General features: G+C 40.4%; 1 protein-coding gene across 2 annotated transcripts; it reads left to right on the top strand.

Moving 5' to 3' along the window:
• Positions 1-44,245: 44,245 nt before the first annotated feature.
• Positions 44,246-137,745, top strand: TLK1 (tousled like kinase 1). 2 transcript variants are annotated; one of them, XM_083379500.1, is made up of 21 exons: positions 44,246-45,726; positions 83,519-83,637; positions 84,924-84,995; positions 89,786-89,861; positions 90,879-90,925; positions 101,862-101,948; positions 108,440-108,529; positions 110,954-111,046; positions 111,390-111,500; positions 112,280-112,416; positions 112,944-113,132; positions 114,857-114,923; positions 121,247-121,344; positions 125,191-125,272; positions 126,360-126,451; positions 126,538-126,627; positions 126,774-126,943; positions 128,379-128,514; positions 131,143-131,254; positions 131,725-131,832; positions 136,551-137,745. In XM_083379500.1, exons 1-21 carry the CDS (start codon positions 45,537-45,539, stop codon positions 136,725-136,727), a joined length of 2,343 nt encoding a protein of 780 aa, XP_083235626.1. In that variant the 5' UTR covers positions 44,246-45,536; the 3' UTR covers positions 136,728-137,745. The 2 variants fall into 2 exon arrangements, with proteins under 2 accessions (XP_083235626.1, XP_083235627.1); XM_083379501.1 differs by lacking the exon at positions 44,246-45,726 and adding an exon at positions 80,204-81,689.
• The last annotated feature ends 6,434 nt before the right edge of the window (positions 137,746-144,179 follow it).

Below are 144,179 nucleotides of genomic sequence, written 5' to 3'. Positions count from 1 at the left end.
GTCAGAAGTACTTGGCAATACGTGGGAGGACATTCAAAGCACTGCTGTTCTGATCAGTAAATTAACCCTCTCATTTTTCCAGGCTCACATGATTTCTTTGGAGGCTCTGTCATCTGTTTCCCTCTACATCTGCATGAGCATATTTAGTTTTACTGGGGGGAAATACAGAATGAATTGGAATTTGTGTGTACACTGAAGAAATACCAGGGCTAACTACTGACATTAGTGTGATGCTGTTCCTGTCCTACAAATCACATGGCCATCTCAATACTCAAGCATTTTAATTTGTTGTAAATAAATTTTAATTAGTTTTATTTATTTAGGCTATTGGTTTCTGCTTTGCTCTGAAATCTTAAAAAAAAGATTAAGGGCAAAATAAATTTTAAAAAATGAAACTCAAAGGGAGCACATTGGATAAAATATCCTGAAAGTAATGTTTAGCTTGTTGCCTTTGCAAATATATTTTAAACCAAAAGATGTTATGGATTACTCGTATTTGTAGATAGGAAGACATATGGCTATCTACTGTATTGATAGCTATTGTACATTAATAAGGAATAACGTATTAAGTAATAACATTGCATTCATGCGTTTTCCTGTAGACTGGCTAGCAAGAAAAATAATTCTCTATCCTGAGAAATATATTAGTTTAATTTCAGTGAAGAACAGAACAGTATAAGTTTTTAAGTATACTTAAAAGTATAATTTTTCATCTGAGTAGCTTCAGTAGTATGTGATACTGCAATCTTATAAACAAATCACGCAAACTCACATGCCAAAAGTTAACTTGAGGATAGCAAGTCAGATTTCCTCAGGTTTATAGGACCAATCTTCAATTATTTCAGATGGTCAGGGGTAAGGGACCACAAAAATCGTAATCTAAAACTTGTTTCTGAACTACCCAGTGAGTTTTGAATTTTAATTAAACTCCCCTGGCCTACTGACTGTTGTCCTTTATTTGTATACTTAAGAGGAACCTCATATTAGTGATGGCCACCCTTTTGCACACGGTGTGTCAGAAATTTTAAAAAATGCCTAACTTGACTCTGCTGATGTGTCACCTAACCGCACCCCTCCCCACTGGACAAGAGAAAGAAATCATAACAAAGAGTCTCTTTCATTGTGAGATGGATGGTGTTTACATTTAATAAATCATTAAGTTATAAATTGTAAATATTTTTCAATGTGTCTTTGTCTGTTAGAAAAAAATGTTGCTCCAGGTTTCATGAGGCCTGGAAACTTCAGAGAATGCTCTTGTGTGGCCTTGGAGCCTCAGAAAAGAGCGGGAAAGCACGTCCCATTCTCACAGATTCCAGAGGCTGCCCTTGTGGTCTCTTAAGTGGTGTCAGTAAAATGACATTGTGTCCTGGCTCCAACGGAGGGGACAAATATCATGCAGTAGGCATGCAAGATTCAAGCAACTGCAGGCAAGGCTAGCAGAGGTGCTACAGATGAAGCAGCCCCTGGGGGAGAGTTTGACGGAGAATCTCCACAGACTTTTAGACGTTTGGAAAGATGCAGCTGTAAGGGAGCCAGGGAGAAGGGCAAGGAGAGTGCTGGTGCTAGTGGTGTACACAGCTGCTTGATGCGTACCCGGCTCCTGCCAGGCTTACAGATGGGTATGTAGTGAGAGAGTCCTTGGCAGGACAGATCTGAGGGTCTCTGGCAGGAGGAGGGTCTCTGGGCCAGGGCCAAGGCAGTGGGGGCCGTTCCCTCACTGTTTCCAGGATGGCTTCGTGGGCCGCATGAAACCACTTTGTGGTCCGGATCTGGCCCCCTGGCCTTGTGTTTGACATGCCTGTCTTAGCAGCTGCATTGGCTGGACTTGAGCACTAAATACTGTAGATCAGTGCTTGTGGGGCCACATTTGCCTGAAAATAACAGCAGCCCTTCTCAGCCTAGTCCCTTGTAACATGCTTCAACATTTTCTTAATTATTCAGTCAGGATAATTGGCACAGGAGAAGTTGCTGTTTCAACATATCTTGAGGACCAAAGATTAGGAAAACACTAAAGGTCAGTAATGATTATGTCTTGCTTAGTAATTTAAAGAAAGATGAATGTCTTCATCAGATGTGAGTCGATATGATCTACTAAATCTGCAAAACATAAGCGGCCACTAGACAGCAAGAAAGTGTTTTGGATCTCTTCACTGTCTTGTGATGGTTGCTCAGATTTTGTAGTCCATGTTTAGTAGCTCCCCCTTAGTCTGATCTTGCACTTTTTCAGCTCTCTGAAATGGGATGTTGTGTTTCTTTTGAGAGAGCTCCTGATGTACACATTTTTCTGGTCATCTATCACTGTTGGCAGGAATGGGATCGGGGTTGGTTGGCCAGAATATCACTGCTCTTCCTTAGGCTGACAAGGATTCCATGCTCCTGTTCTACTGTATCCTTTGCAGTACACTGCATTGAGGCCAATGTAGAAGGCCTTCCAAAAATTTTGGTTTTGTGATCTCGCAAACAAAGCAATGGTTTACAATAGGTTGGATCCAGAGTGGCATTTAGAGGGATTCTTCTCATATTGAAAGAACAGGGTGGGAAATAGTTTTTAAGGTTCCTTATTCTCTTCCAGCACTCTTCATCCTTTTCTAGCTCTTCAACCTCTGATGAAGCTGCCATTGATGGCTGCAGGGCCACCTGGCATAAAGTTTGTTTGTTCAGCTATAAAAGTACTGAAGTCCTGGACTTACTACCGTAATGGAGCCTTCCCAGCCTGGTTGTAAGTCATGATGTTTGTAAAGCAAGTCACCCACATGACGGACACAATTTTATGAGCTTTTTTTGCAGCAGTTATTAAATTGTTATGCTGTGGTTAAGTGAACCAATGGTTTGCTATGCGCTGGCCTTGCTAAAAAAATGAACTAAGTGCAGATTTTTGACAAACCCCTTGTAAAATGCAGTCATATGACCATGGGATGCTGCAAATGGTCATAAATTTGGGCTGGTTGCCAAGTGCCCAACAGTTGCTAAGCAACCAGTTGTAAGTTGAGGACTACCCGTATGTATTAAGCATTTAATAATGTCAGATAGCAAACTTACCTTTATCTGATGCTGGATTAGGATTATGACATGTCTTCACAGACAAAGATCCATTGGGAGGAATGATTTGAAGGAGATCAGGAATACTATATACATATACATATGATGCATTTATCCTATACATATAATGTCTATAGAATCCGGTGGGAGTTTGACCATCTCTCTGCTATTACTAAGAAATCAAGATTCTGTACAGTGCATCTGACATTCTTAAACAGTAATGCATTTTCAGAAAAATCAGACTGAATTTTAGAGCTTGCGATATTATAACAAAAGATATCCACGCAATTATGTCTGAGTCATATCTTCTGTAGTTGTCTACATACTGCAGCCTTGTAAATCTTGCCTTCAGTTTGCCAAAATCCTGAAGAAATTACAGTTGATATATTAATAGAAAATAGCTGAATAACCCCGATTACATAATGAATTTTAAAGGTTTTCCTGTCCAATCGTGGCCAACTGAAGGGGGTGGTGCTCATCTCCAATTCTCAGCTGAGGGAGCCTGCGTTGCCTGAGAGACGTTTCTGTCATCATATGGCCAGCATGAAAATTTGGAATGCAGCAACCTTCTCACCAAAGTGGTACCTATTTATCTACTTGCATTTGCATGCTTTTGAACTGCTAGGTTGGCAGGAGCTGGGATGGGTAAAGGGAGCTCACCCCATCGCATGGCACTTGGGTCTTGAATACAGGATGTCAGCTTTCTAGATAATGGGTTGGTGTTCTAAAATTTAGATCACCATAGCTAAATAAACTGTACATGCTAGCACATGATAGAAAACAAGATGATCATGTAGTGGGCTGCCCCAGGGCTCTGTTCTGGGCCCAGGGCTCTTCAACATCTTCATCAATGATTTGGATGAGGGGATAGATGGGGAACTCATCAGATTTGCAGACGACACCAAGCTGGCAGGAATAGCCAATACTCCAGAAGATAGGCTTAAGTTACAGAAGAATCTTGACAGATTTCAACATTGGGAACTATCTAACAAAATGAAATTCAATGGTGAAAAAAGTAAGGTTCTACATTTAGGCAAGAAAAACCAAATGCACAAGTATAGTATAGGTGGTACCTTGCTCAATAGTAGCAACTGTGAGAGGGATCTTGGAGTCCTAGTGGACAATCACTTAAATATGAGCCAGCAGTGTGCTGCAGCTGCCAAAAAAACCAACACAGTGTTAGGCTGCATTAATAGAGGGATAGAATCAAGATCACGTGAAGTATTAATACCACTTTACAATGCCTTGTTAAGGCCACACTTGGAATACTGCATCCAATTTTGGTCACCATGATGTAAAAAAGATGTTGAGACTCTAGAAAGAGTACAGAGAAGAACAACAAAGATGATTAGGGGACTGGAGGCTAAAACATATAAGGAACGGTTGCTGAAATTGGGCATATCTAGTCTAATGAAGAGAAGGACGAGGGGTGACATGTTAGCAGTGTTCCAATATCTCACAAAGAAGAGGGAGTCAAGCTATTCTCCAAAGCACCTGAAGGCAGGACAAGAAACATCAGATGAAAACTAATTCAAGAGAGAAGCAAGCTAGGTTTAGGTTTAGGTTTTATTTAATTTATATACCGCCCTTCTCCCTGGGGACTCAGGGCGGTTCACAGGGCATGTATAATTACGATACAAAAGTTAAAATAAGATTAAACCAATGCCCAAATAAAAACAATAATACAATAATAAAAACAACTATTTTAAAAACCCATATTCCCCCATCAGGCCAGACCAGCTAATTCGAATAAATGGGTCTTCAGGCCGCGACGGAAGGTTCGGAGGTCTGATGTCATCCGGAGCTCCACCGGCAGTTGATTCCAAAGTGCCGGAGCGCCCACAGAGAAGGCCCTCCCCCTGGGGGCCACCAGTCGGCATTCTCTGACCGGAGGCACCCTGAGGAGGCCCTCTCTGTGGGAACGCACAGGGCGGAGGGGAGTTGACGCCGGCAGCAGGTGGTCCCTGAGGTAACCCGGACCCATGCCATGTAAGGACTTGAAGATCATAACCAAGACCTTGAACCTCACCCGGAAGACAACTGGTAGCCAATGCAGCTCGCGGAGCAAAGGTGTAACATGGGAGTACCGGGAAACTCCCAAGACAACTCTCGCGGCCGCATTCTGTACCAGTTGGAGCCTCCGAGTGGTCTTCAAGGGAAGCCCCATGTAGAGAGCATTACAGTAGTCAAGGCGAGAGGTCACGAGCGCATGAGTGACCGTGCACAGGGCATCCCGATCCAGATAGGGCCGCAACTGGTGCACCAGGCGAACCTGGGCGAAAGCCCCCCTAGTCACGGCCACTATATGGTCTTCCAGGGTTAGCCGTGAATCTAGGAGGACTCCCAAGTTGCGAGCACTATCCACGGGGGGTAAGAGCTCACCCCCCATAGAAAGAGATGGAACATTTTGAATGTCCCGGGATGCCGGAATGCACAGCCACTCAGTCTTGTCAGGGTTGAGTTGAAGTCTGTTCCTCCCCATCCAGACCCGAACCGCCTCCAGGCAACGGGACATCACAGCAAGGGCATCACTGGGGTGGTTTGGGGTCGAAAAGAAAAGTTGGGTATCATCGGCATATTGATGATACCCAACTCCAAAACCACGAATGATCTCACCCAGCGGTTTCATGTAGATGTTGAACAGGAGAGGCGAGAGAACCGACCCCTGAGGAACTCCACAAACGAGAGACCTAGGGGCCGATCTCTGCCCCCCTGCCAACACCGACTGCGAGCGTCCCAGGAGATAGGAGGAGAACCACTGAAGAACTGTGCCTCCCACTCCCAATCCCCTGAGACGCCGCAGCAAGATACCATGGTCGATGGTATCGAAAGCCGCCGAGAGGTCTAATAGGACAAGGACAGAGGAATATCCCCTGTCCCGCGCCCTCCAGAGATCATTCACCAGAGCGACCAATGCCGTCTCCGTGCTGTACCCGGGCCTGAAACCCGATTGGTAGGGGTCCAGAAAATCCGCTTCATCCAGGACCAGAGGGAGCTGATGCGCCACCACACTCTCAACAACCTTCGCAAGAAAGCGAAGGTTGGAGACTGGACGAAAGTTGTTCAATCCAGCTGGGTCCAAGGCAGGCTTCTTGAGGAGAGGTCTCACCACCGCCTCCTTCAAGACGGTGGGGAAATAACCCTCACTCAAGGAAGCAGATATAACCGCCTGGAGCCAGCCTCGTGTCCTCTCCCTGGCTGCATAAACCAGCCAGGAAGGGCACGGGTCCAACAAACATGTGGAGGAGCTCAGCCTCCCCATAATCCTGTCCACTTCATCAGGGGTCACAGAATCAAACTCTTCCCAGGTAACATTGACAAGACCGCCCGTGTCCTGATCGCCTGACTCTGCCCAGTTGGAGTCCAGACCGGTCCGAATCCGAGCGATTTTATCCGACAGATGTTGACTAAATTCCTCGGCACGACCCTGCAAGGGATCCTCCCTCACCTCCTGATTAAGAAGTGAGCGAGTCACCCTAAACAGGGCGGCCGGGCGATTACCTGCGGACGCGATGAGGGTGGAGAAGTAATTACACCTCGCCACCCTCATCGCTGCGAGATAAGACCTAATATAGGTTCTTAACCGCAACCGGTCGGGTTCGGATCGGCTAGACCTCCAACGGCTCTCTAGGCCCCGTTTCCGACGCTTCATCTCCCGGAGCTCCGCGGAGAACCATGGAGCTCGCTGGGATCTGCGCCGGGTCAGGGGCCACAAGGGTACAACCCGGTCAAGTGCCTCAGTGGCTGCCCTTTCCCAGGCTTCCACTAAGGCATCCGCCGAGCTGTGAGCAATGGAGGCAGGTGGGGACCCCAGCGCCGCTTGGAATCTATCAGGATCCATTAGGCGTCTGGGGCGGTACCATCTAATTGGCTCCGTACCCCCACGGCGGGGGGTGGCAAAGCGGAAGACCAGCCGCAGGAGATGATGATCGGTCCATGACAGGGGCATAATAAATGGAGAGCCCCCACCAAGATCATCCAACCACCGTCTAGATAAAAAAATCAGGTCAAGGGTGTGGCCTCCCTCATGAGTTGGCTCAGAAATTACTTGCGTCAGGTCCATGGCCGTCATGGAAGCCATGAACTCCCGAGCTAGCTCAGATGAACCTCCCAGGGATGGTAGATTGAAGTCTCCCAAAACTATAAGTTTGGGAAACTCAACCACCAACCCCGAGAGGATATCAAGCAGCTCAGGCAGGGCTGCCGCTGCGCGACTAGGCGAAATGTACACCAGCAGCAAGCCCAACTGCGCCCCAGAACCAAATCTCACCAAGAGAGACTCACACCCGACTATCTGAGAAACGGTGGTCTCCCGCGGACATAAGGTCTCCCTAATAGTGACCGCCACTCCCCCACCCCTACCATGAGCTCGTGGCCGGTGTAGCACCCGGAAGCCTGGTGGGCAGAGGTCAACCAAAGGGACCCCACCCTCTGGGCCCAACCAAGTCTCCGTGATGCAAGCCAGGTCCGCATGCTCACCCTCAACTAAATCCCTGACGAGGGGAGCTTTGTTAACCACGGACCTGGCATTCAGGTACACCAGCCGGAGCTCAGGAGGCTGCACATCCATCCTAGAACTAAGGAGAAACCTCCTGACAGTTAGAACAATTAACCAGTGAAACAACCTGCCTCCAGAAGCTGTGAATGCTCCAACACTGGAAGTTTTTAAGAAGAGACTGGACAGCCATTTGTCTGAAATGGTATAGGGTTTCCTGCCTGAGCAGGGGGTTGGACTAGATGACCTCCAACATCATCATCATCATCATCATCATTTACTTGTCTTTTATATTCTTGGAATTAGAAAGTTCACAATCCATGATTTTACAACTGATTGATTGATAAAATTAAAAGCCCCCCCTTCCTTCCTCTTTCACGTGGGCAGAAGCCTAGTCTTCTAGATTTATAAAATGCTATGCTCACCAAGGATGGAACTAAATATATAGTTTCTTCTCTAGAGTGATGAACAACTAAAAATGAATGCATGCCACTAAAAGGGAACATTATTATATTACATAACTGTACTTGTCATCCGACAGATCAATAATGACAGTTCAGCAGTGTATGATGAGTCGTAGGCTAAATCTTCAAAACCCAAGCAACACATACTGGCAGCATTGTATATATAAGTGTAGAAAGCAGCTAAAAGAGGAAAGGGTTGGCCCCACCAACCAGTGAATTAGCAGTGCTTAATGAAATGTACCTAGCATAACAAAATACTGTATGCTATGCTTTAAATAAATGAAAGAAACTTAAAAGAAAACTGACTCGTTGTTACATGATCACCATTCATGATTGCACCAATGAAGAAAAATAATAATTCGTCCTTATGGTTTCATCAAAGGCTCAGAATAAGAAGAAAGCCATCTCTGGTAATCCTTTGCCAAAATCCTTAAGGAATTTCGCTGGATTTATTTACTTCACATAATATATACAGGGTCTCAAGGACAGACTTTATAAGTAGCGAAGAAGTTTGTTTGCAGACTGCCTTGAGCTGAAATGTGAGCCGATTTCTCCATGCTGAATTCCAAACTCTTTACTGCTGATCTATGCAGCTCAGTGGAGATATTAATGTCTTGGTTAATGAAGTTCTGTACATGGCATATTTTACCCAGTGAGCTGTCTTGAAATATCTCTGTGCCAAAAGAGTATGAAGCAATGCCACTGAACAAAGAAAAGCAAAAACCAACGTGGCTGTTGCTTTCTACTTCTAGAAACAGCGTGCCTTCTGTTGCCTGCGTGGGATGACTGGTATTGCTAAATCTGAGATGTACAAGCACAGAAAAGGAAGAATGGACAAATCCTGGCAAATGGAAAGCCCTCTCAGCTAAGCCACAATAATATTGTTTTTCAACCTTTCCATCCTCTTTCTTTTTTAACCACAAGACGTCCCAAGTTTACAAAATGAAAAGCCAAATCAGAATCTTCAGTTAAATCAGAGTAACATAAGCATCAGAGGAAAGCCACCACAATATGGAATGAAAAATGGTATTATTGAAGCTTCACTTCCAGGAAGTGGGATATAGAAGTTTATGTAACCTGTCTGCAAGCAATTTTGGGGTGGGGGTGGGGGTGGGCAGCCTAGGTTGCTATAAAGTTTGATGGGTGGCTGAGAAGGAGGGTCTTCTGACAGTCCCTCTCTAGCAGCAAGCCTCTTAAGAATTCCTTCCCAGCATTTCATCCTGTTTGTTTCATTAACTGATATACTAACTGCTTGCTTTATCAAAAACTTCTGACAAAGTGTGGTTTGACAACTACAGGCCTTAATGAAAACGGGTTGATCAAGATACCTTTCCAACCATTAAAAACACAAAGTATCAATATAGGATCCCAACTGGAAGAAAGAGTGAGGTGGGCAATCCTAGCTGATTCTTCACTGCAGACCCCACTTCACTTCTCTCCTATAGCTCCAGAGCAGTCTTTCCTAAACTGGCAACTTCCATATGCTTTAGATGATAACTATGGGGCCAACCGGTTCTCTGTGTGGATGCCGCTTCCGGAAGTCCATTCAGGGCCTGGGCAACAAAAAAATTCGCTACCGGTTCTGCTGAACTGGTGCGAACTGGCTGAATCCCACCACTGTATGGGGCTCACTGGCTATGACAACTATGATTAATTTCAATATCAGGTAATATATTTTCCAAAGAGTCCAATTCACTAATTATCGTCATTTAGAGTTTAAGCAATAAAATAACAAAAGGGAACGATTTCATCCTGATATATCCCAATTATGAGGTCAGACAGGGCCAGATCCTAAGGATTGAGAGATTGAAGCCTACTAACTGTAAAGTCATAAGATGGCTTGTATGACTTGGCTTAGTACGTTGTGTGGTCCCAATCTTTGCAGTTTATAAATAATAATATATCTTCCACATGTATTAGATTATTATGCTTTAGGCAGTGAAATATGGTATAATTTCAACGGGTGGCTTAGGTAGATGTGCAAATCCAACTACTGTATAAAATTTTTGTTGGAATCATATATCACACTAATCTATAGTATGGGTGATCAATTTACTTAACACACAGCTGGCTGGAATACTACATGGTAAGCCTTAAACCAAGGGTTATAAACCACAAAAAGGCTGGGACAATACAATATACTAATCTAAAACCAAAGAAAATGTATTATGGCTTAAAGTAATGTGTGAAACAGATCAGTATGGGCAAGAGCATCCATTGAAAAGCCAGTTTGGGCTAGGCCAGGGGTAGGCAACCTCGGCTCTTTTATGACTCATGGACTTCAACTCCCAGAATTCCTGAGCCAGCCGGCCAGCTCAGGAATTCTGGGAGTTGAAGTCCATGAGTCATAAAAGAGCCGAGGTTGCCTACCCCTGGGCTAGGCTAAGGCACCAGGCTAGAAACCAGGTGATGTGAGTTCTAATCTCACTTTAGGCTAAATCACCTTTCTCAACCCCACCTACTTCAGAGATTGCTGTTGTGAGGAAAAGACGAAACACTAGATGTGATCACAGCCTTGAGTTATTTATAAAAATAACAAAAGCAGGATATGTATAAAAAATAAACATAATCTGGTAATGCAGTAGTATTTCAAGCTATCCTTTCCTTCCCTTTTTTCTTCCTTTCCTTAGGAATGATCTTGCAAAAAGGCCCATCACAGCTTATAAAACTGCAGCTGATAAAAGTCTGGTATAATGTAGCAACAGCAGGATGATCTAACCCCCTCCTCCCCCTCCCATCCCTAGAAACACAAATTCTGCACTTTTTCCTATATTCCAATTAATCAGTGAGAAAAGGGATCCTAGAACTAATTTTAAAAGAGCTCAAATAAAGCCTGAATAATTTGCATTTAGAGAGAGTGGTCCTTTTGGTTTAATTGGGTTTACTGAATCCATTTTAGATGTTGGCGATTGCTGCACGGATTGAACCTCTGCAGTCCTTTCCCCAAATGAAAGAGTAACCCTTGGAAACTAGTTGGCATGTAGTACATGTCAATGCAGCATAATAGGGTAGTCGTGCAGGACTCTGAACTGAATGCGACACATTTCCTTAGTCATTCGTTTGTAGCTATAATGACCATCTTACCTTAGCTGGGATTCCAGGCGGATTCAACATATGATACAACATGCATTAATAGGTTTCATCTCTACCTTTAAGAAGTGGTCTGAATACGGTGCTTAAGAATATAGTTAACCTTTACATACTACAGCTAAATGAAATTGGAAAAAGAAATGCTTTTTCCTTCTTGCAGTACGTACGGAGATCTTGTTTAATTAGGACCTCTGACAGCAACTGTCACAAAAAACTTGAAGGACAAACCAGCCAGGAGCTGTATTGTTCTTCAACAAAATAGGCACAGGAAATACTTGACACCCAATTCTCCTGCAATTCTGCAACGGCTGACTTCAATGCCACCTAGTAGTCACTAAACTATGTAATATTGGATGCTTTCAAGAGGGCAACTCCTCATATTATTGTCATGCAGCTATTCTTTCAGACTTTCCGGGGATTCTTTGACAAGGGTTCAGCTGCTGATCCCTCCATTTCCAGAAGGAAAGTGGAATGAGATGCTGTTAACTCTGGCATGAGTTTGGACACCCCTTCCCAAACTTTAGGACAGTTTAATAAAAGCAAAACAGGCTTGCTTTTCTCATTATTTAGCTCAGGGGCCTTCAAACTTGGCCCATTTATGACTTCTGGACTTCAACTCCCAGAATTCCTCAGCCAGGCATGCTGGCTGAGGAATTCTGGGAGTTGAAGTCCACAAGTCATAAAAGAGCCAAGTTTGAAGACCCCTGACTTACCTGAATGGCCTAAGTAATGTGAGGCTGAACCTTCTGTGTTTTCCTCCCAAATGAATTTCTTAGGGATAAGGAAAAAAAGAAAAGAGAAGGAATGTCTAGGAAAATATCAGAGGTTAGAAACTTATTATCCCACCTCTTTAAATTAGCGTCTGAGGCAATATTCTTTAAACAGTTTTAATTGTACAGCGTTTCTAAAATCTGTTATTTTGATTTTATATTCTATTGAAAACCTTTGAGAGACCTCATTAATTGGCAATGTAATAAATTAGATTCAATGAGGAAGGAAGGAAGGCTATTTATTGATTATTGGCTATAGAGGCCAGTCAACTCCCAATGACTCTGAACGGCTTACATCAGAAAAGTAGAGAGCAACTGAATGACAGGAAAAAGACAAGTATGTCTGGAACAGGCAATCCAACACATCAAAAGAAAACTAATGGAGGCTCAACAATCATTCCTGGGACCAAAACCAGGTTTTCAAAGATTTGTAAAACAGCCGCAGGGTGGAGATTGCATGGCTCTGTGGGGAATGATGTTCCACAAGGCAGGCACCATGACAGAGAAGATGTATTTCTTAGGTCCTGACAGATTATACTATTTAACTGAAGGGATCTGCAGCACAAATGGTCTTTCATACCTAGGCCCCATGCCATGAAGGATTTATAGGTGACAATCAATACCTTGAATTGCATCTAGAAGCTTAAAAAGATAGACACAGTATGTCTATCACTGCTTGCTGTAGTTTCTGAGTGGTATCCAAAGCCATCCCACGTAGAGTGCATTGCAGCAGTCCCTCCATGAAATCCATTTGTGAGGTGACTGCCTGAAGGACCTCTCACTCTAGGAATAGGCGCAACTAGCACACCAGATGGACCTGAGCAAAGGCCCTATCTGCTCACTAAAAAGATCTAGGCCCATTACTTTCTTTCCTTCTGTGAATACAGAACGGTATACAATTCCCTTCTACTCCATCCATCCGATGATTGTTGTTGTTAGTTGCGAAGTTGTGTCCAACCCATTGCGACCCCATAGACAACGTTCCTCCAGGCCTTTCCGTCCTCTACCATCTTCTGGAGTCCATTTAGGCTCACGCCTACTGCTTCAGTGACTCCATCCAGCCACCTCATTCTCTGTCGTCCCCTTCTTCTCTTGCCCTCAACCCAACGATTAAGAGGGATCAAAGGTCAGGATTTTTCAAGACCTTTGATTTATTTTACGTATTGAAAGCTGTATACAAGTTCACAATAATTTAGTTGCCTTCAACTACAGATTGGGAACAACTGCCCCCTCAGGACATCAAGTGAGGCTCTGTTTTTCCCTCAAATGGACCCATATTTTGCCTTTTCCTCTTGTTTGACAAAGCGGGGTCTATTTTTCTACATGCAAAGGAGCAAATGGTTCATTGTTTTCTCCTGCAAGATAATGGGAATAGTACTAGATGTGGGGCTTAATAGATGCCACACAAAACTGGAGTTACATTTATATCCGTAAGTCACTTTAAAAAACCACCTTTCCAAGTATATAAATACTACACTCGACAAGTCGAAGATGAATTCTTTTAATTTCTTTCTGCCTGCTTCTCTATTCCTACACAGGAATAGAATCTGCATGTTATATTAATGGATTCTGAAAAACTCAGATTTGAACAAATTATCCATCAATGAGATTATCAGAAAGGATCCATCCAAATTTATAAAATACAGCGTTGCATTTACCACTCATTCAGAAAGGAAATCACACGTGTACTTGTATTACAGAGGCAGGGAACAGATTTTGCTCTTTTACTGATCAGTATTTCCCAGCTTATGCTTTCATGACAGCTACCGCAAGTAGTTGTTGGTACAAGTGAAAATCTGAAAACATAAACAGCTTTTGAGGGGTCCTTGGTGCTCTCTGAGCTTGGTTGTTTTCTTGCAGATGTTTCATATCCCAAAGTAGGTAACATCATCAGTGCTTGACTAACACTGATGATGTTACTTAGTTTTGGTAATGAAATGTCTGCAAGAAAAAAGCCAAGCTCAGAGAGCACCAGGGACCGCCTCATTTCAACCCTCAGCTACAAATATTCTTCTTTATTGGAACTAGCTTGTGTTTGAAGTAGCAAAATCTCATGATATTGTCAAACCTTGAGAAAGATTTTTGGTGTTGTTGCTCAGGATCATGCAAGGGTTTATAAAGGAATGCCAACTCTTGGTGGGTTCCTTGTGCCATGGTGCCCACAAGAACTGCACTACCAGCTCCTGCTTATTTACTGGTTCTCAGATGTTTTAGATGACAATGTACTGGGTCCACACAGAAAAATATGTTGGGAAGGGCTATTTAACTGTCAGAACCACGATAAATGTGTTTTTATAAAAACACGTCTCAAATTACAGGTTGTTCTTTTAGCTCTTAAAATGGAAACCTAGAATTGTGATGAATGTGCAGGTCCCTTTATTTTCTTATTTGCATCATTCTTATTTCTATTATCATTTATTTATTTATTTATTTATTTATTTTTATAAACTGCCCTTCTCCCGAGGGACTCGGGGCGGTGTACAGAGTAAGGTAGGTATACAGATTGAACAATAGTGAAAAACAATAGTAAAAACAAACTGGGACCCCAATTAGAGCTATCAGGCCAGGCCGGACTGCTGGAACAGGTAAGTTTTTAAGTCGCGCCGGAAGGTGCGGAGGTCGGGGGCCATCCGGATTTCGGTTGGCAAGCAGTTCCAGAGGGTTGGCGCACCCACTGAGAATGCCCTCCCCCTGGGGGCCACCAGCCGACATTCCTTTCATAGCAAAAAGGTAAAAAAAATGGGTTTCTACTAGTAGTATTTTAGACATGTTATGTGACTGGTATAATATATGCTAAAGATATATTTTCCAAGGAGCTTTTTGACACAACACACACACAGAAAGAGAGAGAGAAAGACACACACACACCACACACACACACACACACACACACACAGAGAGAGAGAGAGAGAGAGAGAGAGAGAGAGAGAGAGAGAGAGAGAGAGAGAGAATTTTAACTATACTGAGCATGTGTAAATGATTTAAGTAGGTAACTTTGGCAAGTTGATAACATTATACAGGTGTAAGACTAAGAAATCAGCTAAGGTTGTCTATGACCTTCCATTAAGTTTAGTGTTCATGCAAGAATATGTAATTTGATTGTTTAACTTGTCACTTGTGTGATTTGTGAAAACACCCGGAATGTTTCTCAATTTTTACTTTATTTTTAAATTTTTTACAACCTTTTATATACAAGATTTCTCTTTCTTGGGCCTTTTTAAATTATAAAACTGTTATTATATGTCAGGTGTTATTAATTCCTGACAAGAGTGTTTATGTGAACAAGGAGTAGAGTGCTTATTATCAATCCTCTTATTATTATTCCCTTAAGATAGCATATTTGCTTCCTCATGTACACAACAATATCTGGAGACTTAATTGCCACTCTGGGATGCAAAAAATAACTGGAAGCACGTACATTATCAACAAGAAGCAACGGAAAATGCCATTGATATTTCTTTATCTACAGATTTTTGCACTCAATTGAGGGAAGGCATCATATGGAATATCTATGTTTTTAACAAAGTCTCAATCCTGTAAATGCTAACAGAAATCCTCCTTTTAAATTCTGCTCCTCAACCTGACAATGATAAAAGCTGATGTTTACACACACTCTTTGGACTTAACACCCAAAGTTCAATATATCACTAAAGTATTCTAGATAGTAAGAGTACCCACCTGGGAAAAAGTCTGGAGGAAAAGTTTTAATTCAAAATAGGGGTAAAGAACCTGGAATGAGTAGCAATATTGGACTTTGCAAGGGCAAAATAACTCTGCTTTTATTGCCGGCAGTGCTTTGCATTGGTGGTAAATATTGGATCTACGTTTTACACAAGAAAAATGGCTGGTATGAGAAATAGGCTGAGAGCCAACAGTTCTCAGGGCAGAATTAGTGGTTATGTAAACACTGGACAATTGCTCAGCTTCAAAGCCACCAAGCACCATGCAATGAACGAGTCCATTAATTCAGGGGGAGCCTGGGAATAAAAAAAGGCAAAGAGGTGATGGCAGCATTGTGATAGAAGCCCCATCCCTTTTTTACAAGCATGCAGTGCATGCACAAAAAGGGCAGGTCTTCCATCACCATGCCACAAATGCCAACTTGTTTTCTTTTATACACACCTCTGCAGACACAACCAGTGTGTGTGTGTGTGGGGGAGGAGGGACTACAAAAAAATGCCTGCAGGTTTGAATAATTTTGGATGTAAGAATCAGTTTACACAGGCCGTGGTCAATAAACTGTTTTGTTTGCATTCATTTTTATTGCCATTGGTTCTTATCTAGGATCTTATTACAGGCTGCAATAAGATATTACATAGGTCTACAATTCTAGACTTACGACTACAATTGAGTCCAAAATTTGCTAAGAAAGACAGTTGTTGAGTTGTGTCTCATTTGAACTACCATTTTTGCCACCGTTGTTGAGCAACTCACTGCAGTTGTTACATGAATCATACAGTTTTGTTAAAACAAATCTGGCTATCCCCACTGACTTTGCTTTTCAGAAGCCTGCTGGGAAAGTGACAAATGGTAATCACCTGACCCTGGGACACTGCGACTGTCATAAATACAGTGGCGTAGCGTGGGTTGTCAGCACCCGGGGCAAGGCAAGTAATTTGCGCCCCCTAACCCATGGATTTTAGCACTCGAGTCTCTTCCAGTGTGCTGGGTGGCCGCTGCACTGTCCCTCCCCCAGATAGTCCCTCACTCTCTCTCCGCACCGCACTGCACGCCTGGCACCCCCCCCTCCACAGTGGGCGGCGACCCGGCGGCTCGGATCGGATTCGCACAGCCAGCACTGCAGTGTGAGAGAGTGAGTGAGCCAGGCAGGGGCAGAGAGCTGCGAGTGCGAGCGCGCCCCCCCAGATGTTGCACCTGGTGCGGCCGGGCCCCCCTGCACCCCCCACGCTACGCCACTGCATAAATATCTGCCAGTTGCCAAGCACCCCAATTTTGATCACATGACCATGGGGAAGCTGCAATGGTCCTAAGTGTGAAAACTGATCATAAGTTACTTCTTCCACTGCCACTGTAACTTGGAATGGTCACTAAACAAAAGATTTTAAGTCGAGGACTACCAAGTTAGAAGTATGTCTCTGGTATTTCTTCTGAATCCTAACCAGGTGGTGTCTAATCAGAGCCATCAACTGTTTCTATTATCTTTTTTTTTTCAGTCTCCCCAGAATGTCTAATCTCATGACTGTAGAACACCTCAACAGGCCAAAACCAAAATAAATGTTATACTAAAAACATCGCACAGAATTGTGGAAGGTTACACAAATCTCTAGCCAAGTTTTTAAACCATAATTAAACCTACCGTCCCATTATACACTAGCAATTGTTAACAATTTTTACATGTTTTTACAATTTTTTTACATGGCAGTCCAGTATCTTACTAAATAGGTAGTAATGAACGTCAAAGTCAAATCTTCTCTCAAACAAGCTTGACTCCTGGTGACTGGACACATTATTGTATGGTTTTTTTTGGCATCAATACAAAAACCTCCAGCTTTGGGCTACAAACATCTGAAGACCCAGTCAGGAGTGGTAACGAGAGTTTTATGCCTCTTTACTTCAGTCTAGATTTTTTTCTGGTTTTGGTAGCTTAACTATATGGTAATGGCTTTGCAGGATATTTTTTGGATCGTTTAATTTAACCTACAGCCTTAGTTTTCCTTGGTGAATTCCTGATAAATAATGAAAAACAAATGTCCAATGAAAGAATTCTAGCATAATTATACAGCAGAACTGTTAAGATAAAAACAAGAGAAGCATATATGTATTCATTCTTTCATCCATTCAGAATAATAGAACAGAATAACAGAGTTGGGAGGGACCTTGGAGGTCTTCTAGTCCAAACCCCTGCTCAGGCAGGAAACCCTATATCATTTCAAATGGAGCATTCACAAATGGAGCATTCACAACTTCTGGAGGCAGGTTGTTCCACTGATTAATTGTTCTAACTGTTGGGAAATTTCTCCTTAGTTCTAGGTTGCTTCTCTCCTGGATTAGTTTCCATCCACTGCATTCATTCCTATCCAGAGATTTTTTATATTCATCTTTTCTATAAGGATGAAACTTAACGGGCCCCAGATGGCAACTAATTCCAGAGGGATGAGGCTATTGCAGGAAACATCCTTAATCAAATATGAGACACTAGTCCCTTTCAATTACCTTACTATATAGTCAGGTACATACAGTACAGTTAAAAGATGCCTTCAATTAACCATATAAGACTCAAAGGCTTTAACGTTTAAAGGTTAAAAAAACAATCCCTTCTGACTAATTACATTACTATAAGATTTGCATTATAGTTCTGAGATATAGTTCAATCCTACAATTTTATTTTCTTGGCTTGTTGAAGTAGTTATTTATGAAAGATTTGTAAAATTATTTTGTAGGGAATATAGATCTATTCAAGTTTACTCCATGTTTGCACTCTGAAGGGGTTTAGCCAAAATGCAAACAATTGATTTGATTTGTGTGGTCTGTGTATACATAGTTACTACTCCTATTTACATTTGGTTAGTTTTATAAAAATAGAAGGCCAGTTTGGATATGCCTTTATTTTGATCCATCCAGTGAAATGGAATGTGTGGATGACCTTGGGGGATGAGGAAAAATGATGGGAACAATCAAGATGAGAGAGGGAGGAGACTGCAGTCTCTTTTTTAAAAAAAATCCCATCTAGTCATGTCTCCTATCTGGTTTACCCGGGAGGATATTTTATTTTAAAAATATCTTCTTTTTAGAAATGACTTCTTTAAGTAAATTTGAATATGAGTCCTTCACAGTGCAATTCTTTATATATGCTTACTAAGAGAAAGTCATCCAAATGATTCTAATTAAGCTTTTTCCTAGATAAACAGAATCTCAGTGACAATTTTTCCCTTCCAACAGCGAAACATTATCTCATGATCTAAATCTATTCATCTTAAAATTAAGGGGGGGGAGAATTCTCCCAATGTATTTCTTTTTTTCTAAGTCAAAGAATTATGGAAAATGAAAGCCAGCCTATTTTTCTCCAAAGGAAAAAAAATGGTCACAGGCCTACTAGATTTCAAATATTATCTTATCTGGATCTAATTATCTTCCTATTTAATATTTTGCATCATCTGCCTAAATTTCTAAAATAATTTGGTTATGAAGACTTCTTTTATGTATTATTCTACCTTCTAAACTTGATTTTAATTTTTGTTTTCCTATAGAGAATTTTAAAAAGGAAAAAGGTCATAAAGAAAAAAAAATGCATATTGTAATAGATATTGAAAACTGTTCAGTTATTATATCCTTGCCTATCATGCATTTCTCTGACTGTGATGGCAATATGTCACATTTTACTGGAAATGGTCTTTTATTTGAATGCCTATCAGAGAAGAGTCATGTGCTTGAAGACATCCTATATTTAAAGGACTATCTGGGGCAAATGGGATTTTAGAATGAAGTATTATAAGGAGGGAGATCTATTTTTCTGAAATTTCTAACAAACAATACAACATAGACAACCAATTTGTTGTTGTTGTTGTTAGTTGCGAAGTCGTGTCCGACCCATCGCGACCCTATGGACAATGTTCCTCCAGGCCTTCCTGTCCTAGACAACCAATTAGCCAAGCACAAAGTTCACCCTCTTACCCAACTTTTATATTTGTTTTATATTTGTTTTTTTAAACTCTGCTAATTATTGTTAAATGTTTATCTAAGTGCATTGTTATAAATGAATATATACAAACACATCTAAGCGAGCCTAATCTCCATTCTTTTTTACCGATGCATTTCCTTTTCTTTGGCAACGTATAAGTTATTGTAGGAGGAATCCTCTATTAGTCTATGATGGCAAAACATCAGGAGTATGGTAGCACTTTTGGGGATTATCAAATTGTATTAAAAGACACTGATAAGGCACTTGTAATCTGTCTCACATGTCCACTGCATCTGTAATAACCAACCAAGCTGCAACTCACAAAAGCTTATGCCTTTTAATCAAAATAGACAACTCATGAGCTGTTGAGTCATTCTTTCAGAGATATTTCCTTACCAGATTCCTCAATGCCTTGAACAAATGACAAGACTTCTAATGTACTGCCTTTCCTGGAAAAGGTGGGATACATTCAGAGATGCATCTGCTTTGAAAATAATTTGTGTTGAACTGTAGAGCACAAACACAGCATTGGAAATTATGGCATTTTGTATTATGTCATAAACTATTTTATGGTAATTTTAGGTCATATAGTGTTTGCCAATTTTCAATCCCACAGGAGTCATAGGTCTCGGATTTTGGACATATTGTGTAAGCTAGCTCATTTGAGGTACCTTGGTTTAAAAATTGTTGCCCTATGATGCACCTTTTTACCCAGTTAAATGTTATGGGAATGAGACTTCTTGTAGTACCGTATTTTCCGGCGTATAAGACGACTTTTGAACCCCTGAAAATCACCTCAAAAGTTGGGGGGTCGTCTTATACGCCGGGTCGTGTTATACGCCGGAAAATACGGTATATGGATATTAATTGAAAAAGGTGCTACCAGATGTCTTACTGAAGTCTTGCAATGCTCAGTGGCTCACCCTGCACATCTCCTTGTTTTCTTTTCAAATACCGGAAGTATATTTTTCAATTTATATAATATGTTGTAATATATCTTTCCCTTTGGATATATATTTTTTCTCCTCCTGTTCTATTTTGGCTCTTGAGGAAGATTTTGCTATTTATCACACAATCTTCCCTGAATCTACTTTAAGATGATTCTAACAGGTGTTTACTGACAGACTATATTCTTGCACGTCCATAATGCATTCACAGAATTGATACTGGGTCAGTCTTCAGGAGTCTGGTTGGCCCTGTTTTCTTTCTTTTTTTAATTTTGCATATTATTCCAGGAAAGTACCTCAAATAATATATGGAATCAGGTGATTTCCAGTTTTTACATAAATGATTCCACAATTTAATTATAATGAAAAGAACTTTAGAACCTGATTTCTGGAAGGGAAATAAGAGTGAAATCACAAAATGAACCAAATTTAGTTCAAAGCTAGCATGAAGAAGCAAGAAGCAAATTAATCCAAAAATAGATACTTCTTGCTTGAATTTGAGGATGTTTTTAGATTATTCCTGCTGGCAGAGAGAAATCAGGTTGGGCTGGAGCCATTTGTAGAATTTCAGTGTGCCAATTTCAAAAGCTGACCAGAATTCTTATTCATATAAAATTTCTATTACACAAATAATTAAAAGCAGATTTGTATTGTCCCTCTGGCAAAACGTACTTTTATGGACACAGATTTTTTCTTTTGAGTTAGAAATCTCTCCCTGTCATTTGTATTATGAATCTAGTCAGTACAAAAGCATGACAAGTGCCTGATGTGCATATACATGTTGTTTTTATACATGTATGCCCTTCAAAGCATGCATGCAAAATAGCTCCCTTTTTGTAGGCTTCCCAATTTCAGCAGGAAGCTGAATTAGAATTTAATTGTTAGTTGGAATACTTGGAAAGCATTTAGCAATATTTTACAGACAATAAAACACTTGACATTCCAAAGCACAGCTATTTGGGAGTTATAAGAACAAATGTTATGAAATATTCATGGAATGGATTGCCTATATTAAAAAACAGTGCCAAATTAAGTTGATGAATTCACTCAACATTTGATATCTGGGGAAAAAGAGAAAGGGTTGGGACCTAGACTGAACATTAAACCATCTCGGGGGTTGGTTTTTTTTTTCATATATAGAAGAGTGAACTTCAGACCACATTCTAGATCAAGACAACACATTACTCAAAGAAGGCATGTTTAGGAATCGAATGATCCTAATTCACCTTGAACAAATCTCTGCTGGTTCCCTTCTGCAGATTTACTTCCCAGCTCTGATAAGGCATAGCTCCGTCTGTTTTATTTTATAGAATTCTATTATCCATCTTTTAATTGTTATATATTATCCTCCAGCTAGAATTATTCTCCCAACATAAAGGTTCTTGAAATTTAGAGGGGAGAAGGGGCTAAAACACACACACAAGTGCACACACAAATGTAGGTAAAAATTGTTTTTGATTCTAGTTTAAGAGGTCTTAGGTGAGGACACAAACTCACAACTTCAGTGTGCAACTCAGCCAAAGCAGCAAAAAGCTTTTTTTAGCATTTATTTCTTTATTTATTTTATTAAATTTATATACCGCTCTATTCCCATAGGACTCAGGGCGGTTTACAGGGAAAATTAAAAGCATAACATACAAAAATTAAAATCAGTTAAAACAATTAATTAATTAATTCAAGTCCCCGAAATTTTGAACTAAAACCCAATTAAAAATTAAAACCCCTCAGTCTGGCCAGACAGCTCGAAGAGCCAAGTTTTCAGGTCCCGGCGAAATGAACGAAGGTCAGGGGCAGTCCTAGGTTCCCTGGGAAGTTGGTTCCATAGGGCCGGCGCGCCCACAGAGAACGCTCTTCCCCTGGGAATAACCCGCTGGCATTCCTTAACCGGCGGTACCCTGAGAAGGCCCTCCCTGTGGGAACGCACAGGACGATGGGAAGTTGATGCCGGCAGCAGGTGTTCCCTTAGATAATAATTACAATTCTTAACCTGTATTTAAAATTTATTTGGGATTAGATTAAGAGTTTTATAAGAACCATCAATTGTGATGGTTTATTTCCTGGAAGGAAGGAAAGGTAAGTGAATGTATCCTTTTTTAAAAAAAAGGTTTTCACTCTGTTCACTCACAAACTGGCCTAAAAGTGGCTATGTATGTATAATCAAATATGTCCCACAACCCAGTTAACAAGCACATGCGCACTGCCATTTTAACTATTTATAATTCAGAGTTTTAGGACTATTACCTCAGTAAAATAAAGAGCAACCATTATTCTGGGTTTTAAACGTTCCATAAACTTTGATTCCAAATTCCAGTTCCCATAAAGCAAAAACTGTAGTTGGTCCAGATTTTGATAATATGGTAACTTTAGCTTATCAAAATCTGAAGCAATGACAATTTATGATGAGATGGTAGTAAAATAACAGTATACATACTTTTTAATTGAGCTTTTTGGCTTAGTGTGTGATGAAAACACAGCGAGTGAGAATCTATTAGATCTAATTCCAACTCAGATTACAAACTGGAGAATTCAAGACATTATTATCTTCCTTTAAGGCTTGCAATTTAGGACTAACGGCTGCAGCAGTTAAAATACAACCAGCATATCTAAAGTAACTGTTTCCGCTTTCATATTAAGAGTAATCTGGTGTTTTACCATGAGTTTAACAATGATGTAAGATGTTATTTTGCAGATATGTTATTTCATAAAGCTTTCTATACATCTTGGTAACAATGCTTATGATGATAAGCATCTTTTGTTCCTGAAAACCTTTTCAGTTGTAACAATTTTGAACCGTTGGAAGACAATGATTCATCTGGTATGAGGAAATTGTTCAAAAGTAACGTGGAATGACAATAATAGCAACAACTCAATATTCAAATAAGGCGTGAATGCTTACAGAAGATCCATTAATATGATTTGGACTTACAAATCAATCATAACACCACCAAAGAGCACAAAGGTAGAGCAATGATGAGTTTTTTTTATGCCTTCAGGTCAGCCTTGATTCCTGGCAATTGCTTGGACAAGTCCCTGCAGTATTCTTACTAAGATTTTTGGTTTGCTACTCCTTAGGGTTGAGAGAGAGGAACTGGCTCAAAGGCACCCAACTGGCTTCAGGCCTAAAATGGGATTAGAACTCATCTCCTAAATTCTAACCTGATGTTTTAAACCAGGGGTCCCCAATTGCCGGTCTGCGGACCAATAGCGGGCCGCGGCATGCCAGCAACCGGTCCACACGAGCAAGCAAAGCCCCATCTGTGAGATGCAGGCAGCACACAAAACCACACCCCCTCCAGGCCGTAGAAAAACCTCTCTCCATGGAACTGGTCCCTGCTGCCCAAACGTTTGGGGACCTCTGTTTTAAACCACTACACCAAAATGGCTCTCAAAAGGATAGTACCAATTCCAAAATATGAGGTTTTTTTTTTAAATTACCTGTGAATTGAGGAAGGCCCTCTTATACTTTTTGATAATAAAATAATTGAATGAAACAAAGAATAAAGGTAAAGGTAAAGGTTCCCCCGCACATGCGTGCTAGTTGTTTCCGACTCTAGGGGCTGGTGCTCATCTCCGTTTCAAAGCCGAAGAGCCAGCGCTTGTCCGAGGACATCTCCGTGGTCATGTGGCCGACATGACTAGACGCCAAAGGCGCACGGAACGCTGTTACCTTCCCACCGGAGTGGTCCCTATTTTTCTACTTGCATTTTTACGTGCTTTCGAACTGCTAGGTTGGCAGAAGCTGGGACGAGTAACAGGCGCTCACTCTGTTACGCGGCACTCGGGATTCGACCCGCCAAACTGCCGACCATCTGATTGACAAGTTCAGCGTCCTAACCCACTGAGCCACCGCGTCCCTAAACAAAGAATAGGAAGATATAATTGCTGAAAAACTTGGATGCCTTTGAAAAACAACCTAAATTGTTGCTTATGTAAGTCTATGGTTTTGTTTGTAAAATAGTTTGTGTAGGAAATAGTGGTCCAAAATTGCATTATTAATTCAAATAGATCCTCAGCATGCTAAACGATTGGAACACTATGATAACTTAGTGTATTCCTACATTAAGGTGCATGACAAGATGCTTCCAAGATGAGCTAAAAATCTATCTTACAGGCTTGAGGAAGTAACTAATTGCTTAAGATTGGCATCAATTTATTAACACATGCTAAAGAAAATCAAATGCCAAAAAATTACATCTTGCTTGCTTCCAATTTGCTATAACATATATCTGAATCTTCTTGCATCCATACAGATTAAATACCAGGTCAATAATCTATAAAGGTTGAATGAAAAGTAATACCTTTGATGTTATACATTTGCATCCGATGCACTAGAACAGGGGTAGGCAACCTCGGCTCTTTTATGACTCGTGGACTTCAACTCCCAGAATTCCTGAGCCAGTGCTGGCTCAGGAATTCTGGGAGTTGAAGTCCACGAGTCATAAAAGAGCCAAGGTTGCGTACTCCTGCACTAGAACCTTTGATGAGTTTTTTATATCTGTTCTTTTACTTCAGTTGGCAGGAAACTGCTGTGAGAAAATATTGTGTTGCTATTGTTTGTGATATGGAAGCTTGCAGGGAGTGCTTGCCAGTGTACCTTAAGCAACACACTGCAATTTAATTGATAACCAAAGCAGTTCCTCCAACTGAAATTCACCCATGAATATGGCAATGATGGTGAACCTTTTAGAGACCGAGTGCCCAAACCACAACCCCAAACCCAATTATTTATTGCAAAGTGCCAGGGCCGCATCAGCATTGTGGTGCCCTCAGGGGGGCCATGGGGGTGTGGCCCACTGGGTGGGCATGGCTGCCGTTGTCACGGCAGAGTGGGTGGGCGTGGAAAGGGTGGGCATGGCCACCTTGATGTTGCTCATGGGGGGAATGCCTGTGGGGGCCGGGCAGGGTTGGGGGAGATCCAGGGGGTCTCTGGTGGGTGGGACAGTGGGCAAGAGGCCCAGCATAGATGGGGGGAGGCACGCAATCCTAGCTAGGACTGGGGGGCCATGGCACCGATGGGGATCCGGCTTTCCCTGCTCGGTGTGGCCTTTGGCTTGCTGGGTGTGGGGGTGCTCTACCATCTCTACTTGAGCTTGCTAGCTGGCCGCTTCGCCTCCTTTCTGCTGAGTGGGGCTGCCGTTCCTGGCAGCGGTGGCGGCCTAATGGACCTGCGTAAGCTGCTGGCAGCGGTGGTGTGCATGCCCACAGAGGGCTCTGAGTGCTGCTTCTGGCACGCGTGCCATAGGTTCGCCACCACTGGTCTATGGGGATGAGTATGAAGACATGAACACTGTGTTTTCCCAGGCCAAAAATATAAAGACCTGATTACATGATCAAGAATGAATTAGATAATTTGTGAGAGCAGCCAATGAGTTTGACGTGAAAAAGGTTGTTAAACTGATTAAGGAGAATTGGTATCTCACTCAGAAGGAAAGTGTTATGAAGCTTGGCTTTTCACAGTAAGGTGTGGGTTACAGGAAGTTCTCAACTTAGGACCATAATACAGCCTGCCATTACAATCATTAAGTCATGATGGTTGCAAAGTAAGTCAACATGCAACCAACCCTGTTGTACAACTTTTATCACAGTCCTTAAGCAAACCCATTGTTTGTGGGGCTTTTTTGCTGAAAACTGGAAGTATAAGCCATTTCTTTTGCAAAAACCTTGCAAATTGCAGTCATGTGACTACAGGCATAAATGAAGGCAGATTGCCATATGTCCAAAATGTAGTCATATGACTGCATGGGGTGGCAATAGCCATTGGAACCAGATCATAAGTATTTTTTGGAGGTCTGTTGTAATTTTGGTTGCTAAGTGACTGTTTTTAAGTCAAGAAGGATCTATACATCATTGATGTTGTTCAATCTTGGAAGGTTTTTGTAAGATATGTTCCTTGAATGCTGATAGCAGAAGTGAAACCTTCAAGAGCTGAAATTTTTCAGCAATTATTATGTTATACAGTTAAGAGATTTCTTTACTGCATTTTGACAGCCAACAAAACAGCCTTCAATATTCTTTTATTATAGCTTATATCAATAAAGTAGAGTTCTTGTATTTCTTAGGGTGACAGATGATGGAGTAGATACAAGTAACAAAAACTTCATTTCAAGGACAGTCTTCTGGTTTCATTTATTACAATCTCCATATTTAAACAAATTATGTATGTGGAGGCATTACTTTCCATTCAACCCACATATAAAACAATAGCAATTCCTACCAGGTTTTAGGTAAAGATAGTTCTGAATTGTGTGACAAAGTAGAGGCATCTTTTGATTCAGTTATAGGTGGGGCTACATTTCAGGATGGGTTTCCTATTTACTCCGATAATAGGGAAGTTTCTATAAAGATACTACACTGCACTCAAAGATTTCTGCTGAACAATTACATAAAAAAGACAATCTTAAGAGCATTTTTTTAAAAAAATACCCCCAAAGAAGAATGATATAAACACCAAGAAAATTCTCAGTTCTTCCACCTTGTCAACCTAAAATTGCCAAATCCAGCCAACCCAAATAATCTTCGGGTTTTCCCTCTCTCCATAAACCTGTGGCTGTATAAGTGTGTGTGAACAGTGACTAGAAGCCGGTTTTTAAAAAGGAAAGAATCAGAAAAAGAAACTATTGATTAAAGTGACCTGCCTATAAAATATCTGCATATATGCAATTAATCTCCCCTCTGAATGTACCAGTCACACACAATTATCCCACACAAACGTATAAGTACATATTCCACTCCCTTCTATCAATCTATTTTTTTATTGAAGTTTTACAATACATTTTTGAATACAAACCCCCCTCCCTCGCCCCTCTCCCCAACCCCCCCCAACCCTCCCCTCCCCCCTTCCCGACTTCCCAGAGCAAAATACAGGGTATAAAAATACAAACAAACATAATCTAAAATATGCAAACAACTATAAAATATTAAGTTCTATCGCACTTTAACTCTTAATAAAAATGACTACAAGCTAGTTATACATTATATCCACTACTTATTCAAATGCTAAATGAAACTTTTTAGTCCCATATTTATTCTGGATATAATCAATCCATCTTCTCCACTCCACAATGTATCTCTGTTGCGATTGGTCTTTCAAATACGCTGAGATCTTTGCCATTTCCGCCAAGTTGGAAACTTTTAAAGTCCATTCTTCTACAGTCGGCAGTTCTTCCTGTCTCGCTGCCGTAATTAAATTCAACATCAACTTAGTGTCCACAACGGTAGTATCTGTGATAATACCCAATAAAAACAGTTGCGGACAAAACTTTATCCTTTTCTTGAATATTTTTTGCAAATTCCACCAAATTTTAATCCAAAAAGCTTTAATCTTTTTACAAGTCCACCATATATGAAAATACATTGCATCCTCAAAACCACACCTCCAACATTTGGGCTGGCAGTTCGGATACATACTTGCTAATTTTTTAGGATCTAAGTGCCACCTATAAAACATTTTGTAAAAGTTCTCTCTTAAATTTTGGGCCTGTGTAAATTTTACATTTCTCACCCAGATCTTTTCCCAAATATCCATTGTAATAACTTCTTGAAAATTCTGAGCCCACTTTATCATACAATCTTTAACAAGTTCCGTCTCTGAATCAATTTCTATCAATGCAAGATATATCCTTTTTATATGTGCTTGACCTTGATCTCTAATTTGCTTTACCAAATTTTCATCAATCATTGAAAAACCAATTTTCTGGTCCTCTTTCCACCTAGCCTGTAATTTATTTATTTATTTATTATATTTTTATACCGCCCTTCTCCCGAAGGACTCAGGGCGGTGTACAGGGCAATAAATATAAAAAAGCGGAATACAAAAGTTAAAAAATGATTAAATATTTAGCCCAGTTTAAAACAGTATTAAAACATATTAAAACCCCAACCCTAACCCATCAGACCAGGTCAGACTGCTTGAATAGATATGTTTTTAAGTCGCGCCAGAAGGAGCGAAGGTCGGGGGCCGTCCGGAGCTCAACCGGCAAGTGGTTCCATAGGTCTGGCGCGCCCACAGAGAACGCCCTCCCCCTGGGGGCCACCAATCGGCATTCTTTGATCGGAGGCACCCTGAGGAGGCCCTCTCTGTGGGAGCGCACTGGACGGAGGGAGGTTGACGCCGGCCGCAGGTGTTGCCGTAGGTAATCCGGACCCATGCCATGTAGGGCTTTGTAAGTCATTACTAACACCTTGAATCTCACCCGGAGGGCAACCGGCAGCCAATGCAGCTCGCGGAGCAAAGGTGTAGCATGGGAGTATCGGGAAACCCCCAGTACAACTCGCGCGGCTGCATTTTGCACCAGTTGGAGCCTCCGAGTGGACTTCAAGGGCAGCCCCATGTAGAGAGCATTACAGTAGTCTAGACGAGAAGTCACGAGCGCATGAGTCACTGTATCCCGGTCTAGATAGGGTCGCAACTGGCGCACCAGGCGAACCTGGGCAAAGGCCCCCCTAGTCACAGCTCCGATATGCTCTTCTAAAGAGAGCTGTGAATCTAGAAGGACCCCCAAGTTGTGCGCCCTATCTACGGGGGGTAATATCTCACCCCCCCATGGCCAAAGATGGAATAATAAGAATTTCCCGGGATGCCGGCACGAACAGCCACTCAGTCTTGTCAGGGTTGAGTCGAAGCCTGTTCCTCCCCATCCTGAAACCAGGTTTGTACAATATTTTCTTCTTTTAAAATGTTGTATGACTTTAATTGCCATACATTCCTCTCAAAACTTAAAATTTCCTTATATGTAGTCACATCATGTTTAAATCCCACATTTATATTTTCTATTGCGTGTTTAGGTATTGCCCAAATAGGTATCTTATAATTTAACTTATGTCTATACTTTTTCCAAACTCGCAACAGAGCATACCTTAAAATATGTATCTTAAACACATTATCCACCTTCTTATCATACAATAAATATGCATGCCATCCAAATAACAAGTCATGACCCTCAAGATTTAATAATCTCGCTTGTGTTAAATTAAACCAGTCACTTCTCGCTGACAAAGCATCAGCCTCATAATATAATTTGAAATTAGGCATTTTAAGACCACCTCTTTCACGCGTATCTTGCATTATCTTAAATTTAACTCGTGGCTTTTTCCCTGCCCAAACAAATTTATTAACTCCTTTTTGCCATTCCTCCAAATTTAAATCCTTTTTAAGTATAGGTATCATTTGAAATAAAAATAAAAATTTTGGCAAAACATTCATTTTCACTGCTGCGATTCTTCCCAGTAAAGATAATTGTAATTTTTTCCAACTATCTAATTCTTTTTGTACTTTTTTCCATAACTTTTCATAATTATTTTTATATAACTTCACATTTGAGGCTGACAAATATATCCCCAAGTATTTAACCCTTTTAACTATTTCAAATCCCGTTAACTCTTCTAAAACAGCCTTTTGTGATACTGTCATATTTTTAAACAATATTTTAGTTTTTTGTATATTGATCTTAAATCCAGAAACTTTCCCATATTGCGTTATTATCTCCATCAATTCTACAACTGAATAATCAGGCTGAGTTACCGTAACAACCAGATCATCTGCAAACGCCCTCAATCTATAATCCTGATCTCTTATTTGGATTCCCTTAATTTTATCCAAATCACGTATTTTAATCAGTAATATTTCAAATGTTAAAACAAATAATAGAGGTGACAACGGGTACCCCTGCCTTGTACCTTTTTCAATATTACATAATTCAGTCAGGCTATTATTAACTATTATACGGGCTGTTTGCTTTTGATATATTGCCCTAATTGGTTGTAAAAATTTATCCCCAAATTCCATTTTCTCTAATACTTTCATCAAAAATTGCCAATCCAATTGATCAACGGCTTTTTCAGCATCCAAAAAGATCAGCGCTGCAGGGATCTGATTGTTTCTTTCCAAAAATTCAAATAAATCTACAATATGTCTCACATTGTTCTTCATTTGTCTACCACTTATAAATCCAGTTTGATCACCATGAATTACTTGTTGTATTACCCTCATTAATCTGTTAGCTAAAATTTTTGCAAATATCTTGTAGTCCGTATTCAAAAGTGATATTGGCCTATGATTTTTGGCTTGGGTGACATCCTGGTCTTCCTTCGGGATCAAAGAAATAAAAGCAGTCTTCCAAGATGGAGGTACCCCTCCTCCCATTTGAATTGTCTGAAACAATTCCCTTAAAGGCTTCACCATTTCTAACTGTAAATTTTTATAATACACAGCAGTCAATCCGTCAGTGCCCGGCGCTTTACCCACTTTCAGTTGTTTGATTGCTAAAAAAATTTCTTCATCAGTTATCAATTGATTCATCCCTTCCTTTTGTTCTTGCGTAAGAACAGGAATATTAGCTCTTGTCAAATAATTATCTATATCTACATCTCTAATCTTATCTCTAGCATACAACTTAGAATAAAAATCAACAAAAGTCGTTTTAATAAGACTCTGCTGGTACACTACTTTACCTTTATGTTCTATTCTATCTATATTAGAAGCCCTTTGCTTCTTCCTTAACAAGTAAGCTAACCATCTACCTGGTTTATTAGCATTACAAAAAGTGTTATGTCTAACATACCGTAAGTTAGTTGCCACTTGATCTGCCATTAACTTATCAAACTGACCCCTTAATAAAGTAATTACCTCTTTAATCTTCCCATCAGATGGATTCAAAATTAAAGCCTTTTCTTTTTCCTTAATTTCATCCTCTAATTCTTTCCTCCTAAATTTCAATTTACGTCTATATTTATTGTTCAAATATATTAATATACCTCTCATATAAGCTTTACTTGCATCCCAAACCATCTCAATAGAAGTACCTTTATGCATATTAATTTAAAAAAATTCCTTCATCTGTTTTTTATACTCTTCCACATTTTCCTGATATCTAAACAAATTTTCATTTAAGCGCCAGGACCGTCTATCCCTATTATCTTTTTCTATCTCTAGCCATACTGGACTATGATCAGATATAGTTCTTGGGCAAATCTTGATCTTCTTAATCCTAGAAAAAAATCATTAGTAATTAATACAAAATCAATCCTAGAAAAAGATTGATGCCTGTCAGAAAAAAAAGTAAAGTCTTTTTCTTGCAAATTCCTTTCTCTACAAACGTCCCTCAATTCCAAGTCATCCTTCATTTCAAAAAAAGATTTAGGCAGTTTAGCATGACTTGGGGTGCTTTAAAAAAAAACCTTGTCCATTTGTACATCCAGAACGCCATTCCAGTCTCCCATCAAGATACAAGATTTATAATCCCACTGAATAATCTTGCTGTGTAATAAACTGTAAAAATCTCCTTGTTGTTGATTAGGAGCATATAGTCCAACCAAAAGCGTTTTCTTGCCTTCTATTAACAGTTCAATTATAACATATCTTCCTTGTTTATCTGCTTCAATTAAAGTCGCTGTCAAAGTGTTCTTAACGTAAATGACCACTCCATTTTTCTTATCAGTTGCAGAAGCAATAAACTGTGTACCCAACCTCGAGTTTAACAAATACTTTTGATCCGTAGCTCTAATATGTATTTCTTGTAGACAAATAACATCATTCTTAAATTGCTTTAAATATTGAAATACTTTCTTTCTCTTCTGTGGTGAATTTAAACCATTAACATTCCAGGTTAGAAGCTTTGTCGCCATCTTTCACGACCTGAAGCTTTTGGAGCGCTTCTTGCAAAATCACCTGCACTCTCTTTGGTCGCGCTCCTCCCACTGCTTCACTGTAAGTAAGTTTTTGAGGTGCCATCATAGCTCTCTGCTGTTCTTGTTCTTGCTCTGGTCTCATTCGTCTAGCAGCAGCACGTGTCATTCTTTGGTCTCTAACCTCCTCCGATGATACTGAAATTTGATCTACTCCTGTAACTTTCTGAAATTCTCCATCTTTCATCTGTGTAGCTCCTTCAGCACCTTGTGCATTCTTGCTTTGTGATTGACGCTCTCCCTCACCATTCTTTTTGGATTCCAAAAGTGGTATTGGAACTGCCTTTAAAACATTGGTATAAAAATCACGTGCCTGTAACACTGTAAGAAGACAATGTCTTGTGCCTGCATACATCACCACCATACCCACTGGAATCTCCCATCTGAACTGAATATCCCGTCTTCTTAATTCTTCTGCCAAAAAAGCAAACTCCTTTCTTCTTCTTAAAATCTTTGGAGGGATCTCTTTTAAAATCAAAACTTCTTGCTCTGCAATTGCAAATTTACTATTATAAAAGGCTTGAATGACCTCATTTCTAATTGCTCTCTTTGTAAAATAAACCACCACATCTCTAGGTAATTTCCTTTGTCTTGCAATCCATGAATTAACACGAAATATTTTTTTTATATCCACCATAATATCTTCTGCTGAACGCTCCAAAACGCCTTCCAGGGCTTCTGAAACTACTTTTTTCAAATTTTCCTTAGAATCCTCTTTTAAGCCCCTAATTCTCACAGCAAACTCCATCTCATGGTACTGGACCATGGTTAAATCATCGTCAATCTTATCCATCACAGTTTCAGCATTCGTCATTTTAGCATCTAATCTGATGTTATTTTGACTAAGTTCTTCTACTCTTTCGTCCAAACGCTCAATGCAAACGGCCATGCCTTGAAATGCAAGTAAGATGTCTGCCCTCATTTCTGTTAGCTTCTCATCCATAAGGTCTGTAAGCTTCTCATCCATAAGTTCAACTAATTGTTGAGATTGCTTTTTCATAGCCTCTTGCAAAACATCCTGCAAATCTTTTACTGTCAAAGCTGGTGCAGGTGCAGGGGGAGGGGGCATTAAAGCCTGTAACGAAGATTGCTGCACCGGGGAAGCCCCCGCACTTCTAGGAACTTTAGATGATTTGGCAGCCATTTTCACCCACTCAATTCTGTTATGCACTTTCACTTTTTAAAAATCTCCACAAAGTCCACTGAGTTAAAGATCATATACTTGCTCTGACATGATTTTCCTGTACAGCTCTGCCTGCATCCAAGTAATCCAAAGTTCACTCTCGCTGGCAGGGATGGTTGCTGCACCCTGCTCTGCTCCAAAGCCCTGGAGCAGAGGCGTCCCGAGGTCCGGAGCAAACTCAGGCTTCGGGGGGGGCTCAATCCTTCAACCACCAGAATTTTAACTCTGGCGGTCTGGGAGAGCTCTACCCCTGCCTGGGCGCTCACCCCCTCCTCTTCTCCCGAGGAGCGGGCTTCCAAGCCGCCAAAACAGCTGATCGGCGCTGTTTTCGGCGGTTCCACGGAAACAACGGGGCTGACAGCCTGAATGGCTGCCGGCGGCGGAGCCTTGCCACCCGGAAGTCCCTTCTATCAATCTATTGATATATACTACATCTCACATAGTTAAGCAAGAGTTCTTTCCAGCTCTTGATGATAGCAGTCACAGAGCCAACCTTGTATCCCAACATCTTACTATGTCTGGAGAGAGAAGCCAAATTAAACACTTGGTTAAACACTTGAAAGGGACACTGTTGGGAAATGCCACATCCTAATAAATAAAATAATAATAAAACCTTTATTGTCAAAGTACAACATGTGTACATTGAGATTAGCTGAGCCTCCCCCTGTGCTCTCTCCCCCCAACACACAGTGACAACAAACCCTCCATCCCACCACACTATGTGAACCAACTACACCACACACCAGCCTCCCAAGTCAACTCTGCATAAGATTACATCCCATTCAAAAGCCTAACAGCCCACGGATAAAAGCTGTTCTTCAGCCTGTTGGTACGGCTGGCTATATTCCCATATCTCCTACCGGATGGTAGGAGAGTAAAAAGATACCGTCCAGGGTGTGAGTCATCCCTGAGAATCTTCCTCACTCTTCCAAGGCAACGAGCCTTGGCGATGTCATCCAGTGGTGTCAGGGAACAGCCCACAATGTCTTGTGCTGTGCTCACTACCCTCTGTAATACTTTCCTATCCGCGGCTGTCAGACCGGCATACCAAACCACAATACCATATGAGAGGACGCTCTCTATGGTAGACCGGTAAAAGAGGATCATTAGCTGTTGTTCTACCCTGTTCTTCCGCAAGACCCTAAGAAAGTGAAGCCTCTGTTGGGCCTTTCTAGCCACCTGGGTTGTGTTAACTTTCCAGGTCAGATCTTCACAGAGGTAGACTCCCAGAAATTTAAAGGAGGGAACTCTCTCTACACAGTCCTCTCCGATGTAAAGTGGGGCAGGTTCCTCTTTTTTTCTCCGGAAGTCTAACACCATCTCTTTCGTCTTGCTGATGTTTAGGTGCAAGTTGTTGTTACTACACCATATGGATAGTTTTTGTACCTCCGCCCTATATGCTGTCTCATCCCCACCTGTAATAAGACCCACCACAGTTGTATCATCTGCGAACTTAATTATCGCAGTGGATGGGTCAGATGATACCAGTGGCGTAGCGTGGGGGGTGCAGGGGGGGCCGGCCGCACCGGGCGCAACATCTGGGGGGGCGCCCAATGCCGGAGTTTTCTGCAACTCAGACAGCGAGCAAGCTTCGGCTGGGGGGGGGAAGGAGTGGGGGGGGCGTGGGGGCTGCCGTAAACTCTGACCGCCACGCTTGCAGAGCAGAAGAGTGCTTTCTCTTCTTTCCCCCCCCGCCCTGGCTCGCCCCGTCCGGAAGCCCCTTTTGTCTTTTGATTATCTAATTAAAGACGGACGACAACCAAACCAACAAACCCACTCTCTCTCTCTCTCTCTCACCCCCCCCTCAGCAAAGGGTTTCCATTATGGAGGAGGAGGAGGAGGAGGAAGGGGTGGGGAGGAAGGGCGGGCGCAGGTCCTTTCATATTTTGCAGCAGTGAATTCTTCCCTCTCGGAGAGTCTCTAATTTTGGCTGGCGGGCTCTTCGGCTTTGAAAACAGCCAGGCAGCCACAGAAAGCAGAGATAATAGTGGCTTTTAGGTCAAAGAGGAGCGAAGAGCGCGCCTCGAGATGGCGCGGCGAAAACGTGCTGTGCTCGGTCTCCCGAAGAGGACCCCCACGGAGTTCAATCGGAGCTTCTTTCTCATAAGAAGAGGCGTAGGATAGCAGCGTCGAAAAGTGAAACAGGAATTAGTCGTTCGAGAATAAACCTTTGTTAAGGGAAGGGGTGAATTTTTGTTTAATTATTATTATTATTATTATTCCTGCAGAGACCCCACGCGCACTTCACCACCCGGGGAATTTATATTCCAGTTGGAAAAAATGGGGTGGGTGGGTTTGTAAACATCCCCGTAACACGTTCAGACGTGGTTAAGTGAATCCTGATTTATTAAGTAACCCAGATGCCAGGGCTCAGGAAACAAATCCCATTAAGCTCGCCGGAGGGGGACGATTCTGCTTCACCGAGGGTCGGAGGAGCGAGCGAGTGGGCGGAGCATAGAAAGCAACGGCAGAAAATAGGTCAGGCGCCACAGCAAGTATGAACTCCTGGGGTTCAGCCTAAGCAGGCAAAGCTGCAGGGTGGGTTGGTTGGCTTTTCCGGCTTTGGAATAACCTTGGGAAGCTGAGGCATTGTAAGTTGGAAGTCATTGTTTGTTGCCTAACATGTTGGGTCACCCCACACCACATGCTAAGCCATAAACCGTGGTTGGTATCCAGGGTTTAGGACAAGATGGAGAAAACTAGCCAATTGTGGGATCATAAATCTTGATGAAGCCCATCATCGCTCCATGTGATGTATGCACTCAATCTACAAACGTAGTCCAAGCCTATTCACATCTGTTGTAAGGTCATTCTCTCGTGGGGTTTATCCTGACGTCCACTAAGAGTGGAACAAACATGCCCCATTAACCATTTTCAACGCCATGTCCTCTCTTTGTCTCATCCTAAATCACAGCTGAGGCACCTTAAAGTTGCCTTGTTTCAGTTTTAAACTAGCATTTTCCCTCTTCTCCAGAGACCCTTTTTTGCCTTGAACCTAACTCAGGGGTAGGCAACCTTGGCTCTTTTATGACTCATGGACTTCAACTCCCAGAATTCCTGAGCTAGTGGAAGAGACTCGAGTGCTAAAATCCACGGGTTAGGGGGCGCAAATTACTTGCCTTGCCCCGGGTGCTGACAACCCACGCTACGCCACTGGATGATACACAATCATAAGTGTATAAAGAGTACAGGTAGGGGCTAAGCACACAGCCCTGTGGCGTGCCGGTGCAAAGCTTCAGGGGGGTGGACAAAGCAGACCCGACCCTCACTGTTTGTACCCGATCCCTAAGAAAGTCTTGAATCCAATCGCAGATAGCAGGGGAGAATTTCAAGTCAGTCAGCTTCTCGATGAGAATGCTCGGCAAAATGGTGTTAAAAGCCGAGCTGTAGTCAACAAAAAGCATCCTGACGTAGCTTCCAGGTTTCTCGAGATGACTTGCTACAGAGTGTAAAGCAGTAGCTATGGCATCGTCTGTCGACCTATTTCCCCTGTAGGCAAATTGATGTTTATCAAAGTCCAGTGGGAGGCATGTCCTAAGATGTTGGAGAACCAATCTTTCAAAGCATTTCATGACTACAGACGTTAATGCAATAGGTCTGTAGTCATTCAGGCACTCAACTGCAGTTTTCTTGGGGACTGGGACAATGGTAGCTGCCTTCAAGCATGATGGTACACATGCCGTTTGCAAGGAGATGTTAAAAATCCTTGTCAGGACCCCTGCTAATTGATCGGCACAATTCCTGACCACTATCCCCAGCACCCCATCTGGGCCTGCGGCTTTGCTGGGATTCACAGCCTGAACTAGAGCAGAATATAGAAGAACAGAGTTGAAAGGGACCTTGTAGGTCATCTAGTCCTACCCCCTGCTCAAGCAGGAGACCCTATACCAATTCCGAAAGAGGCTGTCCAGTCTCTTCTTGAAAGCCCCCAGTGATGAAGCACCTACAACTTCTGAAGGCAAGCTGTTACATTGTTTGATTGTTCTCACTGTCAGAAAAGTCCTTATTTCTAGGTTGAATCTCTCCTCAATCAGTTTCTATCCATCGTTCCTTGTCTGGCCTTCAGGTCCATTGGAAAATAGATTGTCCCCCTCCTGTCTCTGACATCCCCTCAAATATTGGAACACTGCTATCATGACAACCCTGGTCCTTCTCTTCACTAAATTAGCCATGCCCAGTTCCTGCAATTGTTCTTCATATGTTTTAGCCTCCAGGCTCCTAATCATCTTTGTTGCTCTTCTCTGCACTCTGTTCTAGAGTCTCAACATCATTTTTATAGAGTGGTGACCAAAACTCGATGCCGTAATCTAGGTGTGGCCTCACTAAGGCTTTACAGAGTGGTATTAATACTTCACATGATCTTGATCTTGATCCCTCTGTTAATGCAATTTAGGGTTGCATTGGCTTTTTTGGCTGCTACTGCACACTGCTAGCTCATATTTAGTTGATTGTCCACTAGGACTCCAAGATCCCTTTCACAGTTACTGTGAGAAAGTCAGATATCCTGGATGAAGGCAATGGCCAATTATTTCTGTACTGTTTTCAAGGAATCTGCCTGTTTTCAAGGAATCTTCATCTCCTATGAAGTCACCAGGAGCTGAGTCCAACAGTTAGGAGACTGCCCCGTTTGCATTTTTCTATGCAGGCTGTCCTCCATTGCAAGCTGGGATGGATTTCCTCTGCTCTCAGCTAAGTTGCAGCCCCTCTAGCTTACAATTACTCCCTTCACTTCCTTTCTTTCTGTATTTAAACTTTGAATGTGCAACTAGCAGATGAAACAACATTGTAAAGGCTTAAGTTGACAAAGCTGGAATGAAGAGCCTAAGACCAGGTAGGATCTTTTCAAAACATAATGCAAGTGCCTTCCATGTCAAGAAAGAAGGAAATGCATTACCACACAAGAGCAGGAAAAAAAGAGACTGAGATTTAAACCCTGAAACTGTTATACTGTATATACTGAGCTGGATTTGACAGTAGCTGAATTGCTTTATTATTGGGACTTCTTGTTACTGCAATAGAAGTAATTAAGCCTTTTGAGCCTTGTCCTTGATGTTCCTGCTGCTACTAGCTCAGGAAAAGCTAACTTTGTTGTAACAGAACTTAAATTTCTGAGAATACATGCAAAATGTTATAGTTCTATTTAGAAGACTGAATGTCAATAGCCAGCAGTTGATATTTTCTCATAAGGAGTTAATATTGGCTGATATTAGCAGATTTCCTTGAGGACTGGTCATCAGAACTATATAGAGGCAATTCCTCTGCTAAGGGGATGTTTTAATGTGAAGATTTTTTGTGAATTTTTTTTAAAAAAGGGAAATTGACAGAAAGAAACTGAATTCGTGTGAAAGCCATAATGTGGTTTTTGTGGTATAAGCTTAGCAAAATGTATGAACCCAGTTGGAGAAAGTGATCCCTGGCAGTTGGGTAATTAATCTCTACTTAAGCATCTCAACTAAAGGAAAAATTTGCACTTTCCAGAGGCAGTCTGTTCCACTGTCAAACCGTGCTCAATATTAATACATTTTCCCTAAAGCTTAGTTAAAATGTTGCTTCCTTTCCACTTGTTTTTTGTATGATGTACTGTTTTCCTAAGAAGCAACAGCAATATATGAGTTTTGAAAAGAAATAACCTTATTTATTACAAACTTTACATTGCATTTAGTATAATACGTCAATTTCACTCTCCAACGAAGTCTCTCAGTCAGCTAGATTCTAAAACCAATCTTGATCAATTCTCACGAATGCATATATGCTCAGGTTTTAAAGGGACAGGGTACTGTTTTTATATCTTTCCTTAAAAAAGTAAAACAGACATTAAAAGTATTTAGTAATTTGGTATTCTACTCTGCATATTGCGCTCTATCTCTGTGGAACCAATCAAGACTGGTTTCTAATAATAGTTTCACCCTTTTTTAGGCCTCTCATCCAGTTTGTTGTTGCTTTTTAAGGTCTCATTTTCCTCAGGAATAAGTTACAAATACCTTTGCTGTATCAACAGAAGCACCAGTCTGAATTAGTAGTTCATAAATTGAAGGAACGTTCTTAACAGAACACATCTGCTTTTTGAATCAAGGAATTGCCTCTGAAAATATGAATATAACTGATTTTTAATACATGAAAATACTGCAGAACAATTATCAAAGGATTATTTTTGTTTCACCTGATTTATTATCCAATACCTATATAAAGCATTTTATCTGTTTCGGTCTACCCTGATTTTTTTTTTAACATTTCAAAAAGCTTTTGAGCTATATATCATTGCAATTGAGCTATCTCTCCCCCTCCCTCTTTATATAAATATATATTAAAGCTAATGTTAGTCCTTCAAAGCAGTAACTTTTTGCAGTATTATTTTAAAAAATGGACTCTTGTTTTCAATAAGCTACAGATTAGATTACGCATATCTTGCACTCAGTGGTTCTTTTCCCCCTGACACAATGATCCACTCACTCCGCTCTTAGTTAATTCATTCACTTTTGTAAACAGGCATCATAACTCCAGATACACCTGGGTTCTGAATGCTGGTCACTTTTATAATGCTTCTAGCTATGTTCTACGGAATCCTAGAAAGCCACTGCTTTCTGATTCACATCCCTCTGATCTGATCTGATCTGAACTGACCTGATTGTATTTTCTTTTGCTCGAAGATCATAAAAACACTGTCACAATTGTGGTTCCTTTCTATTTCTGTCCATTGCTGTCCATTTTCCACTCTCCTCACCAGAGAGTTTACAGGGAGGTAAAAATCACAATGGCAGTACAGATTATGCTCTTATTGCTTATTGTTATGGAGCCTCTCTAGGACGCTGTCTTGATTTCTGAAGCAGTTAAGAACTAGTTAATTCCTTAAACACAAGTCTGTATTACAGCTATTCAGTGGGGTGGGGAATTACTTTAACCTCCAAGAAACTGTGTCTATTTGAAGCAAAATCTAACTTCTGTGGGGATAGTGGATACATCAATCAACCCTTTCTTCTTTTTTGTACAACACATTAACCTCCCAATCAAGTGGGTCATGTGAAGAGGAACACTGTGACATTCTTAATTTATAGAGTTTATCTAAACCAATTTTGTAAGGTATCCCAGGTTTAGGGGGGGGGGGGGGAAATGCCTGAATGTATTCTAACCTGTAATTAGAATCTCACTGTCCTATCTTAATAGGTGATCTTAATATAGTTATAAAAATAATCTAGAACAATCTTTTCTGCTAGAGTAAATATAATCAATAATTATATACAATAGTTCTTATATTGTATCACCTACTAACCTTTTTTTTTGTTCTAGGTTTTTTTTTGTTCTAGCATATTTTACATTAGTAAACATGTTCAAATTCAGTACTCATGTTTGGTCAGTATAAGACTGAGTCTCCCTTTTGTATTTTTTAAAATCTTGATAGCCCTCCTGAATATATCATCTGGTTTCTCTTACCAATTTGGGATGTAACATATTGAAACTCACCCATCCTATCTTCTGTTAACTAAACATTCTACCAATCTTTATAATGCATAATAAAACAGAACATAGAGACAATAATACCCTGGCTAGACTCTAAAAAAATTTAAACCTACTTCAAATATGACTGAATAGTTTGGTCATGGATATTGGTAAGAATCAATAAATTTGGTCAACTGCACTGGGCAAAGTTCCACAGTCATCAAATTTTACCAGGACTAAAATTCAGCTTCTGCAATTGCAGCTGAGAAGAACATTATGTGAAATCTGACATATATACTAGCTAGACATTTTCTAACCATTAGTTACCAAAGGCTTGCTGTGACCATTTTCAAACTTGAATATGTAAAAGTTGACTACACAAACGTAATGCTTTTTCCATCCATAGTTTGAGCTTGAACATTTTTGTCCATGTTTCCATCTTTGTGACACTTCTGTACATGTTACAAACTTCCAATAATCACTTACACATGAATGTTATTTGAAAACTATTTTTAAAGAACAGAGGACAATTTGATCTATCTGCTATTGCTATCAAAATGCCTGAGTGGCAGTTGTTTCAAATAACTTTTTTAGCTTTGCAAAAGCCTTGCATCCATCCTGATTTTTTTTGTTCCTTCCTTTCTTTCTTTAAATGAGAATTCTAAGGTTATTATGTGCTTTGCCAGGATTTCAATATATCCAGTTGCTGGGGGTGATGCATTCCAGATTACTCTTATTCTCACTGGATCAATTTGCATCCCATTTTCCAGGTATTATTTCCCCCAAGTAGGTGAGTCTTTTTTATTCTGAATGTACATTCCTGCTTTTTAAATTTCAGATTGTCTGCTCAAGCCCTCTCTAGAGTTTGTTATAACATCTGATCATATTCTTCTTTACTTTAGCTTCTACCAGAATATATTTATCCTCACAGCTGGAACCTCATCATATATTGTACTTTTCTGTAAAATACTTCTGGAGCAAATTTTAAAGCAAACCACATCACAAGAAAATAGTGTCCTACAAATATGTATTAAAAATCATGTCTTTGACCCACTTTAATATTCAGGAATCTATCCAAATCCTAAAGTTGCATCCAGAACTAAAGAAAATATTTTTCATGAATATTTCCATGACAATATCTTGTGGGCAATGAGAAATGCTAATTTTCTGTATATTAAATTCATTTATTCCTAGACATAGCATGGCAGGGATTTTTTTAAAACCTGTTATGACAAATGAATGTATTCTATTAGTCAATAGTTTTCCAAGTAACTATTTCCTTTCAGCTTTGCTTAATCTGCACATTTAATAAACATTGCCTCTATACCCACACCTGTCATTTATGAAAAGGACAGAATCTATTTGATTTAAGAACTTTTGGCAGGTTGATCCAAAGCAACCTAAAACTAATTTTGTTTTGCCCACATTTTACCATGTTGTCAATTAGGATTAAATGGGAGACCTTGTTATAGGCCTTATAGAAGGCTCTGAATGTAGCAGACAGGATGGTATTGGAAATCAATAGGAGTTAGCAGTTCAGCAAGTTGTGGAAGCCCTTAGAATGGATTCATTTAGTGGGTCATCCAAATAACTGGAAAAGTGGATATGTCTACCTCAAAATGGGAGACTGGACTATTTGTATGGGAGCATGGGCACTAATTTATGCTGGTTGTACAAAAAGAAAGGGCAAATCTATTTGAAAGTGAATATATGTAACAGGATCAAAAAACAAATTGTGGACAACAAATCGCAAACATGTTGTAGAGTCTACAGGTTTACAATCAAGATAATTTTACAGACTCCTGCCCTATAATTTGTTTTAACAACTGTTATTATAAAGGTGATAACAGTGGCAAAGCTTTGCTTTGGATATTCAAATAACATCAGTAGCCTGTAGAGTTTATTACCTGAGCTTGTACATCATATGAGACTTCTCTTACTTTACTCATCTATATACTAGGTAGTAGTATCTAGATTAGACTATTGCTATATATTATCATTTTAAGACATGTTCAAAAACTGCAGCTGGTCTAAAATGTGGCAGCAATATTAATGGGATTTGTTTGCTACTAATCTGGGCTGCGAAAATCTGGATGACAGTTAGATGGCAGCAAAGAAAGTAGCCATCCAGATGTTTGTAACCCAAATCAGGTAGCCCTAGTTTCATGGCTCATAAATAAACCAACTATCTTTGTGACCTACTGCTTTTAAATCCAATTTAATTCTCTTTCTAACAGTATAATGGATTTCACTGGTAGAGCAATTATTTTTTTCCCTTCTCTTCCCTGAAGACATACATATCTTTCAGGGGACTCTTGGGAGCCTATTTGGAGTGCATGTCGAGATTGCACAGGGAATGAGAGGAAGTGGATTTCCAAGATTTGTGAATATAAGCCCACCATGTAACGTTGGATGGAATCTAATCTCATATTTAAACATCCAAATGAGGTATGATTAATTGAGCTTGCCCTAGCCAGCAGACCCTGTGAAAAATATGTTGGGGAATACAGTTCAAACATTTTTGCACTACAGGTAGTCCTCAATTTACAACAGTTGGTTTAGTGACCATTTGAAGTTACGGCACTGAAGAAGTGACTTGTGACATTTTTCACACTTATGACCTTTGCAGCATCCCCATGGTCACGTGATTTACATTTGGATGCTTTGACAACTGGTTCATATTTATGATGGTTACCGTGTCCTGAGGTCATTTGATCACTTTTTGTGACCTTCTGATAGCAAAATCAATGGGAAAGCCAGGTTCACTTAACAAAGGTGTTACTAATTTAACAACTGCAGTGATTCGTTTAACAAAATGGGGCAAGAAGTAATAAAATGGGGCAAAACTCACTTAACAAATTTCTTGCTTAGCAACATAAAATTTGGGCTCAATTGTGGTCCTAAGTCAAGGACTACTTGTGTTATATATATCACTTCTCCTTCTTTGGATAGATCTGCCATTTGAAGCTTGGCAAAGCAACAGAACTTTAGAGAAAGAATATTCTGTATAGTGGTCTCTAATATTATTTCCTAATACATATGTAATGCAACATAAATGCTTACCTGGGATATTAATTACTATTTTTAAGCCACTTGGCAAAATCTTTCCTGTTATCATGAGCATTTAATGATTTTTGTATGATTCTGTCAAAAAAATCTCCCTGAAATATTCTCAGCTGCTTTTGTTCCATTTTCTATTGTATTCAGTGGTTTTTAATAGGTACAGGAAAAATGTCATCAATTTTTGCACATAAATAAATCTTCCAATTTCAACATAGGCACAAAAGTGAGTAAAAATCTGAATCATGAAAACGCAAAAGGTGGCTGGTATTCCAAGTTAATTATTGCAGAACAATGTGATTGAGAATCGTATCTGCCCAATCAAAATCAGCCAGATTATTCATAGCCATCTATGGCAGCGATTTCTAAATTATCAGGTGAAAGGTTGGCTGAGTAATGTTCATACATCTACGGTAAGTAACTATCGAGGTAAAGCTGTTGGGTTTTTAAAAAACAAAAACAAAACACTAGTGTGCGTCAAGAGGATCCTAAATATTGTCCTCCTGGGTAAGACCCAAAGTCTAATTTAGCATGCTGTTCCTGGCAGTTGTCATACAGATTTCCTAAGAGGCCAGAAAGCAGAGAAAATGGCAACCTGCTTTTATTGATCATATCATTTGGCATTCGAAGGTATATTGCTCCTGAAGATAGCCGCTCCACTCACGATCGATCTTCTATTAATTTCTGCAATTCGTTTTAATCTGCAGCCCTCCAAAAATTGCTGGACATCCAAGTCTCATCAAAGAGCCGGGCAAATTCAATCTCTAGAAAGGCAAGATTCCCTATGGCTGTTTCTATGTTTTAATTTTTATTTTATTTTTTTTAAAAAATGATTTCTCTTTTTTTTCTGGAACATACTTTCTCCTCCATGCGGACAGCAACTTTGAACACCCTGGTGGGGGCGGCCACGTTTTATGGGAGGCGACTTGCCAAAGTTGCCCGCGGGAGAGCCGCGCGGGGCAACACCGTGACCGACTGCTTCGGCGAGGTCTAACAGGAGGAGGCAGCTCCGGCTGCGGCGGCTGAACCGAGGGGCGTGCAACGCGCGCCGGGTGGGAGGCGAGCCAGGCCAGGCTCCGCGGGACCGTCTCGGCAGCCGAGCCGAGCCGAGCTCTCCACCAGGCCAAAGAGGGCGCGTCGCAGGCGGCGCGACGGCCTGCTGTATGGAGGAGCAAGGGGAGGAGCAGGTGCCCCAGCCGACTGCGTGCGCCGTCCTTCTCCCAGGCGAGCTGGAGGGGCCGCCAGCACTACCGCCGAGATGCACAGCAGCAGCAGCACCAGCGAGAGCGAGAGCGGCACGCCGGCGTCGCCTTTCCCTCACCATTTGCCAGCCCGCGATCGTGTCTGCGCATGACCCCTCCCTGCCGCCCGCTCCCTAGCAGGGGAGAAGGTTAGGCGGAGAGAGGATTTCCTCCGTCTTCCACATTGGCGGCTGCTCCGAAGCGACGCAGTGCAGAGGTGTGGGCAGGTTGCTCCGGCCTGAGCCGCCGCCGCGCGGGAGCTCCTGCCCGTCTGCCCGGACTTGCCGCGGCCTCCCCCGCAGCCTCGCCGTCGTGTTCCCGCGTCCAGGGGTGCCCGCTCCCCGCTTCCTCCGTCCCGCTCCCGGCCATGACCGCGGCGGCGGCGGTGGCAGTGGCGGCCGGGTTGCTGGTCGCGTCTCCGCCGCCGCGCCGCCTCTTCCCCAAGTGCTGCTGCCCCCGGCGGCTGCCGCCGGGCTCCAAGAAAGTAGCTTGATGAGTGTCCAAAGTAGCAGTGGAAGTTTGGAGGGGCCGCCATCTTGGTCCCGGCTCTCCACGTCCCCACCGAGCCTGCAGGGCTGCTCCGCGGCGGCGGCGACGGCGGCGGCGGCAGCAGCGGCGGCGGCGGCCGTGGCGGCCTCAGCGGCGGCCTCCCTGCTCCATAACAACGCGCCGCTCAAGGAAGGTAAATAGGCGAGGGAGCGAGAAAGCGCTCGGGCTCTGCTTCGGCGGCCGGGGAAGGGGAGGCGAGGAGGAGGAAGATGACTGGCTGGCTGGCTGGCTGATGTGGGGAATGGGCCCTTAGGGAGGGAGGGGCACGGCAGTGTCAAGAGCATCGGCAGCCTTGGCCGCCGCCTGAGGCCAGTCCCCGGCTCGCGGGGCCGAGGGCAGCGGGAAAGAGGCGAGAAATGTCTGCCTTCCTCCATCCGAGGGTGGAAGGTCTAGACTCGGCCCCCCTCCCCGAGGCGGGCACCTCAGGAAAACTCCGGCCTTCCTAATGGAGCCATTTCTTTCAACCCACCCACCCGCCGCCGCTCGGGCTCGACTTAATGCCTCCCACCCTCTCACTTTTCCGGGGTTGGTTAAGGAGGAGAGGGCAGATTTTAAGGCCGCCACAGTTCCTTTGGCAGATCCCCGGCGGAAGGGCTCTCGAATTGATAACCTTCCTCCTCTTTGTTTTTAAACTGATCCCTTTTCCTTTTTTTTTAATTTTTTTTTTTTACAAAAGGGAAATATTTTGCAAATTTCTTTTACCCCCCCCCTCCCTCCCCGGTAGTTAATTATTTCTTGTTACAAAAAAAAAAGAAAGAAAGAAAAAAAAAAAAGGCGGCTCTCTCCAACCCCCCCCCCTCTTTCCGCTGATGGTGATAATGGTGATGAACGTGGCTGTTGCTTAAATGAGAAAAAAAAAAGAGTCGAAGCGTTCTGGCATCATGGAGGTGCAGGATGGTGGAAAAGAGACAAAGATCGACGCACTTATTGATACGGGGAAGGCACTTTCGCCAAGCCCTGGGTTTCGCCAGAAGTCAGGGAAATGTGTTAAAAAAAACCAGGGCAGAATAACTGCAACTTTCCCCCTTTTCTCCATTGCATCTTATACGATTTGCCCCCCCCCTTTCTTCCCTCCCTCTTTTCCTTCCCCCACCCTCTCCTAGCAGAACGACAGTGAGAGAGCAGTGTGTTGTGGGTGTTTGCAGGGAATATCTGTATGAAGGTTATGTGCAAACAAGTCTTTTTTATTGTTTGTCCATTCCCACCCCCCCTTCTTTCTTGCATTAAACGGTGTTGCCACAAGATGTAGCAATTATACTGCTTTGCGAAATGATTAATTTTACTTCCAAATGTTGGCGAGCAGGGGGATATATAAAGGAACTTTGATTCAACAACATATGGTATGCTGGAAGAATGAATAACTGCATATTCGTGATTTTTGGATTTTGATAGCTCTTTGACCACAGTGCTTACTCCAGTGAATTCAGTGTCTTTCCCCCCCCCTTTTGTTAGTGTTGTATATGCGTGTTTCTAAAATAAGCAGTTCCTGAGAAGTATATAAAGTTTAAATATGAGAAATATTACGCTGTTTTTGAGAAACTAGAGGTTTCCAGTTGAAAATACATTTCCGCGATAAAGAAAATTGTTGATATTTGTCAGTAGGGTTTTAAAAGATCTGATCTGAAAATAATTAGAATCCTGGCCATACATGGTGGAAATATTTACCTTGTTTCCCCCATTCAGACTTGTATGAATTATGTCATTTTTGCACAAGTTCCTAGATAGGAAGCTGAAAATGCAAAGCCCTGTTTGAAATGAAGGTAGTATAGAAAATACCTGAAATTGTTTGGTTTATGTATTAATACACTGAATGATATGACATTTGGTTCTTTCTGGTTTCTTTGGGGTAATTAAACTTTGAAAAGCTAAAGTTGTATACATCAGTTTGAACCAGGTTTATTAAGCCGCTAATACACAGTTCGCTAACTGGTTAACTCCATTAATATGTACAGTAATCTTTAATATTGGGTCAGTCTTTATTTTTAGATCAAATAAAATAATCCTGTCTAACTACTTGTTTACATTGTTTGAAATATATAAATAGACTACCCATTTTCTGGCTGCATTTCCTATTTTCACTACTTGCTGTACCTACTGTGCTGAGATGTTGGTTTTCTCATTTTGTTAATTCAACTTGCAAGGCCATCATGTATAGTAATTGCTTCAGTAACTCTTTCAGAAGACAATTTACTGGCGTTAAAGTTTATCTGGCATTGGGAGCTAGAAATATTACTTCAGCAATACAAAGATAATTTCCATGTCACATGAGAACTTTAATTTTAATCCACTCTCATCTGACCTTTAGTACTTGTTATAAACCTATGAATTCCCCTTACATCTTTGATTTAAATAATAAACCTTATGGAAAAAAAAGTGACACTGTAGAGCTCGGTGAACAATCAACAGAACTAAGGGCCATATATGGGTCTCAGATTCATTTAATGAAGGCCTTGTCCTAGAAGAAGAAATAATTTTTTTTTACTGGGGTCAATTAACAATGTATAGTAAAACTCACTAACATAAAACAGGCTACGTGGATAGCTGTAAGTCTACTCTAATTTGTTTGCCTAAATTCAAAACTTCTATAAAATTCAAAAGTTCTTTACAACCAGTCATTCCACACTGTGGCAATAAAAAGAGCATCCTGTCCTAACTTGTAGATTGATGGAGTGGGGGGGGGAGTTTACAGAAAAAATCAGAATAAAATGTTAAAAAGAAAAAATTGGACATCAGAAACAGAAAACAGGTTTAGAAATAGATAACCCCAACTTTTGTTTTAGGCCCTGCCCACTGCTTGCTTAGGCCTCACTGTTGACATGCTGTCCTCAATAGATCACTTCCAGAGGAAGTGCCCATTGAACAAAAAGAATTTCCTGGGTCACTTTTAAAATAGGCAACATATCTCTATAAAAAAGATGTCGAGACTCTAGAAAGAGTACAGAGAAGAGCAACAAAGATGATTGGGGGACTGGAGGCTAAAACATATAGGGAACGGTTGCTGGAATTGGGTATGTCTAGTCTAATGAAGAGAAGGACGAGGGGTGATATGATAGCAGTGTTCCAATATCTCAGGGGCTGCCACAAAGAAGAGGGAGTCAAGCTATTCTCCAAAGCACCTGAAAGCAGGACAAGAAGCAACGGATGGAAACTAGTCAAGGAGAGAAGCAACCTAGAACTAAGGAGAAACTTCCTGACAGAACAATTAACCAGTGGAACAACCTGCCTCCAGAGGTGGTGAATGCTCCAACACTGGAGGTTTTTAAGAAGAGACTGGACAGCCATTTGCCTGAAATGGTATAGGGTTTCCTGCCTTAGCAGGGGGTTGGACTAGATGACCTCCAAGGTCCCTTCCAACTTATTATTATATTTTTAAACTCTGTATTCACTTTTCAAGATTTGAAGCAATGCAGTTAAAACAGATATATTCAGGTCGTCCTCAACTTACAACCATTCATTTAGTGGCTATTTGAAATTACAACAGCACTGAAAAAAGTGACTTATGACCATTTTTCACACTTACAACCATTGCATGGTCATGTGATCAAAATCCAGATGCTTGGCAACTCATATTTATGAGGGTTGCAGTATCTGGGGCCATGTGGTCCCCTTTTGCAACATTCTGACAAGCAAAGTCAATGGGGAAGCCAGATTCACTTAATAACCTTTTACTAATTTAACTGCAGTGATTCACTTAACAACTGTGGCAAGAAAGGTCACAAAATGGGGCAAAACTCACTTAAACTACCTTGCTCAGCAACAGAAATTTAGATTGTGGTCATAATTTGAGGACTATATGCAACAAAAATGAATTTATATATCTGTCTATATCTAAATCATAGCTTTCATTTAAAGATTTTAAAAAATCATTAAATATTTGTAATTCTTGGAGCCACATGAGGTATTGAGTATTGTAAAATATCAGACTTTAAGAAAGAGGTAGTATTTCAAAAAGTGAGATTATTGTTGAAAAAAAATCAAATATACAATTTTATGAATGCAGTACATTTTTTATTAGGGCCTGCAACTCAACCTGTTGGCGTGTCACAGGATGCCTTCCAGTGATATGTTTTTTAATCCTGGTATTTTTTATCTGATTTTTGAGGGAAGGTTTCTTGGTGGTATTTAGAGGTATAGTGGGAAGTGGGTTGTAAATTGCTTCTGTCCTCACCTTTAAAGCACGTCAAAATGATACATTTTGGTATGATTTAGATATGTTTTGTGGGGGCAAGTTAGTGGAAAATATATGAGTGGTTTGCCTTTCAGAGACCTTTAGTTCCACACCAATTTCTTGATTTGTGAAGAAAATGAAATCATGCTACCCAAAATGGGCCACTTTCTCACTGAATGTCAGAATTGGGATTCTGAGGAGCCATCCCTTATTATATACTAACCCCGTGCATGATTACTCAAAAGTTAGTGCCACTGTTTTTAAGGGAATGTGGTTTCTATTAAGGCTATGTAGTATGCATGGCCAACAGTAAGCCGTAGTTAGAACTACTGTATCTTATATTACAAAATTATATAATGCATCATTTTAAATTGTCTTCATGGCTCACCTAGTCCAGGGTAGAAATTGATTGAACCATCTCTATTGGTTCATCCATCCACTTTTTGAAAGTCTTCTGCAAGGACAAATTATTTCCTATGGACATTTGTATGGAAGTGGACAAATGGCAAAACATGACAATTCAGACATCAGGATATAAGCACATGGTGCTTATATGATGACATCCCCACATGTATGTCATTTTGACATAATTGCTGTGTACATAGATGCTGTTGTTCATTGTTTTAGGAAGAGTCTGCCAGTGTTTATCATTTCTTACCACTATAAAATTTCTCTTAATGCCTGTTAGTAAGGGACATTGTATGTCTTTTATCATTTATCTGTATTTATTTAAGATTAGACAACTGTATTGTTTTTATTGTTGTGAATCTTCTGATTAGTGATACCCATTGTACCGTGAGGAGGCTATCAATGAATGTTATTTATTGATTATTGATGGCCATTGCACCACGAGGAGGTTAGCAATTAATGTTGGTGAAAATGGTTTGCACATTTATTTGATATTTTGTGTTATGGATTGTAATTTAAAAAAAAATATTTTTAAAAATTTATATAACCTCGCTCTTATACAACATAATCTCGGGCAATTTACAGACAACAGTAAAAACATAGAACCAGCCTAAAACTCCTAATGCCCTCAAACAACCCAGCCTTCTTATCTATAAATGATTTTTCTGGGCTCCAGCCATATAGTACCCTAGTATTTATAAGAAAAAAACAGGCCTTCAGGATTTATCAGAAGGCCCAGATCTCAAGGGAAATGATGTTCCAAAAAGGCAGAGAACATTACCAAGCAGGCATGTTGTCCAGGTCTTGCTAGATGGCAACATTTATTATTATTTATTAAAAGTATATACTGCCCATTTCACTGTTAAGTGACTCTGAGTGGCTTACAATGTTATAAAAGAGCAATATATAAGGCAAAGGACCAGGAGTGAGGCCATACTATCTTATCTGATAGAATGGCAGGTAAACTTAGGGGGAGGTGGTCCCGCAAATAACCTGGCCCTGCGCCATTCAGGGTTTTAAACGTGAAAATTAGTACCATGAATTGCACCCAGAAAAAAACCCTGAAAACCAGTGCACTTGCGCAGCAGCAGTGTAACATGGGCAAAGTTGGGGCACCCAAAACTGTACACACTGCTTTATACTGGACCAGTTGTTCTTTCTGCATGGTTTTCAAGGACATCCCCCTGAAGAGTACTCATTTCTATAACTGATAAAATTCAAAATAATTGTGATAGCTTATAGAAATAACCTGAAAGTAATATAATGAAATTAAAAAGAGGCACATGCATAATTCTTCACTTAAGAAACAAACAAATATGTAAGTACAGAAGAGGAAGTAACCTGAGAGAGAGGATATGAGAGAAAAATACTATTGGAATAAGAGTTGATTTGCAAAGTAAATATAAGCCAGCAGTGTGAGGTGACTGCAAAAAGGATCGAAACGATTTCACTTGGCATCAAAAAAGAACTTCCAAATTCTAAGAAGTAATTGTTCCTCTATATTGTATTGCAGTTAGATTTGCGTGTTACATATTAATTCTGTTGTGGGCATCATATTTTAAGGACTCAGGCTGGAATATATGCAGAGAAGGGCAGCAAGGACAAGGCTCAATGATAAAGTCTTATGAAGAGAGATTGAAGCTGAGCATGTTTAAATTTGAGAAACAATGACTGAGCAGAATGTGATAGCACTTCTAAGTCTTTGAAAGAATGTCACAGTATATAAAAGAAAGTCAAGACTGGATTTCTCTAGCCCCAGAGAGCAGAATATGAAATAACTGATTTAAATTACAGGAAGGCAAATAATTTCTTAATAGTGGAACCAGTTATCCAGAGAGATGGTAGATGCATCTTCGTTGGATGCATTCAGGTGGATGCCAGACAGCATCTGGGATGCTATTTTGAGTTCCAGCACTGAGCAGGATTTAGGATTAGATGACCTAGTGGTCTGTCTCAACACTTGCAATTTTATTTCAAAATGTTAATATTTTTAGGATATTTTCATAAAACGGGAATTGGAACTAATTATAATCAGGATTAAGAACTAGTGTCTGTTTTTATATGTCTGCAAACAAAATGCTGGAATTGCATAGGATTAGTTGTGATGCTAAGAGGGATGCTATTAACTGAAAGTGATTATAGGTAGTTTTTGACTTACGACCTCAATTGAGCCCAACATTTCTGTTGCTGAGCGAGACATTGGTTCAGTGAATTTTGCTCCATTTTATGACCCTTCTTACCACAGTTGTTAAGTGAATCACTGCAATTGTTAAGTTAGCGACATAGTTAAGTGAATCTTGCTTCCCCATTGACTTTGCTTTTCAGAAGTTTGCAAAAGTTGATCACATGACATTGCAACCGCCATAAATACATGCCAGTTGCCGAGGGTCTGAATTGTGATCATGTGACCATGGGGATGCTGCAATGGTCATAGGTGTGAAAAACGGTCATAAGTCACTTTTTTCAGTGTTGTAACTTCAAATGGTCACTAAATGAACTGTTGTGAGTTGAGGACTGCTTGTATTTCTGTATGGATATTTATTGTCTTTGATCTGCCAAGCACAAGTTGCTGAGATAGGTGAGAGATTAAAACATGTCCCCCTCTTCAGTCATTGGCATTTTGGGGTGATAATAATAGTAAAAGTTTTTACAATTAGATACTGCCTAGCAGGGAGAATCAATTTCATTATTAAGTTGATTCTCATCGCTAAGAAATATCTAATTGTAAAAACTTTTTAAAAATATTGTTCAGCAGCTTCTGATATTTCTTTAAATAAAAGGGCAAACTTAGAAATTTACAAAACAAAATTTCAGAAAGAATGAAATTTAAATATGTGAAGGAACTTTCACTGTTTTAAAATTAATAAATTTGTAATGAGTTTAGGCATCTTTGAGAGGGTAAAATTGCTGTACTAAACCTATGTGAATCAATTTCATGACTTACACATATATTAACACATCAAATTTGTGTGAAAATAATTTATATGACGAATTCATAATGTGACTTATTTTTTACTTAGTAGGCTGTACAAACCCAGCCATTGGGTAGCTCACTAGATAGATCTAAAATGCAACCATATTAATGCTTTGGGAAAATGCAAAATATGTGTTTTTCCTATTGTCAGTGTGACATATTAAGCAAAATGCCAAGTTAATAATTATGCACTATCATCTTGTACTCTATCATTGTGTCCACAACACTATCTTAAGTTTACTTAGATGATAATCTGAAAACAAGGTTATTAATGTTAATAAATTTTGTTGTTGACAACTATTCACCGTAGGTTAAAAGCTGGAGTTTTTGACTTTTGATTTCTCAAGGCTACTTCTTGCCCTGTATTTCCAGTCTGGTTTGGAGGCTAGAAGCTGGCCACATATTGTAATACTAGAACCACAGATTGTGTTCACAGATACATGGCAAAATGGTATAAGTGTAGGGTCCTTTTGAATAGGATGTGGTATCTGAATTGTATCCTGTGACCAAAGGTCACACAATAAGCTAGGTTATGTTTTAGTTAGCCTTAACATGGCATATGAACCTCAACCACAGGTTAGATTGTGATTAACATACTCTTTCTTAACCATAGAGCATAACCTTATTGTATGTTGTTTATTCTGGTATGTCATCTAAATCTGGAGTAATAGTAATTTGTGGTTAAGCAATCACTAGTCCACTGGGAAATCCACATAGATTGCATGAGTAACTGAAGTCTTTGCTGCTCCCACTTTATTTTCATTCCCCATGGACATGACATGCAAGGGTTTTGTTTTACAAACAAAGGGGCTGGAGGGAAGAACAAATCTTTCCTTATCCAAATTGTCATGGAGGTGGTTTCAGCCAACCAAGCCATCACAGGCTACATTAGTTGATTTTTGAAAAGTAAGATATTTGTGAAAAAAGAGTGCAGGCAAACCAAAGTTTTTTGGATTTTGGATTACTGATCAGAAAGGAGTGGGGGATTAATGAACTGTGGTTTGCTTTGGGATCTGGTATATATTTCTTGGGTGGAAGGTTTAACAATTGTTATTGTTAAGCTATAACTGTGACATTGAAAAATGTATAACATTAAAATGCAGCACATCTCAGAATTTTTTAAGAATCTTTTTATCTTGAATTTAGACTGACATTTTTGTGTTGTGATTACTAGATACATTTCTTTATTAAACTTTATATTGCAATAGTCACCTCACATTTCATGTATGGAGTCACAGGAATTCCTTTAATTTGTTATCAGGAAATCTATTTAAGCAAGATGTTGGTTGAATCACATGGTGCAATAAGTTGAAATATAGCTTGGTTAGTTTTGGCTTAGAGTCTTGGGTTAACCCAACCATCGTGATTTGTAAATAATATTTAACGGTTTAATATGTTGTGTGATCTCAGTCCATTGTTATTTAGCTTGAAAACCCAAGTTGTATAGCATGTGAATCTACTTGCACGATCACTTTTATGGAAAAATCTTGCTATATCTTGGGCATATGGTTTTCTCTTAAAAATATTAAAACCTATCTCAATTCTATAAATTGCTCTTCAGGTTGCTTTTTTGTAAACAAGCACTTATCTGTTTAGATTGCCTGTCAAATAAAGATTATAGAATATAGCAGGATACCTAGTATCTTTGCTTAGACTTAAATCTGAATCAAATTCACTGATGTGATGCTGCATAATTTGAATTTTGAACAATTATAATAACATCGGAACTCAGAATGGGCTCTCAGAACAATTTTGGCTAATGGTTGTATACAGAGTTTGAATCTACAGCAGACATGTCAAACACAAGGCCCGGGGGCCAGATCCGGCCCACGAAGTGGTTTCATGTGGCCCGCGAAGCCATCCTGGAAACAGTGAGGGAACGGTCCCCACTGCCTTGGCCCTGGCCCAGAGACCCTCCTTCTGCCAGAGACCCTCAGCTCTGTCCCACTCCTGCCCAGGCCCCCATAGGTACCCTTGATGCGAATGATGTACAGCTGGCCATGCCCACCCAGTAGGCCATACGCACTCTAGCTACGCCCACCCAGTAGGCCACGCCCACCCAGGCCATCCCCACCTGGCCCCCTAAGGGCAACCGCAATGCTGATGCGGCCCTCAATGAAATTGAGTTTGACACAGAATAGCATATTTAATATTTTTTTCTTAATGAAAAACAAGAATATAGTCATTTACATTTAAAATACATCCGGTGTATTTCTTTTCACAGAAATATGCACTTTATTTTTACTCAATGTACTTTCCATTGCTACAATTCTTACATTTGATAGATTCCGATTTTAGTACTATGATAGCCTCCCCAGACAAGGGACTTGGCAATAATTCATAGACCTCCTGATTTTACTTGCCTGAACTAGGCTCTTGGATTGGGACTCATTTGAAGTCTTTCAGACATAGCTTGGTTTGTTGCAAACAAGCATAAAGCCAAACTAAACAATTGATTGCCCATTTCCTGTATGAATAAGTGCCTTATGCTTCTGTATTCATATACACAGAGAAGGTCAAACTAGTTTTTTTTCTTCCTATTCTTATTACAACTTAATGGACTTTTGTTATGCACCTGAAGCTCATGAAGCTGAGCAGCTGGCGGTAGAATGATGCCAGCCTTGATTTGAGGACCACTGGCTCTCTGCTTATTTCTCCCAACATTGGTAGACATGAACATAGGTTAAATTCTTGATTATTGCCCTCTTAAACTTGGGTTCCAAGCACAGAAGATTTGCTAGGTTGGTTGATGATCTTTGCTTAGTTAAAAGAACACAGTTGGGACTATTATATTTTTAGTTTCAATGGTTGCCATGCATGGAGGGAAAATATGCAGATCTTTTCATCCCAGATTGTTGGGGGCAATTAAGCTGACTTTGTAATAATGTCGCTTGGGGGTGTGTGAAAGCCCTAATAAGCAGGCATATACATAGAATGAAGGCTACTGCTAAGCTTGTAAGCCGCCCTGAGTCTTCGGAGAAGGGCGGGATATAAATGGAATTAAAATAAAAATAAATAAATTCTTCATGGATATAATATAATGTGCTGGACTTTTTTGGTCCTGGGAGAATTAAGTACCACAAAATGCTGTAGAATTAGTTCATAAGGATAATAGTCATTAATATTAAACATTAAATGGGATTCATTACAAATTTTACTTACAAGAAACCATTTTTAACGAGCTTAGGAAAAAAACCAAGAATTTAGCACAAATAAATTACAGCCTATATTACCTTCTGTATTTTATTATGTCTTCCCCCCACCTCTTGGATCACTCTAGACTACCAATGGTCCTTAATTGCAGGTTGAAATTATTAATATAATTAGGCCATATGTTTTCTGATATTCTTATGTTATGCCTTATAAAACACAGTCATTTTTCAAATTAATATAGTTATAAGGATATATTTTCCTATGACAAAATTTTTTAATTTTACCCAATAATTAGCAGTTCTTTATTCTTGAACGTCTTCTTGATGACTTAGCTATGTTTATCTGTGTGCAGAAATTTAATTTTATTCATTGGGGACTGTTTAGAAATAAATATGTACAGTATAAAACTACTGTTAGATTTCAGATTGATGATTTTGCTTAATATTTTTGCATAACTATTCATATTATTGTAAGATATTAAAATCTCTTAATACAGGGGTGTCAAACTCAATTTCATTGAGGGCCACATCAGCATTATGGTTGCCCTCGGGGGGCCGGGTGGGTATGGCCAGGGTGGGCGTGGTCTACTGGGTGGACGTGGCTAGAGTGCATATGGCCTACTGGGTGGGCGTGGCCAGCTCTACATCATTGGCATCAAGGGTGCCTATGGGGGCCTGGGCAGGAGTGGGACAGATCTGAGGGTCTTTGGCAGAAGGAGGGTCTCTGGGCCAGGGCCAAGGCAGTGGGGGCCGTTCCCTCACTGTTTCCAGGATGGCTTCGCGGGCCGCATGAAACCACTTCGTGGGCCGGATCTGGCCCCCGGGCCTTGTGTTTGACATGTCTGTCTTAATATCTCTGTGCAACATTTATTTATGGTCCAAAACCAAATACAATAAAAGACCAGTATGGAACAAAATAACTATAAAAGGAAATTTTAAAATTGCAAGAAAATCCTAAAGCCATTTCCAGCTAACAGTTAATAGCATGAATGAAGAACCAGATGGTTTCTAACATCTTTTGCTGTTGCTAAAAAATTGGCAACCTTCTTAGAAGAAAGTTAACAGCCTCCTGGTCACAATGGCAACTAGAGATGTTAATTGATTGATTGATTGCCATTTGGGTGTACCATGGACCTTTTAATAGCATTTGTGAGACAGGTTCTACCTCTGAATCTGAACAGAAACAAGTTGGCTTTTAATTGGGATGTTTATATGTCTGCCCACAGTTGCGCCAATTAGGGCCAAAGTAAATAATTTCCTGTGTGGACATATAAGATGTTGCAGAAACATCTAGAGCACGGGTGTCAAACTCGCCACTTGACGTGTTGCGATGTATCGCGACTCTTTTTGCATTGCCGGCAATGGGATGGGTGCGGCTTCCGTATGATGAAACCAGCCCGCGGGCCGGCAGTTTGACACTCCTGATCTAGAGACAGACCATGGAAGAGGAGCTATCATGCTGTAAAAGGGATGTGAGCCTTTGGCTCTGTCATTTTGGATGTCTGCTTCATGTGAAATGAATATTTTTAAGCTGCCGTAAGTTTTCCAGTACAATTGATACTTGAACCGTGTAACCAAAGATCTTAGATTATTGGTACAAACCAATGTTTATATCTTGATTGTAGAAACTAGTGGATTGTAAATATCTACATTTAAATCGGTATTTTTCCTTTATGTTTGTAATTGTCCTATTTGAGTTAATCCATGTTTGTAGTATATCAGATTTTATTACTTTCAGTATATCTAATCTATTGAATTTTGTTACATTTGAAATGCTATAATGGTTGCATTTTCCAGCATACTCTATTAGTCAATGAGTTAAACCTTACTAATCTTTGCTAAACCTTTTAGTCCATTATTTGCTTGCATCACAAATCCAGAATCTATAAATTTCTGCTTGTTGAGCATCCCTGCAAAAGAAGAACCAGTCTCTTATTTGTTCCAGGATTGACACACTGGTTCTACTTATAATCCATTGTACTGATAATGACTATAATAATCTCCAGATTCATAATATAAAGGTGTTTTATCTTCTTTCCCTCTTTCACAGTGTTCAGTTTTAACAATGGAAAGACCATTGCTGCTACTGCTGCTGCTTGTAATAGACATACATTTATCCTTCATGACAGATATAAACTTGTGGCTATGTTTCTGTTAGATTGTAACTTTCAGCTTGATTTGAGGATGACAGGAGCTGTGATCCAAAACTTTTATAGGGTGTCCCAGATGCTGATATAGAATAGTAGAGAACTCATAGACAAAAAAGAAAAAGCAAGTCAAATATAGGGAACAATTGAGGACAAGTAGTTAGAATGATTAGGAAAAATTCTCATCTGAAATATTTAATCTTGATTCATATAATACTGTAAGCCAAACAACTGTATTTTGATTTAACATGTAATAACCTCAATAATTGTATAATTATGGATTATACAGTAAATCAGGATTAAATATCTAATGACTTAATATTTAGGCCTGTGACTTCTATATATTTGATAATGATCATCTTTTCTATTTTAACATACAGACACATTTTTAATAAAATGGAAAGGGGTGCATTATGCAATATTGCTAATAGTGTTATCAGATTAAAACAAATGATGACATGAGCAACTACTGTTCTGTCCTGGAGCAAGACACTAATGTGAAAAGTATTGAATTGGAATTAATCCTTATATCTGACTTTATGGAGTTTAGTCTTAAATTCTGAGTAAGACCAGCAACTTGACACAACATAAAGTTACTAAAGTTGCAGTTACATTGCTGATCCTGTTACGTCTGTTTGTCACCTGCGGCTCCTAATCAAAGAAAGATTATACTCTTTTAAGATAGGCATTTCACTCATCTAATGCAATTGTGCTATAGTCTAAAAAATGTATGCCATACTAAGGGGAGTTTTATTACAATTAACTTCAGTTAGTGGCACGTTTCTTGAATTGTTTAATAGACCTAGTTCTGACTACTGAATATTTGGTGTGTCCTGAAAGAGCAAAAAGATATGAATGTCATAAAAGAGCATTGTGATGTCAGCACATTAAACTCTTATTACCCAATGCAAATTTCAGTGAAGGGAATTTATCTTTGTGATAGTTGGCTACAGGTGTGCTATTTTAGTACACAATGTAAACTTTATGGTGGTTTGCATGGTTTTCAGAACAATAGAACAATATGCATGGTGAATGCCATCAGATACTGAGGTTAGTGTATAGCATTTTTGAAGTTTTTTATGTTGCTTACTTAAATTCTTAGAGTCAACATTTTATTGTGTACCCCTAGATCATCTGAAGTTATACTTAACAATCTGATGGCTTTAAATGCTGCTGTACTATAGAATATGTTTACGGAATCAGTAAAAATGCAGGCTTGTCTTGAGGAACTTATAATTTAAAATTCAACATTGGAAAGCAACAGGAAGAAGACCATGGGAATTAGTGTAGTAGGATAAAGCTGTGCATCAGAATTGTGTATATGCAGAATGTTTAAATTGAATTCTGCCTGTAGGAATAGAAATGTTTCAAGAGCAGATAGTTTCTTCGGGATGCTTCCCTAGAATACTGCTTTCTTCTTTTAGGTTAAGATTAGGCTTTTGCAATCCATATTTAAAATGGCTATATGGAGTGTCATTTGAAAACTTGAGGAGCTGTAGCTAATCTTAATATTTCAGCAAATCATGATTGAGTGAAAACCAAAAGCTAAGGAAGTGTCCACTAGGACCCTTTAGAGCACCGTATCATGGATCAAAGTTGGATCTCAATTGAATCATATTTAAGGTGCCAGAATTTTCTTTTTCTTGATGGCTCGCATAAAGTTTATAATGCTGTTCTGGAGATTTAACATCTTAGTGCCCTTTTTTTATTCTAAACATTATATTAGAAACATTGCTTCTTGATAAGCAGTTGAAACATTAAAAAGAATACCTTAGTGTAATTTTCACAGGGTTTTTTTTAATTAAATTTTGGAAGTGGATGAGGAAATCACTAGAACAAGAATTGCAGTTGGGCATCCAAAATATATGTATCACGTATGATTTACCTTCTATTTGATTTTGTTTCTTTTCATTTGAATTCTGCTAGGAATGGTAATTGGGTTTCATCTTTGTATAAAATATCATATAATATGTGTTTGTTTGTTTGTTGCCTTTATCATTTTTACAGACAACTCTCTTGCTTTCTACCCTGGTACCTTAAACACTAGACCAAACTGGCTCTCCAAATAATAACCCAAATAATAACAAAACCCCCCCAGCAAAAATGCCCCAATCTCTAAGGCAGGGGTAGGGAACCTTGGCTCTTTGACTTATGGATTTCAATACCCAGAATTCCTGAACCAGCCATGCTGACTCAGGAATTCTGGGAGTTGAAGTCTACAAGTCATAAAAGAGCCAAGGTTCCCTACCCCTGCTCTAAGGAAACTAACCGATGAGTCTTTTGTATGAGCTATTGCCATGGACTGTTTTGCCTAACAAGAACATAAAAGTAATTTTCTTAATAGTTAAATATGCTTCCAATTTTAGTTTAAAGCTATCTTTCCATTAAGAAAATATTGGGAAACTGTGGGTAAGTAATAAGGTTTTGAAGGAGTCAGAGCATCTACTTTGAGGTGAAAAAAAATAATTCACTATATAGCAGTTATGTTAACTTGGAATTAATTATCATGCATTGACCAGTACTTAAATATAATTGGCTCTTAAAATTGTTTTTACATTTAATAGGTTTTGATCTCTAAATCTATATTTTACAAATTTGCCCAACAGCTGAAATGGCCATTGGATGATTTTCTTAGGGAATTCCAATACTTGGAATAAGTATATTTTTCATTGGATGAAAGGACCTTTTCAGTGAGTATGCTCAGTCATGCATATCTTATGTTCATTAATGCAATTCAACTATGCACCTATGGAATTTTGTTTTGTTACAAACAGTAGATAAAATGTACCTGTAATCATGAGCTCAGATGAAAATTAGATGTTTGATATCACCTGCATTAAGAAACTAAAAACATTTATCTACTACTTATTGACCATAATAAAATTATTAACCTTGATGACTCCAATTCATTTAAAAAAATTGCATGAATACAGAAATGGATAATACTCAAAAATTGGCATATTCTTTATGAATTAAAATGTATGAGGTAAGTTTACAAATCTTGATTTTACACTTTATACTTTCAATACTTTAATATACTAATACATTGCATATTAGTATGTAACATACACCTTCATTTGCAAGTTCTCACAATAACCATTAAGATTTCTGACTATTTTTAAAATTAAAACAGTCTTCCAAATTAACAGTCTTCCACATCAAGGACAAAAATCACTTTTGTCTTCCATCAGTATGAAATATTTGACTTATTTTATGCACATTAAACAGAAAAGGTAAAACTTGTTCAATGCCGAGAAGTACAAACTGAAGTATTTTTTCTACTGATCAGTTTGGCTTATTAAATAGTAGTCATGTTTAAAATGTGAAGAAATTGGCAGTAAAAGTTTATTGTAACTTTCAGATTGAAAGATTGTCAAGGAAACACAAACAAATGGAATGATAGAATTCTTTGCCAAAATCAGGGTTGGCTCTCTACACTAGGAATTGTAATTGAGAGAAAGGAATTTACATTAAGAGGCAATAGATTTGTATTTGAACAGGTCTTTTATTTGAGGTGTGATTACCATATCAAAACTTACTGTGTTTGGTAGTCTTTGGTTATAAAATAGTCAAAGCAAGATACTTGCTTATCCGTATAGAATCTAGAACATATATACAGGTAATCCTCAATATACAACCACAATGGAGCCTAAAGTTTCTGTTGCTAAGTGAGACAGTTCTTAAGTGAATTTTGCTCCAATTTACGACCTTTCTTCCCACATTTGTTAAGTGAATCACTGCAGTTGTAAATCTGGCTATCCCATTAACTTCGCTTGTTAGAAGGTTGTCAGAAGGTTGCAAAAGGTGATCACATGACCTTGAGACTCTGCAACTGTCACAGATATTAGTCAATTGCCAAGTGTCTGATCAAATGACCATGGGGATGCTGCAACTGTCTACGTGTGAAAAACGGCCATAAGCCACTTTTTTCAATGTCATTGTAACTTTGGTCATTAAATAAACTGTTATAAGTTGAGGACTACCTATTTAGTAGCTGCATTGATGCTCTACAATATAATAATAAATCTATCTGTTTGGAAAAGAAAAATAAAAAAATACAGAGGAAAAACTATAGAGGGAAATCTCATTAGTTATCTATGATAATTACTGCAGTATTGAAGATGTGACTGAATGGTTAAATCAGGAAGAAGCCAATACTAGATTGCAGCTCTTTGCCTGACACACAGCCAAGAAAAGTTACAATACAATTAGCAGTTATCTTTGAGATATGTAACATTCTTAACCATCGCTACCCTGTGTTACAATTATTTCCTTTGGAAATATGTATTTCAAAGATCAAAGAACATAAATATTAATCAGCGGCTTCTCCTATGAGACACAGTATGTGAAATATATTACTCCATGTTTTCAAAAACTGGGAAATAATAAGTGCTTTTGCAGGTTATTTATTTATTTATTTATTTATTTATTAGTTTTTATAAACCGCCCTTCTCCCGAGGGACTCGGGGCGGTGTACAGAGGAAGGACGAAGTATACAGACCGAACAATAAAATAATAAGAAACACTAATGAACACAAACTGGGACCCCAATTAACGCTATCATGCCAGGCCAGCCTGCTGGAACAAAAAAGTTTTTAAGTCGCGACGGAAGGTACGGAGGTCAGGGGCCATCCGGATTTCGGTAGGTAAGGTGTTCCAGAGGGCTGGCGCACCCACTGAGAATGCCCTCCCCCTGGGGGCCACCAGCCGACATTCCTTGAGCGGTGGCACCCTGAGGAGGCCCTCTCTGTGGGAGCGCACAGGACGGTGGGGTGCTGACATCGGCAGAAGGTGCTCCCGTAGGTAGTCCGGACCCATGCCATGTAGGGCTTTGAATGTCATTGTTAGCACCTTGAACTTCACACGGAAGGCAACCGGAAGCCAGTGCAGCGCACGGAGGAGAGGTGTGATATGGGAGTATCGGGAGGCTCCCAAGAGTGTCCGTGCCGCCGCACTTTGCACCAGTTGAAGCTTCCGAGTGGATCTCAAGGGCAGCCCCATGTAGAGAGCGTTACAATAGTCTAGGCGAGATGTCACAAGGGCATGGGTGACTGTACGTAAGGAATCCAGGTCTAGATAAGGCCGTAGTTGGCGAACTAGTCGAACCCGGGAGAAGGCCCCCTTGGTCACAGCTCCAATGTGGTCTTCCAGGGAGAGCTGCGAGTCTAGGAGGACACCCAGGTTGCGGGCCCTATCAGCAGGGGGAAGTAACTTGTCCCCAATGTTAAGCAGTGGGACGTTCTGAATCTCCTGGCTTGCCGGTACGTACAGCCATTCAGTCTTGTCCGGGTTCAGTTGAAGCCTGTTTCTCCCCATCCATTCCCGGACCGCTTTCAGGCAGCGGGACATCACGTCTAGGGCATCACTGATATTGTTAGGAGTTGAGATAAAAAGCTGGGTGTCATCAGCATACTGATGGTACCCTACTCCAAAACTGCGAATGATCTCACCCAGCGGTTTCATGTAGATGTTGAACAGGAGAGGCGAGAGGACCGACCCCTGAGGGACTCCGCAAGCGAGAGGCCTCGGGGTCGACCTCTGTCCCCCTGTCAGCACCGACTGCGAGCGACCCTGGAGAAAGGAGGAGAACCAACGCAGAACCGTGCCTCCCACTCCCAGTCCCCTGAGGCGTCGCAGCAAGATACCATGGTCGATGGTATCGAAAGCCGCCGAGAGGTCTAATAAGACTAGGACAGAGGAATGGCCCCTGTCCCGGGCTCTCCAGAGATCATTCATCAGAGCGACCAATGCCGTCTCCGTGCTGTAGCCCGGCCTGAAACCCGATTGGTACGGGTCTAGATAAACCGCTTCATCCAGGATCTGAGGAAGTTGGTGCGCCACCACGCTCTCAACAACCTTCGCAAGGAAGCGAAGATTGGAGACTGGACGAAAGTTATTCAAAGAGGATGGGTCCAAGGTGGGCTTCTTGAGGAGAGGTCTCACCACCGCCTCCTTCAAGGTGGTGGGGAAGTGACCCTCACTCAGAGAAGCAGAAATGACCGCTAGGAACCAGCCTCGTGTCGCCTCTCGAGCTGCATAGGCCAGCCAGGAAGGGCACGGGTCCAGTAAGCATGTGGAGGAGCTCAACCTTCTCATAATCCTGTCCACTTCCTTAGGAGTTACAGGATCAAATTCTTCCCAGATGACGTCGACAAGACTGTCCATGTCTTGTTCTTCCATCTCAGCCCAGTTGGAGTCCAGACCAGTTCGAATCCGAGCGATTTTATCCAGCAGATATTGACCAAATTCCTCGGCTCGACCCTGCAAGGGTTCCTCCCTCACCTCTTGGTTTAATAGGGAGCGAGTCACCCTGAACAAGGCAGCCGGGCGATTATCTGCGGACGCGATGAGGGTGGAAAAGTAGTTGGATTTTGCCACCCTTATCGCAGCGAGATAAGACCTGGTGAGGATTCTTAGTCGCAATCGGTCGGATTCGGATCGACTGGCCCTCCAACGGCTCTCTAGGCCCCGTCTCCGACGCTTCATCTCCCGGAGCTCCTCGGTGAACCATGGGGCTCGCTGGGATCTGCGCCGGGTCAGAGGCCGCAAGGGTACAACTCGGTCCAGAGCCTCCGTGGCTGCCTTTTCCCAGGCTTCCACTAAGGCTTCCGCCGAGCTGTGAGCAGGGGGTGCATGCGAGTCCCTAAGCGCTGCCTGGAACTTATCAGGGTCCATTAGGCGCCTAGGGCGGTACCATCTGACTGGCACCGTGCACCCACGGTGGGGGGTGGCAAGGGGGAAGTCTAGCCGCAGGAGGTGGTGATCGGTCCATGACAGGGGCGTAATAGTTGTGGCACCCCCACCGACATCATCACGCCACCGTCCAGACAAGAACATCAAGTCTGGGTTGTGGCCTCTCTCATGAGTCGGCCCAGAAATTATTTGCAACAGGTCCATGGCCGTCATGGAAGCCATGAACTCCCGAGCCAGTTCGGACGATCCTCCCAGGGACGGTAGATTAAAGTCGCCCAAGACCATGAGTCTTGGGAATTCAACCACCAACCCTGAGAGGACATCGAGTAGCTCGGGTAGGGCCGCCGCTGCACGATTAGGTGGTAGGTACGCCAGCAGCAGACCCAACTGCGCCCCTGGACCGAATCTCAGTAGGAGAGACTCACACCCGACCATCTGAGGGACGGTGGTCTCTCGCGGGCTAAGGGATTCCCTGATGATAACTGCCACTCCCCCGCCCCTCCCATGAGCCCGGGGCTGGTGCAGTACCTGGAAACCTGGCGGGCAGAGGTCAACCAGAGGAACACCCCCCTCTGGGCCCAGCCAGGTTTCCGTGATGCAGGCCAGGTCCGCATGCTCACTCTCCACTAGGTCACGAATGAGGTGAGCTTTGTTAGCTGCGGACCTTGCATTCAGGTAGACCAGCCTTAGCATGGGAGGGTGCGCACCTTTGCTCCCGGGTCCTCCGGGGGAGAACAGAGGGTCGGAGCGTCTCACCGCCTGTACAGGGCGGAGATGACACTCCCGGTGACGATACGGCCCTCTGTCTGTGCACCTTCTGCCATTCCCCACCATCCTAGGGATGGGACGTTTGTCAGTACGCCACTAGGTGTTATCGGCGACTGGTCCTCGTTGTACGCCGTCGCGAACGGCCGTGGGCCTGGCATGCGTTATGGTGGCTGGAAGGCGTGCCTTTCCCGCGCAACCATAGTCTTCTCCCTCCCCCCTCCCTACCCCACAAAAAACTTAACTAAGAACTTAATCAGGGGCCTCTTGTTGGGCTTATGCTGGAGGCCCCTGACCCTGCCTGGCCATCTCTCAGAGGCCCAGTGGTTGGGCCCGTCATCAAGATTGGATGTGATGCAGGCGGGTCGCACCCAGGAGAGTGGGGAACCCCTGAGGGCGTGCAGTGCTATGCTAGAGTATTGAACGAGCATAGTCACAGGTGGTTCCGGGAAGGCTGTCCCCTGGATGGTGAATTTGCAGGAGGGTCGAGTCGGGTAGGTGCGTATCTGGATCGTCGCCCTGCCACTGCCACTTGGCCGGGCGAACCCCCAGAAGCAGGCCACTCCTCATCCTCTCACGATGGGTTGTGTCTCTGCTTCCGGAGGTGGTCCAGAACGTACTCTGGGTGAGGCATACCCCATAGAGCTCTCACCTCTATGGGGTAGCAGGTGTAAGGCCCAGCCACTCTGCCACTGTGGCTAGCACCCAGGCCCGTTATGTCCTGTGGGGAGAGAATGGGCAAAGATGGGTGAGAGTGGGCAGAAGGCAGGATGGAGGGATCCATTAATTGGCGTCAGCTCCGGTGGTTCAGCCGCCCCAAACAGTTCCCTCCCTGATCCTCTGGGCGTTGTTCCCGGCCGCAGTTCCATGGCCCCTATTGGTTGAGAACCGTCCAGAGCGTGGCCTCCCAGAGGTACGGGAGTCCCTGGTGTCATGCCCCTGGTGTTGCCGTCTCCGATCAAGGTGTCTCAAGGAGGTGGCTCGGGCCGTCGCCTCCATTGTCCAGCGTCTCCTTTGGTGTGAATCTTTCGGAGGCACCGCCGTCCAGGGGCAGCCCACGGTGTTCGAGACGCCGCACCGCTGTTACTGGCGTCTCTGTCAGGGCCTCTGTCAAGGCCCCTCAGAGGGCGGTCGACCAGGGCCCAGAGCAGCTGCCTCACCGCCCATGTCTTCGTTGCTGCCGCTACCGTTGTAAAGCTGGTCTGCGGCGTCTCCTTGAGGATTGTTGCAACGGCCGTAGCGGTACAGGGGGCGGGTCGAAGATGCCACGCCCTCCGTGCTACCGCCGCTGTCAAGGCCCCTGGGTGGCGAACGACTAGGCCTGGAGAAGCAGTCCCGGCCGCGGTCGTCTTCGCTGCCGCCTCTTCCACCGCCCAGCTGATCCGCGGCGCTTCCTCTGATCCTCGGAGACGCCGCCGCTGCCCGTTGCTGCTGCTGTTGGTTTCGTTGGCGGCGCCTCCGCCGCACAGCTGATCTGTGGAGACGCCGCCCTTGCCCGGTGATCGGCATCGGAGGAGACCGCAGACCAGGGCTCGCTGGGCTCTCACCGCCGAAGATGCCGCCGCCACCCTGGAGCCGGTCACGGGCAGAGCAGAGCCTTCGGCCCCTCTTGTATGGCTGCGAGGGCTGCCGTGGTCCAGGGCTGTCGTGGTCCAGGGGCGGGCCTCTCGACGCCGATGCCGCCGCCTCCGCCACCCAGCTGGTCCGCGGCGTCTCCGTGGATAGTCCGGTGACGCCGCCGTCCCTGGGAGCCGGTCAGGGGGCCGGGGCAGAGCAGAGCCTCCGGCCCCTCCAGGATGGCTGCGACGGCTGTCGTGGTCCAGGGGCGGGTCTCTCACCTCCGGCGCCGCCTCCGCCACCCAGCTGGTCCAGCTGGTCCGCGGCGTCTCCGCTGATAACCTGGAGACGCCGCCGTCACCCGGGAGCCGATGGGGGGGCCGGGGCAGAGCAGAGCCTCCGGCCCCTCCTGGATGGCCAGGGGGGGGCCTGGAGCCGCCCCGCCGCCACCGCCATCGCCGTTGCCAGGCTCCCTGGATCAACGACCAGCCTGGGGGCTTGAAAATCGTCGCCGCAGCCGCTGCCATCCTTCCGCCGGGGCCTCCGCCGCACAGCTGATCGGCGGAGGCGCCGCCCTTGCTCGGCAGTTGACAAGCGGCAGAGGCAGGGCGGAGGGTGCTGGCTCCGTTTATAACGGTCGCCAGCGGCCCAGGCGGCGGGGCAGGGATGTCCTGGCACCCCTGCAGTTGTTTCGGGAGGCAGCGGGCGGCATAATTACCCAGCTCATTTGCCCGAAATTTTTGCCCCACCCCAGGGGTCCATTGACGTCCCTGGGGGGCTCCTGGGGGGACGCCTTACTGTTGGGGGCTACGGAGCTCTCCCCAGCGCGTCCGCCATCTTCGGAGCCGGCAAAAAAAAAAAAAAAAAGTTTAGGTTATGCTAAACTTGCTGTGTAGTCAAGCTTGTACTGGCTTGCCCAGAATTCCAGATAAAATTTTTACAACTTGGAGAAACAATAGTGATTTGGTTTCACCATGTTATCTGTGTAGCTCTAAGAAGACAGCAAATCCAAACTAGCTATTTTCTTTGTCACAAAAGATGTAATAGAATCACAGCCCTCTTGTTATGGTTATAGACAACAGCATATTCACCATGCAAATGTTTGCTTGGAAAAATTACCTGTCCCAGTAGAGATGTCTGTGGGTGAAAGAGGTACTTATCGTAGAATGGGTAAGTGGAAGAAACAGCATTTCAGTGCCTTCTGGAATTGTTGTCCAGCCAGTGTAAACAATCTTTGGCCTTCTAAAGTAATTGAAATTATTCCATAACTAATTAGGATACCTTTCCATTATAGAATAAATTTGGGAGTTAAGTAAAGAGAACCTAGAGTTTGAACGAAATAAAATTTTAACTCTGAATGCTTCTTATACATGAGAGAATGTGTTCTATTTTGGGGACAATTGCTCTTATGGTCTTATTTGATCTGAACAGCACGCAATTACATTGCTATCAAAATATTTAAATCCTTTTTTTTTTTGTTTTGTTTTAGAAACGAGATCATAAAACAAAGGCCAAAATTTTGAGGAATCAATTTTTACTTGATTTTTAGGAAGAACAGTGTAGTTAATGTTCTATTGAAGTAATTAAACTTGGTAGATGATTCTCTGATTTAGATAATATTTATTAAAGTTAAATTACAATATGCAGTATACTATGGTGAATATTTTGAAGCTCGCTTTGACCTGGATCTTTGAAAAATATTTTTGAGATTTGGCTAGATGAACAATAGTAACAATACGTAGGAATTATTGTATCTATGCAGTACTAAAACTATCAGGTCCATAATCTTAAACTGGGAGAAGCGGTGCATCATAGGCAAAAACTGTCAACAAAGGTACCTCAAATAGGCTGACTTACAGAACGTCAGGATTCATTCTTCCTGAGGGAATGAAATTTGGGAAAGTTGTGGCTTCAGTGCTCTTAGGCTGCTGCAATAACATGATCATTTTTAATTTTCTCCTGATGTTTCCCAAACACTCACAAATTTCCTTTTTTCCTTCCCTGCCCAACAGTAGTTGCTTACCTGTCTTCTGGGGAAGGAAGGAGGAAGAGGGAGGGAGGGAATATTGTGCACCTTCCTAGCCCACACTACCCCCTGTCCCCTCCTTGATCTGTGTGATACCTCTTGAACATACACATGTGGACCTTTCCTGACCTGCATTATCCCTGTGTATTCTCCCTGACCTGTGTGGCATCTTCAGTGCACCCCTGCATACCCTTTCTGCTTTCTGATCTATATGTCATCTCTCACGCACCCTTGACCTGTGCCGCCTGCCCCCCTGTGTGCCCTCCACGCTCTCCCGTGTGCCATCCTTGGCTCTTACGAAACCTCTTACACACACTCGGGTACCCCTAGGCAACCTTCCTGACATGTGCGGCCCATCTGTGCACACACACCCCTTCCAACTTTCTGCAAAGAAATTCAAAGGGGAAATTGGAAGTTACTCCTGCTACTTTTTTGCCTGTCTTTGGTCATTTAGGTAAGGAAATATTTCTGAAATGATGATTCAATGGGGCAAGGGTTGTCTAGTATATTTTAATGTAAATTGTATATTACTGGTCATGCAGTATTGAGAAGGATATTGAATTAGAATTGCACATAAATATAAATAAAATAATATGACAACACTAAAAAGCAGATATAACAATAGTAATAATTCGTTCTGTTGCCTCATGCCGGAATTTCAGATAGATGCCAAGGTGAATAAAATTATTTTGGCATAGGTTTAGATTCTAGAACAGTCAGTGTATACTTTATTTTTTAGGGGATGGTATTCCAGATCTATGTAGGGAACATTTTTTTTTCCCTGGTATCCTGACCTCAAGCTGTTCAGGACTTTTTTATAACTATTTTGGTTTCTAAGGTTTGTACCAGTTTCTTCGGTGGCAGTAAACTAAAACCCTGTCCAGGAAAATTATTTATTTAGCCATTTTTCCCTTTAATTATCAGCTGATTCCCTTTGATTTCCTTCACAGCTGTTCATGAATATTAATAATCCCATAACAAAATAAAATATAGTAGTTTTTACAAAATGAGAAAACACTGTTTAAGAAAAAACAGCAATACGAAGGAAAATTTACATGTGAGAGCTGCTGGACCTTCATCTAAATTGAGGTAATTCTTGTTGTTGTTGTTAGCTGCGAAGTCGTGTCCGACCCATCGCGACCCTATGGACAACGTTCCTCCAGGCCTTCCTGTCCTCTACCATCTTCTGGAGTCCATTTAAGCTCATGCCTACTGCTTCAGTGACTCCATCCAGCCACCTCATTCTCTGTCGTCCCCTTCTTCTATTGCCCTCGATCTTTCCCAGCATTAGGCTCTTCTCCAGTGAGTCCTTCCTTCTCATTAGGTGGCCAAAGTATTTGAGTTTTAGCTTCAGGATCTGGCCTTCTAAAGAGCAGTCAGGATTGATCTCCTCTAGGACTGACCGGTTTGATCGCCTTGCAGTCCAAGGGACTCGCAGGAGTCTTCTCCAGCACCACAGTTCAAAGGCCTCAATTCTTTGGCGCTCAGCCTTTCTTATGGTCCAACTTTCACTGCCATACATTGCAACTGGGAAGACCATAGCCTTGACTATACGCACTTTTGTTGACAGGGTGATGTCTCTGCTTTTTAGTGTGCTGTCTAGATTTGCCATGGCTTTTCTCCCCAGGAGCAAGCGTCTTTTAATTTCTTGGCTACAGTCCCCATCTGCAGTGATCTTGGAGCCCAGGAAAATAAAATCTGTCACTACTTCCATTTCTTCTCCATCTATTTGCCAGGAATTGAGAGGGCCAGATGCCATGATCTTGGTTTTCTTAATGTTTAGTTTCAACCCAACTTTTGCACTCTCCTTCTTCACTCGCAACAAGAGACTCTTTAGTTCTTCTTCACTTTCTGCCATTAGAGTGGTATCATCTGCGTATCTTAGGTTGTTGATATTTCTTCCGGCAATCTTAATTCCAACTTTTGATTCATCTAGCCCTGCCTTTCTCATGATGTGCTCTGCATATAAGTTAAATAGGCAGGGCGACAGTATACAGCCTTGCCGGACTCCTTTCCCAATTTTGAACCAATCAGTGGTTCCGTGTCCAGTTCTCACTGTTGCTTCTTGACCCGCATATAGGTTTCTCAAGAGACAAATAAGATGGTCTGGTACTCCCATCTCTTTAAGAACTTGCCACAGTTTGTTATGATCCACACAATCAAAGGCTTTAGCATAGTCAATGAAGCAGAAGTAGATGTTTTTCTGGAACTCCCTAGCTTTCTCCATGATCCAGCGTATGTTGGCAATTTGATCTCTAGTTCCTCTGCCTCTTCGAAATCCTGCCTGTACTTCTGGTAGTTCTCGATCCACATACTGCTGAAGTCTAGCTTGTAGGATTTTAAGCATGACTTTACTAGCATGAGAAATGAGTGCAATGGTGCGATAGTTTGAACATTCTTTGGCACTGCCTTTCTTTGGAATTGGAATGTAAACTGATCTTTTCCAATCCTGTGGCCACTGTTGAGTTTTCCAAATTTGCTGGCAAATAGAGTGTAGCACTTTTACTGCACTGTCTTTTAAGATTTTGAATAGCTCAGCTGGAATACTGTCACCTCCACTAGCTTTGTTGTTGCTCAGCTTTCCTAAGGCCCACTTCACTTCACATTCTAGGATGTCTGGCTCGAGGTCAGTGACCACCTCATTGTGATTATCAGGGACGTTAAGCTCATTCTTGTATAGTTCTTCTGTGTAATTTTGCCACCTCTTCTTAATCTCTTCTGCCTCTGTTAGGTCCCTGCCATTTTGGTCCTTTATCATGCCCATTTTTGCATTAAACGTTCCCTTCATCTCTCCAATTTTCTTGAAAAGATCTCTGTCCTCCCTATTCTATTGTTTTCTTCTATTTCTTTGCACTGTTCATTTAAGAAGGCATTCTTATCTCTTCTAGCTATTCTCTGGAATTCTGCATTCAATTGGGCATATCTATGTTTTTCTCCCTTGCCTTTCGCTTCCCTCCTTTCCTCAGCTATTTGCAAAGCTTCCTCAGACAGCCATTTTGCTTTCTTGCATTTCTTTTTCTTTGGGATGGTTTTGGTTGCTACCTGTTGTACAATGTCACGAACCTCTGTCCATAGTTCTTCAGGCACTCTGTCTATCAGATCTAATTCCTTAAATCTATTTGTCACTTCTACTGTATATTCAACAGGGATATGATTTAATTCATACCTGAGTGGCCTAGTGCTTTTCCCTACTTTCTTCAGTTTGAGCCTAAACTTTGCAAGGAGAAGCTCATGGTCTGAGCCACAGTCAGCTCCTGGTCTTGTTTTTACTGACTGTATAGAGCTTCTCCATCTTTGGCTGCAAAGCATATAGTCAATCTGATTTCTGTGTTGACCGTCTGGTGATGTCCATGTGTAGAGCCGTCTCTTGGGTTGTTGGAAAAGAGTGTTTGCTATGACCATCGTATTCTCTTGACAAAATTCTATCAGCCTGTGCCCTGCTTCATTTTGTACTCCAAGGCCAAACTTGCCTGTTATTCCAGTTATCTTTTGGCTTCCTACTTTAGCATTCCAATCCCCCATGATGATAAGGACATCATTTTTTGGTGTTAGTTCTATAAGGTGCTGTAGGGCTTCGTAGAACCGGTCAATTTCATCCTCTTCAGCACTGGTGGTTGGGGCATAGACTTGGACTACTGTGATATTGAATGGTTTGCCTTGGATTCGAACTGAGATCATTCTGTCATTTTGAGGATTGTATCCCAGTATTGCTTTTCCTACTCTTTTATTGACTATGAAGGCTACTCCATTTCTTCTGAGGGATTCTTGTCCGCAGTAGTATACCTGATGATCATCTGAATTAAATTCACCCATTCCTGTCCATTTTAGTTCGCTGATACCTAAGATGTCGATGTTCAGTCTTGTCATCTCTTGTTTGACCACGTCCAGCTTTCCTCGATTCATGGATCTTACATTCCAGGTTCCTATGGAGAAAAAATCTTTACAGCATCGGACTTTCCTTTCACCACCAGACACATCCACAGCTGAGCGTCCTTTCGGCTTTGGCCCAGTCGCTTCATTCTTTCTGGCGCTACTAGTACTAGCCCTCTGCTCTTCCCCAGTAGCATATTGGACGCCTTCCGACCTGAGGGGCTCATCTTCCAGCGTCATATCGTTTTGCCTTTTGGTACTGTCCATAGGGTTTTCATGGCAAAGATACTGGAGTGGGTTGCCATTTCCTTCTCCAGTGGATCACGTTTTGTCAGAACTCTCGACTATGACCTGTCCGTCTTGGGTAGCCCTGCACGGCATAGCTCATAGCTTCATTGAATTACGCAAGCCCCTTCGCCACGACAAGGCAGTAATCCATGAAGGGGAGGTAATTCTTACTGTAAGCTAATTGAACAAAGACCAGTTTTCAATAAGGGATATATATATTTGTGGTTTTCAGAAAGAAAAGCATCCTATGCTCTGGATGGAATCCTAGTTGGATATCAGTAAACTGTTTAGTCTGTGCCCTGGTACTGATTTAGACTTCAAAGGTTCCTTGTCTCCCTTTAGGAGAGCTTAGTTTTAAAGCTGTACATCAGAGATAAACTTTTTGAATGGGATACCTGTAGAGATGCTGGTAGAATTCCCAAGTTTTCGTCTTGATACCATTGTAAAAAAAACAGAAGCCTCTCCTAGTGTTGGGTCACCATCTCCAGCATTTCTTTGAAGAAGGATTTTACCTTTCTTTACTTTCAGACCATCTGCCACCACATACTTTGAAGGGAGATTTTGTAAACATTTCATTGGAACTGCCTCTGCCCGATGGGGTCAGCCCTGTGGAGGACATCATTCCACTGCCCTATTTATGACGAAAAGGGAAATATCGATGATAAACAAACAAGGGCTCAATGTCAGGCATGAATGACTATCTCTTACAAATGCTACTCCAGCTGTTAGGAGTCAAATTGTAATCTTTGCCGTGCTTTCTTTTAGACTTAGAAAGAAATTGAAAAGCTCGCATTGTTACTATTCTATCTTAATTTTCTTACGTGCTTTTTTCTTGGTTTCCTCCTTACCTCTTATTACTACTAGTTTCTTTACAAATACGGTTTTATCATGGTTGGGTTAGGTTACTATAACTCAGTCTGTGTAAGGGTTTCCTTAAAAGCTTATCTGGGAGCTTTTCTTGATTCAGAATATGAGGTAAGCTGTTAATTGTGCCCAGGAATATGACTACACATGTCCTCATAAAAGACTGATATTGGTTACTATTTGTGATTTGCTCAGGTTCCAAATAACAAGAAAGACATGCAGAGTTATTTCTAAGCAGTTTCCTTTATTGTTTCTCATCTATTGATAGAAACCTTGCCAAATTAAAGCAACTACATCATCGTTAAAGATACACTCTGAGACTTCTATAGAAGAGCTATCTTAACTCTCTTTCTCCCAACCAAACTATCTAAACTTCGCTCTCTCTTGATCCTCTGGAATGCAGTCACTCCCTCCTGGGAATCCAGAGTACATTCCACCACAGTTCCTATTTTACTTTATTTTTAATTTTATTTGCTTGTCTTAAGAGAAAGACGGGATATAAACAGTAAATCCATTTCTACTCAAAGTCATAAAAACAATAGAAAGACTGTGAAAACATGGTATTATACATAAAATTAGGAAAAACAGTTATATGAAAACTACATAACATTTTAAATATGTATTCTGTTTGGAGGAACGGCAAATATAAATAAGCTTCTACCAGTATAAAGCTAGCAACTCAGAATTTAAAATGTCTACACTGATTCTTTATAATATTTAATCCTTCCTTACCTCAGAATATCCTGTTGCACACAGGGGAACTCACTTTCAAATACTGTTTGGTATTTGAAGCACTATGCTTTGTTTCAGGAAAGAATACAATATACTCTTTGGTATTCCAAGAATGGAATTACATTTCTTTTCTTGTAAGTTAATGCGGCAGTAATTATTTACAGTCTGTACAATAATTGTTTCACTTCTTTCATGCCTGACATAACCAGCTGTGAAGAAGAGTGCAAGGAACCAAATCTTACATACAGAATTAATGGCAAAGGTCATGGATTGAACCTAGGTCAATGTTTAGCTTCGAGGAACATGGAAGATATCCTTTTCCTTAGTGAAAATATTAGTAGCTTTCTTTTCTTCACTCCCAACAGCAGTAGCCTTAGGACATAATCATCTCAGCTGTATCTTGAGATGGAGCACCTTAGGGCTTATTTAGCTGTTCTTATGAAAAAAGTATTTTTCTGAATAATGAACATTGGAATATTTCATATTGCAAATTATATGAAAGCAGAAACCATGGATTTATGCTCAAGCTGTTCTGGGACGAAATTATACAACTGCACAAACATATGATTCAGTCTCTATGGCTAGGAAACATTCCAAGATAATTCAGTAAGCTTTCAAATTCTGCTTCTGTCTGCATTATCTGGTTATGAATCAGATTTCAGAAAATTTTAGTATGTATATATCAATAACACGCATTTAGAAAATGTTACAATGAAAATAGGTTGAAGTTTGGACATACTTAATTCAATACAATTCTTGTTTTAAATCAGCTAGCTGCGAAGAAGCTAAGATTTTCTGAGTTCTTAGAATGTAAGAACAGAAATTGTCAACAACTTTGAAAAAGTTGCAGTGATAATCTTTGGTGAATGAGAACACAATTTTTCTAGACCAATTACTACTAATAAAACCCTGCCAATTATTTGTATAGTTAAAATAAAAATTACTGTAACCTTTAAATCTTGTTCTCTACCTGAACTAATTAAATGCTCACCATACTTGAAAATTGTGTATGAAAGCTGGCAAAAGCTTTAGGCACCATTTTATCCTTGTCTCGAAAATAAACATGTCCTATTGTTTTCTTCGTATCAACTTGTGTTTTTGTATCCATTTTATATATTTGATATGGTCAAATGATTTAATAAAAATTTTACAAATCTGGGAAATATAGTGACATCAGAATTTGATAAACTTTAGCTCAGAATTGGAATAAACCAATGGATTATTTATTAAATTGATTCATTAAATTTGTATGCTGTCCAGCAACTGTTGGGCCCCAAGTAAAAATTGAATCAGTAGAACGAAGCTTCACATTATTAAATATGTAATTAGCATAAAAATAAATAGGTTCATATGTATACTTTATCATTGAGAATGTTTTAGAAATCCTCATCTGTTCATTTTTGTGGAGAAAACATCTCTGGAATTTCTCCTGAAAACAATGATAATTACAGTAAATCTGCATGGTGATAAACCTATCTGAAGATCACACTATTTAAGAGACAGGACTTGGTGGGCATCTTCTCTGTTAGATTCGAAAGAATGTGCAGAAACCTCCAGAGAAACAGACCTGCAAGTAGCCAGGTTCATGCCACGTAAGTCTTTCAGAGTAATAACCAGAATCTTGAACTCTACCCAGAAATAATGCTAGTAGTGTTATATGGGCAAACTTCAAAGCCTCCCAAGATTGTGCAAGAACACATTCTGCGCCAGTTGAAGCTTCTGAGTATTCTTCAAGGGCAACTCCCAGCGTTAAATACCAGGTCATCAAAGAGGTATCAAAGAGATCTAGAAGGGCAAGGCTGGATGCACCATATCTGCCGAGAGGTCAGCCGTAAACATAACCAGTCTTGGCATTGTAACCCTGTCTGCAAAACTTCGCTTTGCTCCACATTAAATCTCATTTTGTCCTGGAGGATTAATCCAAGACAGAGAATTCTACTCATTGCTACATTTTTGTGCCACACCTGGTAGTGGTACAGTGAAACTATTAATGTGGCAAATCCTGACAGGAAAAACACACGTATATTAGTGGTTTATTTGTCAAGATTGAAACAACATCCACTTGTTATAGTACATAGCAGCTGTAACGGCTTTAGTTGCAGAGGGAGAGAAATCACCTGGGAAAGGAAAGATTTCTCCAGGCTTACAGATATAAGCACCTCCCTCAGGCTTGGCCTCTCCCTGAACTATATAAGCAGCTGGGTATTGTTTAAGAACTAACATTTCCCTTTGTAACCTGAATTTGTTATTTTTCTCCTTCTCCCTCATTTCTTTTCTTTTTTGTGTCATGTTTCTTAAAATAATATCCCTGTTGGTAGGAATTAGGTTTTTTCCCCCCATTGATTTTTATATAAGCTTCTCTGAGAGCACTTCTGCCCGAAGAGCAGGATAAAAATGCTATAAATAAGCTGCTCTTTCAGAGAGACAGTTTACTCTTTAAGGTCGTGTGGATATAAAGCATAATGATAAAATACCTTGTCACCTTTTGATTTGGATATAGCTGATCTGGCAGGTAGTTCCGATGGATCGTTACGCTACTCCAGAGGTTTCTGAGACCATTTATCCACAGGGATGAGAGACTGTTGATGGATATACCGTAGATGAACAGTAACTACTATAGTGTTCTTTGGTAATTGCACAAAAGCGCCACAGAACGAACGTTTGCTAAATTAAGAATTATTGAATTGAAGTTAAAATAATAAGTTTGTCCGTGGGAAATATGCTTATTCGTGTACAGAAGAAATACACTGTGAAGCCAGGCGTTCCAGCTGGGTCACAGTCCAGGAAACTAAAAGCCAGGGCATTTGGTGGTTCCAGATTTCAGCTGAGTCAAAACCCAGAAGAGTCTTAACAGGGCAATTAGCACAAGACTGATGCACATCACCCCTTTCTCCTTGCTGTGTTTAGATGGCTTTTGTACCTCTCCCACCACCTTTGCTTAGTTTCCATGCTTGAATTCCAGTACAGCATAATTGATTGTCCCACCTGTTCCTCGCCACAGCCTTGACAATATCTTCCTTCTCCTGAGCCACCATTGCAGTGCTTGAATTCAAGCATAGCATACCTAACCCACAACCTTCTGAATGCTTTCTTCTCCTTTCTATCTGTTCGGGTATGGGTTGTCATTACTACCGTTACTTTTTCTCCTTTCTCTCCTTTGTGTATTCTTGGTTCAAGCCTGGATAAAACACACATATTTTTTAGGCCACATACAAACCAAACACATTGCCTGGATTTGAGCATGGACTATTCCCTTTGTTGGATGATGTGTACACAAAATATCTGTACAGCCTAATAAAATAATATTGGAGTTGCTACATTAGCATCTTATGAAAATTGATGTAATTCTCAACTATACTTATTCAGATTGCTAGGACAGTATTTAGGAGTTTAACGTTTTTGAATATATCAAGCTTCCTGCACGCACTAATTTTTATATAGGTATGATATACAGATATACAGTATAGTGGTGCTTTCAATTCTGTTTTTGACTTCTAGTGACTGCCTGGATTAGATTAGTCCCTAAAGTTTTCTTGGCAAGGTTTTTCAGAAATGGTTTGTCATTGTCTCCTTCCTAGGATTGAGAGAATGTGCGTGGGCCAAGGTCAGCCAGCTGACCGGTTCTAGGTGGGACTAGAACTCACGACCTCACAGTTTCTAGCCTGATGCCTTAATCACTATATCAAAATGGCTTTATTTTGTAACGCAACTTACTTTCTGCAGTTTTATTACAGCAAGTGCATATTTAGCGGGAACGCGTGAAAAAATATTCAAGTACTGTAAATCTGATACCTCGTTGTGTTTCATGTTGACTCTGATTTGATAAGAAATGTTTCATATTTATGTTTAGTAGTATTATCTCTTGAAAGAAGCCATACTGTTTTAAAAATACTGAAAGACAGAATAACATTTATACTTGGAATGCCGAAATGTAGGTGAAAAATCAACAAATGAAAGCAGAGCCATTAAAAGTAGGATTCTGGAATATGTAGGAGGCATTCTGCACAATATTACTTTTTTGACATTCAAAGGCTAGAGGGCTTCAGAAGTGGAAATGATACATATGAAGTTTCATGAAGATACATAAAAATAAAGCAGTATTGGTTCATTTATTGGAGCCTCACATTTCAGTGATTATGGGCCTCTGAAATGAGAAGAAGTCATGATTGGAAGAAAATTGATTGAGAGAAGATACTTTCCATTTGAGCCAGAGCATTCAAGAATTATTTCTTGTAAGCCTGTAAAAATGATATAGAATGCAGTGCTGTCTTTCAGATAGATCTTGGTAACATTTAAACATTATTTAAATAATATTTACATACGTTTAATCCCTGGTGGCACAGTGGTTAAAGTGCAGTATTTCAGGCAAACTCTTCCCACAGCCTTGAGTTCAATTGTGATGGGGCTCAAGGGTGACTTAGCTTCCATCCTTCCAAGGTTGGTAAAAGAGAACCCAGATTGTTGGGGGCAGTATACAAATAATGCTTACATTGTAAACCGCCCAGAGGGTGCTATAAAGCACTATGGGGTGGCATATAAGTGTAAATGCTATTGCTATTGCTAAATAAAGCTAATGTAATATAATTGTAAGTGACGCGGTGGCTCAGTGGGTTAGGATGCTGAGCTTGTCGATCAGAAGGTCGGCACTTTGGCGGGTCGAATCCCGAGTGCCGCGTAACAGTTGAGCGCCTGTTACTTGTCCAAGCTTCTGCCAACCTAGCAGTTCGAAAGCACGTAAAAATGCAAGTAGAAAAATAGGGACCACTACGGTGGGAAGGTAACAGCGTTCCGTGCGCCTTTGGCGTCTAGTCATGCCGGCCACATGACCACCTCGGACAAGCGCTGGCTCTTCAGCTTTGAAACGGAGATGAGCACCGGCCCCTAGAGTTGGAAACGACTAGCACGCATGTGAGGGGGAACGTTTACCTTTACCTTAATATAATTGTGGAGTCCTCAATGCTCTCTGAATGCGGTTGTTTTCTTGTAGATGTTTCATTACCACCAGTGACATCAGTGCTAGAAAGGGGGTGGGGATTGCTCTCATTTTTATATACTAGTGACTTGCACTTCCAGCATTGGTGCAAATGGTTTCACTGGTTCTTTGATTAGGCTATTGTTTACTGTTAGCCTGCTTGTCTAAGTTGGTAGTTCCTTGATGGGGGTATTATTTAGTTCTTGATTGTTGGTCTAGTGTTACTTTTATTTGTTAATCTCTGCTCATCTGAGCGTTGATTGCTGGTGAAGAGATGTTTAGGTCTTTTTGTTTCCTTTTTGGCTTTTTGATTGCCTCTTTTGAATGGATACGTAGATTTATTTATCCCTGTGTGCCTGTTGATGACTGTTTTGTCTGAATGCCCGGCTTCTAGAAATTTTCTAGTGGTTTTGGACTGGACTTGGTCTAGGGTACTCATGCCAAATAGCGGTCAGAAGACATGGCAAAAAATCCTTAATTTCACAGCACATGGACAGACCTAACCATAAGTTCAACCAGGAAACTATGAGCACTCAAGATAATGCACAGCTGCTGAGAAAACTTAAGTATTATCCACATAGCCAGGAGACAAGTCTCTTCACCTATTGGGGGCCTTAGACCTGAACCCAAAGCCAGGCCTTCAAGACTTTATGAAAGTACAGGACGATTGGGACCAATATAATCTCCAGATGGAGAATGTTCCAAATTGTGGGCACCAGGGCAGAAAAGTCTTCTGTGCCTTTCCAGTATGCATTGCTTAGTTGACAGAACTCAGGACATGCCCAGCCTGCCAGACTAGATGTTGGTCTATGGTTGGCGAGACCTAGGTTTGCACCCCTTAGAAATCATAATACTGCAAAAGGTGGAAGGAAAGAGAAAGATGACCACCAGCAAGGTGGGTGGGCTTGTTTACTATGACAATGAGTGTCCTATTAGAAAATCTGAAGGGCCAGACTGTGGACAAAGGGCTCTCTATATGTGATTACCAAGAATTAACATCAGTCTGATGGCACCAGTCAGCCATGTAAGCACATTAGGTGTGAGAGATGGTGGGAAGCAGGGATGAGAGAAAAAGTTCAGTAGCAGTTTAAAGAGGCAGCATAATTGAGAGGTGGGCTGCGAGGAGGAAACATTTCAACGAGACTTTAATTCACTTGCTATAGGATAGCCTGGGGAAGATTTTAATATTATTTTCCTCCTTAAATAGCATTAAATATGCCTTTCTGAAATCCACGTGGTCCCTGTTTCTTGAATTTATTGGGTATATGTGGCTTGCAAAAATTGAGTTTCAAGGACCCTCTGTGTGGTGCGCAGCCCTCGACTTCTCTGGGGTCCTCTTTGGGTGTGGCTCTGACTCTCCCTGGAGTCCCTGGATTCCCCCGTGGAACGGGAACTGGACACTCCGCAACCCGATGTTCCAGCCAGTTGCAACAGAAGCATCGGGCGAGGAGTACCCGCAGAGGAACCCGCAGAGCAACAGGTGCAGCACCAATCTTATTCAGAATTGTAGAGAGAAAAATAGAAAATGAGTTCTATGTACATTGCCTTAAGCTCACGGGAGAAAATTAAGATATACCGTAATTCTAGCATACATAAAAATAAATAAGTGTATTTGTTCAAATAACTATTTGCTACAGGGCTACTGGTATATACAGTATATGTACTCTGTGTGTGTGTGTGTGTGTGAGAGAGAGAGAGAGAGAGAGACAGACAGACAGACAGACAGACAGACAGAGACAGAGAGGGACTTTGGCATAGATACAGGTGAGACACGAAAAGTTTTGTCTGTTTTAATCTTGGGTTCGTGTGTATAAATTCAAAGAAATGACGAACTTTTTTTAAATCAAGGTGTTATGGTGTGAAAATTGAGTACAAACAACATTGTGTGTTCCAATGCAGATCTGTGGTCTTAAGACAATAATTAGATGTTGAAATGTTTGAAACAGTTTTCTGTAAAACAAATATTCATTACCCTGGATATTAAATAACAATTCAACAATTGCAAAAAAAAGAAATAATAAACTTTAGAAACTTGAAAGTGCGTAGTGAAAATACTAGTAATACTAACATAACTAATGTAGACTTGTTGGTATTTTAAATTATTGTAAATTCTCCTAAGTGCTTCAGATGCAGTGATACTTCTATAATGGAACACTGATATATATATATATATATATACACAATGTACTGTATTTAATAGTAGGATGTCTTATTTTCTGTTCCCTTTATTTTTTGAGCAGTATGTTTGTGTGTGTGTTTGTGTACACACACACACACACTCTTTCCTAAAACTGAAATGGATGGCTTTATTATATTTTTAAGAGATTAAAATTAAGATATACGAAAGCATTTAGCTTAAAGAGGGTATACATTTGTCAATAAAAGTTATCTTGTGGATCATGTTTCTATTCCTTTGAAAATATATTTGACTGCTGTATTGAGGTATATAGATTTAAGTTGGAAGCACAGGAGATATAAGACATTGCATTATTTAAATTTAGCTAATGTTTAATTGTTTCTCATGTTTTTGTTAATTTTTCTTTTTGTTCACATTAAAAATTACATTTGGAATTTAGAGATGTGTTCCATGATTTTTGGGAGGGTCATTAATTTGTGGGGTCTCAAGTTGTAAACTTGTGCACAGTACATAGTGGACCACTAGGTGAATCACAATGAAAAAGCTATTTTTAAGCTAAGCAGCCTGTAATTTCCTGGATTCCTTTTTAAAATTTGACATACTAATCACTTTCTAGTTCTCAACAACACATTTTGAACAAATTATTAGATCAGCAATTTTGTGTTTGAATGCTTTTAGAACTATGAATAGATTCCATCTGGACCCAGTTTGTTTTCAATTTGTCAGTAAATTCGAGACTTTATAGGCATTATTTACCTTGGAGTTCTTTGATAAAAAAACAATTATTTGTGTAATTAAAGATCTCTACTACATTTTCTGCAAAGAAGGCAAATGCAGTTATTGTGCTTAACTTTCCTACAGTCTTGCTTTTTTTTGGTTCAACTGCCTACCTCCCACTATTGATATATTTGAAGATTTATAAATTACTGAATTTCATATTATTATGAATTTCATATGAATTTTCTTCTTTACCCTTTGTATCCGTTTTTGTTTTGTTTTCTGAAACTTTGTGTTCTGCATTTAACACAGATGCATTTTTACTGGAAAAAGATATTTCTGGAGGAGAATTACATAATGCAAAATTCCACTTACATTTGGGGGGAAATAGTAGAATTGTTCATGGTTACATAAAATCATTTGCAATTGTGTAACAAATTAAACATGTTTTATAGGTGCAATGGATGAGCTTCACAGCCTGGATCCAAGAAGGCAAGAACTGTTAGAGGCTAGATTTACTGGAGTTGTGAGTGGCAGTACTGGAAGTACGGGAAGCTGTAGCGTTGGAGCAAAGGTAAAAAGGAATGTGGACAACTTTATTCAGAGGGTTGATTTTTTTAAAAAATTAATATGGATTACACACAGTTATGCATGTAATTGCAACTAACACCGAGCCGTGGTGACGCAGTGGTCAGAATGCATATTGCAAGCTAATTCTAACCAAAGCCAGGAGTTTGATCCTGACTGGGCTCAAGGTTGACTCAGCCTTCCATCCTTCCAAGGTTGGTAAAATGAGGACCCGGATTGTTGGGGCCAATATGCTGACTGTAAATCACGTAGAGAATCTGTAAAGCACCATGAAGCGGTATATTAAGTGCTATTGCTATTGCTAATCAGGTCTTATCATATAGGAAGATTTAGCAACACTTTTTGCTGTGTATCACTCAAAATGATACAACGAGCAACAACCCCTCGCTTTCGTGGGGGAAGTTAAGAAGATTGTGACCTTTGTATTTCTTTTAATTTTTCAGCAGCTTTTAATACTATCAACCATGGCATCCTGGATCAGCTGCATAATGTTGATACAGGAAGTACATTCAGACATACACTTCCTCTTCAGGAGCAAGTGTGTTATCCGATGATCTTCATTGGTTTCTGTAGGACAGCAGTAAAGTGAGCAAATAATGAAATCATTTGAGCATCATAACAGAAATGCCACACTTTCATACTTGTGTCAGATAATGGAATACTGCACAAATATGTAAGAGTGCGGTTGTCTATCCAGACATTATTGTGTGTGTGTCCTCATTTTTGCACCATTTTGGCATGTTGCAGATTCCACTGATGCCCAAAACAAGGGTTGTTGAAGAGAGGGCATTATTCTCTTTCCTGTTGCTCAACTTAATGGATAAAATTCCAGTGAGATTAAGCTTGCTTTTATTATGGAGTATTTTCACAAGAAGCTAAAAATGTTTTTATGTACCTAGCCGTATTCATTGCCACAATTTTTTTATTTTTAATTGTTGGTTTTAAACTGTTAGTTTTTAATTGTTAGTAATCAATATTTCACTATACCTATCATCATTATTGTACACAATTTTCCTTCTTTAATGAAAAATAGTGTAAAATATAAACGTTACTAAATTTGTCATATAGAATCTTATTTCTCACATTTGTAAACATCTATAAATAGTTGCAATTGTGACTGCTTGTTCCACAACTGGTCATATGCGATGACCAGAGTATGTGTGTATAATCATTCATTTTTCAAACCATGAAATCTATTAGTAATGGATTATTTGGCATATAATAAGCAATTTCACACAGTTGATGCTTTTATTTCTTTTATTTATTCTCTAGGCCTCAACTAATAATGAGAGTTCTAACCACAGTTTTGGCAGCTTGGGATCTCTAAGTGATAAAGAATCTGAGGTATGAAATAGTTAAAAATATTTAAGTGAGCATTTCTAATCTGTCATTTATACTACTGAGCTCAGTAGAAGATAGACACATTTAGGAGGGTTTCCTGTCTAATTATAATTAGAATATTTGCATTAAAGATATGGAGAAAATTGCTGCACGTCCTGTCAGAATTGATGCACTTAGAGGAAGATTATTTCAAAATGATGTATTGCTTCATTGTGAATTAACTGATTATTTTTAAGCAAGTGAAATTTTTGGATAAAATTATGAGCCATTCAGATTTTCTTAACAGTTAATGTAGAAAAGAATATACACACACATCAGGCGGGAGAGAATAAGGTGAATAAGCCATATATCTTAGCCTATTAGGTGAATAAAAGAATATGTTGCTTACAAGATTACTGATTTATTCAGGGACTGTTATGGATAAAATCCAGTCTGATCAAATACCTGAAAATTTTATTATTAGATTTGAGATAATTGATAACATTTTATTCTTAAGAATTGTAAATAAGAGAGGTCATGTCTTTTTATATTTCTGCATTTCTGTTGTTTTGATGATTTGACACTTTTTTCAATCTATTAACAACAGGGAACTTCATTTTCACATTTCTAAAACCTTAAGGTACTATTACTGAAAATGCTGTAATTAAGCAGTTTGTTTAATAAATGGTTCCAACTTATTTAAATATTGACCATGTATGTTGGAGTTATATGTTAAAATCAGGCTGCTGTCACTGGTAGACTTTCTTCTTCCTATTCCTCTATTCCAGATAATAATAATAATAAATAATAATAATAATAATAATAATAATAATAATAATAATAATAATATAATCTGCTGCAAGAAGATTGCACAGACTGAATACAAGCAGTGGCATGACAAAGTAGCAACAATGGTGCATTGGAAGATCTGCAAGAAATATCATTTGCCTGTAAGCAAGAACTGGTGGGATCATAAAATAGAGAAAGTCATAGAAAATGATAAAGTTAAACTGCTCTGGGACTTCAGAATTCAAACAGACAAGCACCTGCAACATAACACCCCGGACTTAACCATTGTCGATAAGAAAGACAAAGAAGTCTGGATAGTGGATGAGGCAGTGCCTGGAGACAGCAGAATAGACGAGAAAGAACTGGAGAAGATAACAAAATACAAAGACCTACAAATAGAAATAGAAAGACTGTGGCAAAGGCAAGGAAGGGTAGTACCAATAGTAATAGGCGCCTTGGGTGCAATCCCAAAACAACTAGAGCACCACTTGAACACCATTGGCATTGACAAATTCGCCATTAGTCAATTGCAAAAGGCGGCCTTACTAGGAACTGCTTCCATCCTGCGACGATATCTGTAATACCATCAAACATCCACATCTGCTTATCCCAGGTCCTTGGTAAGGACTCGATAGGTAGACAAAAATGCCAAATCCAGTCTGAACATCTGGCTGACTGTGTGATGATTAATAATAATAACAACAACAATATGGAAGGGATCTTGTAGGTCATCTAGTCCATCCCCCTGCTCAGGCAGGAAGCACTGCCATTTCAGACAAATGGCTGTCTGGTCTCTTCTTCAAACTTTCCAGTGTTGGAGCATTCACAACTTCTGGAGGCAGGTTGTTCCACAGATCAATTGTTTTGTCAGGAAATTTCTCCTTAGTTCTTAATTGCTTCTCTCTCTGTTCAGTTTCCATCCATTGCTTCTTGTCCTGCCTTCAGATGCTTTGGAGAATAGCTCCCTCTTCTTGGTGGCAACCCCTGAGATATTGGAACACTGCTATCATGTCACCTCTATTCTAAAAGATTCCCAAATCCTGTAGGAATATATGTTGATGTTGTTTGTGAGGTTGTAGGAAAAAGAGGCTTGAAACATTGAGATTCAAACCACAGAAAATGGCAAGAACATTAATTTCCGATGACTTATGATTATGTTCAAACTGTCTGAAAATTAAATGCAAATAATGACTGCATTTGAAGAATGAAACCAGTTGGCTTGGGAGGCTTTGATTTTTTTTTAAAGAACTCCTATGTTCCAGTCAGCATTTGGGGATTTTTAAAAGATTATTTTTATCCTGCTTGTTAGACCTGTCCCAGCTTGGGGGTTTAGGAAAGAAAGACCCTGGACTCTATTTGTAGCAAAATGTACACTTTTACTAAAGCCAAGTGGTTACAGTGTATGTAAAGCCAGGTCTGAGGATTCCCGCGTAAAGTTTTCCCCTTCTCCCAGCCCCCCCATCCCTTGGTCATTGTGCTAATGTCCAGTGAAGTTTGAACTGGTTGTTTTGGATAGAATTTTAAAAGTTTGGCGCCTCTGGTTTGCATTCTGTTCCCATCCGTGTGTCCTTGGATTGTTCAACTGTTGTTTTTGGTTGGCACTTCTGGTTCCTATCATTCCCCTTCCCTACATCCTCCCTCTCTCCTCCCATACTTTATGGCAGGCTGCCATCAAAGCGAAGCTGGCTGAAGTGGTGTGATAGCAGATCTGACACTGCCTTTAATACTTTTGTAAGTAATTTAAAGAGGCAAACGTACCTAATATTTCTTCTCCTATTTTCACCCTGTGAGATGAGTTGGGCTGAGAGTGGCTGAACAAAAGTCACCCGTCAGGCTTTCGTGCCTAAGGTGGGACAGGTAGTCCTGTCATGAATAATTGTTGACCTCTGAAATGTGAAGACAATTTCTTCCCACACACACTTGTTCAGGGTAGGAGTGGAGCCCAGGTCAGACATACCAGTCCAGGAAAACTCTACCAGAAGACTAGAACTACTGTTACTGTGATTGGCTGGAATAATGGAATAATGGAAGTCTGATTATGGTATACATACCGTATGGTATATACTTCAGTGAATTAGGGAGATGCCTGCCTGAGTTGCTTGTGAATGTTGTTTCTTTACTCTGGGCTTAAAAAATAGTTTAGTCATTTTGCCTTAGTAATTGTTCTTGTTTAGGTCTGTTAAGATCATCTTACTTGATTCTCAACAATTCGTCTACAAGCAGGGGAGTGCTGTGTTGCCTTGTTGGTCTTCATTCTGTAGAATTGTTGCTTTATATTTCTGTGTTGCTGTTGTTATCCACTATATTGAATAAAACAGGCCGCCCTACAAAACCTTTTTAAGTAAATAAAATCTGACACATCTTCACCTTCCACCTCCAATTGTGCCCTCTCTCCTTGACTGCTGATCTGGGTGATTCTGTGATGAATTATGAATTTAGTGGCCGGTGGGATGGGAACCTGCCACTTGGCTCTGTTAAGCAGTGAAAGTTTGCGGAAATGATTGGTTTGGGGACATGAGTAATGACTCCTTAAGGAAGGAATATTATAGCCTAGAAAGATGTGGGGGTGCACTCTTCAGGAAAGAGAACATCTAAAGATCTGACTGGTCAGGGCAATATGTGCAATGCTTCGAATCCCTTTTTAGGGAAGATTTTGCAAAAGGTATTTGGAATGTGGATACATGAGTGCTGGATGAGAAAGGTTACCCTGATCTGTTGCATTCAGATATCAGACCTGAATATGGGATGGAAGGTACCTTGCTCCCTTTCGTTCATGCTCTCTGTCAAGACCCAAATAAAAGGGAGTACAGCTATTTTGGTATTAGATTTCTCATTGGCATTCAGTGCCATCAGTCATAGTATTCTTGTGGATCAGCTGCAAGGGCTGAGATTGGTATATTTTTATAGTGATTACACTCTTACCTGAGTGGACAGTATTAATGATGGATGAATGAACAAGACCTTGGCTGCTCCTACATGAGCTGCTGTAGGGGTTTTATTTTTCTGCTCTCTGTGTTTTTTAAAAGCTATGTTGAAATGCTGAGATAGGTCATCCATCAGTTTAGGGTGAGTTATTATTTAGTCTGCTGATGATACCCTGTATTATATCTCTAACTTAGGCCAAGCAGGAGATACAGTAGATCTCTTGATTTATTATCTAGAAAGTGTAAAATATGAAACTGCAACTAAGTCCCAGAAAGTTGAAGTTGCGGTTCATCTAGGAAGTTTGCTTGTATACTATAGTCTGGCTTTAAAGGAGTTGTATCTTACTTCTCAAAGGGACAGGTGCATAACTTGAGGGTTCTCATGGATTCATGGTTCCTATTGGAGCACCAGGTAGAGACCGTGGCTATGGAACACTTTGCTTATTTCTAGCTGGTCTGCCTATTATGTCCATTTTTAGAGCTGGGGACAGTGATTCATGCCTTCATTACCTTGTAGTTTGATATGTGTGGTGCAGTTGACTTAGGGGTGTCCTTGAAGACTATCCAGAAACTTTAGTTGGTACAAAATGCAGCAGTCTGTATGCTGGTAAGCAAGAGTGACTAATGCAGTTGATACCCCTATTTTGGTGCTGCATTCTTTGCCATATGGTATGTTTCCACTTTTTCTTTCCTTGGTCAAAATTAATATATAATTTCATTAACAAATGGAAAGGACTTTAAATGAACTCCGTGGAAAGGCACTTAATGTTTTATTTTTTGTTTATAACAGAGTAGACGTATTTGTTTAGATACCGATATTTAAGTATATTTTTGGTATTTCTATACAAGCATTTTATTTTTTTGTTTAAATTCTCTCATATAAATTCTGTGTGCTAATACAATGACATCATCTTGGTAATTATGTAATTACTCACAGATGGTAAATAGGTAATTACATAGTTTTGTCTTACAAAGGTAATACGTGAGTTATAGAACTAAATTACCCATTTTTGCTTCTTTTGGATACAGATATACAATATGTAGATTAATTGCTAACTGTTCTTATTTGTTGAAAAAACATTTTTTTAATTTTTTTGCCAGACTCCTGAGAAAAAACAATTGGAGTCTTCTAGGGGTAGAAAAAGGAAAGCAGAAAACCAGAGTGAAAGTAGTCAAGGTAAGATGTATTATTATGGAATCAATTTGATAATATGAATGAAAGTTGTCAGATGATTAAAATGCCACATTCAGTAAAGGTTCAGCTTTTTGAAATATTAGACATTGTTGTGAGTCTCTGTTTCATGGTTCCTTTAATTATTATCCACATTTCATAGTTGGATTGCCAAAATTAAAAAAACAAAAACCCCAGTAATTAATTTTTATTTTTATAATTGGTAAATAATATTTTAAAATTACAGTGCTTTAGTCTTTAAGAGCCATAACAATATATAATCCATTTTTTTCCTGCTGCCAGTTTCCTCCGATAGTGAAAAATGATACAAGACATTTTCTTTGCTCCCTAAATTGATTCTGCTAAATATATTTCGAATCATAGAAAAATCATAGAATCAGTTTGAAAAGATATGAATAAAAGCTAAATATAATTATTATAACAAGAACATATAAAAACAGTAAGCTACACTATATAAAAATTCATGCTATTATAAATCTGTTAGTCATGAATTGCAGTTTTGTTTTCTGCAGCAAACTTATTTATTTATTTATTTTATTTATTTAATTGATTTTATATTCTGCCCTATTCCCGAAGGACTCAGGGTGGTTTACAGGGCGAGTTAAAACAATACAAATAAGTACACTTTAAAATAGAATTAAATAAGACTAGCCCACAATTAAACAAATTAAAATTAAAATAATTAAAATTAAATTAAAATTAAAATTAAATTAAATTAAAACCCCCTCAGTCCAGGCCAGCAAGATCAAACAACCAAGTTTTAAGGTCCCGTTAAGGTGCTATCTTACAAACTTTATTATATTTAAGTCAGTAGTAAGAATAAATATGGGAAAATAGATTTTTTCTCATACTTCCCTTTCTCAAGTAGATAAATGTAGGCAAATTTTATTTAAATATTTGCCAAATTAAAAGGAATATGCTGTAAGGAAACTTTTTAGGAAATATAAACTACATTATTTATATTTTTTTAACTATTTTTTCTTAATCTTGATTTTGTTTCAGGGAAAAACATTGGGGGACGTGGGCACAAAATTAGTGACTATTTTGAGGTAAGTTCAATTTTAATATAAATTATTTTGATACAATCTTATTTTGAGTCTGATGAAAAGTATTCGTACATTAAAGTGTACTTCATTTGATAGGAAATTGCCTGGTATCTATTTTTAAAAAGTAGTTTCTAAATGGAGCTCATAATATAGTTTTCATAGCATACATAAATATTCATATACAGTAAGTGCCTAGAATACAAAATTATACTTATTATTTTAAGTATTACCAATCCAAACCATTGCCTGCTGGCTTCAAAACTATTGCCTATTGGCTCTAAATTCTTTTATTACTAACATATATTGTGCCATATCAGAAAATAGTAAGCACAGTAGGCAATCCTCAACTTAACAATCACAATTGAACCCAACATTTCCATTTCTAAGCAATACACTTGTTTTCCTCCACTGTACTACTTTTCTTGCCACAGTTGTTAAGCGAATCACTACAGTGGTTGTTAAGTTGTTAATATAGTTGTTAAATGAATCTGGCTTTCCTATCAACTTTGCTTGTCAGAATGTCGCAAAAGGTGATCCCATGACCCTGGGACACTGCAGCCATCATCAATACCTATCAGTTGCTCAGTGCCTGAATTTGATCATGTGACCATGATATTGATGATACAAAACATTTTCTTTGCTCCCTAAATTGACTGCTAAATATCGTGCTCCAACTGTTGTAAATGTGAAAAATGGGCATAAGTCACTTTTAGCACCATTGTAATTTCAAACAGTCACTGAACGAATGGCTGCGATTGGAGAACTACCTACACTCTTTACCATAGTTTCTTGGTTTAAAAAAGTTACTAAATCTCGTCATATCGAAAAGAAGGAATAGAGCCTAGATTGTCTTCTCTACCGTGGCTATATACCAAAGCTTATTCTACCACTCACTTAAGCTCACTTAAGAGTCAAAGTTGAGGCTTTTAGTTATTGATTATCTCCCTTCTTGCTGCTACCAACACATTAAATCACCAAATTGCTAGATTTTTAAAAATTATTTCTTAATATTCGCAGCCAAATGTCTGATTCCTGAGCACATTTTATTTTTATTTATTATACAAGAAAATTCATATGGCCACCCAACTCCCTCTCGATGACTTTGGGCGGCCTACAAGGATAAAATCCCCATGCAAAAACAATATGAAAAGCAATAATTCTCCCTCTGGCAACAGCAATCAAATGAGCAACTTGATGGGCTCCACATCATTCTGGCCCATTGGCAGAGCCATGTCTTCAAGGCCTTGTGAAAGAGTGTCAGAGTGGGGGCCAATCCTGTCTTTGCAGGGAAGATGTTCCACAGGGAGGGAGCCACCATGGACTTACACGCTTGATATGTATTTAAACTTAAACCCATATTCAACTTCAGTGTGTTTTCCTCAGAGAAAAATAAACCTAATCTGTTTAATGTATCCATTTATTCATTTTGAAATGACAAATAGAATGACGACTATAGCCTGGGTAGCCTGGCTCTTTGTAATTCCTCTCCGAACATGGAGAGGTGTTGAGATGACACCCCCCCCAGGTGAATGTTTACTTCTCAGGAGGAGACCATGACATAATGGTCTCCAGTGGCTTTAGAGTTCCGGGGGACAAGAGAAAGTCATCTTTTAGCTCAACCACAGTCAGTGCCTTCAAAAAGACACTACTTTTGCATATTTTCTTTTCTGATCACTTTTGGAAATTGCTTCCTAACCGCTTTTCAGCTGTTGAGCACCTTAGAGTCAATAGCTTTTACAACACTGGGTGAGTTGCCTTCGATGTTGGTGAAAGGAATTTTAAATGCAAGTTAAAGGACTTTCTTTTGGACTTTTACAATTTTTCTGGAATAAATAGCGAAATGACGATTAGAATTTTTCTTTTGGAATGTTGCAAACAGACTTAAGAGTCTCGATGGATTTGGAATTCATTTTGGAATTAATCATTAGAAACTTACCATGGAAAAAATGCTCTTAAAAAAATGATAGGATGAGATCTTGAAGAAAGTCTCTAAAGGGGCTAATGGATTACTGTTAAAAGAGAAGAACACTAGAAGGAACTAAAGATTTCTGCTAAAGGAGAAGACCAATTAAAGGATATTTTTGAACAATGGACTCAGAAATTAATCTTACGGGTATTTGCCTTTATAGACAGGTTGTGTTTAAAAGATGTTTTGGAAGAAGAACAAGTTTTATCAGAGGAGTGAAACTGATAAAGTAGATTTTAAAATGATTGGTTACAGGAACATTAGGAAAAAAAGATGCTACACTGGATATACAAATAAAACCAGCTAAAAAGGATATTCAAATAACAAGCCAAAAGAGAGAACTGAATAACTTTTCTATATTTAATTTACAAAAAGAAACCTACTAAAACTTTGAAGTATCTTGTGAGAAGGGAAAAAGAAAAAATGAAATCAAGTTCTACTATATTTGAAGAGATTAAACATCAGGGTTATTAAAAGTAAAAAGAAGGAATATAAAGTTGGTTTATCTGATTAAGGTTATAATAGATAATGTTTTTATCTCTGGGTAACCTTTAATGGGCTTTTTATGATCAGGACTGAACAAGGAGACTTGTTTTTAGATAAGAGTTGGAATGTGGGAAGAAAAGATCATTTGTTGTATTTTAAGAGAAGGTGATAAATTATTAAAATTGTTTATACTTGTGATGAAGGGGTAAGTAATTCATTTATATTCTATTTTTCTGTTCTTTTTCCTTTTCTCCACTTACTATTTTTCTTTCTTAGTTTGTATCTTTTTAACTGTAAATAAAATTACTGTAAAAACAAATTTGTATTAAGATCTTTGATAATTATTAAGAAGGGCCAAGAGAGAATTGAAATAAGCAACAATTTATGTTCAATTCCTCAATGTTACCCAAATGTCTTAACTAAGGATGCCAAAGGTTCCCTACCAAATTAAATATTAAAAGGAGAGAATAGAGATCTTGAAGAGTTCCCCACTGCATTTTAATTACAAGGGAAATGATCCTATTGTAATTAGCAGAGCAGAAGGACTAGAATAAAGCTCTCATATTTGTTTAAGCCCCTCTTTGGCTTCTTTCTTCAATAGTATCAAGTATCTCCTACGAACCTAGTGGTACAATTACATCTCTCAAATGGCCATACTGTAACAGAATTGGTCAACTGTCAGCATTCTTTAGTTCCTTTCCTTACAACACTGCCATCTGGTAGAACGTAAGAGGCATGTTCTTTCAGTTGAGGCACCTGCTGTCTAGAACAGCTGTCTCCAACCTTTCCGGCTCAGTGGACTGCTGCCGGTGGCAGGAGGGGAGAGGAGATGGTTTCGCACGTGCATACCGCTTTCATAAATGCAGTTTCGCAGGCACTCGCCCACCACTTCCACAGCCCAATTCCGAGTGGGCTACAGCCTGGCAATGGGCCACAGACCGGGGGGCTGGGGATTTCTGCTCTAGAACAGTCTCCTCCACCGACATACAATTGATCCCAACTCTTTTGGCCATTAGGAGACGCTTTTAAGCCCAGCCTTGTGTATTGGAGTCAGGATGGTTGGATTTCCCATCATAAAATAATAATTTTAAAATTGCTGATTGCCAACTAAGGGCTATCTGTTGTTTTGTGTTGTTTACCTTTTTTTGGTTTATTCAAGCTGCCTAGAGTCACAGTCTTTGAATTTAAATAGCAATGTATATATCTTCCACCCCCATCCTTTTCCAATATATCTGCTTGGTATATTTTAATGACTTTTCCATAATAAGCATATAATTGATTGCATTCCACTATTGTTTATAATAGCAGTGGATCCCTTAGTAGAAATAATTGTTTCAGGTTCTTTCAATTAATTTGTCTTCATTCACAATGCAAAATTGTGAAATTATTTTTGGCTTTCAAACAGACAAACTAAGGCTTTCTTACAACATAATGCTAAAACAGATGAGAGTGGATTGGGTATTTTGAATCTCAGATTGTATTATTAGGCTGCATAGTTGAGAGATATTTTAGGAATTGTAGCCAACTTAGAACCTGCTTTGTAGTTTGTTTTGGTCTGAATAGCAAATTTCAAAAGGAGGATTAAAAGTTTGGCGTTTTATGCTGATCTTACTAAAATGACTATCAATTCTACTTCCACTCTATTTTTAAGTCAACTATGGAGGCTTGGAAAAGATAACAAACTTGCTTATCTGTCTTCCTTTCATCACTTATATTACTTACAATCTTTTCTGCATAAAAATGCTTGGAAAATGGGATAGTACAATAGATGGTATGATTGGAACAAGAGATATGTATTTCAAGGCTCAGATAAAACATTTCAAGGAAAAGAAAACATTTCAGATTTCAATTTTGAATCATTACTGTTGCTATTTATTTATTTATTTATTTATTTATTTATTTATTTTATTTTATTTTATTACATTTATATACCGCCCTTTCCCGAAGGACTCAGGGCGGTTTACAGGGTGATTAAAAAACCAAGATACAAAAGTTAAAAACAACAAGTAGTAGTCATCTACTTTTAAATCAATATAATAATAAGCCAGTAGTGGAATTTTCTTGCAAATATATGGTATTTCAGATCAGTTTGTTTGCTGATACATGTCTTGGGCCCTTCAGACAACAAGAAACATACGGAAGCCAAACTATAGTGATTTGCTTATTACTATTAGTTTTGGGTTTTTTCCTTCAGTCATCCCTCTGCAAACAGTAATCAAGGATCCTGTCATCTTAATTATCCTATATAGTGAGTTTCTTTGACTTGGTTTAGAAGTTATGCTAGAATAACAGTTTAAGAGCTTGTGTATTGTTCCTGGAAATTGTTGATGCCTTCCCTTTCGCTACGTGTTCTCAGTTTTCTCTCCCAATAGTTAGTATTTTCTTACATTTCCTTATTCTGTTTAAAAGTAGGTCCTTATAGCAATTTAGGGATCAAGTTGTATTTTTTTTCTCACCTGAGAAAGTTATGGCTTCTCTTTTATTTAATTATGGCATAACATTTTCCAGACAGATAGAACTCATTTTTCATTTAATCATCTCTCTTACCCTAGGCTTTGAATGATTACAGCTGGAAAAAAAATCTGAAGTTATATTAGGCATTCTAATACATATTAGGCAAACCTTTGAATATTTGGTGAAGAAGCTGGCTAAATCAACACAACTTCTTAATTAGAAATCCGCAGCTGTACCAATACTAATACACAAATAGTTTGGCAAAAAAGTATTAGCATAGCTAAATTTCCTGTTAACTTCCTGTGCCTACATTAAGAGAGGAGTGTGCATTAAAAATGTATAGCTTATTTTTCCATTTAGTCATTGATAGGTAATAGTGTTGGGCTGAATCCAGTAGTATATACCGTATATACTTGAGTATAAGCCGACTCGAATATAAGCCGAGACCCCTAATTTTACCCCCCAAAATTGGAAAAAGTTAGTGACTTGAGTATAAGCCGAGGCTGGGAAATGCAGCAGCTCACCACCAAACCACACCAAACTCACGGAGCTCACGGAGCTCAGCTCGACACGTCTGCCATCTTAGTTGAGCCTGTTAACAGACTTCATCAGTTCCAAAATCAAGATCACACCGGCAAGCTTTGTCAGTTGTCACTCGCGGCAGTACAAATACACTAGTACGGAAAGCTGGCATTCACTTTCGGGGGGAGGAAAAAAACAACACAACAACACCGCACGCTTTAAAAGATTGGAGTTTTGCAGCCTTTTTTCTCGGGCCCGTCCGCCACCTTTAACTTAAGGCGGCGCTCTCGATTTCCTGGTGTGTGTGTGTGTGTGTCAGACCCACGGGAATGGCTGGTAGGGAAGCGGCATTCCGGCATTCCCCCCCTTCCTGTGTGTCGAGCCCACGGGGCTTGACACACAGAGAAACGCAAATGCCGGACTGCCGCCACCTTTACTAGCCATTCCTGCGGGTGTGACACACACACACACACGCACGAGGGGGAGAAACAACGCTGGACTGCCGCCACCTCTGCCAGCCCTGCAAGCCTCTGCCGCCCCGGCGTTGGTGGTCGAGCTCTTCGGAACCGGCAGAGAATCTCCCGCAGGAGGAGGTCGCGGCTTTCTCTCTTGCTTCGGACTGCAAGGATTTAAACTCCAGGAACAAATCCCGATGGAAGTTTTTTTAAAAAAAAAAAATACTCCTCCGGGTCGGACAGGGGACCCAGGCTGAGGTCTAGGGGTAGTGGGGGGGGGGGGCTCGCAGACATAGATGGGCTCAAGTGGAAGCCAAGCAGCCCTCCCGAACCTGGGCTTCTGGACGGAGCAGCCGGTGGTGCGTTTCAAAAAGCAGAAAAGTTGGATTTTGAACTTTTCAGCAGCGCATCTGCACCCGCTGCTTTTATGACCGACCTGCCGTTTCCCCCCCCTCCCGGTCCTTTCCCCCGTCCAAGCGGACGCTCCAGGCTCTTTGGGGGGGACGGGCAGGCGGGGGGGGAAGGAAGCGTGCCGAGGCGCCGCTCACCTGCGATCGGCGAGTGCGCTGGACTCGGCTGCGTGTCCGGCGGAGGGTTCAGATCATTCCGGGCCAGAGCGGCTTGGCGGGCGGGGCCGTTGGGCAGGCGGCGTGGTGCAGCGGGGGAGTCAGGGCAGCTCTGCCATGGAGCAGCTGGGGTGGGTGGGTGGGGGGAGGAGGAGGAGGAGGAGGAGGAGGCGGAGAGGAGCGAGCGAACGAAAGACAGAGCTTCCGGTGGCTACCGCTGCTGAATATTGCAATGAGCCGCCGTCTCCCTATGACCGCTGGCGAGGGGATTTCATCAGAGCACGCAATCGGGGCTCCCCCTCGTGGGTGCGTGTGTGTGTCAGACCCACGGGAATGGCTGGTAGGGAAGCGGCATTCCGGCATTCCCCCCCCCTTCCTGTGTGTCGAGCCCACGGGGCTTGACACACAGAGAAACGCAAATGCCGGACTGCCGCCACCTTTACTAGCCATTCCTGCGGGTCTGACACACACACACACACACACACACACACACACACACACACGCACGCACGCACGAAGGGGAGAAACAACGCTGGACTGCCGCCACCTCTGCCAGCCCTGCAAGCCTGTGCCGCCCCGGCGTTGGTGGTCGAGCTCTTCGGAGCCAGCAGAGAATCTCCCGCAGGAGGAGGTCGCGGCTTTCTCTCTTGCTTCGGACTGCAAGGATTTAAACTCCAGGAACAAATCCCGATGGAAGTTTTTTTTAAAAAAAATACTCCTCCGGGTCGGACAGGGGACCCAGGCTGAGGTCTAGGGGTAGTGGGGGGGGGGCTCGCAGACATAGATGGGCTCAAGTGGAAGCCAAGCAGCCCTCCCGAACCTGGGCTTCTGGACGGAGCAGCCGGTGGTGCGTTTCAAAAAGCAGAAAAGTTGGATTTTGAACTTTTCAGCAGCGCATCTGCACCCGCTGCTTTTATGACCGACCTGCCGTTTCCCCCCCCTCCCGGTCCTTTCCCCCGTCCAAGCGGACGCTCCAGGCTCTTTGGGGGGGACGGGCAGGCGGGGGGGGGAAGGAAGCGTGCCGAGGCGCCGCTCACCTGCGATCGGCGAGTGCGCTGGACTCGGCTGCGTGTCCGGCGGAGGGTTCAGATCATTCCGGGCCAGAGCGGCTTGGCGGGCGGGGCCGTTGGGCAGGCGGCGTGGTGCAGCGGGGGAGTCAGGGCAGCTCTGCCATGGAGCAGCTGGGGTGGGTGGGTGGGGGGAGGAGGAGGAGGAGGAGGAGGAGGCGGAGAGGAGCGAGCGAACGAAAGACAGAGCTTCCGGTGACTACCGCTGCTGAATATTGCAATGAGCCGCCCTCTCCCTATGACCGCCGGCGAGGGGATTTCATCAGAGCACGCAATCGGGGCTCCCCGCCCCTCGGTCCTGCCCAGATGCAGCAGCAGCAGCAAGACCACCCCCCCACACACACACACCTCCGGTCTACCTTACGGCCCGGTGACTTGACCCCGGGGATAGATCGGAAAGAAGGCAACAGACCTTCCTGCCCCTTCGCTGAGAAGGAGCTCCAGCAATGAGAAGAGCCAAGGGGTGGGGCACCGTGGAGAGGTTAGTGGGTGGTGGTGGTGGCGGCTCTTAGATACCGCGTAGACGCAGGGGTCTTCAAACTTGGCCCTTTGATGACTGGTGGACATCCTGGAGAAGGAAAAATGCCTGGAGAAGGAAAAATCGGCCGCAGCCTCGGGGTAGGCTTCTCCGGGGGCGCCGCCGCGATTCTGCAGGTCTGTTGCCTTCTTTCCGATCTATACCCGGGGTCAAGTCACCGGGCCGTAAGGTAGACCGGAGGTGTGTGTGTGTGTGGGGGGGTGGTCTTGCTGCTGCTGCTGCATCTGGGCAGGACCGAGGGGCGGGGAGCCCCGATTGCGTGCTCTGATGAAATCCCCTCGCCGGCGGTCATAGGGAGACGGCGGCTCATTGCAATATTCAGCAGCGGTAGCCACGGGAGGCTCCGTCTTTCATCCTCTCGCTCCTCTCCGCCTCCTCCTCCTCCTCCTCCTCCCCCCACCCACCCACCCCAGCTGCTCCATGGCAGAGCTGCCCTGACTCCCCCGCTGCACCACGCCGCCTGCCCAACGGCCCCGCCCGCCAAGCCGCTCTGGCCCGGAATGATCTGAACCCTCCGCCGGACACGCAGCCGAGTCCAGCGCACTCGCCGATCGCAGGTGAGCGGCGCCTCGGCACGCTTCCTTCCCCCCCCGCCTGCCCGTCCCCCCCAAAGAGCCTGGAGCGTCCGCTTGGACGGGGGAAAGGACCGGGAGGGGGGGAAACGGCAGGTTGGTCATAAAAGCAGCGGGTGCAGATGCGCTGCTGAAAAGTTCAAAATCCAACTTTTCTGCTTTTTGAAACGCACCACCGGCTGCTCCGTCCAGAAGCCCAGGTTCGGGAGGGCTGCTTGGCTTCCACTTGAGCCCATCTATGTCTGCGAGCCCCCCCCCACTACCCCTAGACCTCAGCCTGGGTCCCCTGTCCGACCCGGAGGAGTATTTTTTTAAAAAAAAACTTCCATCGGGATTTGTTCCTGGAGTTTAAATCCTTGCAGTCCGAAGCAAGAGAGAAAGCCGCGACCTCCTCCTGCGGGAGATTCTCTGCCGGCTCCGAAGAGCTCGACCACCAACGCCGGGGCGGCAGAGGCTTGCAGGGCTGGCAGAGGTGGCGGCAGTCCAGCGTTGTTTCTCCCCTTCGTGCGTGCGTGCGTGTGTGTGTGTGTGTGTGTGTGTGTGTGTCAGACCCGCAGGAATGGCTAGTAAAGGTGGCGGCAGTCCGGCATTTGCGTTTCTCTGTGTGTCAAGCCCCGTGGGCTCGACACACAGGAAGGGGGGGGAATGCCGGAATGCCGCTTCCCTACCAGCCATTCCCGTGGGTCTGACACACACACGCACCCACGAGGGGGAGAAACAACGCTGGACTGCCGCCAGCTCTGCAAGGCTCTGCCGCTCCCTTCTCTCAGCAGCCTGTTCCGAACGAAGGGACAGTTCTTTTTTTTTGTTGACTTGAGTATAAGCCGAAGTGGAGTTTTTCAGCCCAAAAAGTGGGCTGAAAAATTCGGCTTATACTCAAGTATATACGGTAACCAGACTTCCCTTTGCACTATGTGGTTTTCCTTTAATCTTTCTCCCCTGCTCCCTTCCCTCTCTCTATGTGCCTTGAAATCAGCTCTGTAAGATTTTCTAACATCTAGTAGAGATTGGGGGGGAGGCACTGGGAATACGTTCCCGCTGATGGATGACAGTGATGATATTTTTAGTCATTAAAGTTCAGCTTTATTTTCATTGTGCTCCTTTCATATCCAGATGGTACTTGATGTCAGAAATTAGTCTAAAACTATAGGTCCTGATTTACCCACTAGTGTTATAAAGAAAAATTAATTGGGGCATCTAATATTAACCTTAATAAGGCTTTCTTGAGTTTATATTAGCTTCCGAAAGGCAAATTTGTGTTCAGTTTTTTTAACCACGCAGTTTTTGATTTGTGTTATTGATGCCTTTTCAACATACATGAAGTTAAGAAGTAGAACTGAAAGGATGTTCATTTGATGGCTCCCCTATGCTAGCACTGATAAAGTTAAGCCAGTGGAAAGTTTGGCAAGCCACGCTGAGATCTAAACTATACGTATAGTTTAAAGCAGGGTTCCCCAACCTTTCTGGCTTTGCAGACGGTGTGTGTGTGTGGGGGGGGGGGAGATGGTTCCGCACAAGCAGCTGGCAAGCATGCATGTGTGTGCAGCGTGGTATGCATGCATGCCTGCTGCTCATGCAAATGGGGCATGCATGCACATGCTTGCCGCCTTCTCATGCACATGGGGATGCATGAACACACGCTCACCGTTTCTGCAGCCCAGTTGCAAAAAGCTCATGGCCCACTAGTGCCAACGGGGCTAGAGAACCCACAGTTGGGATGGAACCCATCAAGTGGCTTGTCTGATTAATTGTTGTTGCTGGGGGAGGTATGAGGAGGGAGTTATTCTTTTTTATTGTTTGTATATTGGATTTTTATTTTTGTAAGCTGCCTAAAGTCACTAAGAGTAGGCAGCCATGCAAATTTTCTTAAATAAATAAGTGTTACATGATGCAAGAACTGGAACTGATTGCATTCCAGAGGGCTTTAAAGATCTGGCTTAAACCCTGTGCCCTGAGCTACAGTCTCTGAGGCCCATTGTGAGAAGTGTGTGTGTGTGCGCGCACACACACACACACAGATATAGACAGCACCTAAACCAAACAAACTGTAAAAAAAAAAGATTATTTATATCTCTTGAGAAAATATTTGTTTCTTCAAAGCAATTTCTTAGCTTTCAGATCGTGTCGTCGTTGGTGTTACTTTTGTCGCATTTAACATCAGTAGTAATAATCTAATAATCACACTCACTGAGAATAAAGCCAACAGTACATGGGAAGCAACAATTTTGCCTTAACTAATAATGGGGAGAGAAGAGTTGATTATTTGCCATCAACTGATGCTTAAGTAAATAATACATCTTTTTTTCTTCCTAGTATCAAGGTGGAAATGGGTCTAGTCCAGTAAGAGGGATGCCTCCTGCAATTCGTTCTCCTCAAAATTCACATTCCGCCCCTTCTTCTGTAAGTTTAATCTATAGACATCATTATGGTCAGCATCCAATGTAGAATGTCTCGTGCATCTTAGAAACTAGTATTAGAGAGGCTGTTTTTATATGACATTGTTTGAGCAAAATTGCTTATCCTGTTGTTTTATGTCTTTACTGATTAATTATTTGGCCATAAATCTGTACAGAAATAGAATTAATTTCCTTTGTTTGTAATGTCTGGGGTGAAGTTAACAGGAGGTACCTATAAGTCGATGCTTATAAGAAACACCAAAATTCATATTATGAAGGGCCATTGCAAGGAAATGTAAAGAAAGAAGTCTAAAAATAAACTAAAATGTTAGATGTTCCACAACCTAAATAAATTTAAACTCCTGAATGTTCAAATGTGGTCCATTGAGTCTTACTACTTCACAGTGGCATAATCTTGGAAGATGAAAGCTTATTTTTACTGAGGAGTTTTGTGGTTGCTTTTGTTTCATCAACTGGGGGGGAAACACTTATAAGCTATTTTTAAAAATAAAAAAAACTTAAAATTCAGGGAGAGAAGCTGCAATATCCAAGGGAGGTAAACAGTCTTTGCAATTATATCACTTATATATAAGAGAAAGTACCCAGTTTGTTTGTTTTTTTAAAAAAAAATAATAATTGTAATTGCCAGTTTTACTTGGGGAAAAAAGATTTCATTGAGAAAAATCCCCATCCCATTTTTTTTCTTTTCTTGGACATTTTATTCAGCACTGATAAGTTTTCCGCTTTCATCATTATCATGAATAGCAGATATTTTAAAACCAGACAAATTGTTACCATCTATAACCGTAACCATGGATAGTGCATCTTTTCTAGCCAACAATCTAGCAAAGTGACTAGCATTTATACTTTGGTGAATTCTCTGAATGTCCTTATCTGTCCCTTTGGCTGGGGTTTCATAAAGCTTCAGACAGCTAAAAATGGATAAATCAACTTAGTTCATCAATAGCAATAACGTTTTCCTGATTATTGTGTGGTAAATGCCTTTCATCCCGCATCTATTTTTAGTTACTTGAAGTTGCTGCGTTGCTTATTGAAACTTAACACAATTTCAACTTGCTGTAATGGATAATAGTTGCTACTGGAAGAATTTGAAGCTAGCAAATGATCTCAGTGTTTTTTTTTCCATTGTGTCTCTTTATAGTAGGGGAAATGTAAGTCAACTAGCTTTTAAACAAAAAACAGTACCATGGGAACATCTTTCCAACAGTTTGGAATTGTCATGGTGTAGTTATTATATTTATATAGTGATGTGTAAAGTGTTTCTTTCTTCAGGAGTGATTATATTCAGTGCAAGAAAAATCAAGTAAATTTCTTGATATTCTGTGGTATTTCTAAGGTGCTTTATTTTTACTGATTTTTTTTAAAAAAAACAACAATGTACTTTGCAATAATATCTTACCTTTTTTTTGTGCATCATGGATACCTTTAAGTTTAGAGGATGAAAAATAAAATTCTTGCCTGTTGTCTAATTGTCACCCATTGAAAACCTTAATGCAGATATATAACTTTCAACAGCTTGCATATGGGTTGATTGATTTGCACCAGGAGTCACATGACTTACATTGAGGGGGGGAAAAATATTTCATTGTCTGCTGATTTTGTACGTTTTGCCACTGACAAAAATGATCAGTCTATAATTTTATTTTATTTTTTTTATTGAAAAGTTTTAAAATACAATTTTCCTTTGAAAAACCCCCCTTCCCCCTCCCTCCTCCCCTCCCTACCTCCCCCCTACCTCCCCCCCTCCCCCTCTCCCTCCTCCCTCCCCTGCCTCCCACCCCTCTACTTCCCCTCCTCCCCCCCTCCCCCCCCCCGACTTCCCAGAGCAAAATACAAGGTATATATCTAAAAAGCAATCATAAACAATCATATACTAACAATTATAAACTCTAAAATCCATCACTCTCTAGCTTATATAGAGTAAACCAATCCTTAACAATACTAAATATGTATAAAGAACTAAAATAAAAGAAAACTAGCATCATTCCCATCTATGTTCTTCCACAATTCACTATTACCTAGACATATTCTCACTTACACATCACAAGCACCTATCCCTATTAACCTCTCTAGCCAAAATAGGCTATAATAGATAGTTCTTACACAAATTAACCCGCATTAACCCACAAAACTTTCTTCCTCTTCCTCTGTAGTAAATTGTCCATTAATTCCAAATTGAACATTCTGTTACCATACATATCATCCCAAAACTCTTAAAAACACAACTACCACTTGACTATAAGTATATTGTGGAAGTTCCATAGATTTCTACTGGTCTTATTTTTTAATCTTTTTTGAGCGTTTTAAGGCAGCACGCGTCACCCTCTGTTCTCTAGGATCATCCAAAAGAGTTGCAGCTTGATCTCCTCCTGTACCCTTCTCGTCTATCTGTCCATCTTCATCCTCTTGATGTTCTCCTTCTCCAGTTCCCTCTGCAGCTTCCAGAAGTGTTGATGGGGTTGCTTTTAAAACATTGTTGTAAAAATCATGCGCTTGCTTCACAGTACCCAAACAGTACCTTTTGCCATCATACATGAAGCTCAACCCAGCTGGGATCTCCCATCTGAACCTTATATCTCTTTGCTTGAGCTCTTGCACAAGAAATATAAAGTCCTTCCTTCTCTTTAAAATCTTTGGAGGAATTTCTTTTAGAACCAAAACTTCTTGACCAGCAATCACAACTTTAGTATCATAGGCAGCTTGTATAACTTCATCTCTAATTTCCCTTTTTACAAAATAAACCACCACATCTCTAGGCAACTTTCTCTGCTTAGCAATCCACGAATTCACACGAAACACTTTGTCCATGCCTTGTTTTATTTCAGATGCTGGATGGTTCAATACCCCCTCAAAAGCCTCAGAAACCAGCTGCTTTAAATCTTCCTTAATATTCTCTTTTAGGCCTCTAATTCTAACAGCAAACTGCATCTGGTAAAATTGAGCCAAACTCTGTTCGCTATCCATTTTGTCTTTTAAATCTTCAATTTCCAATACTTTTGCTTCTAATATAGCATTCTTTTGAGTCAAGTCTTCCACTTGATCATCCAGCACCTCCACACATTTAGCTACTTTATGCACTGAGGACAAAATGTCTACCTTCATCTCTCTAAGTTTCTGCTCCATCCTTTCTTCCATTCTCTGCTCCAATTTCTCCAATTTCTCCTCCATCTGTGCAAATTTAACACCCATTGACTCCAAAATTAACTGGGTATGTTTTTCAAGATCCTTCGATGTCAATACATCAGGAGAATGCAACGCCTGCAGTAATGATTGTTGTTGCACCGGAGAATTTCCAGCACTCCGAAAAGTTCTAGGGGGAGGTTTAGCCGCCATCTTTTACTTACAATTGTGACGCACTTTCACTTTAAGTTTTAAGCATAGTCCATCAAGCTTGAGAGTAAAATAAAATAATCCTCTTCATCTCTTCACCTTTTCCTCTTGTACCGCTCTGCCTGCTCCTTTAAATCATAGTCCTTTCTTCAGGCAGGGATGGTTCGCAGACGCCTGGCTCTACTCCAGGAAGTTCGGAGCAGAGACGACGGCCAGCTGGGAGCAACCCAGGCTTCGGGGGAGTTCGATCCTTCAGCCGCCCAAGCTCAAAGCTCAGGCGGCCTCGGAGAACTCTACCCCTACCTGGGGCCTCACCCCCTCCTCTTCTCCCGAGGAGGGGGCTTCAATTTCGCCCGAACAGCTGATCGACGCTGTTTCGGGCGAAAAAACAAACAGCTGAGCCGCGGGCAGCCAGGGGAGGCTGTCTTCGGCGCCGCGCCGCCAGCGGAAGTCCCGATCAGTCTATAATTTTAATGGTAGGTTTATTTTAACAGCCAGAGGCAGAATAACAACAAAAAATCCAGAAAAACTCATTTTAAAAAAATTATAATTTAATTTGTATTTTATTGAGTGGAATAAATATTTGATCCCTTATCAGTCAGCAAGATTTCTGCTTCCAGGTGTCTTTTTTTAATTTAGTTTTATTCATTTATAACATAAAATATGAAAATACCAAAGCAAATAGTAGGGGACAACAGTAGAAAAAGGGAAAACAAAAAAGGTGTGAAGAAAGGGAAGGGAAGAAACAAAAGGCATTGACTTCTTACTCTCTCTGTTGCAGTAAAATCAGACATTAAAATCAAATCTCAACTTTTTAAATTTCTATAATAGTATGCACTAGCCATTTCTGTATCGGCAAATGGGTCTAATCGGTAAAACCCAAAATCATGATAACATTTTTTTCCACCTCAAGCACAAAGTCCAGAAGCAGTTTCCAAGTAGAAACAGAAGTACTTACGTTCTTTTCTTTTATCAATACGGTTAATTTGGCCATCTCTGCTACTTCCATCAGCATTTGTAACCATTCATCCATGGTAGGAATTGAGGCATCTTCCACTTTTATGCAAAGAGCAATCTTGCTGCCGTCACCATATATAAAATCAGAGTTCCAAATTTTTTTGCTCCCAGGTGTCTTCTATACAGGTAATGAGCTCCGATTAGGAGTACTCTCTTAAAGGGAGTGCTCCTAATCTCAGCTTGTTACCTGTATAAAAGACACCTGTCCACAGAAGGAATCAATCAATCAGATTCCAAACTCTCCACCTTGGCCAAGACCAAAGAGCTGTCCAAGGATGTCAGGGACAAGATTGGAGACCTACCCAAGGCTGGAATGGCCTACAAGACTATCCCCAAGCAGCTTGGTGAGAAGGTGAGAACAGTTGGTGCGATTATTCGCAAATGGAAGAAACACAAAATAACTGTCATCTCCCTTGGTCTGGGGCTCCGTGCAAGATCTGACCTTGTGGCATTTCAATGATCATGAAAATGGTGAGGAATCAACTCAGAACTACACGGGAGGATCTTGTCAATGATCTCAAGGCAGCTGGGACCATATATTAAAACACAATTCTCCACCTTTCTAATTTTGTCATTAATCATATTCTCCGGTTAATTTAAAGAACCAGTTTCCAATTGGTAACACGATATGCCGTGAAAGACTGAAATCCTGTAGCTGTCAAAGCTGCTAACATTGAATGTTATTGCTTGACAAGACATGTAGCCATTTCATATGTTAAACTTGTGTATTGCTTTAAGAGATTGAGTTTAAAGTTGGGAGGGGGAAAGAGGAGGATTGTACCTTCAAGGCCATCTCTAACTAAAGAAGATAAGACCTTGGCAAGTTTTCAAACGGAAGGGAAACTGGTTCTTTAAATTAATTGGAGAATATGATTAATGACAAAATTAGAAAGGTGGAGAATTGTGTTTTAATATATTGTGCAAGGGGGAGGAGATTTCAGATTCCAGCTTCCTTCGAGCAAGCATTTGCCGGTGTATCAGGCTAATAAAGGACTTTCAAGGTAAACAATGCTTCAGAGTCACATATATCGGAAACTTGACATCAGCGCCCACAAGGTCCCCCTGCTCAAGAAAGCACCTGTACAGGCCCGTCTGAAAGTTTCCCAGTGATCATATGAATGATTCAGAGTAGAACTGGGTGAAAGTGTTGTGGTCAGATGAAACCAAAATCGAGCTCATTGGCATCAACTCAACTTGCCATGTTTGGAGGAGGAGGAATGCTGCCTATGATCCCAAGAACACCACCCCCACCATCAAATATTGTGGTGAAAACACTATGCTTTGGGGGTGTTTTTCTGCTAAGGAGACAGGACAACTTCACAGCATCAAAGAGACGATGGACGGGACCATGTAACATCAAATCTTGGGTGAGAACCTCCTTCCCTCAGCCAGGGCATTGAAAGTGAGTCATGAATGGGTATTCCAACATGACAATGACCCAAAACACATAGCCAAGGAACCAAAAAGAGTGGCTCAAGAAGAAGCACATTAAGGTCCTGGAGTGGCCTAGCCAGTCTCCAGACCTTAATGCCATAGAAAATCTGTGGAGGGAGCTGAAGGTTCTAGCTGCCAAATGTCAGCCTCGAAACCCTAATGACTTGGAGAGGATCTGCAAAGAGATGTAGGACAAAATCCCTCCTGAGATGTGTCCAAACCTGGTGGCCATCTACAAGAAATGTCTGACCTCTGTGATTGCCAACAAGAGTTTTGTCACCAAGTACTAAGTCATGTTTTTGTGAAGAGGTCAAATACTTATTTCACTCATTAAAATGCAAATCAATTTATAACTTTTTTGAAATGCATTTTTCTGATTTTTTTTTGTTCTTATTCTGTCTCTCACCGTTAAATAAACCTACCATTAAAATTATAGACTGATTATGTCTTTGTCAGTGGGCAAATGTACAAAATCAGCAGGGGATCAAATAATTTTTCCCCTCACTGTAGTTATGTTACTAAAACAGAACTATTTAATAGAGAAAAGGGACGGAAGGTTTTATTTGTTTTACCAAAACGTGGTGGTGGAAAAAGCTGATATCTGTCCAAGCAGCCTCCCCTTTCAGACAAAACATTTTTATAAAGATATCTCCCAGTTTTCTGATATATGATAAATATTATTTATATATCTAGGTTCGGCAAAACAGCCCTTCTCCTACGGCATTGTCTTTTGGGGACCACCCTGTTACGCAACCCAAACAGTTATCATTTAAAATCACTCAGGTATGTATCATGACTTGTCACTATCTATTTGGTGCTAAGTAAGTGAATGAATGAATGAAGGCATTCTGTGTGGACTTCAGCTGAATCCTGGCAAGACTGAGTGGCTCTAGATTTTGGGATCCATAGATACCAAAACTATGCCATCCCTGGTGCTGGGCGTGGTCACATTGCCCCATACAGACCCATTGTGCAATCTGGGGGTCGTTCTTGGCTCACAATTCCTGCTTGATGAGCAGGTGGCAGCTGTGACTAGGAGAACCTTAACACAGCTTTGTCTTGTATGCCAGTTGCGCCTGTTCATGAAGTGGCAGGCTGTGCTCACAGTCACTCATGCCCTAGTCACATCCAGATTGGACTGTTGCAATGTGCCCTTGAAGAATGCCCAGAAGCTTCAGCTGGTACAGAATGCAGCAATACGGGCAGTTAGGTACACTCCTAGTACAGTGTGTGTTATACCTCTGCTCTGTGGGCTGCATTGGTTGCCAGTTTGCTTCCAAGTTCAATTCAGAATGCTGGTTTTGATCTATAAATCTTTTCATGGCATAGGATTGGGTTATCTGAGGGATATCATCAATTAGGGACCTATATTTGGTGAGTTCCACACAACACAAACTTTCTGTGCCATATCACCTGCCTTCCAGAACATTCAATCCCCCTGAAATTAATGTAATCCCATCTCTCTTGATATTCCAGAAAATTACCTATGACCTGGTAGCCAGTCATGCTTCGATAGCTCCATTGCTGAGCTGGCTGTTTTTATTCTTTCTTTGTCTAGATTTTGTGTGTCTGGTTTTGTTATATTTACTGTTTATGTGATTTTATAGTTTTATACGTGTTTTTATATATTTCATATATTTGTTGTACACCGTCCAGAGTTGCCTTTAATGAGATGAGTGGCTAGATAAATTTGATTGATTGATTGGTAGGTAGGTAGGTAGGTAAATATCTTTGGATCTTGAAATTTGAAATTGGTTTTTATTACACTGAGGGAGGGAGGGAAGGAAGGAAGGAGCTGTCTGTGGGATTAGACAGTGATGTTTTTGACCGTACCTGGTTATGCCATGGATTAAATCTGAACCTTCTTTGTGAGGGATGCAGAGCTATAGAACTATAGTCCCTCTATCTCTTTATATAGACAAGTTAATTTTTTTGACCTTAAGTGCAGACATAATGATGGAAAGAGGCAAGAATCTTCCTTCAATACTGGAAAATCTTACTTTGTCATCTTCTGTTGTCTGTTTTTTTTTTTTTTTGGAAATTTCCATAGATACTCACTATCCTATATTATTTTATTTATTTTATTTTATTACATTTATATACCGCCCTTTCCCGGAGGACTCAGGGCGGTTTACAGGGTAATTAAAAACCAAAAATACAAAAGTTAAAAAAACCAAGTTTAAAAAAGATTAAATTTATCCCTGTATAAATAAAACCCCAATTAAAATAAATTAATCCTCAGCCTGGGCCAGAGAGCTCGAAGAGCCAGGTCTTCAGGCCCCGGCGGAATGAACGGAGGTCGGGGGCAGTCCTCAGCTCCACTGGCAGCTGGTTCCAAAGGGCAGGCGCCCCCACTGAGAAGGCCCTATCCCTGGGTGTTACCCGCCGGCAATCTCTTACCGGTGGCACCCTGAGAAGACCCTCCCTGTGGGAGCGCACAGCACAAAGGGAACTTGATGCCGGCAGCAGGTGTTCCCTCAGATATCCCGGACCCAAGCCATGTAGGGCTTTATAGGTCATCACCAGCACCGTGAATTTCACCCGGAGGGCAACCGGAAGCCAATGCAGCTAGATAGAAACTTTTTTAAAATATAAAATTCTTAGAAAGCAGAGTTGAGAATCTACTTTCACATTCTGCATAGCATACACTGCTCTGATTATAAGGCTGTTTCATTTTTGGTAAAGATCAAGACCTAAAAAGCTGTCAATGGACATTTTGTCCTCTTTATTAGTACATCTGAGTTTTTTTTATCTCTGAAATTTCTGTTAAAGTTAAATTTTTGACTGGACCTTGAACTGATTTTTTGTTGACACAAATTATTTATGGCACATTGACTTGTTTCTTACTTGTTCGAGTCAAATAATAAAAGCAAGCCGTTAAGATATATTTGCACTAATAGGGGTGTTGAGACTGATTGCCCTTTCTTTTCCTTGGGTTTGGAAGGTTTTGGACTTTCTGTTGTAAATTTTAGATGCTTGTAGTTTTTAAAGCATAGGGATAACCAAAATATCAGTCAGTGCTCTCTGAATAAAACACACAAATTTATATATGCTCATTTTTTTTCTGTCTTCCTATGAGAAATTGTTATTTTGCTTGGGTGAAAGGGATCAGTAATGATTTAGAATGGTCTGTTTTGATATGCATTTAATTTGCTGGGTTTTTACATTCTCTCATCTCTCTTCCCCCACCCCCATTTTTTTATACAGACTGATCTCACAATGTTGAAATTAACTGCACTTGAAAGTAATAAAAATCAAGACTTGGAAAAAAAAGAAGGTCGTATAGATGATTTGCTCAGGGTAAATGTGATAATAAGATCAATAGAAATATTGGGTTACATGTGCTGAATTAATGGAATAGGAGAAAATATATGCTGTTTTAAAATGGTAACTTACCGGTATACAGTTGTATTTGACTCAAAATACAAAAACAAAATGGCATAAAATTTGCTTATCGTGTTCTAAATATAATGTCCTCCCACATTTCCATATGCTTAAAATGAATTCTTTAGCCTCACTTCTGCTGCAAATTATTTTGTAAATAAACGCCAAGGTTTTAAAGAGAAGATACAACTGTACTTTTATTTATATGCAATTTATAATTGGTATTCATAATATGTATATACTTTCATTTAATCCTTAGGCTAATTGTGATTTACGACGGCAAATAGATGAACAACAAAAGTTACTTGAAAAATATAAAGAAAGATTAAATAAATGCATTTCAATGAGCAAGAAACTTTTAATTGAAAAAGTAAGTTGGATTGTATTTTATTTGTATTTAGAATGTTATGGAGGGAACACTTTGGTTTGACCTTATAAATAGAGGATGGGACCAGAAGTAGTTCAACCAGTACTGAGTTAGTAAGAGAATCCTTAGATCAAAATACTGACAGAATTGCTGTGATTGACACCTTGTGAGAGCTCTCCACTTTCCTGTCTGTAGTAAGACAGATGCTCTAAGATCAGAATAGCTGATAGGTGGAGCAGTGTCCAATCAGTGAATAAAACACTTTGTGGCTACCTTGACTGAATAAATGGGTATCCTATGACAGCCATATTGTGGTGAAATCCATAATTATTTTTTAACAATTCAGTTTTTGAAGTTTTTAACTTTTAAAAACATTTGTGAGCCTGTAGTATGGCACTTGTGATACCAAAACATGATAATCTATTTGGCTTTGGTAATTTCAACTGATATACTAAGTGGCAGAAGCAAGCTGTTGTTTCTAATCTGAGAAAATCTTGAATAAAGATTACTGTGTCCTACACAATAAATAATAGCATTAAAATTAATATGTTAGGAATAATAATAATTGTATAACATTACAAAATGCTTTAAAAATGCCACAGTGGAACATTTCTAAGCTTGTAAGCTGCCCTGAGTCTTCGGAGAAGGGCGGGATATAAATGGAATTAAAATAAAATAAAATAAAAAATAAAAATAAATATCTATATCATTTTTATTAGTAGATAAAATTGCCTTTTCAGAAATAGTTAAGTCACACCTCTTGAATATTTTCATTTCTTTAGAGCACACAAGAAAAGCTGGCAAGCAGAGAGAAAAGTATGCAAGACAGATTACGCCTTGGGCATTTTACAACTGTTCGACATGGTGCTTCGTTTACTGAACAGTGGACAGATGGCTTTGCATTTCAGAATCTTGTAAAGTTAGTCAATGATTTGTTTTTAAATTGCTAGTAATCATCAGTTCCCTGGTTGGTTTATATTAATTCAGACAGCTAGTGCTACGACTGATTTTATACGCCGTATTATTCTGTTTTGAAAATCAAAGAAACAAAGTACTTAAGTTAATCAACTGCCCTTCCTCCCTTCCTTCCTTCCTTCCTTCCTTCCTTCCTTCCTTCCTTCCTTCCTTCCTTCCTTCCCTCCCTCCCTCCCTCCCTCCCTCCCACCCACAGTTAGTTGAGTCTAATTCAAAAGGATAATATTGACCACTTCCTATAAAGATTATTATAAACATAGACCACAGATTTCAGATTGTCTATTGTCTATAAATAACTTACTGGTCTTTTGTTAAAAATCTCAAATCCACAGTACAGTGTATCTGTACGTAATTAGTCTGCATGGTGCAAATAAACCAAAAGCAACAAGTAAGGCAGAAGTTATTAAAACATGTAACTTGTTCTTAAGAAGTACAATTTCTGCAATTTAAAGACAATGTTTTGATTTGCAGGCAACAGGAGTGGGTAAACCAACAAAGAGAAGATATTGAAAGACAAAGAAAGCTTCTGGCAAAACGGAAACCTCCATCTACAAATAATTCTCAAGCACCCTCTGCCAATTCAGAGCCTAAACAGAGGAAAAACAAAGCCGTGAATGGAGCAGAAAATGATCCATTTGTTAGGCCCAATTTGCCACAACTGTAAGCTCAGAATGTTTACTTAAAGACAAATGGATGTATATAGAGGCATCTGTGGCAGGGTCAACAATGCCAAATGGCAGGCATGAGCAAGAGATCAAAGTGTCCCCTCCCTCCTTTAACAATCTTTAGAAAAGGAAAGGTGTTTGATCATCTGGTCATGTCCATAGTTTTGATATTGTTGACACACATACACTCCACATGTTCATGTGTCAATACATACAGTATAAATAGATAAAGCAGCACTCAAGTCTTCTTTGTGTGGGAATTCATTAGTATTATTTATTTTTAATTCCATTTATATCCCGCCCTTCTCCGAAGACTCAGGGCGGCTTACAAGCTTAGCAGTAGCCTTCATTCTATGTATGTGCCTGCTTATTAGGGCTTTCACACACACACCCCCAAGCGGCATTATTACAAAGTCAGCTTATTGCCCCCAACAATCTGGGTCCTCATTTTACCTACCTCGGAAGGATGGAAGGCAGAGTCAACCTTGAGCCTGGTGGGATGCGAACCTGCACTAATTGCAGGCAGCTGGTGTTACTTAAGGAGGCATTAGCCCACTGCTCCACCATTATTAAAGTGAATGGGGCCATGTATAGAAAGTGGAATTATATTTGCTCCCAATTTTCAGTGTGTACTGAGCACTAAGATTATTTTTAAGGTTATTTGTGCAAGGAACAACATTTTTGTTACTCGCTCTCCCACATACAACTCAGAGACTAGGAACTAATTCTTTTGATCGTGCTAATTATAGCTTCTCCCACCCCTCTGAAAAAGAACATGTTTCTTACATGATCATTTTGGTGGCAGACATGTAATAAAATTGTTTTCTATAAATACCCATATTTATGGAAACGTACAACTCAGATTAGACTAGGTTTTATTGATGGATAAATTAAGTTGATGCAGTTAAGTACAGCATCTGAATATACTTTTTAAAACAAATTCATAGAAAGATTTTATTCTGGATGAGTCTTAAAATCTTGTTCCTGATCTGTAAAGTTTAATCTCTTAGAAACTACTATTTTTAGGATAATCAGTGGTTTAGTGTTGAAATAAAGCATAGTTCTTAATGGGTAATCCCACATTATTAGATCTCCAGTATTATTGGATTTCCAGGATCATTTCTAAATCATTTAAGAGTCTAGTGTCACCGTTATTAGAACTCCAGTACCACTTCTCTTTTTCTAACATGTGAAGGTCTTTAGACCAAAAATACTGAAGATACCCAACAATGCAGATCAGTATTTGGTTCTCCTGGATACGAGAGAGAGAGAAGAGGGGAATTAATTTGGATTCTGAAATACTTCAATTCTACATTCAACTCTTGCTTATTCAAGAGCCAATTGTTTCTGCAAAGTCTGCAAAATAGGGCTGGGTACGCTTCAGTAGTGAGTTGGGGGGAGGGGAAGCATAGCTGTCTCAGGTTTGTCAAAGCAGATTGATTTTTTTCAGAGTTCTAGGTGAACCTAAAAAAAGTTATGGCTGCTTTATAAGTTGCTTGAACTTCAGTAAATAGATTTTTTTAAAACAATTGCTGGAGTCCGAAAAATGACAAACTATTTTATTGAATAGCATTTGTGTCAGATCAAAGCACAAGCTTTGTTACCTATCATTTTCAAAGCATGTACAGGCTTCTTTATATTTAGAATAGCAATGTCTTTTATATGCAATTCTTTTTCATTTGATTTTAAAAATTTTATTACTTGTATTTACCCTTGTAGGCTAACACTAGCAGAATATCATGAACAAGAAGAAATTTTCAAGCTTAGATTAGGACATCTCAAAAAGGTATGTAATGTAATCAGTTTTTCCTAACCCTCTCTTAGTTTTGATTAGCTTGAAGTGTTATAATCATACAAGAAACCACCCTATTAAACTTCATCTCCTGTGTTTCTTTGTTCCCTTAATTCTATATTGGGCATGTAATAGCTATTTCATTTTAAATGCTGGTAAAAAAAACATCATTATTATGTATCAACAAGCACAATTATCCATAGGACTGTGTACAGTGAACATACACAAGTAAAAATAAATGTCACCAAACCAACCTACAGTGTTTGATAGATACTTGATTTCATTAAATAATTTTAAAAAGCTACTTTTTTATGAAAATACATCTTCCATAATTCAAAGAAAATGTTTGGTTTTGAAATTCATGTTATACACTTCTCTTTTTTTTGAACTTATACTAATTCACATTTTTCCAAAATTCATTTAATCATTTAATCAGTCTTTTATTAGTCATCTATAACCACACATTTTCCTTAAACGATTTCAGTAATTCTTTTCTAGAATTGCTGATATTTATACATTAATGAATTCTTAACGAAGATGCACATTTGAATTAATTAGTTTGTTTAAATGCCAGTTGCAGTGAATTTCTAAACAATGTTTTTGTTCAGCTGATTATTTTTAAAAGATTGTTTTTTGTGTGTGGTCAGTGCTGCAATTTTTTAACAACTAATCTTTAAAAACTGGATTTTTCACTTGTCTTTTCTTTCACAATTGCTTCAAGCAATTTTTTTTAGATCTATGATTATTTTCATTCCCAGTATATATATGTAAAATCACAATATAACAATATTGTACTGTTGTAAGTTGTCCAGTTGCTTCAAAAGAATAATAAAAAGAAATTTAAGTATGTAAAAATCATATTGATTTAATTTTTCATAATGGTTTCATTATGACTTGCCTTCCTTTGGTCTTTGAAAGTTTCTTAATAAGTATTTTTACTTCAGACAGTCCTTTTTTCAGTATATTTGCATGGATCTCTTTTAAGGAGATCCAGTGTGTTCCTAGCCACAGCTACTGTTCCAGGATTCTGTTTTATAAATAATTGTGTATAAGTATTAGAATAAATCAAAGAATTAGTACAGATCTGCCTCTAGCATACATAAAACCTTTTCTAGTTTGGCAAAATATAAGTCCTCTTTTATGGGCTCTGTTGCTAAGTAGGCTAGGATTGGGCAGGAGACTACCAAGGAATACTCCGATTATAAAGTAGATTACAAGGTCAAGAAGCATTCTGGAGGAAGGCAATGACAAACCAAATCCATGCCAATAAAAGTACATGGATATGTTCATGAAATACCCAAAATTGAACAGTTTACTGAATTAGTAATATTTTTTGTTCTTATTACTTGCCATTAAAGCATGCTTCTAAATCTTGTTCAGGGTTTTCTGTCTGAGAAGAAATCAAGGGCCATTTTACAAGTTCCACTATTACACTGCTAAACTATACTGTGTATGTATGTGTGTGTGTGTACATAATTTTATATCAGTGATTTCTTACATCCATTTTATTTATATTAATATTCTACATATTCATTTGTTCAAATTATATCAGTTTTCTTTTAAGTAAAAGTCTCATTTGTATTAGTTAATTTTTAGTCTCTGGGTAGTGCATATTTTTCAAAAATGCAGAAAAGTAGTTGCTGGTGTAGTTAATCTGAATTAACAGAAAACCAAAAAACAAAACAAGAAAAAGCACAAACCAAATCAAAATGGTTTTTTGTGCATTTTCCGCTCTCTTTCCGCTGTTTTGTATCACTACACATTTTTTTTTATTTTTTAATTCCATTTATATCTCGCCCTTCTCCGAAGACTCAGGGTGGCTTACAAGCTTAGCAGTAGCCTTCATTCTATGTATATGCCTGCTTATTAGGGCTTTCACACACACACCCAAGCGGCATTATTACAAAGTCAGCTTAATTGCCCCCAACAATCTGGGTCCTCATTTTACCTACCTCGGAAGGATGGAAGGCTGAGTCAACCTTGAGCCTGGTGGGACTCGAACCTGCACTAATTGCAGGCAGCTGGATAAGCATTGTTAAAGTTCCTTCAATATTTAAAATAAATAAATTATGAAAAGTTTTGCAGAATTTAACTAATCATGCTGGATTTGTTTGGTATTCTTTGTACCATTGATAATGATGGTGATTGTATACCTGTACCATTGATAATGATGGTGATTGTACTGTATACCTGTTCCATAGTCCCTGATATATACAACTATATTGTTTGAATGGGCTTTAATTTGCATGTTTTCTTTTGGTTTCCTGTCCTCCAACTTGAATGTATATCCTAAATGTGCTGTAGATGATATTCTAGGCCTCCAAAGCACATCTTTAATGATCTTTAATGTTAGAATAACATTTTGGAATATTCAGAACTAAGAATGATAGATAACACAAATCATCCTTAATATGAATATATTCAAATATGAGAATTGGTACCTGAATACATGAAATTAAATAAACAAAGGATGGATGTGAACATAGCACAGCACTGAAAAACACAAAACGGTTTATCATAAGGGTTTACTGTAAGTTCTCAAGATTTTATACAAAAGAGTCAGAAAAGCTAGAATTCTTTAGCATTTATTTGTATTTTTTTTCCAGTTCCCAGTCACATTACTTAGCAGAGCTGGCATGGTTATTTACAGTTGGAATAGCAGGCTTGGGTTCATCGATCTCCTTCTTCCCATTCCTAGATAAGGCACAGCTGCTTAAGATTTTAACTTGCAGAGTAACTAAACCCTTTTCTCTCTACTTAATATTATGGAGCATAAATGTTTTCTGTGTAGGTGCAGATGTAGTCTGTATCAGGGCTTTTCAACCTTTTCACCCATTGTAGCACTTTTAGGATATGGCAACATCCCAGTACCACCAGTTGCCTAGCAAGGTGTCAAAAACTTGATGACCAAAAAAAAAAAGTGATGAAGTACAGGTAGTCCTCGACTTACAACAGTTCACTTAGTGACTGTTCGAAGTTACAATGGCACTGAGAAAAGTACCCCCCAAGCCACAGCCGAACAAGACACCTGCCTGCCCGCCCCGCGGCGCTCTTCCTCCTGTCCGAGGTTTTCATTGTTGTGAGCATTTCTGTTGAGGATTGGCAGTGGTGTTGGGGTGGGGGGTGCTTGGTTTTTATTCCCCCCGTTTGCTGGGTGTTTGTGGCAGGTTTTGGTCACTTCACATGACCCTGGGACACTGTGACCGTCATAAATATGACTCAGTTGCCAAGCATCTGAATGTAAATCATAAGACCCTGGAGATGCTGCAACATTCCAGCTGATTGGCGCTTCTTCTGGGCCCAGCAGAAGCGCCGGGATCAGTTCCAAGCTCCAGCTGGAGCCTGGCGCTGATCCTGGCATTTACACTGAGCCCTGACAGCACCGAAGAAGCGCTGGTCTTGGTGCTTCCGCTGAGCCCTGACAGCCCTGCAGCTCCAGCCATCTCTTGCTTAGGCTTGTGCGGTGCTGCCACCATTTCAGCTCATTCCCCTCCCCCACTACTACTTTTCTAGTATGGTCGCGGACCACCTGCCAGGTGCCAATGTACCACAGGTGGTACTCCTACCACTGGTTGAAAAGCCCTGGTCTATATTGTTGACAATAGATATGTGCATTGCTCTACAGATAGTAGTCAGTTAGCAACCACTTGTTCAGTGACTGGTTACATTGGTGCTGAATGAGTGCTACTTATAACCTGACCTTAAAGTTGTGGCCATCACAGTATCCTTGCTTGTGGAAAGAATAAAAGGTTGCTAACTAATGTTACATTTTTATATTATCTGAGCTCTTTAAAATCAGCAACATCCAAAGAAAAGGTTAAACAAAATAGTTAAAAGAGATCTATTATATTTTTCATTGTTTGAAAATGATTAATTTTTAGTTTCTCAAAGAAATCTTGATTAATTTTAAGCAGTGAGTGGTACTGTATATCTCCAGTATTATCTGGATTGAGGTCCAAAGTAGATATTGGTTATCAATTCTGTCATACCAAGATTGTAAATGAGAAATATGCTGGAGAAATTGATACATATAGCGATGTATATATATGCTTGTCATTGAGTAGGACTAATTTTGATTGGTCGGTCAGGGAAGCTTTTCATTTACAACTAGCTACATTTCAGTTTGTACTATGAAAAAAAGCCATACAGCTGGAAAAAATAATTTAAGCTATTTAATATACCTTCTTGTTCAATGCAGCTATCTAAATTAAGATATTCCTGACAGATGCTGTCTGACATCTGCTTGAACACATCTAGTGAACAAGTGCCTTACTCTTTCTCTGTAATTTGCTCAAAAGTAAAACTGCTCTTATTGTTAGAAAACGTTTACTAACAATCTGTTGCAATTTAGCTTTATCTAGATCAGTGTTTTTCAACCACTGTTCCGCGGCACACTAGTGTGCCGCGAGATGTTGCCTGGTGTGCCGTGGGAAAAATTGAAAAGTAATTATAAAATACTTTCTTTGTGTTTATTTGATTCCTATTCAAGAGAATTACTTTATATATAGTCAATATAGGCACAGAGTTAATTTTTTTTAACATTTTCTAATGGTGGAGTGCCTTGTGATTTTTTTCATGAAACAAGTGTGCCTTTGCCCAAAAAAGGTTGAAAAACACTGATCTAGATAAATTCATTACTCCATGTTCCCCAAAAATCTTGATCTTCTTTTTTGTAACAATCTTATCAGGTATTTAAAAAGTGCTATCATATCCCCTCTCATTCTTTCCTTATCAACATTCTCAGTTTCTTCACTTTGTCATGTACCTTAGTTTCTAGATCTATTTATCTAGAATCCTTTGCAAGTTTCATCCTGAGAACTGAAGAGAATATTCAAAGCTCATAGGGGGGGGGAATGATCTAGACAGAATAAACTAGAACAGGCGTCCCACTCCCCTGGGGCATGGGCCAGTACCAGGCCGTGGCCTATTTGGACTTGGGCCATGTGAGTGGCTGGCCGGAGCGCGGACGTGCAGCTCAGCTTGTGCGAAACATTTCTACAGTTCTGTTTTCACTTTGTCATTATGGGGTTACTGAGTGTAGATTAGTGAGAGAAAAAAAGAATTTCAACAACTGTAGAATCAGGCTGCAACATAACAAAATTGACAAAGGTGAAGGAGGTCTGAATACTTTCTGAATACACTGTATGCTTCTTTTGATACAACTAAAATTGGTTTTTCCTTTTTTTATAATCATATTTTTCTTTATTCAATATTTTTTGTAATTTACTATTAAGCATCCCCTATACTCGTCCCAGCTTTTGTCAACCTAACAGTTCGAAAGCACGTAAAAATGCAAGTAGAAAAATAGGGTCCACTATGGTGGGAAGGTAACAGCGTTCTGTGCGCCTCTGGCGTCTAGTCATGCTGGCCACATGACCACGGAGACGTCCTCGGACAAGCGCTGGCTCTTCGGCTTTGAAACGGAGATGAGCACCAGCCCCTACAGTTGGAAACGACTAGCACGCATGTGCGGGGGAACCTTTACCTTTAACTTTATTCTGTAACCATGCATTTGATTTTTGTTTCCTAAAGGAATTTTGCATTAGTTGCTATTTACATTTATTTTATTTTTGTTTTATTTTGAACTCTTTAATCTATTTTTTTACCCGTATTACAATTTTAAGTTTTATTTTTGTCTTCTAAGAAATTAGCTATTCCACCAAAAATTATGCCATCTGTAAATAAGACAGGAGGTTTTTCAACCACCTCCATATAATTCATAAAAATATTAAAGGGTGTTGGATCTAGGATAGAATCTTGTGGCACTTCATTTCCACTTTTTGTTCCAGTTCAATGTAAATACGTGACACATGATTGTGTGTGTGTTTATGTAAAATATAAATATAATATTTTTCTAAGATGTCTATATCCATTTAATCTTATGTCAACCAGCTTCCTTAGTCTACTAATCAGTATGTCATATGCATTTGACAGAAGTTTGGCTAAAGACAGTTATATTATGTCTCCAGCATTCCCTCTTGATTAAAAAACAAGATGGTTCCTGACAGAACCATTTTAGTATTATTTACTTTAGAATCTTCCTGGGTCTCAGTGCAGAGATGTCTACAGTTCCTTTGTCCTACTTTCTCCCACCTTTTTTTTCTGAAGATAAGAACTTCAGCTCCCCTCTAGTCCATATTGCCATTAATTTGTCCTGTGATTGGTTGAAAGCTGTTATTTGGGATCAGTAAAAAAATGGATCCAACAAATGGAAGTAGAAATTTGCTACTTTAAAAAAAATTATCGCTGCAGTTGAGAGGTGGGTAAAATAATTGTTGTTTTTTCCCTTGTTCACTTTTGTAACATATTTTCTGCAGGAAGAAGCTGAGATACAAGCAGAACTTGAACGTTTGGAAAGAGTTAGAAATCTTCATATACGAGAACTCAAAAGAATAAACAATGAAGATAATTCTCAGTAAGGTTCTAGATTTTAATCTCACATATTCATTTTCTCAATCTTTACTGGCTCTAGGTAAAATGTGACACACACGCACACACACACATATATATAAAAATAAAAAAACTGTGTGTGTGTGTGTCTTGACGTATTCAGGTCTTTTCCCATGTGGGACTTTCCTACACAGCAAAAGACTTGAATACACTTAAAAAATTATATATTCAATTCTTAACATGAATTTAATGTATTGTATTTAAGGCAAATGTACATAGTAAATTCCAAAGTTTTGTCCAATTTTCATCTGGCAAATTTTTGAGCTTTGAGCCAAGTTTAGTTCATAATTGCCTTTAGTTTTTTCATCTGTTTTTGGCTTAGATAAAGTAATGCATCTTTCAGGCATTCACCAAATAAACTGGAATTTGTTCTGAGCATCTCCTTAAATACAAATAGCTCATAAGCCGGACCTACCTATATTAGCAAACACATTATTGATGGCTTCTACATACCATTTTAAAGATATGATTACATTGGTTCAAGTGAGTGAGATGCTCCTATAACTCAAAATGCATGCTATTAATTCATCCCTGCCAAAATAGTTATTTTCATCAGACTTAGTTCATGATGAACTTAGAACACTAAGTTCTGTTTTATCAAATTTATCATGAAGACAGCATAGTAGGCTGCCATAGGGGTGAAAAATTGTGTGATAGCTGGTGGGTATAGTAAAGATAGAAAATTATTTTTTGTCTACTTGGAAAATGATGGGTTGCACTTTAATAGAGGAGACAACTTTTGCATATTTAGTATGACATATATTGAGTTCCTTTTGGAAGGACTAGCAGTGGGAGATAATAGATGTCTAATACAAGTGCATATGCTGCCTTCAACATATATGTGTTTAATTGATGGAGTCATGTTACTGACAAGATAATGAATTGTAAAGAAATTGTTATTAATACATAAGTTAAACATTTTGTTTTTATTTCTTTACAACTGCTGATAAAAAATGGTCTGGCTGTGTTCAAATTATACACACAAGAGAACAGGCTTAGGTGAGGGAGAAAGTGTTACAATTCAATCTATTTATGAATACGAATGAATATGTCCATAATTGCCCAGTGTATTTTAACAATGATATAGAACTGTGCTATCAGGAGCTTACAATTTACATTTCTTATTCTTGGGGAATTAATGACAGAAAGAAAATGGATTGGAAAAAGTAGATCCAAAACTAACATTAGATAAATATGAGAAAATATAGTTGCATATCCTTAAGTAATTTATGAAAAAAATGCTTAAGATTACCACTTCAGATAGACGTACAAAATCTGCAAGAATCCAGATAACCACTAAAATAGTAGCCATGAGACACAGTTCCTGACTGAGGGAGGTGAACTCCAGGCCACACAGGACAATGTGGTCAAACCAGGTTAAGTCAGTGCAGCAATTCAGGGCCAATCTGTGCAAGGTGATATGTCTCCCGCAATGCACACTGATGACGCAGAGCTTGCAGTCGCCAAGCCAGATGCCGGGGCGGAGCGGTGGGAGGGTGAGGGCGGTGGGCAGGCTGAGGCTGTGGCAGGCATCACGGGCCAGGCACTCCAGGGCGGCCATGTAGGCACGCAGGGGGAGGAGGTGGTGGTGCAGGTCCAGCACCGGGTAGGTCTCCAGCTGGCCCGGCCCATGGAAGGTCAGCCGCGCCCCACGCACACCACCTCCACCCCCAGCGCATGCAGCCGCCTCGCTAGCACTGCCTCCGCCTGCCCTGTGCAGCCCCGCTGTGTAGAGCGGTCCCCGTGGCTTCCACAGCACTGATGGCGCAGAGCTTGCAGTCACTGAGCCAGATGCCGGTGCGGGGCAGCAGGAGGGCGCAGGTGGCAGCCAGGCCAGGTGCTCCAGTGTGGCCACGTAGGTGCACAGGGCGAGGCGGTGGCGCATGTCCAGTACCGGGTAGGCCACCAGCTGGCCTGGCCCATGGAAGGTCAGCCACTCACCGCGCCCCATGTATGTCACCTCCATGTCCAGCACCCATAGCTGCCCCGCCAGCGCCGCCTCTGCCCCACCGCCCGCCTCACACAGCCCCGCCGTGTAGAGCAGGCCCCGCGGCTGCCACAGCACCGTGGTGTTGCCGCTCCCATTTCCTCCAGGTATCTTCAGGACTACCACTACTGGCTGGGTCTTTTGGCGCGCTCAGCAGCAATTCTTATTGGCTTTCGAAAGCCAGTAGAGGGAGTAGCATAGCTTGTGCAAAAGTTGAAAAAGGTCCATCAAAAAAAGGTGCCAGAACTCTGTTTTGAGGGTTCTAGGTGTGTGTGTGTGTGTATATATATGTATAATTCCTAAGGTAATTCTGAGGATTTTATCTTAAAAAAGCAAAATGCACTTATTAATGCTGATTTTTTAAAAAATGGAAAATGTGCTCTTGTTCATTTGTATTCTTACCATCTTAAAATAATAATAATAAATAATGCAGGGAGCAGGCTTTTCTTACCTCGCGATCCTCCCTCCTTCAAGATACTTGAAAATCCCCTATTAGGAGATTTAACAAGCCAATTCATTCCTTTTCCCCTTGTAATATCCCTTACCCTATTAAATTCTTTATAGCCTAAAAGTTTGTGTGGTAGTTCATGGCAATTAAAAAAGGCTTCCAATTTCTTTTTCATGCATCTCAAGAGTCCTCTGAAGTAGTAGAAAATAATATCTTATTTTCAGATAGTCCTCGTTTACTGCCAAACTGGTTTGGCATTTTGCCATCTGTGTTTGATTTTGGTGGGAATGGCTCCTTCTTTCATGTAAGGACTGGATTAAGTTCCTCCGATTTCATGTACAGGGCTCCCAAACGTCATCAGATTGTAGAGGTTGCAGAGGAGACTATTGGAAAACTATATTCCACAAACTTGCATCCTGTTCTTTTTGTAGAAAGGATTACCCATAGCAATGACTATCTGAAGGTGGGGTGGTTTGTTTTTGTTTTTTAGAATAAACAGTCAAATCTACAGGCATTGTATGTCTTGATAAACCTTGGTTATTCTATAACGTGAACATTGTCATCCTTGGATTCCCAAAGTTCAATGGTTTTTCTACGAGTAGAAGTAATTCATGAAGCAATTATTTGGGACCCCTTCCGTAGTGTCTTAAATGTTTCCATTCAAGTCCAGTTAGAAATCTTACTGGCCTGGAAACAAGTCTGAATTGACTTTGACTTGCTCATTTTGAAAATCTGTTTTTGTTTTTAAAAAAAGTACCAAGTGCACAGTTAATGACATAAAAAAAGTCTTGGGAGGTGGTGAACTCTCCTTCACTCAAAGTGTTTAAACAGAAGCTAAATAGTTATTTGTCAATTTGTCCTTCACTTGCTGGGTAAGGGGTGCCTTTTATTGTCTCCTCAGTTCCCATCGATTCCCACAATAGTAGTAATTTTGCAAGTATTTTCTGAAAGTTCCTTTCAAGCAGTAGTTGAATTTCTCTGTTCATTTCATTTTGTTTGTTCTTTTTAAAAAACGTATTCATTAACATGAATTCATATTGACTCTCTCCCCCCACCCCCGAGATGAGTTGCCTGAACTACTGGGGGTTTCAGTACTTCAAATATATATGCTCACGAGGGCCCCGTTTTAGAAGAATTGAAGTATGGGAGCCGATTATCCCTCTGCAGGGGAAATTTTGTGTGCTTGAGGAAATGGGCAGAATGTGGGCATGCATCTTACCGATGGTCCTTTGCTAGCAGGAATTGAAATAGTTCCAATACGTAGCTTTCTTCTTTTTCTTTTCTCCCCCTTGCTTGTTTAAACACTTACTGTAGATAGCGCTAACTTTAAAGCTCTGTCTTGTATGTAAACCACCTTTGTGCTTCATTTTTTTAAGGTTCAAAGACCATCCAACATTAAATGAGAGATATTTGTTACTTCATTTACTTGGTCGAGGTGGATTTAGTGAAGTATATAAGGTAATTTATTTATTTTTTGTTATACACCGATTGCCAACACACATCCACCTAAGGCATGGGTATCATTGATGTGTGTCGCTGCGTATCGCGACTCTTTGCATTGCCGGCAATGGGGTGGGCACGGCTTCGGTATGATGAAACCGGCCCGTGGGCCAGCAGTTTGACACCCCTGACCTAAGGCATTGTTAATATGTTTAAAGCAATACGTTTCTTCTAGCACTATTGTGAGAAGTTTAGAAACTTTTACTTTTATTTGTATTAACAACATGCTGTTTCTGCTATCAGTGGTATAGCTATGGTTTGTTAAGACAAATGGTGTACCATAGATTATAAAATTGCCTTGTTTCAGTTAATTAGAGTTAAGGTTATATATGATCTTGGATAAAACGTTACATTGATGGTAATTTTTTAAAAAACATTTTTTTAATCATATAGTTGCAAAGTCACCCCTACTCCACCCTGATGCAAGGGATTACAGGGTCGTTAAAAGGGAAAAAAATCATAGTTGCAAAGTAGTTTACAAAACCGGGCCTATAAATAAATAAAAAAAATCAAATTGTAAACATCATGTAGTGTTTCCTTGGTAGAAAACTCAAATAGTGTCCACTGAATTGCCTAGTTCTTGTGATTTTTTTAAAAAAAAAAATTCTAAACTTCGGAGTAGTCATGCTTCAAATAAACTGACTGCCTTTAGCATAATTCCCAGAATATTTACAGAAATTAGAATGTATTTTTACATCGAACTTTGTGCTACATTTCTTTCTTTTTTTTTAACCCCATCAATTTTTCTTTAGAAAAACTTGTGTTTTATGATGAATCACCATATGTACAAGGAGAAAAAAAAAGGCTAATTGTCAACCTGGACAATTGCTGGACGAAAATATCTCTGAAGCTCTTTCAACATCCCAAATTCAAATGTTTATCCCATAATACATGACCTCTCAAGCTTTACTTATCTCTGTTTTACATGTTTCAATTAATAAAGTCTATAGACTCACATGACACAGGGAAGTGTTAGAAGTTGTTGTTTACTTGAAACTTAAACAGTATTTCTCTTTTTACTAACGTCATCTGACGGGTCTTGCAGGCATTTGATCTTTATGAGCAAAGATATGCCGCTGTGAAGATACATCAACTTAACAAAAGCTGGAGAGATGAGAAAAAGGAAAACTACCACAAGTAAGCATTTTTTAAAACGCTTCTTCTGGTGGCAAGTTAAAATGATACTCCAGTATCCACGATTAATGATTCCCTTTTTTCAAAAGGCATGCCTGCAGAGAGTACAGAATACACAAAGAGTTGGATCATCCACGGATAGTAAAACTTTATGATTACTTCTCCTTGGATACAGATACGTAAGTATATAAAATCATGCTTCTTTGTTTAAGAGCAGTTTGGATTATATTACTTTTAATATCCAATTAATTTCATATTTTTCTTTTGTGCTTAAATAAATGCATCTTTTTTATTTCCTGGACTATCTTTGTTTCTTCTCTTATAGGTTTTGTACAGTGTTAGAATACTGTGAAGGTAATGATTTGGATTTCTATCTCAAACAACATAAACTAATGACAGAGAAGGAAGCTAGGTCCATTGTAATGCAGATTGTAAATGCACTGCGATATCTCAATGAAATTAAACCACCCATTATACATTATGATCTTAAACCAGGTAAGTCAGAAATACTAATACAACTTCCTTTTTATATAGCATTTCTGTAAAATATATCATTCACTTCATGCTTGTTAAGAAGCCAATTTTCTATTTTTGTCCTTATTAAATCCATCAGATTTGCATTGCTTAAAAAGAGGTAGCACAGAGTAAAGCTTAAGTAAAGTTAGATTAGGACAAGAAGAGGCAGATTGAGCCTCACGTGGCCCTATCCTTCTTTCTCAACCCAACTTACCATGCAGAGTAGTTGTAATAGGAAAAAATTGGAAGGGGCTGCTGAGTGAAATTATGGTCTAAATTGAAATACTTAATGTATATATAATGTATTGCTTATTTTATTGTGTAATACACTCAACATTACGGTTTTTATTCTGGAATATAAAATAACAGTAGTCTAATTTGCTTCCACTGCGTAGAAACTTATTAATTTCTGTATGTTTTTGAATAGGCAGGAAATAATGTTATTTTCTTGCTTTATTTTTGGGTTGATTCTCAGTGGATACTCAGTATAATGTACAAATAGAAATAACAAAATACAGCAGCTACAGAGCTTAGTCAATCAAGAAAAACTGAAATACAACAAAATTATAATGCAAATATAATTGCAGGCATTGTTGTCCAATTCTTGAAGCTTTTGTTTTTCTATAAAGTATTTAATACATGAAAACTATAAAATTCAGTACAAATAGCATGACATTATTATAATACCCCAAAGTGCATTCTTTATTTAAAAATCTTATCATTTGGATTTGAATTTGTGAAATGTGTACTAATCTTTATGTAAAGTTTGTGTAGGTTTAGTTGTAAATTAACTTAAGTCTGCATGCATTCTGTGACTTTAAATATGTTTGAGATACAGGAACTTTTATCTTTTTACCCGTTGTAAGCTATCCAGAGTCATCTGACTGGTGAGATGGGCAGCAGATATATTAAATAAAGTAAATAAATTGCCTTTCACAGGTTTCAAGTGCTACATGGGATAGTTCTATAAATATGTAACGATATTTCAGTTCTGTAAAATCGTTAGGTCTGTGCAATGCAATTGAAAGCAGAGTATTGGAATAAGCAATTCACTGAAGCTGTAAAGCTCATTGGTTGCTTTGAAAGCTGTGCTCTGTTAAGTCCGTGGGTTTGGGTAAGCATAGACAATACTTTCCCTGTGTCCACCAATGAAGCAAAGGAGCTAAGCAAGTATGTATATGCATTGAGAATTGGAGCAACTTTTGAAACAGCCATATGAGCTCTACAAAAGATGAGGGTGTTTGAACGATTCAAAGAGAGGTGCTTTGTTCATACTCCTGCAAATCATGAAACACATCTTTACTCCTTTGTTCAGCCCTAAAAACGATTACATTCTCATCAGAATGAAATGTTGTTGAGAAACTATAATGGGCTAGACTTGGTTTTTCATAATGAGATTTTCTTCTTTTGATAGGAAACATCCTTTTGGTTGATGGAACAGCATGTGGAGAAATAAAAATCACAGATTTTGGCCTGTCCAAAATAATGGATGATGATAGCTATGGTGTTGATGGAATGGACCTAACTTCACAAGGAGCTGGGACTTACTGGTATGTTATTTTCCATTTCACAAACTTTTTTTTTCTTTTATTAAACAAAAAGATGAAATAAAGTTTTTTACATGACATTTTAGTTATTCTCATGAATAACAAAGTTTATGTACAGCTGCCATACAAATACAGCAAAAAGACAGGTATCGCGCCTAATTCAGTTTACATCTTAATGGTATAGAATTTATCTTTTATCATGCTGAGCTTAATAAAAACCCGATATGCATATACAAACTGAGAAGTATTCACTGAAGGCATTTCAATATTCAGCATATACATTCAGGCTGACAAATAGCCATCTTCTTTTTATGTATTTTTAAAATGTAAAACATTGGTTCTATTGAAAAAAGAAGGTAAACACATACATTTGATTTGTGAATTGTGGTGATCATTAAATGTTTCACTGCTGAAATCATCAAAGTTTCACCAGTATTAGCACTCTGCAGATACTTCAGGAAAAATGCTTTGCAACAAACGAGTATATGAAGGACAGGATTTTTCCTCAGATCCTTAAAGCAGCATTGCATTGTGACTATAGAACTTTGTAAGCTGTGCGTAAACGAGATGTGCAGGCCAAGCCATTTTCCTTCATAGGGAAAAAAAGCAAAGTGTGTGATTGCAAGTGCACGAAGATGTGGCCATGTTTTGAATGTATTTGGTCTGTAAAGTTGTAATTTGTGAGCATTCAGAGTGGCTTGTATTCATCTCAGTTATGTATCTTACCAACTCCCCACCTGGGTTTTGAATTCTGTATCAATTCAATTTCTAGTTTGGTCTACCATAATTTGTTACAATTCAGTAAATTTGAGCTTGTTTGCTAATCCAGAACTAGAAACCAATACTTGTAATAAGGTATTATGATACATCCTTACTACTCCTACACTGAGAAGAATAAAACACATGCATTCTTGTCTTTGTACTCCAGAAAAATTAAAAAGATGGGATTTTTGTTCCGCTAAAATCGCTATTAAATATGCTGCAATCGTATTCCTTACTCATAATATCATTTGTAATAGAACAGAAATTACTTGGAGGAGAGAGTTAAATGGTTTTACACAATGGAGTACAGATATTGAGATGGAGATTAATAACTCAAAATCAGTAGCACTCCTTTTTGTAGAGACCTAAATGTCATCACTAGTTTATAAATGAAGTAGATATTGTACAGGTCCAAACCTTCAAACATCTGGGGAATGTTTTTCTTCATTCTAGAGTCTGAAACAAACATATCAAATATGTGAGTCAAAATGTACAGTACATCAGTGCCGTAGTACTGAATTTCTTTTCAACTAGAGGTGGCTCATACATTCCTGCAACCTTACTTACTTCTCTGTGGAGCCCAGTGTGATTTATATTCTAACTTCCCTGTTGGTCCAATCTGAATTGTAAGAACTTTTTTCAAGACCCCAGATGCGTATCAAGTGCTGTCTTACATCCAGGCTAGTGAAGATAAAGCTGAGGATTTGGACTGTATGCTTATGTTTGTTAAAGTAGTTGTAGTTGTAGTGGTGGTGGTGATGATGATGATGTTGGAAGGGACATTGGAGGTCATCTAGTCCAACCCCTTGCTTAGGGAGGAAACCCTATACCATTTCAGACAAATGGCTGTCCAGTCTCTTCTTAAAAACCTCCAGTGTTCGAGCATTCACCACCTCTGGAGGCAGGTTGTTCCACTGGTTAATTGTTCTAACTGTCAGGAAGTTTCTCCTTAGTTCTAGGTTGCTTCTCTCCTTGATTAGTTTCCATCCATTGCTTCTTGTCCTGCCTTCAGGCGCTTTGGAGAATAGCTTGAGAATAGTTAAGTCTAGCCATATGAATTTGGTTCCTTAACACTGGCTTTCCTTCATGATGCCATCATTAAGTTCGGCTTTTAATCAGGATGACTCTTGTTTTGAGTCAGGAATTCAGAGCACCAAATAGACCTCTTTGCTTCTGAGTTGCTTTCGAAGAAATAAATTGCTGCCATAAACCAACAGTGTGTTTATGTCTTAACAACTCCTACACATAGAAGAGCACACTCATTAGTAAGATGAAATGGCTGACCCTCTGCAGTGCTGTACAGAAAACAGGAAATTTCCATTCAATTAGAGAGTCTACCCTTGTGGATCTGGAGCAGTAGAGCACAGTAAACCATGTGCTCCAAAGTTCTGTACTATTAGCCTTGCAACCAATAGTGTAGTATTAGTTCACCATACTAATTGCCACATTTCATAACTTATTTGGGTGAGACTGAAGAATTGCTTGCTTCATTTTACTTTATAGCTCGGACATTGAGATATGTATAAAAGTAGCAAAATTTTATGTAGTAGTGTAGTTCACAAGTCAGAGAAGAAAGATATAACTGATCCTAAGATGCAAGTTTTCAGTGTTTTAATGTTAAGACAGTTTTATAATAATTAAAATAAGCTCTTAGATCAACAATGTTGGGTCCTGAAAGCTTTTAATAAACTTAATATAAACCAACCAAGTAAATAACTTAGGGTTATTATGAATTGCATTAACAACATACATGCCATTTTTATGTTTGGGCTTAACCATTCTTGACTAGGTTTTTAACATATCAATCTTCTAGTGGACAGCATGCCTGTTTACCCTGAATGAATCTTTTCCTTTCTTGTTTTCGTTCAGGTATTTGCCTCCAGAGTGCTTTGTTGTAGGAAAAGAACCACCAAAAATTTCCAACAAGGTGGATGTGTGGTCAGTTGGAGTAATCTTTTTCCAGTGTCTGTATGGCCGAAAGGTAAGCATGCACAGTAACTGCAATTTTCCATACAGAAAAGTTTGACTAGCATAATTCCATTAATCAAGAATATGTACAGGGAAATACAATTATTACTTTTTCTTCTGTTCAATCGTGTCCAAATCTCGGGGACTTCCTGGTCAAATCCCTGGCAAGATTTTTTGAAATAATTTGTTATTGCCTGCTTCCTAGACCTGAGAAAGTTGGCTGGCCCAGGGTCACCCAGCTGGCTTTGTGCCTAAGGTGGGACTAGAACTCACAGTATCCCAGTTTCTAGCCTGATGTTTTAACCACTGCACCAAAAGGGCTCTCTATTCAACTTACACATAATTTCATTTCCCATTGTTCTGAAATACTTTAAAATATTTTAATGTAGCATGATTTTACATTTTAAAAAATAATGTTTCTTTTTTCAAACAAATATATGCATGGTATAATGAATTCTGAACTTTTTTTTAAACTCTTTCCAGCCATTTGGCCATAACCAATCACAACAAGATATACTTCAAGAAAACACAATATTAAAAGCCACTGAAGTACAGTTCCCAGTAAAGCCTGTTGTGAGCAATGAAGCCAAGGTAAAAGAGTTCAACCATCAATTTTGATAAGAGTGTAATATATTCTGACACAAGAGGTTTAGTCAAACAAAACATTTAAAGCTAACTACAAACAAAATGTATTTAAATTTTTGTAAGAATTGTTTTTTAATTTCACATGGGAATTCATACATTTAAAAGCAAATGCATTTTTTCCCAAACAGTTTATGTGTTTCCCCAATTTATGTAAATCTGTTATCACATGTTAGAAAAAACCTATCAGATACTGAAAATGATTCTCTGGAATCCTGAAACATTGATCTTGTTGAATAAATAATAAATGTAACTAAATGTTAAGATGAGCGGCATTAAAAATACTTTGAACATCAATAATTGCAGAAGTCTTAACTAGATAAGCCAATTTGTTTTGTTCTGTAATCTTCAATTCTAGAAAAAAAAATCCTAAAGTACAGTTATATTGTCCTAAATCCTAAATTACAGTATCACTGTCACTTGTTTAAAATTATATTTGCTATTGTGAACTAGGCATTATGTAATGTTAAATCAAGCATGTGGTTAAAATGAACACTACTACTTTCCCAAGAAGCCAGCTTCAAGCAGTGCATTATAAATCTTAGTTTAATTAAATTTAAAATTTAATTTAAAATTTAATCATAAGACTATTTCAAAAATCTCTGATTTAAAAAAAATTGCAAATTTCCTGAAATAGAAAGAAGGGATTATCCAATCTAAATCTTTGTTTTAGCTCATTGATGTGCTTATGTAAATAGTTCAGAACAAGTTTTATTTCCTCCAAGCTAACCTAATGAAATGGCATGTTTTAATGGTGTTTATGTTGAAAAGAAACATCAGCCATGGCATTCGGACACATTTTCTGGTTGGTTTAGCCATAATTAAATAGCCATAATTAAATAGACTAAATAGAAATAGTTTGTTTCTAGCTTGTTTAACCATTAGTCCTTGTGTGGAGTCAAGTGGAAACTTCTTCGTAGAATTCTGCCATATTTAGCTTAATTTTCCATGTTAATAAAGCCTCTACACATGAAGGGAGAATACTGCATTTTCTCTCTACTTTCCACAGAAGAATATGTCCAGGAACGCTATTTTTGTTGGTAGTCCCATCCAAGTTAAACAAGTTCTGTGAGCTTAGCAAGACTGGGCTTGCCTGGTGCTTCTGGGCTTGGATTAAATATTTTTTATATTGTATAGTGCAGGGGTGTCAAACTCAATTTCATTGAGGGCCGCATCAGCATTGCGGTTGCCCTCAGGGGGCCAGGGGGGTATGGCCAGGGTGGGTGTGGCCTACTGGGTGGGCGTGGCTAGAGTGCGTATGGCCTACTTGGGTGGGCGTGGCCAGCTCTACATCATTCGCATCAAGGGTGCCTAAGGGGGCCTGGGCAGGAGTGGGATAGATCTGAGGGTCTCTGGCAGAAGGAGGGTCTCTGGGCCAGGGCCAAGGCAGTGGGGGCCGTTCCCTCACTGTTTCCAGGATGGCTTCGCGGGCCACATGAAACCACTTCGCGGGCCGGATCTGGCCCCCGGGCCTTGTGTTTGACATGTCTGGTATAGTGCTACTTCTTTCCAACTGCGTCATCCTTTTCACTGTAGCCTATTATCTAACCTGATCCATACTTCCATTCTTTCATTCTGTAGTTTCTTTGCTCCTGACAAAATTGTTAGTACTCTATCACCAACAACTTTCCACATCTAAGAACACGTAAAGTATAGTGAATTTACTAGTCCAGAATGATCATAATCTAAAGTAAAAACAGGCTGATATTTGGAGTTGTGTTTACCCCACACTTACATTATCCCATCTCAATAAGTAAACTATATGCAAATCACTGAATAATTGTACTGATTGGATAGATTTTTGGAGCTGAGAAATTCTGAAGATAATATTAATACATATAACAGAGAGCATGATACAGAACCTCTTAATGAATCAAACCTTTCAGGTTTTAGAAAAAATAAGGTTTTTGAACCAAGAAAATGCAGTTCTTAAGTCAATCACTACAGGAGACTTGCATCTAATAAAAACAGTGCTGATGGAATGCAGAGACTTTTAAAAAAAAAACAAAAAAAAACAAAACGTAGTTTTTATAGAAAAAATTTACATTGATAATGAATACATTCAAAGAAAGCAAAATATAGTTATGAGTATAGTAAATGTGACCATGGAAAAAAGAACTATGAAAAAAAGGAGATGGGAGAAACAACAGAAAACATGAGAATACAGATAAATGGCTTCCAACCTTCCTCTTGGCAGCTATAGTACAATTCTAACCAAACCTGTCTAAGATTACATCATGATTCTCTCTTTTCTATCACATGCATCTCATGCCTTCCAGCTGCTCAGCTAGCTCAGCAAGCAAAATGCAAAAAAAATTCGTCCCACTGATTACCTATGAGGGAACAGCTGTGAGATAACAAGTGGGTTATCTCACAATCTCCTTTATTCAGAGAGATTTCATTGTTCGTTGTTGACCTTCTGGGTGTTGATTTCTGCCACAAGGCCATCTCCACTCCTTTGAAGATATAATTCACTATAAATCACACCAGAAACTCCCTCCCTCCCAAATTCTTCTTTTTTACATAGTATTCTAATTGGAATTTCCTTAACTATATCTGTGTTATCATCATCAATCTTCAGTATTACAATGCTGCTGCAAAACATGGTCTCTAGCCTTCTTCATGATAACATGCACATACCTTAGAACACTGTTTCATTTTGCAAATCATGTATTGATCCTGTAAACCTTATCAATCTCTGCTTCTGTGTCATCTTCATCCCAATCTAAAAAGTTAGAAATGTAACCATTTTTTCTTTGGTATCTTCCCCATGAATTATCACGGGTCTCGTAGAAACACCCAAAGTCAGAGGTGGCCTGTGGGCCATAGAATGCCCAAATCTGCTCTAAATCTTAAACAAAAATCTTTTTCTCTCACTTCCAGTTGTGCCATGTTGTCTAAATCTTTCTCCACCTCTCTAGTTATAACTTCTGTGTTGCCATTAATTTGTTTTACATTTTTCAGCCAGTTGTCCTACAGATTTCTCAGTCTTCTTAACTTCTTTCATATCCTTTTTCAATCCTGGTAAATCCTTCTTCCACTACTTTTTTAAAAGCATCCAAACTATTGACAGTTTTGTTTTTTTTTCTTTTTCTTTTAAGTCAAAATATTTTAAGCTGCTTTTATTTCATCTTAATTGCAAAAAGGTGACTTACCAAGTGCCTTTGTTCTTCCCTGTCTTTCCAAAGATCCCTCTTAAGTTTGCTTGTTTGTTGCTTTGTATTCCCCCTGCATTATTTTTACAAATAACTCAAGGTAGACATATCCAACACACCTTTCTCCTCCTATTTTCCCCACAACAACTCTGTGAACTGAATTGGGCTTAGAGAGAGTGACTAGGCCGAGGTCACATTAATTGTACCCAGAAGGGTTTAAGAAAGTGAGACTTTCCATAAAGACTACACAGTAGTTTTGAACACAATGTCTCCTAAGCCACTAAACTCGTGATTGACCACAAGAAACTCAATTTCTGTGATCTGTTTGTGAGGAGCAGTTATCCAGACTATAACTGGGCAATCTCCCAATATCTCCTTCTCCAGAGGGAACTTGGTTAGTTAGAACTTGCTATCTGGTTGGCAAGCTTGGCCATAGTGCTCTCCTTGCTCATAGGGATGCTTGCAGGGATGTCTAACCCGCCATAGCTCCTCAGCTAGAAAACTGGAACGTTTATTAACAGAACAGGAAGAAAAGAGTTGCTTTGGCATCAAGTAGCCCAATATCTAAATAAATGTTATTTTCATCCATTCATCTTTTCTTTTGCCTCTCCATATTTGTTTCCAGGGGTTGGGAAATCTTCCAGGAAGGAAGTGAGGTTCCAGAGAGGAAAGTGAATCAGCGTATTCACTTTTCTCCCTGGGTACATATTGATGCCTCTCCTGAATCAAAGTGATTTATGTAAATGGAAGGATCATTAGATGCACACTAATTCTGAGTTTGTTTTCTATGTTTTTATCAAAGATTATTATGCAAATACTAATGATTGGGAAAAATAAGTAATTTCTGTCTCCAATAACAAGATTATACATTTAAAAGGAAAGATCAGGGAGAAATGGCACAGAATTAAACGTTTTTTAAAAATTAATTGGCAATATATATTATTATGTATGTCAGTAACTGATTTTGATTTCTCATCCCTTTACAATGATTTAATCTTAAATTAGAATTCAGTAGATTTTAGAACAACGTTACTCCCACTATTATAATGTGGCTGTTGAAAATAACCTAATACGACATTGTTGAGCAATTCATTTATGGCCTGCTTGTATTTTCCTAGTAATACTTAAAAAATGTTGCTGATAATTAGCATCTCTGATTACTTAACATATTATACTTAACTATAAATGAAACACAGGCTCTGAATTTGTTAGGAGGTGCTGAACAAATCTAGCCAAGCATGGCTTATTGAAAACATCTACTAAATTAATGTAAAGTGAAATTTGAATCAGAGACTTCAAATTTTATATTATGCTACTTCATCATTTATGAGAATGGGTTTCCATTAGAACAGTGGGATTTTCACCTACATGTTCTTCAAATTGAGGTCGCCCAACCTCTAGGACACATTTGGGAAATGGAAGAAAAAGGAGGAATACAAGCTGTTGGTTGACATTCCATCAGCAAACTGCATTTAATTCCACAACCATGCTGTCTGTTTTTCCCTCTTCTAGGCCTTTATCAGGCGTTGCTTGGCATATCGTAAAGAGGATCGATTCGATGTCCATCAGCTGGCTAACGATGCTTACCTACTTCCGCACATGAGAAGATCAAACTCTTCAGGAAACTTGCATATGACTGGACTGGCAGCCTCTCCCACACCACCTATATCAAGCATTATTCCTTACTGAAGCTTCTTCACCGAGATGGTTTTGCTTGACACCTTCATGATATTTAGCTGCAGTGGACTTTCATCTGAAAGCATCCTGTTAGCCTTGTTTACGGCAGGACAATTTTAACAATGGTGTCTTTATACTGTGGTCCTTCAAAGAAAAGTTGTTTTTTCTGAGGAGACTGGATCATGATCTGAGAAGGGTTACCTTTATTTTAGACGTTCACTTTGAAAACTTGGAAGGACAGCATTGCCCGCTGCCTCCCAACCAGATGTACTGTGTTATTAAGACTGAAGAAAATGTGTGTTTGGACTTCTAGGGAGGGAATACTGTAAATAATCTTTTTACTTTAAAAAAAACCCTTTTGGTTGATACTGGAGAGTTCTTATAAAGAGGGGTGTAGTTTTCATTATTTCAATAAAGAAGAAAATGGAGCACAGAACAACAACTCAGTGCCTGGACAAGATAAAGAAAAAAGCTTAAATAAAAGAATCTTTTCTTCCCAAGAAGTCAACATTTCAAAAACCAAAGTCAAGTTGAGTGACACAGCTTTGTTTCTTAATTTCAGTGGATAGAAGGGATTTAATATCGGGGTGGGATGGGGGTAGGGCTGGTGCGAAGTTTTTAAAAATGTGTTTGTTGATTGAATGACTGTATTTTCAAAGGGATAAAAATAACAGTTCCAGTGAGGGAGCAAAATCTAGTTTGAAACTAGCTCAACTATTTAAGTGGCATTTTGATATTTAGCAGAGTTGTCAGCTGATCTCTGCTATCCTGGCTTTCTGTGGAGGAGTTACTAGGCCATGTATGTAACCAAAAGCAAATTGGTCGTGTTTAATGTTTCTATGCAGGATAATGACAAATTCCCTTCTAATTTTATTGTAAATGTATTGTACAGATGTCATATTTTCAGTTTAAAAAAATTCAGCAACTTATTTCTGTACAAATGTTTAAAAGTATGGCTTTTTCTAATTGGATATTGTATTTTTTTTAAGTCTCATTGAAGGCGCTTTTAATTGCTGCTAAATGATGTTGCTTTTGCTTTTGCAAAAAACAAAAACAAAAAAAATCAAAACAACCTCCTTAAGGTGCAAGTCAGCTGAAAGTCCTAGAGAGACTGAAAGTAGATAATTCATTAACAATCAAGGCATGTCAAACCGATCTGTGTTGGAACTGTACAGTACAGTTCAAGTCAGTTTCCTGAACTGGAGCACGTGGATACTAGATGTAGAAGTTGTTTATGGTTATTCTCGGTTTCTGGAAGTACTGTCTACAAGGTGGGAAGATGTTCCTCTAAAGAGATGTCTCTTGTGGCTTGTACAGATATTTTAAAATGTGAAACATTTTCTAACTGCCTTGTATGGTAAGGTTTTTTCTTTTTCCGAATGCAGTATCTCTCTTCCATACAAGATTCCTCTCGTCATATTCATAATGCTGAATACTTGTATGTAACTTTGTTCATGTTGCAGAAGGGGAGGCTGCATTACCACCGGTTTTTCATTTAATATTGTACAGTTAAAATGTGGCTCTTGTTTCTGATGTTGCAAGCCATTTTGTTTTTGTTGTACATAAGGATACATTAACTGTCTCTTCAAAATGCTGCTGAAATTGTAGAGAATGTAGCCAAAACAGTAATAAAATAATGAGAGTTGACATTTAAACTGGTTTTCAAGGTCTTCTTTTGGAATATAAAAGACAGTAACAATATCTTTTATTCATAATGCAAGGAATAGTTTCCCTAAGTCACTCAATGTAAAACCAATTATTTTCTGTCCATTGTGTTTAATCAGACCACTACATTCTGTCTTGGAACCAGTCCATCTATTATGTAGGATAATGCACCAAATTTCGAATTGCCTAATCACAAATTGAAGGATTCTTTCTGCTAATAGAGAGAAAAAATAAATTAGTAAAAGCATCCCATTGGATGAAAAAGCAATCTAGTCTATTTTGTATATTTATTTCCTTATCTCTGAAGCCCCATACACTATTTTAGAGGGCCCTACAGTCCTCTAATGCAGTCCTAGGAGGATTGGGGGGATTTAAGAAAAATTTGCTTTATTGTGACACACTATCGGTAGGAGATGACCAGGCTGAGCCCGAGGGAGGGGTCAAATGTGTCATAAGTCATGAGTCCCTATGTGCCCACAAGAGATCTAAGTCCGGCCCCCCTTGAGGCCTCTTAATCTCCCACTCATTTCCTTTCACAGACTCTTTTGTCAGATTCTTGTAGAGAACTTAAGCTTACAATAAATCTTCATACTCATTTGAACTGCCTGAATCACCTGATTTCTCTGGTGCTTGACATTATCCAACCCAATCAGAGCAACAGCCCCATAATTTTTGCAATGGCACATGAAGGGAAGATTTCATTTTTTTTGGCCACAAGTTCTAAAAGCTTCATCTTAAAATAGGTGAAACATATGTGTGCTTGATCATACCAGTGCACCTACAGGGTTACATCTCTTCTAAGTAATGTGTGAAATGATTCCTGTTATTCAAGAACATTGAAAATCCTCTGGTTTGTGACCAGTTCTGTTTTTCAGCATTTGTATTATTGCTTTTTAACCTTTCTTACTTTTCACAACTTGCTCCACATTAACTCATTTTAATTTTTCTGTGGAAATTAAAATGAACATTGGCACAAAAGAGTGTAGTGCCTAAGCTGAGGTGTGGAGGGAAGTATTAAGAAACAATAGTTAGGTTATTTGGCCAGCATAATAAGCTGTAACTAGTATGTACCTAGCGCTCATATAAAGCATGTTTTCCAGCTTTTAGCGGGAACCAGGCTAAATTCAGTTTCTTCAACAGCTCACAGCTAAAACGTTCCATTGTTTACCTTTTCAAGTTTTGCACACAAGTCTCTCATTTGTAATTATACGGATATCTTCATTGTTTTAGCCAGAGATAATACTTGCTCATCTCCAGTAATCTGTCACTTCATCTGTTCTCAAAGTTTTCTCAAAGATAACAGGTAAGAGTTCAGCTAAACAGTACTGCCTTCTAATTCCTTCGGTCCCTTCGGAAAGAGGACCCTAACCTTTTGGGCACCAGGGACCAGTTCCATGGAGAGATTTTTTTTTCACGGACCAGAGGGGGAGTGGTTTTGCATGCTGTTGCATCCTGCAGATGGGGCTTCACTTGTTTGCACAGACCGGTTTCTGGCATACCGCAGACTGGTGCTGGTCCACGGACCTGGGATTGAGGACCCCTGCCTTAGGATGCAATTAATCTGTGCCTGGAGACATAAATTCCTTCTAAGTAAATAGTTCCTGATTGCATTTCTATAAATCTCCAGGTTCAATCTTAGTCGTCCTATGCTTCACTAGTTCCTTAAGTAACATGCCTGTTTTTTGTTGGAGGAAACAACCTTTAGTACTTCAGGAGCTCTACGCTATGTTGCCTGTCAACATTTTGCTTTCTTCATTTAGCAGCTGATCTGCCAATACCTCTTTTATTTGGAGTACAGGTAGTCCTCGACTTACAACCACAATTGAGCCCAAAATTTCTGTTGCTAAGCAAGATGGTTGCTAAGTGAGTTTGGCCCACTTTCACGACCTTTCTTGCCACAGATGTTAAGTGAATCATTGCAGTTGTTAAATTAGCAGCATGGTTGTTAAGTAAATCTGGTTTCTCCATTGACTTTGCTTGTCAGAAGGTCGCAAAAGGTGATCACATGATCCCGGGATAGGGCAACTGTCATAAATATGAATCAATTGTCACGCATCTGAATTTTGGTCACATGATCGAGGGGATGCTGCGATGTTCATAAATGTGAGAAACGTTCATAAGTCACTTTTTTCAACGCTGTTGTAACTTTGAACGGTCACTAAACGAATGGTTGTAAGTCGAGGACTACAAGTATATCTAAGGAAGTCCTTTTTGCTATTCTCCGCATCCTTCACTCATTCATTATGAGTGTCTTTTGAGTTCCTTCATCAATTCTACAGTTCACAAATAGCTTTCTGTTTTCTTCCTTTGTGACTCATCTCACTATCCATTTCCAGCATTTATCCTTTGCAGATCTTTAATAAGCTTCTTTCTTCTTTGAAAAGTGAGGGATTCCTTAAGGTTATCTTCTGTGGAGTTCGTCTTCTAACAGATCTCAGGAAAATTGAAATAACTTCCCCCTTCCCCTCGTGCAACTTCTTGCCTCTTTGAAAGATCCATAATCTACATCTCCTTCCTTGGAAGGGTGATAGTTGATAGGAGTGCATACTGCTTTTGTTTATTCTGCCATTTCTTTTAACTCATACTCTGTAACATTGCCCAATCGTTCATTTCAACTTCTGAGCAGGAAAGAAACCATTTGGTGCAACTCCTCCCATGCATTTTTTTTCCTGATGCTTTTGAGAATGGCAGAATTCTACATTTTGGTCATGGAAGCCCTTCTGTGTGCATCGATCAAGCACATCTTGCTTATTTCCCATATTCTGAGCATTAATGTATAGATAATGAGGGCTGTAAACCTAAATGGGCATTTTTTTTATTTTCAGAAGCAGTTATTTATTTATTTATTTAATTGGATTTGTATACCGCCCTTTCCCGGAGGACTCAGGGCGGTTAACAGGGTAATTAAAACAAGAAATACAAAAATTAAAAACAATTAAAAAGATTATAACAGTCCCTGAAAAAGTAAAAAACCCCAATTAAAATTAGAATTAAAATTCTCAGCCTGGGCCAGAGAGCTCGAAGAGCCAGGTCTTCAGGTCCCGGTGGAATGAACGGAGGTCGGGGGCAGTCCTCAGCTCCACGGACAGCTGGTTCCAGAGGGCAGGCGCACCCACTGAGAAGGCCCTCCCCCTGGGTGTTACCCGGCGGCAATCTTTTACCGGCAGCACCCTGAGAAGACCCTCCCTGTGGGAGCACACTGGACGAAGGGAACGATGCTGGCAGCAGGTGTTCCCTCAGATATCCCGGACCCAAGCCATTTAGGGCTTTAGATTTCATTATTATTTATTAATTATTATTTATTAATTTAATTTGTATACCGCCCTTCTCCCGAAGGACTCAGGGCGGTGAACAGGGCAATACATAATAAAAAACAAGGTACAAAAATTAAAAAGTAGTTAAACAGCAATGCCCATAATAAATTAATACAGATTAAAAGGTTAAGATCAATTTATAAAACCCGACCCCATCCCATCAGGCCAGGCCAGCTTGTTCAAAGAGGTAGGTTTTAAGATCGCGCCGGAAGGAGCGGAGATCAGGCGCCATCCGGAGCTCGACTAGAAGATGGTTCCATAAATCTGGTGCGCCCACAGAGAACGCCCTCCCCCTGGGGGCCACCAGTCGGCATTCTTTGACCGGTGGCACCCTGAGGAGGCCCTCTCTGTGGGAGTGTACTGGGCGGAGGGAAGTTGACGCCGGCCGCAGGTGCTCCCCCAAGGTATTCCGGACCCATGCCATGTAGGGCTTTGTAGGTCATTACTAGCACCTTGAATCTCACCCGGAAGACAACTGGAAGCCAATGCAGCTCGCGGAGCAGAGGTGTGACATGGGAGTGTCGGGAAACTCCCAACACAACTCTCACGGCTGCATTCTGTACCAGTTGGAGCCTCCGAGTGGTCTTCAAGGGTAGCCCCATGTAGAGAGTGTTGCAGTAGTCAAGACGAGAGGTCACGAGCGTGTGAGTGACCGTACATAGGGCATCCCGGTCTAGATAGGGCCGCAACTGGCACACCAGGCGAACCTGGGCGAAGGCCCCCCTAGTCACAGCTACTATATGGTCTTCTAGGGAAAGCTGTGAATCTAGGAGGACTCCCAAGTTGCGAGCCCTATCTACGGGGGGTAATAACTCACCCCCCATAACGAGGGGTGGAATATCCTGAATATCCCGAGATGCCGGTACGCACAGCCACTCAGTCTTGTCAGGGTTGAGTCGAAGCCTGTTCCTCCCCATCCAGACCCAAACCGCCTCCAGGCAACGGGACATCACGTCGAGGGCATCACTGGGGTGGTTTGGGGTCGAAATGGAAAGCTGGGTATCATCAGCATACTGATCATACCCAACTCCAAAACCACGAATGATCTCACCCAGCGGTTTCATGTAGATGTTGAACAGGAGAGGCGAGAGGACCAACCCCTGAGGGACTCCACAAATGAGAGGCCTCGCGGTCGACCTCTGCCCCCCTGCCAACACCGACTGCGAGCATCCCAGGAGATAGGAGGAGAATCACTGAAGGACCGTGCCTCCCACTCCCAATCCCCTGAGGCGTCACAGCAGGATACCATGGTTGATGGTATCGAAAGCCGCTGAGAGGTCTAATAGGACTAGGACAGAGGAATATCCCCTGTCCCGAGCCCTCCAGAGATCATTCACCAGCGCGACCAATGCCATCTCCGTGCTGTACCCGGGCCTGAAGCCCGATTGGTATGGGTCTAGATAATCTGCTTCATCCAGAACTAGAGGGAGCTGATGCGCCACCACACTCTCAACAACCTTCGCAAGAAAGCGAAGGTTGGAGACCAGACGAAAGTTATTCAACACAGCTGGGTCCAAGGCAGGCTTCTTGAGGAGAGGTCTCACCACCGCCTCTTTCAAGGCGGCGGGGAAACTACCCTCACTCAAAGAGGGAGATATAACCGCCTGGAACCAGCCTCGTGTCCCCTCCCGGGCTGCATAAACCAGCCAGGAAGGGCACTGGTCCAATAAACATGTGGTGGAGCTCAGCCTCCCCATAATCCTGTCCACTTCCTCCGGAGTTACAGGATCGAACTCCTCCCAGATAACATTGACAAGACCACCCGTGTCCTGATCGTCCGACTCTGCCCAGTCGGAGTCCAAACCGGTCCGAATCCGAGCGATTTTGTCCGACAGAAGTTGACTAAACTCCTCGGCACGCCCCTGCAAGGGTTCCTCACTCACCTCCTGATTAAGGAGGGAGTGGGTCACCCTAAACAGGGCGGCCGGGCGATTATCTGCGGACGCGATGAGGGTAGCAAAGTAATTAGACCTCGCCACCCTCATCGCTGCGAGATAAGACCTGATATGGGTTCTTAGTCGCAATCGGTCAGATTCAGATCGGCTGTACCTCCAACCGCTCTCTAGGCCCCGTCTCTGACGCTTCATCTCCCGGAGCTCCGCGGAGAACCATGGAGCCCACTGGGATCTGCGCCGGGTCAGGGGCCGCAAGGGTACAACTCGGTCAAGTGCCTCCGTGGCCGTCCTTTCCCAGGCTTCCACTATGGCATCTGCCGAGCTGTGAGCAGAGGAGGCAGGTGGGGAACCCAGCGCTGCCTGGAACCTCTCAGGGTCCATTAAGCGCCTGGGGCAGAACCATCTAGTTGGCTCAGCACCCCCACGGTGGGGAGTGGCAAAACGGAAGACCAGCCGCAGGAGATGATGATCGGTCCATGACAGGGGCATAACAATTGGGGAGCCCCCACCAAGATCATCTAACCACCGTCCAGATAGAAAAACCAAATCCAGGGTGTGACCTCCCACATGAGTCGGTCCATGAATTACTT

The sequence above is a fragment of the Vipera ursinii genome, assembly GCF_947247035.1.
Source record: "Vipera ursinii genome assembly, chromosome: 1".
In the NCBI taxonomy this organism is placed as follows: Eukaryota; Metazoa; Chordata; class Lepidosauria; order Squamata; family Viperidae; genus Vipera; species Vipera ursinii.
The sequence above is the reverse complement of the archived record's forward strand: the minus strand, read 5'-3'. Positions and strand labels throughout refer to the sequence as shown.

Excerpts from the sequence above, each read along its gene's own strand:
- TLK1 (XM_083379500.1), top strand. The coding sequence starts at position 45,537 with ATGAGTGTCCAAAGTAGCAGTGGAAGTTTGGAGGGGCCGCCATCTTGG. Across the intron at positions 84,996-89,785 it reads TAAGTGATAAAGAATCTGAG|ACTCCTGAGAAAAAACAATT; the intron begins GTATGAAATAGT and ends TTTTTTTGCCAG. Across the intron at positions 108,530-110,953 it reads TATCATTTAAAATCACTCAG|ACTGATCTCACAATGTTGAA; the intron begins GTATGTATCATG and ends TTTTTTATACAG.